The 144179-nt window shown below is 42.1% G+C and overlaps 1 protein-coding gene and 1 long non-coding RNA gene across 2 annotated transcripts; one reads left to right on the top strand and one right to left on the bottom strand.

Moving 5' to 3' along the window:
- Window positions 1-22681: 22681 nt before the first annotated feature.
- On the top strand, window positions 22682-111816 carry LOC122700667. The gene is made up of 10 exons (XM_043913739.1): window positions 22682-22824; window positions 23569-23736; window positions 31314-31415; window positions 40585-40695; window positions 49468-49646; window positions 95892-96049; window positions 97810-97852; window positions 99713-99899; window positions 109407-109542; window positions 111444-111816. The coding sequence occupies exons 1-10, from the start codon at window positions 22809-22811 to the stop codon at window positions 111541-111543; spliced, it is 1200 nt and encodes a 399-aa protein (XP_043769674.1). The 5' UTR covers window positions 22682-22808; the 3' UTR covers window positions 111544-111816.
- On the bottom strand, window positions 66108-140257 carry LOC122700668. The gene is made up of 3 exons (XR_006342858.1): window positions 140174-140257; window positions 67799-67927; window positions 66108-66255 (listed from the first exon to the last, which is right to left on the bottom strand). It is a non-coding gene; the product is annotated as an uncharacterized LOC122700668 (long non-coding RNA).
- Window positions 140258-144179: the final 3922 nt, after the last annotated feature.

The following is a 144179-nucleotide window of genomic DNA, read 5'->3' as shown; positions in this document are numbered from 1 at the left end:
GAATACGGCTCCCAACAAAAAAGACGTGTTCAAGATGGTACCCGTGTTACTCGGTCAGACACTTCCAGAGATGCTACACTTCGAGAAGCTGCTCTTCCAAGTGCAAGAATCTATCGGTTGAAGGACCACAACCCGAGGCATCATCTAAATCTGAAGGGAAAATTGCCAGACCTGAGAGCCCCTCACTGAAAGTTAGCATCGTAGGAAAAGGAATTAAAGTCAGATACGTGAGTAAGAAAGAAAATGTATTAATAAATATAACTTGTCTGCCAAAAAGTGGGAAAATAGCGAAAAACAGAAACTTTGCCTCCAGTCACGCAGCTAAAGAAGGGCCCAAGTCTTCTGCACAGTCCGATACCGGGCGCCCTGAGAAGTGGCAGCTGGAAAACCAGCATCACAGCTCAGGCTGTTTGCACGTCTCTCCTCCCACTGGGTTTGCTCTCCAGAAGGAGGAGAATTCTGATTCAGTGGTGGTTTCTCTGTGCTCAAGCCCCGACAGCGAGAAGAATAAGCCTGACACAGTATCCTCCCCCTCAGATGACTGTGCGGTAGAATCTGCCATCTTTCAGCAAAAGAACTGTGTAATTAGTAAGAATACCCCCCAAAAGAAATGTGTCTCTGAGGCTGAGACTCTTCTCAACAACATTCTTCCTACTTCACGTGATACCTTAAAGACCATGAGCTTGAGCGATATTGACTTGAGTAAAATGCCTCTTGAGGACCCTACAGATGTGAACAGAGACAGAAAAATCATCTCAGATAAACCAGAAAATATCACATCGGACTCAGACACACAGCCCAACCCAGAAGGAATAAATTATTTGCCAAGTACCATTACTGACATCTTTCCAGTTCAAGATGGCAAAGGCTCTGACTTTTGCTCATCTTCTCTGAGCATGCAGTTTGTGAGAGAAAAGGCATCCAACATTTACTGCAAAGGCAGCAAAATTCCACCTGCAGATTGCTATGAGAACTCAGATTCTTTAGCTTTCCCTTCTGTTCAAAATGTTCTGAAGTCTTCCACTTCTTTCAGCCCATCACCCTGGGCCGCCGGACACTCAGAACCTAAAGAGACCCCTGGGGACCCCTTTTCCTTTAATCACTGTGCTGAAGTTTTGAAAGACTATGGGGAAGGGCTTATTGATGAGGCTGAGAGAGACTTTGAAAACACCACTTTACATAGCGACTCTCATACAAAAGCGCAGCCACTACTGGAAGTGAAGGGGACGCCGCATCCACCTCTCAGCCTCGCGCCCCCAGGCGACCTCTCTGCTGGCCAGCCGCTCAGCAGCAGTAGCTGCATCACCGCAGAGTGCGGTCACACAGGGTCCCGGGCAAGCCACCCAGACACAGCAGTCCCCAGCCAAGCAAAAGCACCCGTGGTGACAGTGAGAGCTGGTGAGTTAGCCCAAAGGTTAATTATTCAAGGTGACCAAGAAGACACTGTTTACTCTGATTATTCCATGGGAACGAAAAATCCTAAAGAGCCTCCCGGCTCTCTGGGAAACGTTGAAAAAGACAAATGCCACATAATTACGCCTGCAGTAAAGAACGCATGCTACAGAGATTTTGAAGACCTAGCAAAGGACAATCATGATGAAGTCTGTTTTCAGACGAATTTTCCAGACAGTGCTGAGTTCAGCTGTGAGATGTGCGCTACAGATAACCTGTTCCTTATTGAGAAAACCCTGACTGATGATGCAGACCAATATGGTAAGCAAGATGAAGAAAGCCTTGGACTAACCACTTTTAAACAGGAGCCAGCAGGGTGCCAAAGGACTGCATCAACAAAGCCAAGCCCTGAAGAAAATAAAAATGACCCAAAAGAAACTCACGATCACCAAATAGACATCCTGCTCTCCCCTCAGAAGCAGAAAGCTCTGAAAGGTACAGTGGGCTATATAGAATCTTTAACTTTCATTGTTTTTCCTTGTTTGACCTTTGGGAAGTCTTTTTTTATTGCTTGGGATTTTTTCTTTACGGCTGAAGATATATTGAGTATTTTAGAGTTAGATGAATATGGGCAAGCATATATCAGCCTGCTTTTTTCCATTATCACCTACCCCACCCATAAATAGTGCATAGCAAAATTACCAAGACTGCAGTTTAATATAAAGTTAAAAAAATCGATTTCTCTTTAAAAGGTTGATGTATTGCCAAATCAATTTTGTGGGAAACGTTAGCCTTTTGCCACTCTTAAATAATCTGCCATTTCTTCCTTCTTGCAAGCTAAGCATGTTCAGTAGAATTGGAAGAAAATGTTTGTGATAAAATGTGTTTTTAAACCTTGCCGTGTCATTGCAGAAGCAAGGCATACATGTTTCAGGAGGCCATGTGGAATAGTAATTAAAGCAAAGGACGAAAAACAGAAACAGTCATGGCTAATCCTCATTGAGCCATCCTAGGGACTTCTGACCCCAAGCAGACCTCTGACCTCCCTTGTGGACTGGTTGGCCATTTTCAAACCACTGATAGAACCCAGAAGCTCTCATGGAGAGGGCTAAGATAGAAGCTCTTCCTAAGTACATAATACTGCCTGTCTGCTTCTAACCTTGTATCCTCATCGTATCACTGAAGCATTTCTTGTTTTTCTTCAATAAGCCCAAATATTTTATACTTAATGTTAACATTTATTCTACATTGTTATTAGATGCATCTTGAAAAAGTAAGGATCGAACCCAGGTTTCCCGCATTGCAGGAGGATTCTTTACCAGCTGGGCCACAAGGGAAGACCACGAAAAAGTAAAAACTCCTTCAAAACTGCCAGTAGCATTCCTAATGCGACCACATATGATATTTGGAAGGACAAAACTTAGTCAATAAGCTGCCTTTTCTGCATTGCTATCCTAGACCTAAGTTTTTAATAAAATAAAATTTAGAAGTAGAAATGAAACACAGAGGCACGGAAGTGTGGGCATGAAATGTGAAATTTACTTCATAGAGAATTAAATGCCCTAAAACAACACATAGAGTCATCTGCTGAATATGAACCCACTAAGGTAAAGATCCATCAGTCACAGTGATGGCTGCCCAGCTGCCAGCCCACCCCTAGACACCAGAATCAATGGCATTAACCCATGCATTTGTTTCAGTCCATAATTATTTCAGTCTGCAGGAAGCCAGCCTGCAATAATAGCACTGGTGTCTCCCAGAGCACGTGTGTGCTCACCTGGATGAATATTCCTCCCAGGCTGACTCCTCCTCCATGGACACGCTCCTCCCTGAACTACCTTTCCCAGAACAGCCTGTTTCCTTAAGAAAATCAATAATTCAAGTCAGAGTCCTCCCAGGGCTGATCCCGTGCTTCTGTAGACTTTGAAATCATCCCTTTGGTGCACAGTTCCAGCTACTGGTTCCTGGTATCACTTGCTTCCTTAAAAGGCTGTTCCTACAACTCTGTCCTTCCTCTCTTTACTTCTCTTCCCATGGATCACTCTGTTCCAGCCACACTGCCTTTCTTGAGCTGCTGGAATCTGCCAGGAAAGAGCCCACGTCAGTCCTTCGCTTGGGCAGGCTCCAGCCCACATCAGTTCCTCCTCAGTCCAACCCCCACTACCTGGACTCCCCTTCCTCCAATTGTGCACCCAGTTCACACTCATTCTTCAAATCTTTGCTCACCTAGTACCTGCTCTCCGAGGCCCCCTCAGGCCACTCAACTCAAGACTGCAAGCTGAGCCCTGTCCATTCCAGCCTGGGCGTACTGCATTCCTTTCCCGCGTCTTCCTTTCACACACAGCAGCTTCCCCTGCGAATGTGTTGTGCATTTAATTACTTTATTTCTTCTGATTTCTCTCACTAGAATGCAGTCATGAGGGCTTGGACTTTTTTTTTTTTTTTAATTTTGATCTTTGTTGTATCCAGAGCACCTGAACAGTGCCTGCCTGAAGAGTAGGTATTCAGTGAATGTTTGTTGAATGAAAGGATGAATTCAGGAAAGTTATTCTTTGTGGAAAACTCTGTTCACATACAAAAACAAACAAACAGGAAAACAGTTCAGAAGTGAAAATGTTTATATTAGCTATTTGAATCTATAAGTCTTTAGATGGATTTGACTCTTCTAGAGCTATGAGTTTTTTATACTTGATTCAATACCACTGTTATTATACTATTGCTACTTTAGGCCAGGATTTTGTCATTTTTTTCAGAGTATAGATGGCCTTGAAGAGTGGGGACATCTTTGTACTAGAAAGTTTTACTTTTAATATAGGCACGAATATATGCCTTTATTTGCAGAGGGGTCCTCCAGCTTCTCAACATCTATCCACATACCTCGGGTCAAGAATCCCTGACATGGGTGCTGACTGTATTTATGGAGTTCCTTCCACCGTGTGCTTGCTTCAGAATTAACTAGATTAGAGGTCACAGCCGAGAGGGGCCGGGCAGGTAGTGTAAATGAGTAACGCAGGCCGCACGTCAGAAATAATGGAGTGCTGGTGAACCAGAGGGAGTGCTGTCCTGAGGCTTTGAGAATTCAGGCCCCGAGTGGCCAGGCCTTCTCGTTTTTCAAGAGAGCTAGAGATCTGGGATTTTTTATCTCTATGAATCTCTAGATTCCATGACATTTAAGACACAGTAGAGGCTGAGCAATCTCCCACCTCTGAACTAGGTTAACCCAGGGTAGTAGGGAAGGGCACGTGACAGAATTACAGAGCCAGTGCTCTAAGGGAAAGCATACCAGTCTGAACCTCTTAAGACTAAAATTCTGGGTTCTGGTCTGCACATTCTTAGGAAAGAGGTTTCTCAGGGCCTCCTTTCTTCAGCTACAAATTGCCTGACATATATCTTTAAGACCTCTGCCAAAGAACCAGGAATGCTGTATCGTAAAACATTTTAATGAGAGGACCAAATCTAGGCGACTCTGAGAGAAGGACAGGTAATGAGAAGGATTAAATGATATTTTGCCTGGCGTAGAAATATTTGTAATTAAACAGTCCTTTCTATGTAATATGATACAAAACTTACAGGTAACACATGAGACAGTTTATTTCCCTGTGTCCCTAAGGAAGGAGTGATTCTGAAAGCCTGCACCCAGGCAAACGGAGTTGAGAGTCGTGGCCAGGACAAAGTCTGTGGTCCTTAGATCTACACCAAGTACTAGGGATCCAAAGATGCATAAAACAGCCATTCCTTTTCTGGTAACAGAACTGTAGCTCTTGGGCTACTTTCCAAGAAGCTGACTTCTGACGACATTGGGGAATGTCCACACTCATAGCCACTTCGGTGTCTCCCGGTGTGTGGGCAGGGCCAGGGGCCAGGGGCCAGCTGCAATGCCCAGCTGGGCATTTCTCCCAACAGGGCTCCACCCAGAGCTGCATTTCCCTCTCCTTGGCCTGAACTCACTTCCCAGGCCCCCTCTGACTTTCACGGTGCTAGCTCTCTACTTTCACACTCACGTGTCATAAAACACATAAAACACCGGCGTGACTAACACGTTGTCCTAAGAAAGGGACGGTATGTGTTTTGAGTCCTTCAAGGTCCTCCAGGGTCCTCATCCCCGTCTGATCCCTAGAAAGTCTCAATAAACCATCTCTCAGGTACTCGTGGAATGAGGGAGAGGCTTGTATGTGAGCAGAGGTTACTGAGACAAAGGTTAAATTCACCAGGTGAAAACCTCTATCAGTTTGAAGTATTCAAGCATTATGCTGATTCAGGTAGTAAGCAGGTTGTAAATTTGAGACTGAGAAGTGTTCCAGCTCAGACCGAATGATTTCTTGGTAGACATCTTGCAGAATTGTTTTAAGCATAGAGTGGGTGGCCGGACAAAATCACCTTCTATGTGTTTGCAAACCTGAGGTCCCACAAACACCAAGCAGTAACAATGGGAGACGCTTTCCTCTCAGCAAGCATCCAGGTGGCTCTCAACTCACACTTCAGAACACACTGGAGGTCACGGATGTGTCCTCGTTTGAATGTTTAAGATTCTAGAGGAAAGCTTATCTCTCCATGTCACAGTCATATTCCCCTTACACATACTTTCCTAGATTCGTAGGACTTCTCCCCGCCCTGCCGCCCAGCAAATTCAGGAAAGAACTGCTTTAAATGTACAACATCTGACATGAGAAAAGTCTCCTTTTCATGGATGCCTTCAGGGTCAGCCTGGCCTCCCAATCTCAACAAATTGGGGAAGTGGAGTGAGTGTTGAAGGAAAAGGTGCCAGGCCAACTCAGTAGCATTTTTAAGTTTCACCACTCTGTAAAACTCCAGAGGGCAAAAGAGTCATCTTGCTCATAGCTGTAGTCCTAGTAACTAGCATGGTAGAAATTAGTTGAGAAAGGAACAGTAGATATTAGAGAGTGAATGCCATTTTTTGGTCAACTTCTTAAGCCCTAGGGAAGAGGTAGGACTCAACTTAAGAGGAATTGAATAATGACTCTTCTCTCCCCCTGCCAAGTGAAGTGAAAATTGTTATGCAAATGGATGAGTAGTAACTATACATAAACATAAAGAAGATAATGTATTCATGGATATACCACATTTATTATTTAAATAGTTCTGAGAACAAACTTTGGTGCTGATAAATTAGATTTTAAATTAAAAAAGATTAAATTCTAAAAACTCATTTACTGCTGGGAATAAAGTTTAAAATTTGGTTTCTTTTTGCATAGCATCAAAAAGTGAAAGAAAAATCCTAACCAATTCTAGCCTTTCAAATCACTTGTGATGTATTATGTACTCTGCTATATGAGTTTTGTTTTCCACTTTGACAGTTATTTTCTTAAAGTTTGCTTGTATTGCAATTAGTTTAACTGTGATTATTTTACTTCTAATTAACATATAGTCTCATAGCTTGTGCTGACAGTAAGCAGCAGTTTGGAAGTAAATAAAGTATTTCAAGTTGTTATTTATTCAAATATAAAAATATCAAAGCCTTCATGGAATTTGGCTTTTATCCTTCTTCTCATTTTGAACCAACACGTACAGCAAGAAAAGTATGAAATCTGTATCCTTCTGAACTGAACTGAGTTCAACAGTACACTTGTTTTCAAAGACTGTACCTGAACTAATTCAGATAATAATAATATCTTGTATAGTAATTTCAGTAGACATAATTAACAATTGATTTACATTGTGCTCCTCCAAAGCAGCTAGTAAACTAACACAAACTAATACAATGTGTCAGGCATACTGCTGGTGCCCAAGGAATATCTCTTGAATTGAATCCTACTGAGGAAATGCATGGTGATTCCCCCGTTTCCTACATAAATCTCTCTTCGGTCTATACCACTCTTTTATCTCCTTCTTAGTCTATTTCCTCCTCCTCCTCTTCCTCCCTCCCCTTCTCTTTTTTAGTAATGCAAGTTGAGATACTGAATCAGGAAGGAACTGAATGAAATCTTTCTGGTTCCAGTCTTCAGTGGTTCTGTTTCAAAGACTGGAGAATTTGAAATTCTATTTTGAAATGTGGTCTTACTTTCAAACTTCATGTGGTTTAATCTAGATGGGAATTTGGAAATCAGCAGCCTTCGAAAGTTATCCCAGGAACTGGCTCCAAAAGGTAAAAGGGGCAGCGATGGCTCCCAGGAGGAAGGAGTGGAGCAGTGGGCCAGGAGGAGGCAGCAGTTCCGAGACGGCAAAAGGTCCAGCTCTGCGGGAGGAAGTTCGTTTGCCAGTAACATCACCGAAGGATCCGGTGAGTAGACTGGTGCCTCCTTCTCCAGAACCAGAGCAAAGGCCACAGCTTGCTGAAGCTGAACCTGTCCTCTCCTTTTATTTTCAGGATATAAACCCTGTTGTTTGACCATGGCAATGTGGTCACTATATGTTTTTATAGAAAAGATATTGTTAGAATAGAATCATCAGCTCTTTATGACCCACTAAGGAATCCCAACTTGGTAAATTACCTCCTTGAAGACCAAACTGCCTACTAAGACAACTGTTCTCTTCAGAAACTGAAATAACTCACTATAGGGTTCTATAGTTTTGCAATGGATCTTATTCCCAAGAATTTGAGTTGGCTTACAAAAATACCTATAGTACAAAAAGGTAAGAGTAATCTGTTTTATCATAAGAAGCCACTTTCTTCGTGTTTTAACATTTCTGAAGTGAGGAAGTAGATGTGTACTTTAGTGAGAGAGTGCTGTTTCTCTTGCTATTGAAAAGATGCTGTTAAATTAGTATCATACTTCTGTCAAGAAGAAGACCTTCCTCAACCTGTCTGTGTTCTTTTGGCTGGCTTAAGAATTAAACTGACATGAGACAAATTAACAAGAGAAGATAGAACTTAATTTCAGAGGAGCGGGAACCCCACACCCATGAGAGGGTCAGAGACTACACAAACGTGAAAGATTCAAAGACAGAAATGCATCAGACTCCCACTGGCTCTCTGTGTTACGTATAGTAATATATTTGTTTTAATGCTATTCTCTCGAATCATCCTACCCTCTCCTTCCCCCACTGTGTCCCCAAGTCTCTTCTTTAAGTCTGTGTCTCCTTTGCCGCCCTGCACACAGAATCGTCGGCTCTATCTTTCTAGATTCCATATATATGTGTTAACATATGATATTTGTCTTCCTCTTTCTGACTTGTTTCACTCTGTATGATAGGCTCTAGGTGTATAACACAGGGAACCCGAAACTGGTGCTCTGTGACAACCTGGAAGGATGGGGTGGGAAGGGAGGGGGAAGGGGGGTTCAGCAGGCTGGGGACACATGTATGCCTATGGCCGACTTACGCTGATGTGCGGCAGAGGCCTTCACAATATTGTAAAGTAATTATCCTCCAATTAAAATAAATACTTAAAAAAATCCAGAAATGTAAAATGAGGTATATATGCCATCTTAAGATAAAAAATGGAATAGGTTTTTGGTGATTTCAAAGACAGGAGGGTCATTCATGGGATGATAAGAATGGAGGTTTGGTATAGATATTTGCACTGCCATAAAAAAGGGGCCACTTAGATAAGACTTATCTCTGGCAATAACTCTTTCTCTGGGAAAAATCCCCAGTTTAAGTTTTTATAGGCACTTATGGGAGGAGCAGTATTCTCTTCAGCTCAGAGAGTTCCCCTGCCTTTAGCTGAAAGAAATCAGCATGCCAAAGTGCACATCTTGGGGAGGACTCTTCTGAATCCCTGTATCTCAGTCCCACAACCTATGGCAAACTGAGGATGGAAAGTAAGTCGTCAGTGAGGAAATCTAACTCCCCTTCAGGGAAATAAGGATTAAAAAGGGAGGGGGTATTAATATCCATCACAATTATTACGTCAACTGCAATTTCTAAAGTGCACAAAGTCGTGGCTGTGAGTTTCAGTGTTATTTGGGAAATTTACTGAGGACTGTAGCCCAGAAGACTAAAGAGATGGGAATACCAGACCACCTTACCTACCTCCTGAGAAACCTCTTTGCAGGTCAAGAAGCAACAGTTAGAACTGGACACGGAACAATGGACTGGTTCTAAATAGGAAAAGGAGTACATCAAGGCTGTATATTGTCACCCTGCTTGTTTAACTTATATGCAGAGTACATCATGAGAAATGCCAGGCTGGAGGAAGCACAAGCTGGAATCAAGATTGCCGGGAGAAATATCAATAACCTCAGATATGCAAATGACACCACCCTTATGGCAGAAAGTGAAGAGGAATAAAGAGCCTTTTGATGAAGGTGAGAGTAGACAGTGAAAAAGCTGGCATAAAGCTCAACATTCAGAAAACTAAGATCATGGCATCCGGTCCCATCACTTCATGGCAAATAGATGGGGAAACAGTGGAAACAGTGACAGACAGACTTTATTTTCTTGGGCTCCAAAATCACTGTGGATGGTGATTGCAGCCATGAAATGAAAAGACGCTTTCTCCTTGGAAGGAAAGCTATGACCAACCTAGACAGCATATTAAAAAGCAGAGACATTACTTTGCCAACGAAGGTCCGTCTGGTCAAGGCTATGGTTTTTCCAGTGGTCATGTATGCATGGGAGAGTTGGACCATAAAGAAGGCTAAACACCAAAGAATTGATGCTTCTGAACTGTGGTGTTGGAGAAGACTCTCGAGAGTCCCTTGGACTGCAAGGAGATCCAACCAGTCCATCCTAAAGGAAACCAGTCATGAATTTTCATTGGAAGGACTGATGCTGAAGCTGAAACTCCAATACTTTGGCCACCTGATGGGAAGAGCTGACTCATTGGAAAAGACCCTGATGCTGGGAAAGATTGAAGGCGGGAGGAGAAGGGGATGACAGAGGATGAGATGGTTGGATGGCATCACTGACTCAATGTACATGAGTTTGAGCAAGCTTCAGGAGCTGGTGATGGACAGGGAGGCCTGGCATGCTGCGGTTCATGGGGTAATATAGAGTTAGACATAACTGAGCAACTGAACAATGCAGCTGGAGGGGAAGTGGAAAAGCTCTGTATCATTCCCCACACCTTGCCCTATGCACCTCTCCCATCTGGCTCTTCCCAAGTTGATTCTTTTAGTAATAAACTAGTGATCTAGTAAGCAAAATGCTTCTCTGAGTTATATGAGCTGCTCTAAAAAATTAATTCACGTGGGGTTTTTGGAATCTAGTCAGAAGTACAGCTGACCTGGACCTGTGACTGGCAGCTAAAGTGGGGGCGGGGGGGCTGCTGGGGGAGGCCCTCTTGTAAGATTGAACCCTTAAACTCTGTACCCAGTAGGTAGTGTCAAAATCGAGTTGAACTGTAGTATACACCCATGCGGTTTCTGAAGAACTGCTTCCCAACACACACAGAAGAGTTGTGATATTAAGCCCAGGAGACCAAAAGAGTTGTGATCCAGAGAATGGTGTCCCTACTAGAGAGACAGTAGAGACTGTGTGAACGTCCTGGGTTATGTCCTACAGATAAGCTGGTGGAATGACCCGAGTACAGTTCAGAAAGACAGTGGTGTACCTTATCCAGAGTGACTTAGAGAGCTGGCACAGTTAGAGATTGAATGTAGCTATAAATGTGGGGCAACCTTTTAAGTAATTTATTTAAATTAAACACCATACTGTGTTATCCGGCCACAGTGCTCTTATGTTCATGGGAACAGTGAAGAGCGCAATGTAAATGTTCTGTTTTGTCCAGATAGTTTTTGTTCTTGTCTCTTGATCATGTCTAATCCCTGCAGTTGCTTCTTCCCGTGTGGCAATAAGGACTCAAGAGCTGGAATATTTTTTTTACTTGAAATTTTACTTTCGTAATTCTAGATTCACAGGCACTTATAAGAAAGAATAGAGAGAGCCCAGTTTCCCCCAATGGCATTTCTTTGCTTTTTATTGAAATGTCATTGATGTGCTATATTATGTGGGTTTCAGGTGTACTAAATAATTTTTGATATTCACCAACGTTAACCATTTGTCCCCCTATAAAGTCATTGCGGTATTATGACCATATTCCCTATACCATATATTACATCCCTCTAACTTACTTATAACTAAAGCTTTATACTTCTTATTCCACATGACTTATTTCTTAAACTTTTATTTGCATGTAAACTACTGTATAGGGTTGTTTTATCATCACTCTACTGTTCATGGACTCTTGAAATACCTCCCTGGGGAATACTTTTCTTTTATTGGACTTCCAATAAAATATTCCTGCTGCATAATGTTCATTTTATTCCACACCTACTTCCCCTTGTCAGTTTTTGGACTGATATATTCTAGAATTTGATTTAGATTTTTAAAAATCAATACTTTTCATAAACAGCACTTACTAGAGTTCATTAATGTTTATCACTGCTTTTTACACCAATGACTTCCAACAGGATTTGTTTTCTTTTTCTTCTTACTATAGTTATTCTCTAATAATTTTTTAGGAGAGTTTCTTTGGGAGGTAAACTGAGTCCTTATAAATCTGAAAATGTATTCACTTCCTTCTTAATTCTGAATGACAGCTCAACATAGTTTGGTAGACAATTCTAGGTTCAGATTGTTTTAGAAACTGGCTCACCAGCTTCAGTAACCAGTGGTGTTGATGAGCAGTCTGACTGCAATCTCATTCTCACAACTTAGGTCATTAGTCCAAAATTTGTCTATTTTACCTCTGAGGGTTTTCTGTTCATCCTCGGTATTCTAAAATGTTCTAGTATGTATGTCAGTATGGCATATATTTCCATGTTTGGCATCCCACAAGTTATCACATGCTGATGACTCACGCCTTCCTTCAAGTCTCATAAATTCCCAGATATGAGTTCTCCCCTCTTTATTTTCTCCTGCTGTGACCCCTTTTAGAGAGTCATTTAAACTTTCAGATCCATCCTCCAGATGTCTTAACCGACCTTTCATACTTGGCATCTCTTCATTAATTTCCACTACATTCTGAGAGAATTCCTTAACCCTATCTTTCAGCTTAACAAGTCACCCTGCATCCAAATCATTCTTTCTCTTTAGCCGTTTTTTTTTAATGATTTTTATTTCAGCAACATTTTTACTTCAGCAACATTCAACGTTTAAAAATGGTTTTTACTTCTTAAGTTCAAAGGATATTTAGGTGGTTCTTTTTTGTTGATCTATTTTTTTTTCAATTTTACCTCTGAGAACATTAAATGTATTATATAAAGTTTTAATCTAGTTGCTCTATCAACTATTTTCTCAGTACTTATTTCATATTTGCCAAGTTTGTTATCTATATTTCATAGTGTTGGCTTTTCCCAAATGCTTTGTGATTTTTTATTGGGTGCTTATTGTTTGGTTCAAACTTCCTACTCACCTAACACCTCTAACTGAGCCCCCGGGCAGGTAGCAAAGGCTCCAGTAGAAAGCTGCAAGTTACAATAAAGACATAACCCTGCACAGAATATTTTACATGTCCTCTGGGGGTCCTCTGTCCTCAATCTTTAACTTTTTAAGCACTCATTTTTTTTCTCGGCTAAAGGCAGGTACAGTCATTGCTGCTACTTGACTCATGTGGAGTTTCTATGTGAGGGATGTGCAGACATCAGGCTACGGGCTGTTTCTGTCACGGTGCTCCAGTTCATCGCCCTGCTGACTGCACCTGGGGCCTCTCTCGCTCTTCACTCTTGGTCACGCTTCCACCATTCTGCATCAAAACTTCCTCACAGACAAGTCAGAGAAAGACAAGTACTGTATGATATGATTTATATGTGGAATCTAAAAAAGCCATACTCGTAAAACCAGTAAAATGGTGATTACATGGAATGATAGGATAGATGTTGCTAGGGATACAACATGCAAAGGGTACTAAATAAATCTTAGAGGTAAAATGCACCTCTAAGTATAAGTACAGTGAACGTAGCCAATAATATTGTCTTACAGTCATCAGACTTACTAGAAGACTAAAACTCAATTATTCCAACCACTAAAAAGAAAGAATAACGATGTTACTATGATAGAGGTGCTAAGTGTCACTACAATGGCAATCGTATTATAATGTATGAATGCATCAAATGAACATGTGCACTCCTGAAATTTACTCAGTGTTATATGTCAAATGGGCTTTGCTGGTAGCTCAGGTGGTAAAGAATAAGCCTGCAAAGCAGGAGATTCTGGTTTGATTCCTGGGTTGGGAAGATCCCCTAGAGAAGGGATAGGCTACCCACTCCAGTATTTTGGGGCCTCCCTGGTATCTCAGATGGTAAAGAATCCACCTGCAATGAGGGAGACTTGGGTTCGATCCCTGGGTTGGGAAGATCCCCAGGAGGAGGGCATGGAGACCCACTCCAGTATTCCTGCCTGGAGAATCCCCATGGACAGGGAAGACTGGCGTGGGCTGCAGTCCATGGGGTCACACTGAGTCGGACACACTCAGCGACTGAACAACAACACACACACAGATACATTCTCTATTTCCTTCCTGTTTTTCTTCTGGACTTTGAAATGCCTCTCTCCTTTACTACACAGGAAAATTTAGCTGCAATCCCCGCTTGCACATGTGTATAAGTGAACTTACCACAGTGTTCATAAGGTAAAAGACCTTGTAGGAAGTAGAACCCATCCAAAAACAGGTTTTCTAGCATTCCTGTTAAAATGGGATACTGGGCCAATGCTTCCTCCACTGCCTAGAATCCACGTCTGCAGATAGCTTCCATCTGTCCTTCCAGCTTCTTTTTCAGCCCTTCTCCACCTCACTATCTGCCCCAGGAGTCTCACCCGCTGGCTTCCTATGGGTTTGGCCACTAGGGAAGATCCACAGACACCTGGAGGGAGTGTTGTTCATTGTTCAGCTGCTAAGTTGTGTCTAACTCTGAGACCCCGGGGACTGCAACACGTCAGGCTTCCCTGTCCTTCACCAGCTCCCGGAGTTTGCTCAGGAGCATGTCCGTTGTGTTGATGATGCCTCCATCCATCTCATTCCCCTCTCGCCCCTTTTCTCCTCCTGCCCTCAAGGCTAAAGCTGAAGCTCCAATCCTTTGGCCACCTGATGCAAAGAGCTGACCCACTGGAAAAGACCGTGACGCTGGGAAAGGTTGAGGAGGTAGTAAGCAGACTGAGATTCTGGTGTTACTGCCTCAGATCTCTGCCCGTGGTGTCCCAAAGGCTGCTTGTGTCCCTAAAGTCACAGTCCTGTAAAGTGGGCCTGTCCACACTGCCTTCCGTGGCTCTGGGGTCTGGTAACTCTCTTCAGATTACTCCCTGAGTGTGTCCCCAACCTTAAGACATACCAGTGCTCTATCCTCATATTGTGAGGATAATATGAGCTGAAACTCCGATACTCTGGCCACCTGATGTGAAGAACTGACTCACTGGAAAAGACCCTGATGCTGGAAAAGATTGAAGGCAGGAGGAGAATGGGATGACAGAGAGTGAAATGGTTGGATGGCATCACCGACTCAATGGACATGAGTTTGGGTAAACTCCGGGAGTTGGTGATGGACAGGGAAGCCTGGCGTGCTGCGGTCCATGGGGTTGCAAAGAGTCGGACACGACTGAGTAACTGAACTGAACTAAACTGAATCCTCATTTTATAGCAAGGATCAAATATCACCTACGTTACAAACTGATAAGACACAGCTTCCCATTGCTTACAGAGATAAGAAAGGACACCCCTCAACAGAGGTCTGCTAGTGCTTCAGAGTGGGGAAAGGCAAAGTCTTATTTTTTTGACAATTAGAAATGTGATTTAAGGCAGATGTTTCAGCATGAGAGCTTGATTAAAACTTGGTAAGGATCATGATTTAAAAGATCAGGACTTAAGGAAATGGCAAGGTGAGGATTTTGAGAATTTCAAAGAGACTGAGGAAATGAGCTGTTGATGCATTTTGTTGAAGAGTTGATGGTGGGGAAAGAAATACCTGTAACGAACAATAAAGGTATTTGCCCAGTCAAGGGCCTTCTAGACTATAAAATGTGTTGATAATGTGAAACAAGGTGTGTAATTTAGACAATAAGATGTGTGGAAGTAAGTGGTTTTGGTATTCAGTTTCCAAGCTGTAAAAGAGCATGGACGTTTTGTTCTCAATATACTCAAATCTTCCCTAGTCTTGGGGTAAATAAATAGACAAAATTTCACTAAGATGAATTACTCCAAACTGGATTTCCTAAAGAGCATTATTCTTGAACTGCCATTCATGTTTTTTCTTGGCCTTTTATTTGATTAACTTGCAGTCATTGAAAATTTTCTTTCTTTTTACCTGAGAAAATTTGTTTCCAAGGCAAACCATTCAATATCACAGTAATGCAAGTCTATGCCCCATCCACTAATGCCAAAGAAGCTGCAGTTGAATGATTCTATGAAGACATACAAGACCTTCTAGAACTAACACCCCAAAAAGATATCCTTTTCATCATAGGGGACTGGAATGCAAAAGTAGGAAGTCAAGAGACACCTGGAGTAACAGGCAAATTTGGCCTTGGAGTACAAAATGAAGCAGGGTAAAGGCTAATAGAGTTCTGCCAAGAGAACGTACTGCTCATAGCAAACACCCTCCTCTAACACAAGAGACAGCTCTACACATGGACATCTCCAGATGCTCAATACCAAAATCAGACTCGTTATATTCTTTTCAGCCAAAGACGGAGAAGCTCTATAGACTCAGCAAAAATAAGACCGGGAGCTGACTGGCTCAGATCATGAACTCCTTATTGCCAAATTCAGACTTAAATTGAAGAAAGTGGGGAAAAGCACTAGACCATTCAGGGATGACCTAAATCAAATCCCTTATGATTATACAGTAGAAGTGACAAATAGATTCAAAGGATTACATATGATAGACAGAGAGCCTGAAGAACTATGGATGGAGGTTTGTGACATCATACAGGAGGCAGTGATCAAGGCCATCCCCAAGAAAAAGAAATGTAAAAAGGCAAAATGGTTGTCTGAGGAGGACTTAAAAATAGCTGAGAAAAAAAGAGAAGCAAAAGGCAAAGGAGAAAAGGAAAGATATACCCATCAGAATGCAGAGTTCTAAAGAATAGCAAGGAAAGATAAGAACACCTTCCTCAGTGATCAATGCAAAGAAATAGAAGAAAACAACTGAATGGGGAAGACTAGAGATCTCTTCAGGAAAATCAGTGATACCAAGGAAAAATTGCATGCAAAGATGGGCATAATAAAGGACAGAAATGGTATGGACCTAACAGAAGCAGAAGATATTAAGAAGAGGTGGCAAAAATACACAGAAAAACTATACAAGAAAAAGATCTTAATGACCCAGATAACCACAATGGTGTGATCACTCATCTAGAACCAGGCATCCTAGAATGCAAGCAGTCAAGTGAGCCTTAGGAAGCATCACTATGAACAAAGCTAGTGGAGGTGATGGAATTCCAGTTGAGCTATTTCAAATCCTAAAAGATGATGCTGTGAAAGTGCTGCACTCAGTATGCCAGCAAATTTTGGAAAACTCAGCAATGGCCACAGGACTGGAAAAAGTCAGTTTTCATTCCAGTCTCAAAGAAAGGCAATGGAAAAGAATGTTCAAACTACCATACAATTGCATTCATCTCACACGCTAGCAAAGTAGTGCTCAAAATTCTCCAAGGCAGGCTTCAATAGTATGTGTACCGTGAACTTCCAGATGTTCAAGCTGTATTTAGAAAAGGCAGAGGAACCAGAGATCAAATTGCCAACATCTGTTGGATCATAGAAAAAGCAAGAGAGTTCCAGAAAAACATCTACTTCTGTTTTATTGACTATGCCAAAGCCTTTGACTGTGTGGATCACAACAAACTTAAAGAGATGGGAATACCAGAATACCTCACTTGCCTCCTGATAAAATCTGTATGCAGGTCAAGAAGCAACAGTTAAAATCGGACATGGAACAACAGACTGGTTCCAATTTGGAAAAGGAGTACATCAAGGCTGTATATTGTCACCCTGCTTATTTAACTTATATGCAGAGTACATCATGCGAAAAGCCAGGCTGGATGAAGGGCAAGCTGAAATCAAGACTGCCAGGAAAAATATCAATACCCACAGAAACGCAGATGACACTACCCTGATGGCAGAAAGTGAAGAAGAACTAAACCACCTCTTGATGAAAGTGAAAGCAGAGAGTGAAAAAGTTGGCTTAAAGCTCAACATTCAGAAAACTAAGATCATGGCATCTGGTCCCATCACTTCATGGCGGCAAATAGATGAGGAAACAATGGAAAAAGTGAGAGACTTTATTTTCTTCACTGCAGATGGTGACTGCAGCCATGAAATTAGAATTCGCCTGCTCCTTGGAAGGAAAGCTATGACCAAGCTAGACAGAATATTAAAAAGCAGAGACTTGACTTTACCAACAAAGGTCCATCTAGTCAAAGCTATGGTTTTTCCATTAGTCATGTGTGGATGTGAGAGTTGGACTATAAAGGAAGCTGAGCACCAAAGAACTGATGCTTTTGAACTGTGGTGTTGGAGAAGACTCTTGAGAGTCCCTTGGACTGCAAGGAGATCCAACCAGTCCATCCTAAAGGAGATCAGTCCTGGGTGTTCATTGGAAGGACTAATGCTGAAGCTGAAATTCCAATACTTTGGCCACCTGATGTGAAGAGCTGACTCATTGGAAAAGACCCTAGTGCTGGGAAAGATTGAAGGTGGGAGGAGAAGGGGACAACAGAGGATGAGATGGTTGAATGGCATCACTGACCCAATGGACATGAGTTTGAGCAAGCTCTGGGAGATAGTGAAGGACAGGGAAGCCTGGTGTGCTGCAATTCACGGGGTCGCAAAGAGTCGGACATGACTGAGGAACTGAACTGGACTGAAAAAAATAAATCTTGTTTTATTCACGTAAATTAGATACAATTTTTATTGGTCCTATTCTTCCTGGCCCCCCAAAGAATATCTCACACAAAAGCAATATAGTTGGTACTCTGGATCCACAAGTGATTGTTTCCAGGACCCACCTCCATGGTCACCAAATCCCTGGATGCTCAAGCCCCTAAGATAAAAGGGCTTCTCTGACATACTCCACAGCCAGCAACCCGAAATCCTTAGTTTTATGGACAAATCTGCTACCACTAGTCTCTTTCACAATCACGTCTGCCCCGCAGAAAAAGGAACAACTAGAGCTGTGCTGGAATCCGCTCATCCAGGTGGCACTAGTGGTAAAGAACCCGCCTGCCAATGCAGGAGACACCGGAGATGCAGGTTCCATCCCTGCGTGGACCCCTGTGTCAGGAAGAGCCCCCAGAAGAGGAAGTGCACCTCACTCCGGGATTCTTGCCTGGAAAATTCCATGGACAGAGGAGCCTAACAGGCTACAGTCCATGGGGCTGCAAAGAGTTGGACACACCTGAGCACACACCAAGTAACCAAATAATAGGCGTGCTGGAATTAGCTCACAGCGGCTTATTTTAGCCAATTGTTCACTTCTATCGGCTTCCCTGGTGGCTCAGAGGGTAGAGCACTTTTACCCCCCAGCACTGTAATTCATTAACGTCAGGTTGGTGGCGTGAAACCGGCCATGGAGTATTTATTCAATGGAAACGCAAACACTACAAGTCAGGGCTTTTTTTTTTTTTTTCTTTTCCTTTTGGACAATCACTTGTTAAACATTTACCGGTATCCACTAGAAACAACACAGGAATCAGTTGTATGACTTCAATTCAAATTCAAGCTGAAATACCATAATCATTCTAATTAAAGCAATTATTGTTTCCTTTGGGATGAATTCTGTTTTGAATGGAAATGTATACTAACAATTTGTTTCAGATTAGACATGGGGGAATTGAACCTCCATTTTATTCTTCAGTTTATCCAAGGCACAGACAGTCAGTAGGCATGTTGTATTTCCTCAGAAACTTTTCAGTAGAGGCTGCAATTCACTAAGAGCTGCTGGAGCTAGCATTGCTTAATGTGTGCTTTAAATTTTATCTCATTTACAGAGTCAGGATATGCTCCTAATCCATGACTTAAAATCTGACAGCTTTATCGAGCATCATTAGAGCTGGTGTTTTTCAGTCTGTTAATCTCACTCAGCTCTGACTTCCTACACAATAACTGGAAAACACATTAGGAATGGCATATTTATGTCTGTGGACACAGTTGATCAATCCATCTAGGCTGTGGGGGATGCTGACTAAGGCACACCAGGTAAATAACTTGAAGGCCGTATACTGAAGTCAGAAGGGTCTGCAGCATGGAGTTCTGATTTTCATAATCTCGATTGGTTCCTGTAGTACAAACATATGTGGCAAGAATTTGGGTCTAATTGTGTGAGGACTCTTGATAGCATTTCCCTTATTTCATTCTGCAATAAAAATTATTAAAGAACTGTATTTACATGATAAAGGAATTTCAATTTCCAATAGTAAGAGCTAATAATTACTATGCCAGGCTTTATGATATAAATGAGTTAAGCATGATATTTTCTTCCTGACTTTACCCAGTGAGGAATCTGAGTCATGGAGAGAATAAGAGAATAAATCATGGAGAGAACAGCCTGTGTCACTCAGCTATAATTAGTGGCAGAACTGACTGGACCATTTGTATCTGACCTGGTCTCTCACTGGAAATGTCCAAACAGAGTCTTACTTCATAAGATACCACTTTTTTGTTACCTTCAAGTAATACAGTAGAATGAGAGAGATATGAGAATGTCTAAAAACACCTGAAACTGAGCTGAGTTGTTTTTTTTTTCTTTTTGATTCTCAAGTCCAAAAAAATGAAGTATTTAAATTTTTCAAGAGCAAAGAAGTGAACATGCAATTTCTGTCATACCGAGAATATTTAAGAGCTCATTCTGTGTACGTTATGTACAAACTGCTATGTATAAAATAGACAACAACAAGAACTACTGTAAAGAATTTTAATTTTTCAAAAAAGAGCTCATTCTGTTTTAAAGTTTCATTTATTAAAAGATTCATCTTACCAGCCAAATTTAGATGACCAAATTTTGGTGACAGGAACATTTGGTTTGTTTTCTCTTTGGCTCAAAGTTCCAAAAGGGCGGTTGTTGGGAAATTCAGCAGCTCAAAGCTGCAGCAGGTGTGTGACGTGCTGCTTCACTGGATTCTAACACAAATTTTATGTCTCAGTTTACGTAAGAATATGTTGATCAGCTCTGTCTCGGTAACTGAATGAACAGAGAACTGCTCATCCACATAATCAAATCTGTTTGTAAATAAGTGAGCTATTTTAACAGTCTCATGCAGGCCGACAAAAACAAAGACGTCTATAATTTAAAGGCCCACCCTCAGACTTTTAAATGATAGGGGGATGATTACCTATCCAACATGGACAGCTCCTATTCAGAGAAATAATGAAGATAAATCCTTGCCCAGGAATCTACATATGTTATATTAATAAATATTAAAATATAACTGAATATTTAAGGCTAAGGATATAGACAAATCAAATCATGGAAGACACGTTAGGGCTTCTGTAACTTTAGCAAGTATGTAAGAAGCAGTTTTGATTTAGGCTTCAAGTTCAGATAGGTCAATGAATTATTATAATTTTTTAATTTACTTTTCCTACCATTTAATGTCAAATGTTACAATGTTACCCTCAGATTTATGAAAAAATGAGTGCAAACATACTTGAGGGATGTTGGAATATGATATGTGGAAGACGATATTCTATATCCAGAGTTGAAGTATCTATTCTAAAGCTTTCATCATTTTTATTCCAACAGACAAGATAAGATGTCCCATAACATTCTCATATCATTTACATTTTAACTTTATCATTACATTATATTACCATACATCATCCCCTTTATCTTCACCCACCAAAACTGGATTTATTCAATCAACATGGTCTATCTTTCCAGTACCTTCTTCCCTACTTGTCCACATTTATCTACCAACCCATAACCCCAACATCTTGTAGAAATTTTGCCCACTCCTCACATGTGTATGCTCAGTCATGTCCGACTCTTTGTGACCCCATGGACCACAGCCTTCCAGGCTCCAGTGTCCATGGACTTCTCAAGGCAAGAATTCTGGAGTGGGGTGCCATTTCCTCCTCCAAGGGGTCTTCCCAACCCAGGGATCAAACCCGCATCTCCTGCGTCTCCTGCATTGACAGGTGGGTTCTTTACCACTGAGCCACCTGGGAAGCTCACCCAGTCTCAAGGTCCGGTCTAATGATACCCTTCCTTCTGCTTTTCCCTTTGGTCATGACTACTCTCCTTCCTCTGAACCCTCTTATCTCATCCTAAGTACCATATCTGACTCATCTTTCTATCCCCATTATGCCTGAAATTGTACCTTGCTCATGACAGAGGAATAGTTATTTTAAATAATAGCCAGGACATGGAAGCAACCTAGATGCCCATCAGCAGATGAATGGATAAGGAAGCTGTGGTACATATACACCATTGAATATTACTCAGCCGTTAAAAAGAATTCATTTGAATCAGTCCTAATGAGATGGATGAAACTGGAGCCCCTTATACAGAGTGAAGTAAGCCAGAAAGATAAAGAACATTACAGCATACTAACACATATATATGGAATTTAGAAAGATGGTAACGATAACCCTATATGCAAAACGGAAAAAGAGACACAGAAATACAGAACAGACTTTTGAACTCTGTGGGAGAATGTGAGGGTGGGATATTTCAAAAGAACAGCATGTATACTATTTATGGTGAAACAGATCACCAGCCCAGGTGGGATGCATGAGACAAGTGCTCGGGCCTGGTGCACTGGGAAGACCCAGAGGAATCGGGTGGAGAGGGAGGTGGGAGGGGGGATCGGGATGGGGAATACGTGTAAATCTATGGCTGATTCATATCAATGTATGACAAAAAAATAAAAAGAAAAAAAAATTTAAAAAAAATAAAAAATAAAAAAAAATAAATTACTTCAACTCGATAAATTGTCATTTAAATGTAATTTAATTTTGTTTAATTAATGCAAGTAATTTATTAATTTAATTAAGTAAGTAATTTAAATGCATCTAAAACCACTTAAACCATTGTGGATTGATATAAAGTGACTGATACAATATTGTTTGGTATATAAAATAAAAACTGTAAGTAAGAACAAGCATTAAAGATATTGGGGATTTGTTCTTGACTGTCTGTGAGAGCCTGTATGCTATTTCATGCTTTGTCAGTAAGCCACCCCCGACCGTTTCTACACGAGTTAAACAAACACTTGAACTAAAAGCTCACTGTTGCTCGGATCTATGCATCAGGAAAACTACCACTTGCACCCTTCAGTGTGGTATTAGGACAGCAGAAGGAGAAATGTAAGGTGAGTGGCAAGAACCATTAGGAGTGAGTGTCCAGAGAAAATCAGTGAGTACGAAAGAACCTCTCTTCCCAGTGGCTTTACATAACTGACCTTCCGCAGAAGCACGGTGCAGATGGCGGGTGGACACAGTGAGCGGGGGAAGGGAAAGGCTTCGCCTGTGATGTTTAAGATAAACATACAGGAGCAAATATAGTATGTAAGAAGAGATAAAAAGAGGAGTTTGTTGTTGTTATTGTTGAGGAATCATTCTGGGATCTTCAAGCCCCACTCTCTTCATGATAGTGAAGAAATGTAAGTAAACGAGCTATGCTTTTCTTGAACGTATGTTTTAGTTACAAAATAGTGCTTCTCAATTTTGTATCCTTGAAAGACAGAGAGACGTGGGGCATGACTTTATTAAGGTTTTAATTACCCAAACAGGACCACAAAGAAACACTTAGAAGCTAAAATAGAAATGCACTCTGCTTCCCTTAACTGGCACAGCCTCCCAGAGAATCCAATAAGCTCCCAAATACACAGAAAACGGTCAACTGCTATGAATGAAACTGTCAGAGGAGACTTTACTTGCCTCCCTACATGCTTCATTCTACATGTAAGAGCATGGAGTTTTCTCGGAATGTATGTTTTTGCAGCACCTTCTTTGAAGCACCGAGAGAAAATAAGGATTTTTTTTTCCCATGCTCCATATTTTGAAAGGGATTCTAAATCTAATTCTCAGTCTTATGTGGCTTCCTCTTGATACCTGAATACTAATATGTAAGTCTCAAAAACATACTTCTCCACGAAAGGATTAGTATACTGACTCCCACCGCAGACACCCTCAAGCAAAGCCTGTTTTATTTACAACATTTTAGGACTATACAAGTTCTTCCCAAGAGAACTAACAAACTTAGCCACTTGTTTTCAGGGACCACACCGCTTTAGTATAGGCTGTTCCCCTGCATGTATATTCAGGGCTTCCTCACCCGGCCATCAGCACGCACACGGCTTTCTTCCCAGATCCTAATTCATGTCACCACCTTTTCTGCTCCTCAGTCACCTCAGAAGATGGCTGCTCTGTGGACCTTGGCTTTCGAGTCAGTATTGAAGAAAAAGGATTCTACACAGAGAACTTCCATTCAGCTGCATGGGTTTTCCGAGGGGATGATGGGAATCCCGAGGACAGCCCCAGATGTCTTAGCAAAAAACCCCGACCAGTGGCTGGTAAGGACCTTACAACTACGTTAAAATGCATGTCTTAGAGAACCTGTGACCAGGCGAATCTCTAACGTCAGCAAATGTGCACACTGGGTGGAGCATTTGGAAAGAAGTGTGTGTGTGTGTACATATATGTGTGTACATGTATGTGTGTATGTGTGTGTGTACATATGTGTGTGTTGTGTACATAGAGAACCTTCTTAATATTGTGAAAGAATCTGAAGCTATTAAAATAATAACCGTCTTAGGAACTCATTCCAAAATAGACTTATAATTCCAAAATTGGAATAAAGATGAATGTAGGAAGAGTCAAGAGTCTTTTTCATTCTACAAGTAAAAAATACTGTTTTAAAAAATGTGCTGGAGAATACAGACAAGCAACAAATCATTTATTGCTCCAACACTGGACCATGACCACTTCATTGCTTCTGCCTTATCTTTTTAATATACATAGGTCTAGTCCTGTTTTCAAATGCACACAAAATATGCATCTCATATTTTCATGTATACAGTTTGATATAAAAGAAAAATCCCAAACCAGTAGCTGATAAGGACTCTACAATTATTAAATTAAATTCTATAGCCTGATATATTTAATAATATAATCATTTAATAATTATACTTTCATCTCACAAAATAAATATTTTCATGTGCTTTTGAAAAGTCATTAATATTCAGTAGTTTCATGATGTTTTTTAAGAGATTAAAATTCAGTTTACTAAAACTGTATTTCCTTGGTGGAATAACAGCACAGTGATTTTTTTAAAAAAACTATACTGAATAACAAATTTAAGAATGGGAAATTACTATTTCAATCTAATCTTTGCTGTAAAATTTAAGCTATAGAGCTTTTATAAACTTTTGCTTTATTGGTATAAATAAATTACTTTGATGAATAGCAAACAATGTAACTCAAGCAAGCAAAGATTCAGATTAAAAATAATGTTTTAAATTAATTTTACAATCATGCATTCAACAAACACCATTCCTAATATGGTCCAGGCACTGGGGGAAGCTACTAAAGAGACACAGAAGTAACAGGAGTGAGTATGATGGATTTCTATAAAGAGGTACTTAAATTTTCAGTACAGGCATCAAAATGTGGTTAGTTTCATCTAATCCCATTTATGGAGACATGAGTAATTGTTGTTACCTATAAGATCATCATTTGTTTTATCTGTAGAGTAAAATAGAGCCTTTCTTAATTTTTTCTTATAAATATGAAAGTCAGCATTGAAGAGTTTTAATGAGAAGTTGTAACTCTAAGTGAATTCCCGTGCACATGTGTAAGACAATGCAAGGTTTGTACATTGCACATTAAGAATACTTATTTATACTCATCTCATAATATGAATTAATTGAGATTAACCATTCATTGATAAGTAAGCAGTATGAAACTTTGATTCTAAAACTTAAGGAATTTAGAGTGGAATTTTTGAAAATTAAAATGGATGCTGAGGAGCTGCTTGTAAGTCAATGAAATTAAAATATTTCCTCATATCACACACAAAAGTAAACCCAGAATGGCTTAAAGACTTGACTAGAAGACATGACACCATCAAACTCCTAGAAGAGAAAATAGGCAAAACATTCTCTGACATAAATTGTAGCAGTGTCTTCTTAGGTCAGTCAGTCTCCAAAGGCAAAAGAAATGAAAGCAAAACAAATAAATAGGACCTAATCAAACTTATAAGCTTTTGCACAGGGAAGGAAACCATAAATAAAACAAAAAGACAACTTATAGATGGGAAGAAAATATTTGCAAACAATGCAACTGTCAAGGAATTAATTTTCAAAATATACAAAAACAGCTCATTCAGCTCAATAACCAAAAAACAAATAACCCAATTGGAAAATGAGCAGAAGACCTAAACAGACATTCCTCCAAAGAAGACATGAAGATGGCCAACAGGCAGATGAAAAAATGCTCAGCATCACTAATTATTAGAGATACGCAAATCAAAACTACAGTGAGGTACTATATCACACCAGTCATAATGGCCATCATCAAAAAGACTGCAAACAATAGATGCTGGAGGGTATGTGGAGAAAAGGGAACCTCCCACACTGTTGGTGGGAATGTAGAATGATGTACCTACTATGGAGAACATTACGGAGTTTCCTTAAAAAACTAAACATAGAGCTACCATACGGTCCAAGAATCCCACTCTTTGGCATATATCCAGAGAAAATTCTAATCTGAAAAAATATATGCTCCCCAATGTTCATTGAAGCACTGTTTACAATAGCCAGGACAAGAAAGCAACCTAGTCCCTCAACAGATGAATGCATGAAGGAGATGTGATACACACACACACAGAGTGAGATATTACTCAGTCACAAAAAGAAAATGAAACAATGCCATTCGCAGCGACATGGATGGAGATTGTCCTACTGAGTGCAGTGAGTCAGAGACAGAGAAATATCCGATACTGCTTATATGTGGGATCTGAAAGAATGATGCAAATGAGCATATTTACAAAACAGAAACTGACTCACAGACATAGGAAACAAACTTACGGTTAACACGGGAGAAAAGAGGGGAGATAAACTGGGTGTTTGGGAGTAGCGGACACAAACTACTATATATAAAATAGGTAAACAACAAGATCCTTCTGTATAGCACAAGGAACGCTGATATATTCAACATGCTGTAATGAACTATCATGGAAAAGAATCTTAAAAAGAATATGCATATATATATATATGTGTGTGTGTGTGTGTGTGTGTGTGTGTGTGTGCATATATATATGTAACTGAGTCACTTTGCTATATGCCAGAAACTCACACAGCTTTGTAAATCTACTATAAAAAAAAAGATGCTGAGAACTGAGGAATGAACTTTTTAAAAAAGAAACAAAATCTTCTATAGTTAACTTTTATTTGAGTAATAGAATGGCACAGGAAAAAATACACTAGGCTGAAAATAGGATTTTCAGGGTTAGGCTCTCTATTTGTTCATTGATGTATTCCCCACACCTAGGACAGTGCCTATTTCATTATAGAAAGCCAATATATATTTGTTGCATGAATGTATAAAAAGTAATTTACTAGCTATGTGACCTTAGAAAATTCACTTATTTACTGTTATTATCTCTCTGCCTATCTTACAGTGTTATAAAATGTGAAATGACACAATATATGTGAAAATTATACTGGGCTATTTTTATCTGTCTTGACTATTTCTATCTCCTATCCTTATTTTTATTAATTTTATGAGAATTTTAACTAAATATTAAATACATATTCACACATATCTGTTAATATTTATATGTATATTATATAATTTGCAAACAACTGCTGTTTCATAATATACTAACTAAATTGACCAATATGTATTGACTGTGGCAGGCAGGTGAAAAGATGCATTGGATAGAATTCATTCTTCCCTCACAATATCTTGGCTAATACCTGATGTAATAAAGTACAATTATCACCACTTCTACAACTGTGTATGGTCATCAAAGAACAAGCATTTAGTTGATTCACCATTATTTTCTTTAGTTAAAAAAAAAAGAAAATGTGCCTAATTTTGCCAAAAAATTCATGCATGTGTGCGTATACACACACATATGTGCCCACACACATCCACACAACTAAACAAATTATGTTTAAATGTAGTAAGTTTTAACTATTAATATTTATTGCATTGAACCTCAGTCCAAGAATGTGCTAATTGTTCTTGCTTCCTGTTATTAATGCTTGAAGTATTTCACATACCAGATACATGTTTTTAACGATGTGATTTTGAGACATCAATAGAAGAAGCTGGAGATTGTGAGGAAACATGAATTGGAAGCAAAAGAGTAATTTTAAAACTGAAAGATGTCTTTATTAGCCTAATGACATTTTGAAGATATTGCAATGCTAATTTATATCTACCAACATGGATTGTGAGAGTAAATTTTAAACTTACAAAATTCAATCTTTAATACTCTAGAAAATGCCCTTCTATTATTTGGAGAAATAGATTTTTTAAAGTTTTGCATCACTAGAGAAGTATATTGCTGGAGCTACAAGAAAATTTTAGGGTATTTTCAATATGTAAGTGGTGTTGTATTTATGGAACTATGTACCCTTCATTTGAACTTTTACATGTAACAAGATGATTCCAAGGAAATGCTATTTGGAGGGATAAATTTCTTGATGATGTGACCACACAGTCTCTGAAAAGACAATGACATTTATTCGTGGCTTTTCAGCAGCTGTGTGGCCCTCACAGATTACCCTCCAGACAGCAGCAAGGGGCTCCAGGACTATAAATCTCAAAATGTGAGAAAACTGTCTTCAGAATGGGAGGGGAACATGTTGCAAAACATTTTGAGTGTATCTTCTCCCACAGGAGCACACTATAGTTGAGTTTACCATTTAAAGAATTTATTGAGTTTATACTTTCACACATTGTTGACATTCAATTTACCTGATTGAAAAAAAAAAAAAACACCACCGCTACAGCCTTGAAAGCAATAGCTATCTTATCATCTCATGTAAGACAAAAAGCAAACATGATTTGATTTGAATCAACACAGTAAAAATACTCCATTAAACAAACATCAATTGGATAAGCAATTTGTCAAAAGCAGAAGCTAGTATCAAGAGGGTAACCTATAGGGAGCAAGAAGTTTTGACAAGTAGGATTGTTAGAAATGATTTCTACCGAGGTCAGAAGTAGGATTTCTGATTTTCTTTTTTGCCCTGATTAGCTACCAGCTTGCTGCAGACTGCTAAAATAGTCATTTTGGGGTCTTTGAATTTCCCAGTTCTGTCCCTTAAATTATGCTGAGATCCAGTAAGTGGCAGTCCAAATAGTCATGTAAAATAACTGCCAAAAGGGAATCGTATTAACAAACGGTAAGAAGTCTTCCCAGGAGCATAGAATAGAGCGGAGCACAGAATTTTAGCGCTGGAATACACTCAATACTTACACAGCACCTTTGGTATGCTTCTCCTGATACTGTTTTAACCAACAGAGAAACAGTGTATTTTGTTCAGACATATTGGGATAACAAGCATTCCTTCAGGAATCCATATGAAGAGACTATTCTTTCTTTGAATGTTTGCCAATTTGGGTAGCCAACATCTAGGATGTAAACTCCATGAGAAAAAGTCTCTTCTCTGTCCTTAACACTGCAGTCCTCGTATTGATACATAAGAAAGCAATCAGGCACATAGTAGATACTTAGTAAATGTTTGTAAATGAATTACCTCTGATATTAGGCTACAATGGATTATTAAAGACAAAGATGCTTATTTCCTTGCTTTTATTAGATATTTTCATTCCCTAGCTGACCAAGGAGATGGTCAGCTAAGAACATTTGGAAAAACTGCCTAATCCTTTACTATCTTTGTCATCTTTTTATAAGAAACTTAATTTTTAAAAAGATTTACCTCAATAATACCTGGGAGGAAATGGAATAAAACAATGGCAAATCTGTTTACAAGCTCTGCGAAATATAAGGTAAATTTATAATGACAATATCTCTCCAAAGATTAGGGAATCACCCACCCAGGCACCTGTCAGCAATGGCAAAGAAGAGATTTCTCATCAAAGGGGGAGCTGAACAAAGGTCCTTAGCCACTCAAAATACAATTGTTAAGAATTCCTTTGAATGCTTGATTGCTTCTAACTTTATCCATATGTTGCCTACAGCAGACACTTTTCCTTAGCATGAACCTTTTATATGAACCTAGACGATGCAACTCTTCATAGAAGAAATGCCCCTGATCTCCAATATGGAGGAAGATGTAAATATTTCTGAGGAATGAAAAATGATACACAAAAATACAAACGAATGGCTGAAAAGAAGCTACAAAATATATTACCCATAAATTTTTAATGTATTCCTATTTTTAATTGAAAGAAATTCTACTAAATTATATCTTAAGGTGTGAATTCACCCTGCCTTTATTAATAGATGAGCATTCTTATTTTATAATTAATTGCATTATTCCTAGAGACCTAATAACACCTTTTTTCCCCAGAGGCATATTACTATTAATTCACTTCTGGAACTCAGGAAGTTTATCATTGTACTTTATTATGATTTAGTCTTTATCATTTTAAGATATTCATTAACATACAGAAAAAGAAAGCTCAACTAATAAAGTATTTCAATCTAACTGCTGGGGAAAGAGTAATTCTCCCAGTATTGCATTAATACTTCTCTCCAATGAAGTTGGTCTCAAATACAACCAAATAATATTTTGAAGTCTTTCATTGTGATTCTTCCTTGGATAACTTTGTCAGCATTTAAAAAGGGATTCTTCTGAGATCACATAAGCCCTTCAGATTTTTTTATTTCAGTTTTGTACTCTAGCATGATTCAGGCATGTATTTTTCTTCTAAATAAAAAGCAAGGTGTAAATATATTATAAAGACAACACACCTACCACGGCCACATCTCCTTTATGGAAATTCAGTTCAGCTCAGCTCAGTCGTCTCCGACTCTTTGCGACCCCATTGCGCTTCCTCAAAAGGAAGTCTTCCTGAGATATGCTTTCTGCCTTGGAATCCTGCTCTTCCCTTGTCCCTGAAGAGTAATAGCCCAAAGAGTTCTTACCTGGTGGATTTTATCTTTTAGGAATTCAGCCTGGGAAAATGCCCTTGGATAGACTTGAGGTAGAAATTTAAAATGTCTTGAGGTAGAGGAAGGTCAAGAGGGTCCAGAAGTGAGTTATGGTTATGAACTTATCAACAAGCAGAAGTCTTGAGGAAGAAACACACCCACCCCCACACACACACCCCTATATTTACACCTACAGAAAAGACAGTATAAAGATAGCAGGAGGAAACAGGAGAAGACGCACCGAAAAGCAGACATAAACAGCTGAACCACATTAATTTAAGATGATTAGACTAATGTAAAATCTTTCTGAATTTTACTGTCAAGCTTCTGGAACTCTTCACTTTCAATGCAGCATAACCTTCCCTTTTCTGCAGGGCCCAGCTGCTTCCCTTGTTTCTGAGAAGCTCAGTTCTTCAGGCTTTCCTGGGGTCCTGTAAGACCTAACTATTATGGATGAAGATTCAGTTTGCTCATTTCCATGTGATTTAAAACCTTGTCATAACCGTCCCATTGTTCACAGGTCTGTGTGCCTGAAACCTGCAGGGGTCAGCTACTGAGGGACTAAACCCTGCCCCTTCCTCACCACGTGACTCAGCTGACTTGTTTAGCATCTTTGTGCCTCAGTTTTCTCCTCTCCAAAAAACATTAATCTTAGGTCAATGTGAAGATTAAATTAGATACTAGTTGTAAAGTACTTTGACTTTTATTAAGCCCAGTATATACTTGGCTCAGATGGTTAAGCGTCTGCCTATAATGCAGGAGACCCGGGTTCAGTCCCTGGGTCGGGAAGATCTCCTGGAGAAGGAAATGGCAACCCAGTCCAGTATTCTTGCCTGGAAAATCCCATGGACGGAGGAGCCTGGTAGGCTACAGTCCATGGGGTCACAAAGAGTTGGACACGACTGAGCGACTTCACTTCACTTCTTCATACTTAACAAGCAATAAATACCAGCTATATTTTCATTGCATTTGTAGTATTTAAAGACTAACTCAATGTCCTTCTCGCTTCCTCTTTAGTCCGTGAGCGCACCGTGAAGCTCCTCAAAGGGACCGGCGATTACCCCTGGGGATTCCGTATTCAGTACTCCAAACCGATCGTGGTAACTGAAGTGGATGCTAGTAAGTTGTTTCACTATGGCAGTTGTAATTCAGACCAGGACAACTATCTCAGCCTCATGCAATGTACTAATAGCCTCCATTATTGAAGTCTTCTAAAACACACATATACAATAGAAGTAGTTTCTAAATCTCAAGTCTATCAAAAACTCATAAGACTGGCAAGTGCTGACATCATGATCAATTGTTTTTTTTAAAATACCATGCTTCCCTGCTGGAATGGACACCTCTGGTAAATATAGGGCCTCCCCGTCAAAGAAGAGCCCTGTCTGTACCTACAAAAAGAGGGCTCAAGCTCTGCAGACAAAAAGGGTCTTGAAGAGGCAGCTTTATTACTGTTTAACAGTTTCTACGAGGATTTCCATTCCCCATAGATTATTTCCTTTATGGCTTCTCAGATTTATTTCCTAACAAACAAATTAGAAATGAGTAGATACCTAATGAAAGATAGATCTTTTTCTCCCTGATCTAAAACATGAGAATAATTTAAGATATAAAGATAAGATAAATAAACCCATGCCCAGCATGCTGCATTGTTGCTGTTACTCAGCTGCTCAGTCGTACCTGGCTCTTTGCGACCCCGTGGACCGCAGCACACCAGGCCTCTCTACCTATCACCAGCTCCCGGAGTTTGCTCAAACTTACGTCCATTGAGTCAGTGATGCCATCCAACCATCTCATCCTCTGCCGTCCCCTTCTCCTCCTGCCTTCAATCTTTCCCAGCATCAGGGCCTTTTCTAATAAGTCAGTTCTTTGCATCAGGTGGCCAAAGTATCAGAGTTTCAGCTTCAGCATCAGTCCTTCCAATGAACACCCAGGACTGATTTTCTTTAGGATGGACTGGTTGGATCTCCTTGCAGTCCAAGGGACTCTCGAGAGTCTTCACCAACACCACAGTTCAAAAGCATCAATTCTTCGGTGCTCAGCCTTCTTTATGATCCAGCTCTCACATCCATACATGACCACTGGAAAAACCATAGCCTTGACTGGCTAGACCTTTGTCGGCAAAGTGCTGCATTAAGGGAGGCCTAATGAAATCATCACAGAAGGGGGCCCAGCGCTACTAGGGTTTTCTGAATTACATTATAGTCCTCATCTGGACTGGGAGTTTTCCAAGATCAGAAACTGTATCATATCCATTATTTTAATCCACAATATTTGGTGCAGTGTCCCAAAGGTTACAGAGCGGATGCTCCCAAAATGCCTGTGGAGGAAGCACTAGCTCCCTAGGTGTGTGCCTGCCGGGGCGGGGTGGACGGTCAGTGAGGGACGCGTAGTGGCCGCGAGGACTGCAGCCCTTCCTGCTCTGCCCTGCACCCCAATCCCATCTCTGATATCATTAAAATCCCACCTCCATACCTGATTCAAACGCACTTGAATTTTTACCTTTTCCTCCTTTCCTCCTTCTCTAAAAAGATAATCCTTTTACCTTCTCGTGACTTAACAAAAGTACTGTAAGTATAGGAACAGACGTAGAACTCTTTAAGGTAATAAAGGAAATTCCTTTTTCTCAGTTCCTATAGTCTGAGAGGTAGACACCAATGCAGAAGTAGATGTGCAGAAGATTGGAGGAAAGCTCTGAGACAGACAAGTGTAAGTAGGGTCTTTAGACCACAATGCAGGCCTGGCACCTACGAAAGGACGGGGAGAAGGAAGCAAAATTGTGTAGGAAGAAGTCAAACTGCACTGCAGCTCTGAGAAGTTCTGAGATGGCCCAGGAAAGCCATCCACTACAACATTCTCTTTTTCGCCAGAAACAGGCTGACTCCAGTACCCGCTCCAGATTCAGTCACAGGCTGGAGGTAATGACTTTCTGGGGAGAATGTAGCCTTAGTAGAAGGCAGGATGCCCAGAAATTGTGGCAGTTGAAGCCTGCCTTGCCTGCCCACTAAGTCGCTTCAGTCGTGTCCAACTCTTTGCCACCTTATGGACTGTAGCCCGCCAGGCTCCTCTGTCCATGGGGATTCTCCAGGCAAGAGCACTGGAGTGGGGTGCCAGGCCCTCCTCCAGGGGGCCTTTCCCACCCAGGGGGGAACCTGTGTCTCTTACGCTTCCTGCATCGGCAGGCGGGTTCTTCACCACCAGCGCCACACGGGGAGCCCTGGCTTTCACTCGGTCACAGTCCTCACAGCAGTTTCTCTTGAAGCTGTGTCTAGGTAGTGTGGACCTAAGACCTCTATGCCGAGTATGAAATATAAAGCTTTCAGGAAGGAAAAACAAGGCAAGTTGAATGACATAATTCTCATAAAGGTGTGCTGAATATCACTTTGAAAATAACAAAATACAGAAAGAAATTAAAGAACACCTAAATTAACAGCAGGAAAAATGTGAGCAGTTTGTAAATTTTAAAGATGTCAGTTCTTCCTTAAATTCATCCAGAGATGTAATCCCAATTAAAATTCTAGAAGAGTAGCTCTCTTCGTTTTTGCTTTTGTTTTTCTTCATAAAGATGTTTCAATTAGGTCCTAAAATATTTATAGAAAAGCAAAAGGCCAGGTTATTAACTTTGATGTGACAAAATTTCAATTAAAGTTTAATCAGCTAATCAAATATGGGTTACTATCACATAGATCATTCTCAGAATGATTGGATAAGGCAGGGAGTTTGCCCAGATGTTGGTGGGAGTTGGGGGTGTACGGGTGGACCCCAGACAAGTGAGGAGACAGCAGAAGGGGAATATGGCTGTGACGACAGAACTCAGATGACAAAACATAAACACTGCAAATTTTGTCCAAGGACACCCTTACTCTACCTCCTAGCGCTCTTCAAGTTAGCAAGAACGAGAAACAGTTGTGGCTTTAATTGTCTCTGTATAGACAAAGACAGTTCACTTTTTATCATCAAGGGGCTTCGGTATTTTTAATGGACATCTGGCTTTAAGAAAATACAGGATCGTTCACGGGGAAGGCATTCACGATGTTGGTCCCTTCCCGCTTCACTTATTTCCTTCTCGCTTCTTCCTTGCCCCGCGTCCTTTCTCTTCTGTTCTCTTTCCCCTCTCCTTTCTTGCCTCTTTCTAGCTCTGACCTTGCAAGAATAGCCTTAAACAAAGAAATAATTCATAAGGACGATAAAAATGACTTCCCTTTAAAACTCAAATAGGTCTGACTTTATACGTTTAGCAAATTTTTGCAAACTATCAAAAACTTCGACACACTTTTCATGCCTGCCTTTCTAGATAAAATAAGTAAATGCTGTTTAATAAAAGGTTATGATTTCTCTAATGTCTGATACCTTTATAACTGTCCAGCTGAGACAGTTAACCATATCTGATCCATTCAGAGGTGAAACATATCAAAATATTTGCACTGTAAGTGATGTGATATTCAGGAGGACCTGAGCTTTTGAAAGAGGAAAACTGAAGCATCTCTACTGTAGCAAAAATGCTCCAATAATACACAGTTAACCTAGGATTTTATTCAACATCAGAAAGTGCTGCCCTGGCAGGGATTCATGTATGCTGAGTCTATTTCTCTCTTTTTTAAAATGTATTACTCGGTGCTGAATAGCAACCTCTGAAATCCATTGTCTAGTCAAATCTACTAAATGAAGGGTTGAGGGACTTTAAAATTACACATATTTCCAGCATTTCAGAGAATCTCATTCTCACCACAAAACATTGTTCTGCATGCAATAGAGAGACTTAATTACACAGTGACAGTAAGAAAGATACAGCATGAAGACCTGTAGGTGGGATAGAAATGATTATCCATAAGTACACAGAAAGGGAGCTTGCTTGAGCTTACATAACGAATTGCCCACACCCAGCTGGCACTTGCATGAACATTTTCTATGAAGGCCCAAATGCTTGTGAGATCTGTTGGCATAAACAAAAGAAACAGATGTTCCAACTCTGATACCAAGCAAACTTGAAAAGGAAACGACACATTTAGCGATGGGCAGACCACAGACGAAATTATGAACAGGCCCGTCCTTCTGGAAGCTCTAGAATTTAAAATGCTACCGTTATAGGAAAAATTTTTAAATGAAAAGGACAAGCCCCCTTTTTAATTATAAGCTTTCAGATTCTACATTATATGTAAATACACATAAAAGGATGAAGTAGCTCAGCATTTAACTCTTTATAATAAATACAGAACTATGTCATCAAGTATCCTATTGGGGAAGCCAACTTAGAAAAGCATGGGCTTGTTTTCTTACCACTTTGATCCTTCCTGTCCAATGTAGGATGTATACTCCCATTCTGCTCCCAAGAGCAGCCTCATTGGGCAACTATCTGTGTCGTATATTAGAGTCACCTTGAAACACCTCCCTCCTCCAAGAGATCATCATGCCTCAAACTGTCACCATAATTAGTAGATAAAGGGAAAATTTGTAAATTGCATTCAAATTAGAGGAACACAGTCAATACCCTCTATAATTAAAGCTAAAAGCTATCACATAAACCATCAGGAAGAGTAACACTACAGAAGTAATTCCTCTACAAACAAGAATAATTTTCACTCATAATGCAAAGATAAATAACACAGCTTTTAAACGAGCAAAGGATTTGAGTAGATCTTTCTCCAAAGAAGATAAACAAATAGCCAAATAAGCACATAAAAACATACTCCACATCAGTAGTCATCAAGGAAAACAAATGAAAACCACAACAAAATACCATCCCATACCCACTAGGACGGCTATACGTAAAAAATAGCAAATATTGGCAAGAAGAGAAACTGAGAACACTTATACAATGGTGATAAGAGTGTAAAATGGTTTAGCCACTTTGAAAAACAGTCTGATCATTCCTCCTACGTTAAATAAACATAGAGTTACTACTTCACCCAGGAATTTCACTCCTAGTTGTATACCTAAGGTGATGAAAATACATGTTCACAAAAAAGATTTGTACTCAAATTTTCATAGCAGTATTATTCATCGTAAAAATGGAAAACAATGCAAATTATCATCCATTAAACAAAATGTGCTATATCCTTACAACAAAATACTTATTCAGCAGTTGAAAAGAACGTAGTGCATGCTACCACGTGGATGGGTCTGGAAGACGGCTTGCTGGGTGAGTGACACCAAACACAAAAGACCACATATTATATTACTTCATTTATATAAAATGTTCACAACAGGCAAGTCCACAGAGACGGAAAACAGATTAGGCATTGCCTAGAGCTGAGCAGCTAGGGGGGATGGAGAGTGACTGCTCTTGCTTACTTGTTTTTTTTCTGGGGCAACAAAAATATTCTAAAATTATATTGTGATGATAGCTTCACAACTCTGTGAATATACTAAAAAGCATTTAATTATACACTTTAAATGGGTAAAATGATATGGTCTGTGAATTTTGATTCAATCAAGGTGTTAAAAAAAGTAAGTTATTTGCATATTGGTGGATTCTTTAGGTCCAATATTGTTTTCAAAGCTAAGTTTACTTGGAAGAGAAGAACTGTTACCAAACACTCATACTTTTGATTCTAATCAATCATTTAGCATATGATTCAGCACAAATAGCCCAAACATTTGTCTTTCACGTCTATCACACTCTTTAAAATTCTTTAGCTATAATTTGCTTTCCCTAATCCGGAGTCTGCCTGCAGTGCAGGAGACCGGGGTTCGATCCCTGGTTTGGGAAGATCCCCTGGAGAAAGAAATGGCACCCCACTGCAGTATTCTTGCCTGAAGAATCCCATGGGCAGAGGAGCCTGGTGGGCCGCAGTCCATGGGGTCGCAAAGAGTCGGGCGCGACTGAGCGACTAACACTTGTGACCTCACTAATCCAGCTTTAGTCACATTTCTTCCATCCTTGTTGCCTTGACCTTGTGAACAGACGAGGATTTAAATCCAGCTATTGTTGTGGTTACTTGTGCGGTGTCGCCAGACCACTGTTGACCGTTTTCTCCATCTTGGAATTTTTCCTTTGCCTTCACCGATCTTTCCCAACAGATTTTTGTTGGAGTATAGTTGCTTTGCAAAGTTGTGTCAGCGGTACGTATACATTCATCCCCCGCTTTTTTTCATTTCCTTCCCCTGGAGGTCTCCACCAAGTGCTGAGTAGAGTTCCCTGTGCTGTTCTGTGGGTTCCCATTAGTCCCCTACTTTATACTCAGTACCAAGAGTGTGTACATGCCGATCCCAATTTCCCAATTCATCCTCCCCTCCCTCTCCCCCGGTGGTATCCATACGCTTGTTCTCTGCACCTTCCCTGATCTTATACTCTTGCCTCCACGCTCCCTAGGACCTCTCTGCCCTTTCTTTATGTTCCTCTTTAGTGGCCCATTTCCTCTCTGTCCTTACAGGGAATTATGATTATTTTTCAAGATCTTATTCTCAGTGCTCTGTACTTCTCTTCTTACATTTGTCCCTTTCATTCTAAGTTCTGAATCCATTTCTCAGGCCAACTTCCTATCCTAGATTTCAGAGACGTTCTTATACCTGGCCCAGTGAACATTTTCAATGTCTTCTCTTCCTTGGTTATCTCAGTATATTTAGTCAATGTTTTTAATGCCCCAACCATGTGCAAGAGATTATACTAGCCATGGGAAATGCCTAAGTCAATAAATAAGAAATTTTACTTGCTCATGAGATGCTTATCGTCTAAGAGGGGTAGAAAGGCATCTGGCCCTATTCATGCAAATGAGTGCCTTGAGGTATTTTAGGTCCTATGGCAGCATATTATACCTTCTATTCATTTCTAGTGCCTGTTTCCAGATTCTGTATTGATTCTTTTAATAATATCTTTGCTGAAAAGCTTAAATTAATCCCTCCCTGTTCTTAATCCCTCCCTGTTCTAAATTAATCTTCTGAAAACCATCGTGTATCTATTTTTCTGCTCACAAACTTCTAATGGCTCTCTTGTTTAAGGACCAAGCACAAATTCGTCATCTTCACATTCAAGACCCTTTATATACTGGCTGTCTTTTCATCCTTATCTTCCAGGCTCACTGTCTCCACCCACAACATCTGCTCCAGTGGATCTGAATTATCACCTTTTGGCACGTCTTTAAGACATTTTGCTTGTGTACCTTTACTCAGAAGATTTTCTTTCTTGGCTGGCTTGCTGATTGAAGTTATGCTAACTCCAGTTACAGAATATGTATTAATGGTTTAAGACAATAAAAGATCATTAGTCACTCAGGCTGATAGTCTCATGTGGATGTTCCTGGTTGGAAGATGGCTTTTGTCCCACATAATGTCTTGAGATCCAGGTTTATTTTTTCTTTAGTGTCTCATGCCATAGGACCTTGAAGTCAGGAAGATGGGTAAAGAATGTGGAGCGTGGTCCTTGGGATGTTTTTATGAGCCACACCTAAAAGTCGTACACATCACTTCTATCCAACTCCAGTGTCTGAAACTCAATTATATTGCCTCCCAAACTGCAAAACAGTCAGAGAAAAACTTTCCATATATGAGCCCAGATGGAAAAGGAATTGGGTCTGTGAACACCAAGCAGTCTTTGTCACCCTGCCTTCCCCATTACTCCCCACTATGGAGAATCTATTCATCAAGGTCAGACCAAATTCCACCTCTCTGAAAAGCATTTCTTAACCACTCCAAATGGGAGTGAGAATTCTCTTTTCTGAAGTTTTACAATGCCTATTATCTTCATGTTTTTTATACTTGCCATTCAAATATTATAGTATTTCTTTCTGATTACGCATGTCTTTTCTTCTCCAATGGAATTCTAAGCTCCAAAAGCATTTCTTAACCACTCCAAATGGGAGTGAGAATTCTCTTTTCTGAAGTTTTACAATGCCTATTATCTTCATGTTTTTTATACTTGCCATTCAAATATTATAGTATTTCTTTCTGATTACGCATGTCTTTTCTTCTCCAATGGAATTCTAAGCTCCTTGAAGGTATAATGTTTAGGTTTTTCATTCATTCAATGGGTATTTATTGGATAAGTACTGTATAAAGACATACTTAGTAGCATATGAAGTACGAAAATTGATAAGAAATTGTTTCTGGATCTATATCATCATTCTGGAATTTTATTCAGAAGGCATTGCCTTAATCAAGTCCTTTAAGACAGTGGAAGAAATCTTTTCAAATGATCAACCATACCATGAGATGTCAATTCATCACAAGGATGATATTATGTAAATAAATAGATATATGAAATATTACTCTTCACTTAACCTTCCTACATTGATTGACCATTGCCTGCTCATGCAGAAAAGATCTTCCCTACTATAATAAACAGACTTAGACAAACTACAGTCATTATTAAAAATATCCAAAGTCATGTAAGCTCACTAACTGAGTCATGCTTTAAGATTAAAAGTATTTGAGGAGGTTTATGACATCCTATATATCATATATATATATATATATATATATAACAGCCTAATATTGCTGTATAATTATTCTGCAAGTCCATAAACACACACCCAGCACTAGGATCTAAGGAACAGAAAATGGGTTTAAACTCAAATGAAAAAGAAAAAACAGATTTAAACTGCTGCAGAAAGAATCTTTTTCAAATACATGGGAGATCTTATTTAAAATGAATTAACTCCGAAATGAGTTATTATATCCTTTTTGACTCCTGGAGAATTTTAGGTATGTTACAGTAAATGTGGATGCCTAAAAACCAAGGGATAAAATAAATAGCCTCTGGAGAGATCCTCCCCACCTTCCAAAACTTAAATCTTAATGTTTGAGGCTATTTTTGGCTTCCTTCCTGAGATGGCTCAGAAAGGAGCCTACACCATGAAAGGAAAAGCAGCTCTTTATTTCTTTTTTCTCTGACTACCTCAAGATCTGTTTTTGCCACCACTTCATAAGTATTTCAATTACTTGTTCCCTCAACAATCCTGCAGAGAAGCTCTGCCCCCATCCCCCCTTTTACAGATGAAGATATTGAGGTTAAGTGATTTTCTCAGGGTTACAAAGAGACCTAGCAGCAATGAAGGGATGAGAAGTAGCAGTTCAACCTGCCGGGGGATGAATAGATTGAGTTTCTGAGCAGCCTGGCTATTATATTGCAAAGAGGCCACGCAGACGCCGGGGTGGACGTGTAAAGACACCACGCGCTAGAAATGAAAGGAGGCTGCGAGGAGAGCCTTTTCCTCCTTATTAATGACATCGGCGATTGTCCAAAGTTGGAAAGAAAGGCCCATTAGAGAAAGAGCCTTTCAAAAGGAGGACAGGACGCGGGGCACTCAGCTTGGGACCCTCCTCAATGAGACCCTCGTTGTCTTATTTGCAGACAGTGCCGCCGAGGAAGCTGGGCTCCAGGTCGGGGACGTGGTGCTGGCCGTCAACGGGACGGAGGTCACCGGCGTGGAACATGCAGAAGCCGTGCACCTTGCAAGGAAAGGTAGGTGGTCTGCAGAGTCCAGCGTGACTCTGACGAGGCAGAGGTCTGAAATACAGCAGGGAATACAAACATGAGGAGGAAACCCGCAGAATGGGCACAACGTCACTTCTCGCCTGAGACTACCGTTACTGCCTTGTCATCAACGTGATCTCTCATAGAAACTGAATCACGTGTCTGTCCCATGTTCCTTCCATATGGATGGCCAGCCACAAAAGTGAAATCAGCAAACGGGAGCGAGAAAAATGTGCTCTGTTTACCACCGACACATCTCCTTAAACTCCTTGCCATGAAAAATACCATAACAATAATTCATTTACTGGGTCTCTTTTTTCCTTCTCCCCTTCCTTTCTTCTTCCTTCCTTCCTTTTTTTTTCTTTCTTTCCTTTTCTTTAATTCCATCAGTTTTTAGAATTAAAAGCCTCAGGGTTTTCATGTTATAAAAGAGAGAGAAGGAAATAAAGAAATTACAAACCTAAACCTACAGGTTCTACTTGAGGCCTGCCTTTAAAGCAATCTGATGCAGACGGACCCACCAAGAGAGAAATAGTGACACATGCCCTTTACCCCTGTATCCACTCACGTTAAACTTTTGGGAAAGGTTAACACCATCTTTGTCTCTGCAAAACAAGTTACTTTCTTTAGCACCGTTTTACAAACCGTCGTCTCCCCAGAGACCTAAAAATATACAGCTGAAAACTGCTGTGTTCCATCCTGGGATTATTTGGTGAGGTGTCCTATTCCCAGCTTCCCAAAGGCGGCATGTGTCCCTCTGTGGCCCCAAAGTATATTATCAGGCCATGAGGCACTAACACGCGTGCATGTGGGGCAGGACACATGTGCTAGAAGTATACCTTATTGCTGAGCTGTCTCTTGGCATTTCTCATGATGCCATCACGCTTGGGGGTAAGCAACAGCAAGGGACTTCACTAGTGCAGCCCAGCACCAGAAAATCGCTAACAAATGCCGTGTCCTGAGAAGCACGCCGAAGCTTTTGGGGTAGAATTTAGCTTAGTGTGTGGCTGTCTGTCGAGGACTTGCTGCACCAGGAATCCAAGGACACTGTCAACGTGTGTCGCAACTCCTTACAAGTCCTACGCAAATCTCTATCCCTGCGCAGTACGCATGGAACCTGAGACGATATGGCAGTGAGTATACCCATGAATCAGTGGGATCTCACTTAGTGACGAGGGGTACTAACCCTCACAGCTGGATTTAGTTGTTCCCACAGCTCTTTCTCACAAATTAATGTTCCAACTTTTGAGTTGATGAAACCGAATTTTAGTAATATTTCCGCTCTTGGTACTTCTTCTATTTTCTCCCAAGAAGCTTGATGTTCTTTATACCTCTGAAGCAGTCAGCCTCAGTTAATGGAAGACAGAGAACATCTCTAAAATTTGAATGGGGTTTGGAGGGCTTTCTAAAAGATGATGGCTGACTTTATTTTCTTGGGCTCCAAGATCACTGCAGATGGTGATTGCAGCCATGAAATTAAAAGACGCTTACTCCTTGGAAGGAAAGTTATGACTAACCTAAACAAGCATATTAAAAAGCAGAGACATTACTTTGTCAACAAAGGTCCGTCTAGTCAAAGCTACAGTTTTTCCAGTGGTCATGTATGGATGTGAGAGTTGGACTGTGAAGAAAGCTGAGTGCCGAAAAATTGATGCTTTTGAACTGTGGTGTTGGAGAAGACTCTTGAGAGTCCCTTGGACTGCAAGGAGATCCAACCAGTCCATCCTAAAGGAGATCAGTCCTGGGTGTTCATTGGAAGGACTGATGTTGAAGCTGAAACTCCAATACTTTGGCCACCTGATGGGAAGAGTTGACTCATTGGAAAAGACCCTGATGCTGGGAGGGATTGGGGGCAGGAGGAGAAGGGGATGACAGAGGATGAGATGGCTGGATGGCCTCACCGACTCGATGGACATGGGTTTGTGTGGACTCCGGGAGTTGGTGATGGACAGGGAGGCCTGGCTTGCTGCGGTTCATGGGGTCGCAAAGAGTCGGACATGACTGAGCCACTGAACTGAACTGAACTGAACTGGAAAGATGGTGAACTAACACAGATACGGGGGAAAGAGCATCGCGCTGTCCTTGGCAGTTAGCGGTAGGATGGCTTTACCCGCTCTTATGATCTGAGTTCCACTACTCCTTGCTTGCCAGCGTGGACTTCTATCCTAAGACCCTGACCCTAGGGAACCTCCATGTGTCTTTGCCAGTCCTTCTCAGATCCAACAGTGGAGATGCCTCAGAAGCAGAGAGGTGAATTCCAGATCTGAGATGCTAAAGGGAGAACAGTAAGAGACTTTTAGGGAAAGGGGGTCATTTGGGACCTGGGTGTGTGCGGAGGGGTAGGAATCATAGCCAATAGCAAAAGAGGCCTGAGGACACGTAGGGAATGGCTGAGGGACCACCTCATGGTGTTTTCTCCCCACGGAGGCCCCCGGGGGCCACTTCCCCACCCCGCTCCACTGACAGCCTGGTGGATGGAGCACCCGTGTGGACAGGCAGTGTGTAACATCAGAGCAGCCCTTGAGACCTAGCTTGATTAGGAAGCTGATCATTCCATCCTCAGGCGTAATCTTCTGCACATCTCTAAGGCTACCAGCGTTTAATGGAGAAATATAGAAATTAAAAAGAGGCAAATAAAATAAAAAAGAAAAACAAAGCTTTAAAAATAATAAAAGACTACTTTGAACACTGGATAATAATAAATTTGAAAACTAGATAAACAACATTGCTCAAAAGCATTTAAAGAGCCAACGTTAGAGCAAGAATAGACAGAAAATCTGTGTAGACTATAATAAAATATTTATAGAATAAGATAAGAGACCACCTCTCTTTTCCCCCATTGCCATCCCCACTCCATTCCCCACTTAGAAGCCCAGGATACCAGTTTTATAACTATCCAACTTTCAAAGAACAAATAATCCCTATTCTAGAGTTTTTTCCAGGAAATAAGTAAGAGTGAATACATGTCAGCTCATTTTATGAATCTACTACAACTTTGATTCCAGAACCAGAATAGTATAGTATGAAAAACAAAATCATATGTTAATTTTATTTATGAGTGTATAGATACACAGATCCTAAGGGAAAAAAATAGTAAATACCTGAATCAAACTATCTCTCAAAATTATACATAATACATCATAATCAACTAGGGTTTGTTCCTAAATAAAGATGGTTTATAAGAAAATATTTTAACACAATTCATCACATCAGTGAATTAAAGAAAAAACTGAATAACTATATAAAAAAGAAAAAATCATGCATCAAGTTATATATATATGCATATATATGCACACATAAAATATGTGCATGTGTCTTAGTCAGTCAGTCCTGCCCGACTCTTGGCAACCCCATGGACCATAGCCTGCCATGCTCCTCCAGCCATGGAATTCTCCAGCCAAGAATACTCCAGGTGGTGATGGTAAAGGAAGGGGAGAGACAGCATTGCTGAGAGGCAGTGGGTCTATGAGACGGATGCACGTGACCATGAAACTAAAAAAGGAACAAGACAACGGGGAAGAAATAACAGGAATAATTTAACTTTCACAGAGTGCTTTATAAGTTCGATTTTCTTAGCAAGCTTATAAATTGGTCAAGGTATTTTTGGAGTATATAGAATCTGAAACAAGATTTTGGAGGTTCTCTTTGGGAGAGGAAGTCACCAACTTGTCTAAAGAAAGTAAGAATCGTGAAACAAATGATTGAGCTTCTTGTTACGTTCATATGAAACATAGAGGTCTTGAAATATATATTTACCAGCTGCCTATTAAGAGCGTGTTTAAAAACCTAAATGTTTACACTTGACTCTTGTGTCTGTCTGTATAAGCTTCTTAAAAGTCTATCTGATATCTTGTTGACTGCCATGTATCTCTGCACAGTTTCACTCCCAAGTATGTGAAACTTTGGTAAAATCCTATCATATTACTGATTGCTACATTGCTGATTTAGATGTAGAAACATCAAGTAACTTTTCTCAGAACCTTAAATCTTAAATCTAACTGTATGTCAGACTCACCTGAGACTCTTAAATGCAGAATTCATGGTGGCGGCCTGTGTGTTTATAATTTTAATCAGGTCTCCCTGGCGTTTCCTTCACAGCCAGGCCAGCATCAGTACACACCCCGGCATCTTGGAAGCATGGCCAAAATCTTACAGACATAAGATTAAATACCTATTGTGTTAGCTTCTGGCACAGGTGTTATCATATCTTCCAAGACCAGCATTAGAAAGAGGATCCACTGTATGTTACAAGGTCAAGTTTTCAATAGTTCTATTGAAATAATAATTCCGTTCAGTAAGAATAGACTAACATGTTAGTATATGTTATATATTATAGAATAGGGAATAGTAAAAGTAATCAAATAGCAATTCTATTCAGAAATACTAATCACACACACCTAGAAAAATTACCGCAGATGACCGAGGGCATACCAAAGCAGGAGATTCGAGAAGGCACTCAGCGTCACACCGGGAGTGACAGAAGTGCTCCATGCGCATTCTTCTCACATCGGGTCCCTCTCACTTCCTGGTTTGGGCTTTTATGGGTCTTGCTTCCTTAGTCAAATAGAGAATTTAATCATCAAACGGAAAAGTGAAAAGTGCTGAAAAGAAAGAGAGGAAGGGAAAAACACCGGCACTTAGTCAGCCTGGAAGTCCCTTGGAGGCATGAGGGCGCCTTTGTGTCCTGACTCCTGCCAGCAGGCTGGACTCAGAGCGCGCTCGGAAGAGCCTGGAGCTGGGGCCTGGGGGTTGCAGGCAGTGCCAGCCCCCGGCTCCCGCCCTGGGGGACACTCCTTGTCTTGCACGTCGCTGCGCCACGCAGCAGAGGCGTGACTCTGACACCGTCTAAGATTGGCGGCATAAGGAGAAGACAGTGATCCGAGGAGGAAGTGTGAATTAGAAAAAGAAACCCTTTTTCTCTCTCCTGTAGCTGCAAATAACCTCACCCAGGACTCCTTACTTCCAAAACCCTCTAGGCCAAAGCGCTAGGGAAGGAGAGTTTTCTGGAGAGCTCTTTCTTTTTCATCAAAGAGCTGAGTGTGCGAAAGGCGTGGGTTTTCAAACTCTCTCATCTCAGGAAACAAAGAGTTCTCTTCACTCTTTCACCTCCCTACCTACACTCTTCCTCCCACTCACACCCAAACAGCAGGAAAGATTTCTGCGGTGTGCAGTGGAGGAAGGCGAGGTGTCTCATCTCACCAGGGTGGGGAGGGACCTAGGGAAAGAAGTAACGGCGGTGGGGGGTTGATTGTGGCATCCGTCCCTGCACTGATGGCCGGGGCTGATCGGGCCGGTGTCCCCTCCCCGCCCTCACATGTTTGTCCCCCCTGGAGCCGCGTGCTTGTCAAAGAGGAGGACCGTCCCCGATAGGGGAGAACCGGTCTCAGCATCAAGGGTCTATGAGTGGCTGCGCGCCCCTGCTGCTGCTGCTGCTAAGTCGCGTCAGTCGGGTCCGACTCTGTGCGACCCCATAGACGGCAGCCCACCAGGCTCCCCCGTCCCTGGGATTCTCCAGGCAAGAACACTGGAGTGGGTTGCCATTTCCTTCCCCAATGCATGAAAGTGAAAAGTGAAAGTGAAGTCGCTCAGTCGTGTCTGACTCTTCAGGGATCTTTCCAATCCAGGGATTGAACCCAGATGGATTCTTTACCATCTGAGCCAGCAGGGAAGCCCAAGAATACTGGAGTGGGTTGCCATGTCCTTCTCCAGCGCGGCCCCTGCTAGAACCTCCAAACAAGCTCTCAAGCAGTAGTGGCGGGGCTAAGAAGGTGTATGGAACTCATGATTCTGTTGTTGCAAAATATTGGGGGTGAAAATGGACGCATCCAGAGGAAATGAAATCAGTGTCAAGGAAAGGCAGAAGCCTGCTGGTTGCTGACAAAGACTGTGTTCATGAACAGAGCCTCTCAGCAGCTGAGACTTTCTCAGGACTTGCCACTTCAACTGTGGTCCAGCTTTACCTGAGGGCTGTTAACAAATACGGAATCCCAAGCCTCATCCCAGACCTACCAAATGAGGATGTGCACTTAACAAACCCACTGGGTGATTTGTATCTACACTTAGCTTCAGAAGCTCTGAACTAGGACACTGGCATGTTTCAGGTGCCCAGTAAATTAATAAAGAAATAACAGCAGAACCAGAAGTGTTTAATTGTTCATACTGAACATTTTTTGGCTTTTATGTACTGTTCATGGGATTCTCCAGGCAAGAATACTGGAATGGGTTGCCATTCCCTCCTCCAGAAATGCCCTTCAAGGAGATCCAACCAGTCCATCCTAAAGGAAATCAGTCCTGAATATTCATTGGAAGGACTGATGCTGAAGCTGAAACTCCAATACTCTGGCCACCTGATGCGAAGAAGTGACTCATTTGAAAAGAACCTGATGCTGGGAAAGATTGAAGGTGAGAGGAGAAAGGAATGACAGAGGATGAGATGGTTGGATGGCATCACGACTCAATGGACATGGGTTTGAGCAGGCTCTGGGAGATGGTGATGGACAGGGAGGCCTGGTGTGCTGCAGCCCATGTAGTCATAAAGCGTTGGACACAACTTAGCGACTGAACAACAAATCTAATATTTAATTATTTCAACACACACATTAAAATGACTGTGTATAAATAATCAAATGTGAAGATAATGTCAAAAGTCCAAAGTCTCTGTAAATGTCAGGTCCAGGTCCTCCCGGCCCAGCATGGTCCTGCAAAGAGTGTAACATCACCACCACCTAACAGCTGTTTGGAACTCAGTAACTCCCCAAACATCAGACTCATGTCCTAACTCTGAACGTGAAATACTCTCCTTCTAATATAATGACACCATGGTGCAGCAGGACCATCTGTATCCCTGCCCCAAAGAGAATTTTCTAGTGCACCAAGTTATGTTTTTGGCCAGCTGAAACTCAAGCTTAGCTTGATCAGTATCAGAGAAACCCATATGCAGTCTTTGTAAGCAAGAGGAAGATGACCTCGAGGGGCAGCCCGCTGCGGCAGCACATAAATAAGTTGGCAGATGTATCAGCTATGCATATTAGTCCAGGAGTATAGCTCTTTGGGGACTGGAGTCCAAAGACAAAGACATTTGTGGGTTGCTGGTCAATCTGGAGCATTCCTTCTAATTTTTCTGGATGTGTTTTTGACAGGAGCTTAAGGGCAGTTCAATAAATTAAAATGTATTTACATGGCAATGAAGAATTTTCTTGACACGCAGAGTTATTTAATTACCAAGGTGCTTTGCGTGCTGCTAAAGTTAAGACTGTGTCAGCCTTTCTGGGACAAATCTTTATTTTCAGGGCCATGTGGCTCAGCCAGGAATGATCCCCTGGGTTGGAGCTTGTCATTTATATAAGAGGAGTCTCCTCACTGACCCCCATTTCCATAGACAGCTCTAAACAGATCAGTAATCTCAATGTCAGACATCATGATGAAGTCAGCGCTGCCAAGGCCAAATGTCCCCCTTCAGGGAGGTGGCCTCCATCTCGGAGGAATTGTAAATGAAGTCATACCCCATTTGCAGTCTTCAAAGCATGTCAGGGTTGCTGTCTGTCTGAGTGACATTCAGAGAATTTTCTTGAGGCATCAAGAGGTAGGCGTATGATGCAAGTCTGTGTTCATGCTGGCAGCATCGAAGCACAGTTGGTAGACAGTGACCTCGTGTTATCAGGGACAGGGACAATTTTTCTCAAGCTCTTCACCAAACCAGTTCTATAGAAAAGGGGACTTGAAGTCCAGGCACTCTAAGAAGGAAGGAGTAAGAAAGACAGTCTAAGAAGGACACTCTAAGAAAGTCAGGCACTGAAAGCTCTGGGTCCAATCCTCGGTACTAATTTGGGTCGGCAAGAAAATAGGGTAAAAGACATATATGCTTCAAGGCTCCTAGACTTTCGATCAAGTTCAAAGGTGAGTAATTGATTTTGATCAGAGACGACATTGGCAACATACAATGGCAGTGGTTCAGACCCTCCCTTTAGCTAACACAGATCAAAGAAGCTAATTATCCTGAATAAAAGTGAGATGGAAAAGCCAAACATCACCCATCATCCTTCTTTGGATGTAAATCAAAATATGTTCAATACTTAGCTTGCTGTTGTTATAGACAGGATGAGCAGACCCGAGTCATCCATAATGAGACCCAACTAGGCCATGTGGTTGAAGAGAAAGAATTCTGTCTTAGAACCAGGAAACCTGGATCTCACATTTGATTCAACCCTTAAAGGAAATCGGTCCTGGGCGTTCATTGGAAGGACTGATGCTGAGGCTGAAACTCCAATAATTTGGCCACCTCATGCAAAGAGCTGACTCATTGGAAAAGACCCTGATGCTGGGAAAGACTGAAAGCAGGAGGAGAAGGGGATGACAGAGGATGAGATGGTGGGACGGCATCACTGACTCAATGGACATGGGTTTGGGTGAACTCTGGGAGTTGGTGATGGACAGGGAGGCCTGGTGTGCTGCAGTTGGGGTCGCAAAGAGTAGGACACGACTGAGCAACTGAACTGAACTGAACTTATGAACTCTAGGTCCTCAGAGAAGTCACTGTACTTCCCCAGTTTTCATTTTCCTATTTGACCTGACGGTTTCATTACTGGAGAACTCTCGGATCCATTCCAGTGGTAGAATTGTTATTTCATTGATTCCATTTATGGAAACTACAATCTCTTTTCCATCCATTCCTTCTGGAAAGCAAGAGTCCTTGCCGTTGGTTTAAGATTTGCAGCAGAGTCATCTCTCTATCACTCACCTATCTCACACTCACCCCTCCAGGTCCAGACCTCTTGACCCTGGTGGTGGGATCCGACATCAGCCGCTGTCCCAACACCCCCCGGCCCGCCTGCCGCGGCTACCTGCATAAGAGGACGCACTCGGGATTCCTGAAGGGCTGGAGGAAGCGGTGGTTCGTGCTGAAGAATGACGGCTGCCTCCAGTACTACAGACACAAGAAGGTAAACTAAGGGGACGGCGGAGGGTTGGAGAGTGTAAGAACACGCAACGCTGGGGTGTGCGGTGAGTCCATCAGCCAAGGATTGTCTCGTCAGGGCCTGCGCGTGGTGCAGGATTCTAGAAACAGCTCTCTCCTGTGACTTCTAAAGAACTTTTCCTTCTTCAGAGGTTCAGAGGAGTGTAATTTATTTTCTCTGCGGCTGCATAAATCAAGGCTGGCATGAGTTTCTATCTCATTTATTCCTATTTTCAGACGCTCTGTGAAAACTCTCTTATCAAAGTCAAGAAAATAAGAGGCAAACCATATACCTAGTGCCCTAGAGAAATCAAGGCCGACTAAGGCAAAGCACAGCTAACGGCTTGCCGGCCCGCTGTGCCGGGCACTGTTTCCTAGGTTACCGGGGCTGGTGGCAGCCAGGCTTCTGAAGCAGAGGACCTGAGAATATACTTCATCTCCTCACCTAGGGCCCCTTAGAGCAGCGATTTCTAAGGTGAAGGTTGAAAGCTTCTGGGGAACGTTCTCAGAATATGACCTCCAGTCCTCCTCCCCAGTGTTTCTTCCCGTGTTTCAGCCAAGTCTGAGGTGAGGCCTGGGCCTGCGGGTCTGGGGAAGGGACTTGGGGTGATTTCAGCCCAGAGTGCAAACAACCAAACACCCAGCAGGCCCTGTCCTGCGGGCAAAAGGGTTTTCTCTGCCCTGTGTAATACAACACCAGGGCTTCGCTGGGAGCTCAGTCGGTAGAGAATCTGCCTGCGGTGCAGGAAAACCAGGTTCGATCCCTGGGCTGTGGAGATCCCCTGGAGAAGGGCATAGCAGCCCACTGCAGTACTCTTGCCTGGAGAATCCCATGGACAGAGGAGCCTGGTGGGCTGCAGTCCACCGGGTCACAAGAGTTGGACACGACTGAGCGACTGGACCACCACCACCGCCGTGCAACACGACGGGATTCCCTGGTGGCTCAGTGGTAGAAAATTCGCCTGCCAGTGCAGGAGACGTGGAAAATGCCGGTTGGATCCCTGGGTTGGGAAGATCCCCTAGAGAAGGAAATGGCAACCCACTCCAGCATTGTTGCCTGGGAAATCCCACAGACTTGAGGAGCCTGGTGGGCTACCATCCACGGGATCGCAAGAGTTGGACACGACTTAGTGACTAAACAACAGCAACATGTAATGCGATGTTTAATTTTTTTTTAATCACATGCAAGCATCATACATTTCAGAGATTTTGCACAGAAATTCCGATGTCCAATTTCTCTTGAAAAAGTCTCCAGCTGAGTAGTGGCTGCCTCCTCTAGGGAGGCAGACAGCTGCCCAGTCCAAGAGACGGCCCGCTCCTTCCTAGGTCCTCTGCCCTACTGGCTTCTCTCCAAAAATTATATTGCCCTAGTTTCTTAATTTTAAGGGTTTTGGGGGTATTTTATATACTTTAACAAAGACATTAATTCCTCTCCGTAACAAGGAATATCTATATATCTATCTGTGTGCTTAGTCACTCGGTCGTGTCTGACTCTTTGCGACCCCACGGACTGTAGCCCACCAGGCTCCTCTATCCATGGGATTTTCCCAGGCAAGAATACTGGAGTACGTTGCCATTTCCTTCTCCAGTATATCTATCTATATGTATATAAATAAATCAGTACATTTTTTAAAAAAATGAGGAGTGACTTTGCATGTTGAATCATTGTGAATATGTCTTATTTCTAGACTGTGGATCATTTATTTGTGACACAGACCAGGAGGTGTCTGCCTTTCCTGGCCATGTGAGCCCATCAGCTGCTTTGCAAAAACCCTCCAGTGTCTCCCTCCAGTGCAGGAAAATAAGATTCTCTGTAATCAGGGTGAGAAGCCTTGCTTTCTGTATTCTGAGTATGAAAGGGGAACAGACCAGAAGGTTCCAGCCTGGGTATACTTCAGAAGCCCCTGATGAGTTTGCCAAAGTACACGTGCAAACTATCTCCCGCCCTCTTACCTCCTGAGTGGGGCCCTGGATACTGTATGTTATTATGTAAACAGTCAAGGTCATTCTGAAGGAGCAAAGTTCATTCCCATCTATAGTCAGAAGCCAAAAATAGAAGCAATGAGGCAAGCTTGCCAATGGTTCTTTCATGGAGTAGATGGTTTGTCATCCTGATCGTGTGTGCGTCCCACCTCCCAGTGATGATAATTTCTGTTTCCTTTTGTGAAATAGTGACAGTAGTATTAATAGATGCCAGCTTTTCTTTAATGGCCTTCCTCAGCAAAACAAATGTGCAAAGCGACCCTGTGTCAAGCTTCTCACACCTTTAAGATTCCTAGTTCCTGAGATTTAGAACGGTTCCTGCTGCGGCGTCTGAGCGTGCCGGGGGCAGTCACAGAGCTAGTGGTGCCTGCGGATGTTGTGTCGGCTCGCACAGTGTTTTCATAAACTTTTTAATGAAATGCATTCAGGTGAAGCATCTGTTCTCCACCCTGCCATAATCCCTCCTCCTGCTCATTTCCTCACGCTGAGCCCAGTCGTTTAAACTACTCACTAGGCCCTGTAGGGGTGTGCGTGTGTGAGTCTTGGGGTAGAATTTATGTGAAAAACTAAAAGGGTGGTGGTAGAGTGGTTAGAGTTAAAATAGATTAAAAAAAAAAACCACTTCTAGTCTTCTTTGGAAAAGAAATGTGCATCTTATAGTGAATTTGGACACAGCTAAGAAAAGAAGCATCCTGAGTAACCGCAGTTGGAAGCATCACCACCACAACAGGTTTACCACGGAAATGGTAGAATATAAAATATGGCTTTATTTTGTTTACAAAGGGCCAAAATCAGATCCCTCGTAATGCGACAAATTCCAGAATACATCATGCATAATCTTCAGCATAGATTGCAGTGACTGAGAAGAGTTAAGGGGGCCTCATAAGAACACAGCAGATTAAATGAGCAGAAAATCAACTCAGCTATACAGTACTCATTCATGCAACAAGTACTTATTGAGTGCTTTTTAAGAGCCAGGCATTATGCTAAGCCCTAGGAATTAAAAAAAAAAAAAAACAAAAAAGACACGGTGGCTGCTCTGCTTATACTTACAGTTCCTGTTATAGCTCTGTTACTGCTTATTTCCGTGGAAGAGACAGATATGAAGAAATAGACCACAGATAAAGATGCAATTGTGATTGGTGCAATAAGAAAAATTATGGGGTGGGAGAAGAGAACTGTAGCAGTCCGAATCCAAACAAGAGGTGCAATCATACAGAGATTTACAAAGTGAAGTTTCACATAAATATGGCTTCCATGATGTCTCAGACGGTAGAGAATCCGTCTGCAATGCAGAAGACCCAGGTTCGATCTTTGTGTCGGGAAGACCCCCTGGAGAAGGGAATGGCAGCCCGCTCCAGTGTTCTGGCCTGGAGAACCCCATGGACGGAGGAGCCTGACGGGCTACAGTCCATGGGGTCGCGAAGAGTCGGACACGACTGAGCGACTAGCCCACATGCGTACACAGGCTCTAAGAAAACTCTGTGTCACCAAGGGAGAGTACCCACGGAAAGGCAGACCTAGAGAGGGCAGCCCTCTCCAAGGCTCTCCGTGGGAGATGTAGCTGAAGCTCCTGGCTGTAAGAGCAGCTCACCAGTTTGTTGAGACAGAGGGAGGTAGTCTGCAGTCAGAGGGCAAACAGGAAGTAACCCTGTGGAGCCCAAGACGGGGCGGGCAAACTGAAGCTGGCGGCTGGTACCTGGGTGAGTCACAGGAGCTGGGGATGCCTCTAAAGCAGGGAGCCGGAGCACAAGAGATCCCTGTGTGGAGGACGGGAGGGTGGTGGTGTAGGGAGGACCCCAGGAGCGGGGGAAATGAGCGAGCAGAGGGCATCAGGGCCCCCGGGTGGGCAGGAGGGGTCCCCATGGGCAGGGTCACGGGAAGATTTGCATCACATCACACTGGGGCTGCAGGGTTCCCGGGGATAGCGTGTCCTGGGTGACGAGCTCAGACGGAGCATCCCCAGAGGTCCACGCACGCAAACTGCAGACCCACCCTCAGCAGCTGGAAAAAGCAGGAGACCCCTTCCCCTTGCAATGTTCCTCTGTCGCCCTCTACTGAGAAAACAATGCGCTTATTGTTTAAAAAACAAGAACGCCAACCTGGGGTAGGAATTGCATCCATTATTGCAGAGCATGTACTAAGGGGTGAATTTGGAGCTGAAAGCCACAAGTTCAGAACTGACACAAGATTAAAATGGAGGGTTTAGTATAGATTAGAAGACACAGGAATATATAATGAATTCCTGCTTGAGGATGTAACATTTTAGCTTAGGCCTAAGGGCTGAATGAGGGGCTTCCCTCCTAGCTCAGTCGGTAAAGAACCTGCCGGCAATGCAGGAGACCTGGGTTCGATTCCTGGGTGGGGAAGATCCTCTGGAGAAGGGAATGGCAACCCACTCCAGTATTCTCGCCTGGAGAATCCCAAGGACAGAGGAGCCTGGCGGGCTACAGTCCATGGGATCACAAGAGTTGGACACGACTTAGTGACTAAACCACCAACCACCACCAAGGGCTGAAATAATGTTAGCAAGAGAAAGCATTGGGATGAGGGTTCTCTAGGCAGGAGAAAGAACACGTATGAAGTCCTTGAACTGGATGAAAGCTTGGTGGGTTTGTGGAGTCTGAGAAAGCCCAGGGCAGCTGCACCATGAGCAGGAGGAGTGCAGGGAAGGCAGGCGGCCACCTGAAGAGGTGGGCCTGAGGCCGCCAACGCAGGGCCCGAGTCGGTGACAGGGCTTCCTGGGTGTTCTCCTAGCTACAGGAGAAAGCCAGCAACATTCTGGTGGGCAAGGCAGTTTCGAAAGATCATTCTGACTGCCGCATGAAGAATAAATTTGAAGGAGACTAGAGTGGAATGGAAGCACCGGTTAGAACACTCGTGCCATAGTCTAGGCAATGGGAGGCCGTAGGTTAAGTAGTCTTGACCAGGGTGGGAATAAGGAAGCTAAGTGGACAGATCTCGAGAGCTATTTAAAAGCTGAAATCAGAAGGATTTGATGATGGACTGAATGCGGTAGGGAAATGGGGAAAATGGACAATCAAGGATGACCAAAGTAACTGTTCGGTAACTGTTCGGAAAGGCATCATTTACTGAAAAAGGAGCAGGTTACCAGGGTGTAGAGCAAGGTGAGATGAGAAGTTCATTTTGGACTACAGTTAGAGTATTGTACATACTTTATACTTAGAGTATAGCAAATATACATACGTAGAGTATTTCAAGCCATGGAAATCGACGAGACTGTTAAGGGAGAGAATATAAAGTGAGATGCAGAGAGAATGCTCAAACCCAGGGAGTAGACAGGGCAGGGAGAAACAGGGAGAGTGACTGAGACGGGTGGCCAGAGAGAGAGAATGAAACCCAGGAAATACGGTGTCATGGAGCCAAAAAAAAAAAAAAATGATTTCAAGAGGGGGGGTGATAGTGTTTCCTGGTACTGCTGCAAGGCCATATCGTGATGACTGTTAGGAAGCCTCCACTGAGTGTGGCATTGTGCAAATCCTTGGAAACTTGGTCAGAGAAGTCGGGTATACAGAGTGAGTTAAGAAAGAAACAATTCATTGTGCGAGTTGGGTAAGTGTAAACAGCATCTGCAGACCTGTCTTTTGAAAATCTGGCCTATGAAAGACACTAGGGAAATAGTGTGATAAGTGAAGGGTGTTCAGCCCATTTACAGTTAATTTAATCACTGGTATAATTGGGTTTACCTGTAGTATTGTCATTTTTGCTTCCAGTCTGTCTCTCTTATATTCCTCACCTTTCTTGCCTCCTCTCAAAATAGCCCACTTGGAACCTAGAACCTATTATACAGAGTAAAGTAAGTCAGAAAGAGAAAGATAAATATCATATTCTAACGCATATGTACGGAATCTAGAAAAATGGTACTGAAGAACTTATTTACAGGGCAGCAATGGAGAAACAGACATAGAGAACAGACTTATGGACCCGGGGAGAGGGGAGGAGAGGGTGAGATGTATGGAAAAAGTAACATGGAAACTTACATCACTGTATGTAAAATAGAGAGCCAGGGGGAATTTGCTGTCTGGCTCAGGAAACTCACACAGGGGCTCTGTATCAGACTAGAGGGGTGGGGTGGGGAGGGAGAGGGGAGGGAGGTTCAAGAGTGAGGGGATATATGTATCCCTATGGCTGAGTCATGTTGAGGTTTGACAGAAAACAGCAAAATTCTGTAAAGGAAACATCCTTCAATAAAAAAAAAAAAAAATTTAATTAAAAAAAAATAGCCCACTTGGGCTTGCCCGGTGGCTCAGTGGTAAAGAATCTGCCTGCGATGCAGGAGACCCAGGTTTGATTCCTGGGTCAGGAAGATCCCCTGGAGAAGGGAATGGCAACCCCCTCTGGTATTCTTGCCTGGAGAAGCCCATGGACAGAGGAGCCTGACAGGTTACAGTCCACAGGGTTGCAAAGAGTCGGCTGAAGTGACTTAGCGCACACACACACACACACAGGATCCCACTTAACTTGGAAGTTACTAAGTCTTTACTGTTCTTTTAGTGATTACCAAAAATATCACACCATGCATTGAGGCTTTCTAGAGTCAAATACAGATTAGTATGTAAACTATTTTGTGGACATCGCAGAATCTGATTTAACCGTGTCTTAAGTAATATGTTTGTGTTCTCATATGCTTAAATTCTGTACAGATTGTAAATCCTCTGAGATATTACTAATATGATGTCATACAATCAATATTCCACTTCTCGGTGTAAGCTGTTTCTTTGTGCTTTATTCTGCATACATTCTCCTGAAATTCTTCTGTCTAGTTTAATAGCAAATAATCTCCAAAAGGTCTTACTTTCCACAATTATTTTTCCAGTTCTAGTGCCCATTTAATTATTTGTTTATAGTTTCCTGTTCATGCTGAAATGCTTACACCTGTGTTTCATATTTTGACATATTAATCATAGTCATGCTGAAGTCCATCCTTTATCAAGATCCCCTATAGATGCCCTGTTTCTATCATCTGCCATTTTTGCAATTTTGTCTCAGAATTTTAAGCAACCTTCAGACATTGTGAAGGGTGGTCTTTTTGTCATTCATTCTGATTCCCGAGATTGGTCTTCACGATTCTAACCCAGAATCTGATTTATCAAGATCTCCTCCTTGATGAGTCTGAACTCCATGAGTGTGTTGAAATCTCTGCTCAGCATCTTCGCCCCTTCAGATAGACATGACCCCGATATTGGGCTCATCTTCTACTGGGTTAAAACCCAGCCCCATTATTCTTCACTATCTTATAGGCTGTCTGATGTTGGCAAAGAGGCGTTTATGTACACTCCAGCTTTTCTAAGTTTCTTAGTTGGTCCTAATGAACCAGCCTGACATTAAAGAAAGGACAATTCCGGTGACAGCTGAACATGAAGGAGACATGAGGGGAGAATTGTTTTGTTATTCTTCTTAAGGCCTGAGTAAGGTACCAGTTTAAGTGTGAGTGATTCTGAAAGTGGAGTCACGCAAGGAGGAAAAGGCTGGAGATACAGAAAAAGAGGAGCAGCTGGTGGATTCTTTTACCTTATATGCCATCTATCCTAAAAGTTGGGTAAATATAGCTCATTGGTACCAGCAGAGAAGATGAACTTTATGAAGGATAAGACAGAATGCTTGACTAGGTTCTTAAGAGAATGGAAACATTCTCTGCCCATCGGAGCGGAACAAGCCAGTTTTTGTTCTGTTCTGTGAATCCACGTCCGCAAGAATCCACATGTGGGTGTGTGTGGGGAGGGGGGCTGGGAGACAGTGGACACACTGGGCCTCACAGATCTCAGAGAAGAAAGTGGCTGTGCTTTAAACACTTGCCTCTACTCAGGAATTCTGATTGTCGCGGCATATTTACTTGGCTGTGTTGGAGGATGACGCCAAGGGACTGAGAGGCACAAAGCGTGAGAGACTCCATTTTGAACAAAGTGTAAACCTTGGTGCATGAAATAACATCAGTTATTTTAGCCATGTGTCTTGAGTTCTATTGTAAACGTGACCTGCTGATCTTTGATGTCCTTCTATGAAAAGAAGGCAGATGAGACTCCCTTCCACGGTTGCCGTGATGGTCACGGTGCCCTGTCAAAGGCTCTAACCCTAAGTGCAGGCAAGGTGAGGCAGACTGGCGCCCAGGCTCCAAAGGGCAGTCGGCTCCACAGCGCCCAGTGTCAGAGTAACTGTATCCTGTGACTTTCACAGTATGCTAAAGTATGCTAACGGTCATCAGGAAAAATAAAAGAATTGCCCTAGAATTGTCTCAAGACAAGTCCAAGTCCCTTGGACCACAAGGAGACCCAACCAGTCCATCCTGAAGGAGACCAGTCCTGGGTGTTCATTGGAAGGACTGATGCTGAGGCTGAAACTCCAATCCTTTGGCCACCTGATGCAAAGAATTGACTCATTGGAAAAGACCCTGATGCTGGAAAAGATCGAAGGCAGGAGGAGAAGGGGACGACAGAGGATGAGATAGTTGGATGGCATCACCAACTCAATGGACATGGGTTTGAGTAAACTCTGGGAGTTGGTGATGGAGAGGGAGGCCTGGCGTGCTGTGGTTCATGGGGTCGGACACGACTGAGCGACTGAACTGAACTCAACCGTCTCAAGATGCAGGGGAAAGCCAGCCCCACGGAATGGGCCTGAACGGACCGCAGGAGTAAACAATGCAGTTGGCTTCTGATGGTATTTTATGCTCTCGCTTGTCAGCATAATGGTTCTGTGCACGTAGCTATCCAGGTGATCCTGTGGGGGGGATGGAGCCCTGGAGCTCTGAGCAGAGGTTGGACCAAGAGATTCCGCTGTGTTCTATATGAGATCATTTGCATGTGGAGTTGGCACTGTATGTTGAGGTCACCTAGGAAGACTGTAAATTCCAAGAGAAGAGAGCTGTGGCCAAAGCCGCGGGAACAAGAGCAGAGCCAGTCAGAAGTCTGGCACAGGGAGGCGGGTCTGGCCTCAGAGGCCGAACGCAAACAGCCAACAGGACCAAAAGGAAACCAAATGGAGTTTTGTGCTTGCAGAGCCCAGACAAAAGCGTGTTTCAAGACGCCGGGAGCAGTCCCTGGAGCTGACGCTGCCATGAAGTAATCGCCTGCTAGACACAGGCCTCTTAGAGGGAGGCTGGGTCTCCCTTGCTAGGTCTGGCCTTGCTGCTATCTTTAAACTCACTTTTTCCCAGTCTAAAGGCACGCTTGTCTATAATATCCTGAGGGAGGTAGAGAAGGCTCTCTTGAACGTACATTTCTTGTGACGAACTTTCTATCTCTCATCTCCTTTTCTAAGGCAGATTCTCGGGAAGAGTTGTCTAGCAACACATTCCTTCATTCACTTTCCTAACCCCCTGCAATCAGGGGTCTGTCTCTGCCATACGTGTACACGCTGAAATCATGATCATGCCAAGGCAATCCACGGAAAGAGAATAGGATGAGAAAGGCAGTGGGCTACCAACATTTAATGGGACATGATAATGTCTACCTGTTAAGACTCTTATGTGGATTAAATTAAGTATATAGACCAACAATTACAGGGTCTGGCGCAGAGTGTCAACCACTAGATTTCCCCCCCTTGACCCATGTTACCTTCACCTGAGAAAGTTGCCTGTGGTCATGTAGCTGATAAGTGAGTATAGATTCAAACTCATGTCTTCTTGGCCAAAAAGGATATTTCTATCTTTCCACGGCTCGCAAACTGCCTGGAACAGAGAGGTGAACATAAGAAATATTAAGTAAGATTTGTGTCATTTGCTGATTTCACAGGAATGGAAAAAATGAATACCTCATCAATGGAAAAATCCTCATGGCATTCAGAAGGCAGGGAATGAGTCAATATGTGCAATCGATATAATAGAGGATTTCCAAGTTTCCAGTAAAATCTGGACTAAGTTCAGCTCGACGTTTCAATACTGCACCTCATTGGAACCTTACTTTGTAATTTAAGAGATTGACCAGTAGGTGGCGCATCTTACTCACAAATGGTTTCCCAGCGCCCACCCACCTGGGACTGTAAATTGACATAAAATTCTTGTGAATGCAGGAAGAGACTGAGACCTAATTTAGACCAACTTCCTCCTTTTCTCAAATATGAAAATGAGGATTAAAGATTACATAATTTATTAGAGAAGGCCCAGCATTTAAACCAGGTTGTTGATATTCACCTGGAATCCACCTCTTTATACAGGCTACCAGCCTCAAACTTTGGGTAGTATCTGCTAAGAAGGTCATGCAAAGATAAAGCAGCTAGCTCTGGGTTAGGAAAGTGTCAGATACATAGGGAGAGTTGTCTGCCATGAGATGACCATTTTCTTAAGATGATATTCTGTTGGGGCTATTTATCCAATATTAGGAAGTCTCAGTTTAAAAAAAGGACGTTTAAAATGGGAAGAAATCCAAATCGCTTTCTCCTCCCTGACTTCCTCCCACCCCTTGTGCTTTTTCTCCTATGACAGAGTCCCCCTTGGTAGGGAGGCTTTCAGACTGTGAACTAGAAGGGAGCCAGCCTCCCAAGGCAGCTTCCTTTCCAGCCTGCCCCGGTATGGAAATTCCCAAGGACCAAGGCAAGGCCATCATGCCATGTCCACTGTAAAACATATTCTTGGGAGAAATTCATGACCATCCTGTTATTGGCAAAATAGTTACTGAAATCTTACTATGTGTCAGAGACAAGCCATAAAAACAATAGAAGGCCAATAGCTCTCATAGAGTTTTGCTTTCCTGTGGGAAGAGATAGGAAGTAAAGTGGATAGTTTCCGACACTGATAAGTATCTGAGTTTAAGAGTGGCTTACATTACTTTGCCAACAAAGGTCGATCTAGTCAAAGCTATGGTTTTTCCAGTAGTCATGTACGGATGTGAGAGAAGGCCAAATACCAAAGAATTGATGCTTTTGAACTGCGGTGTTGGAGAAGACTCTTGAGAATCCCTTGGACAGCAAGGAGATCCAACCAGTCCATCCTAAAGGAAATCAGTCCTGAATGTTCATTGGAAGGACTGACGTTGAAGCTGAAGCTCCAATACTTTGGCCACCTGATGCAAAGAGCTGACTCATTGGAAAAGACCCTGATGCTGGGAAAGAGTGAGGGCAGGAGGAGAAGGGGACGACAGAGGGTGAGATGGTTGGATGGCATCACCAACTGAATGGACATGAGTTTGGGTGGACTCTGGGAGTTTGGTGATGGACAGGGAGGCCTGGCGTGCTGCGGTCCATGGGGTTGCAGAGAGTCAGACGACTGAGCGACTGAACTGAACTGAGAGGAGTGGTGGGGTTGGGAGCCTAGTTTCAAGGAATAGTCAAGGAAACTTGTCTGAGAACATGGTATTTCAGATGAAATAAAGATCTGGAGGAACGATTTCAGTAGAGGAACCATTAGTACAAAGGACCTGAGGAGGGAACAGTAAGCTATTTTCAGTCATTATAATCTAAGCATCAGGCAGTTCATCTTGTTGGTTCTTAAGCACTTGCTAGCTGGTATAAAGAAACATCCGGAAGGCACTGAAGTTGAAACAAGGGAAAGAAGAGGCGTCCTGCTGGAACATGTCAGGTGTGTCTCTTTTCCCTCACGTGGACGTTGTAAGGATGCTTGAGTGCTGCAGGCGGGCCCTGCTCTGTGGGGAGGCAGGGATCACCAGGAGCAGAAAAGACTCACTAAATCACCAAATACAAGCTGCACGTACTTAAAAGAGCTCTTATAAGAGCCTGCTGATCTCCATCTCATTGTTTCTCAAAATGTGGTCTGAAAACCACAAATTAGAATCACCTCGGCACTTGTCAGATACCCCTGGACATCAGATCGGGTCTTCCAAATCTGACTGTAGGGACTGGGGGTCAGGAATATGGATTGTACTAAGTGTACACACACACAGTGAATGCTGTCCACGCTAACACTGAGAACTGATGCTCTGTAGAATTCGCATTTCCCCAGTGTTTCAGCTCTTCACACAGTATGGCCTTCAACTTTTCCCTAGCACAGGCTCCGTCCTTTCTTTAAAGCAGGAAGAGGTTACAATGCCTCTGAGAGAAAAAGGGAAGATTAATGCATGGCCAAAACCCTGTGGAACATTAGGGGGGTTTAAAGAGATCTTTAATAGTCTTTGATAATTTGTGATTTTTTTTGAAAAAATCTATAATATATGAAGGAGCACTTTTCTCTCTGGATTTGAATAAACAAAGGACGTTAGGCTTTCTTCACAGGTGTAGTATTAGCTTTCCTGTGGATGGTGTAATTTTGTGGGCAACAGTGAGCTCTTTCTACATCTCACAGGATCTCACGGGCTTCCCTGGTGGCTCAGAGGGTAAAGCGTCTGCCTGCAATGCAGGAGACCTGGGTCCGATCTCTGGGCAGGGAAGATCCCCTGGAGAAGGAAATGGCAACCTACTCCAGTACTCTTGCCTGGAAAATCGCACGGACGGAGGAGCCTGGTGGGCTACAGTCCATGGGACTGCAAGGATTTGGACACGACTGAGCGACTTCACTTTCACTTTCTACACCTCAAGAGCATCGAGTTCTCACCTCATCCTGTTCTCAGGGACACAGTGGGAAGAAAGCTGCCTTAGTGAGATGTGGGCTCGGGGGATGCGACTTCAGATCCTGTAGCACAGCAGTGAGGACCCCGCGAATGCACGTGGGGTGGTGAAGAGAGCGGCCGTGTGCCTCACATCCGCTGGTATCTTTGCATTTGACTCAGAAAACCATGGCCAAGAGAGCAAGGGTGCCTCCGGACTCCATGCCCAGCTGGCCCCGACCTACCGTTAGAGACTGAGTTCGCTCCGTTCTTTAACTCGTCCCCCCACGGACAGGCAAACCCCGGTGGGGATAAACAAGCAGAGAAAGCAGGAGTGTGTGGCTGCCCAGTGTAGACCAGTACACTTAATGCTTGGTTTCTTTTCTAGTTTTAATCATCAAAAACCGTAAGCGAAAGCACATGAGCTCTGTCTCCCACAGATTTTTCTAGCAGGCTGTAATGCCAACAGCAGCAGCTGCTGCAGGGCTTACCGCAGCCTTTGAGAAGATGGCTGAGAAGCCAGGCAACCCTTGCTGAAAGGCGGTTCGACACTCTTCACCTGTTTCAACCAAAATGTCAGAGGCTTCATCAGGATGCGTTGTGTTTCCTTGGCTTACACTTGTCTCCTTATTTCAGTAAAATGCCTGCTAAAATCACAAAAGGAGAATCAGCCAAAGTATGTGTATTTGATCTTCATGGGAATTGTTGGGGCACAAGTTTAAGAATGGACAGTTAAGACAAATTATTCAGGAAGGCATACATGTTAGTCGCTCAGTCATGTCTGACTCTTTACGAGCTCAGAGACTGTAGCCCACCAGGCTCCTCTGTCCATGGAATTCTCCAGGCAAGAATACCAGAGTGGGTTGCCATTCTCTTCTCCAGGGGCCCTTCCCAACCCAGGATTGAACCCTGGTCTCCTGCATTGCAAGCACAAGTTTAAGAATGGACAATTAAGGCAAATTATTCATGAGGTCCACATGCCACGTGCATCTTTCCTTTGGGGATATACTTGTCATCATCATTTCCATGGAGGGTATTTGTTTGCAGACCTGTCCTGTCACCTCAGAGCTAAGATAGTGCTTCCTTTTAAACTGAGTCATCTTTGTCCTAAATATTGCATAGTCACACAGGTCTGCCATCTCCTGTTTCCTTGGGCCAGACAGGATGACAAAGCAGAGTAGGCGGCAGTGCCCAAGTCTCTGAACTCACTGCCATTGTGTGTGGTGGTCAGATGTGTTTGTTATATTGCAAGGAATTACCATAGTGGATGAGTTGCACAAAATTCTACCCAAGAAATTCTAAAATAAAGAGCTTGCAAATGGAGTGCCTGCTCCAGCTATGAAAAATGTGTTCCAAAAGCACGGAAGGAACATTTGCAACTTGAAACTTTTCATCAGAAATTGAGAGAACTCAAGGTCAGTTTAATATTAATTCTCTCCCAGCTCTTTCATCTGAGAGATATCAAGTTGCATTTGAATCTGGTAAAGAGATATGAATTTAGGTCAGTTTAGCCTTCAAAGGACAAATTTCTTGAGAAATATTCTGTATGCATCTATTTAGTTTTGAGTATCATTAGGTTATTGTAAAGTGAAAGTGACCAAAGCTTGCCTTTTTCATAGAAAGGGAAATTTGTTTCTGGTAAGTCGAAATTGCTTTTGAATAATTTATAGGGAACAGAGAATTCATCAGGTCTGATATCAGCAGCCGTGAGATTGCCTTCTTCTATAATGGGTGTGATGGGAGCTGGAAAGCTGCAGTTGGTTAGCATGAGAATTCCTATGTGGAACCTCATACAGGTTAAAGGCAGGCAACATTTAAGAAATGGAAAGCTGGAGTCAAAACTATGTAAAAGGAACCTTTGAAAAAAATAGCCTTACTGTGAATGATACTCTCTAGGCACCCCCCACCCTGACTCAATGCTGATATTGATTCCACCATAGTTGACAGTCAATAAGCAAAACCTCATCTCCTATCACCATCCTCTCCTCTTTTTCACTGGTGCAGACATGATAACAGGAGCAAGATCAAGTAGTAAAGCCAAATAAAATGAAAACAGATTTCTCCAAACAAAGTGAGATAAGACCTTCAATTGATAACTGCTCAGTTCAGTCAGTTCAGTCGCTCAGTCGTGTCCAACTCTGTGACCACCAGGCCTCCCTGTCCATCACCAACTCCCGGAGTTTACTCAAACTCATGTCCATCGAGTCGGTGATGCCATCCAACCATCTCACCCTCTGTTGTCCCCTTCTTCTTCCACCTTCAATCTTTCCCAGCATCAGGATCTTTTCAAATGAGTCAGTTCTTCGTATCACACGGCCAAAGTATTGGAGTTTCAGCTTCAACATCAGTCCTTCCAATGAATATTCAGGCCTGATTTCCCTTAGGATGGACTAGTTGGATCTCCTTGCAGTCCAAGGAACTCTCAAGAGTCTTCTCCAACACCACAGTTCAAAAGCATCAATACTTTGGTGCTCAGCTTTCCTTATAGTCCAAGTCTCACATCCATACATGACCACTGGAAAAACCATAGATTTGACTAGATCGACCTTTGTTGGCAAAGTAATGTCTCTGCTTTGTAATATGCTGTCTAGATTGGTCATAACTTTCCTTCCAAGGAGTAAGCGTCTTTTAATTTCATGACTGCAATCACCATCTGCAGTGATTTTGGAGCCCAGAAAAATAAAGTCAGCCACTGTTTCCACTGTTTCCCCATCTATTTGCCATGAAGTGATGGGACCAGATGCCATAATCTTAGTTTTCTGAATGTTGAGCTTTAAGCCAACTTTTTCAGTCTCCTTTTTCACTTTCATCAAGAGGCTTTTTAGTTCCTCTTCACTTTCTGCCATAAGGGTGGTGTTATCTGCATATCTGAGGTTATTGATATTTCTCCCGGCAATCTTGATTCCAGCTTGTGCTTCATCCAGCCCAGCATTTTGCATGATGTACTCTGCATGTAAGTTAAATAAGCAGGGTGACAATATACAGTCTTGAAGTACTCCTTTCACAATTTGGAACCAGTCTGTTGTTCCATGTCCAGTTCTAACTGTTGCTTCCTGACCTGCATACAGATTTCTCAGGAGGCAGGTAAGACAAGAGGCAGGTATTCCCATCTCGTTCAGAATTTTACACAGTTTATTGTAATCCACACAGTCAAAGGCTTTGGCATCATCAATAAAGCAGAAACAGATGTTTTTTTGGAACTCTCTTTTTCAGTGATCCAACGGATGTTGGCAATTTGATCTGTGATTCCTCTACCTTTTCTGAACCCAGCTTGAACATCTGGGAGTTCACGGTTCATGTCCTGTTGATAACTGATCAATTCCCTATTTCTTACACTGAGATATTAGAATTCTTTCGCTCACTCCTTAGACCTGCTGCTGAATCGCTCTACCTTGAATCTCATCATAAATTTTAAAATCTATCATCTTGGACTTCCCCAATATCACATGTTTAGTCTTGTTCTTTCATTTCAAATGATCTTATTAATCATCTTTTTGTGCGCAAAGGCTATAGATAATCATTCATCTAGAAACCAAGTTGAGTAAGACTAAGTTCCTAATCTCACAATGGGAGGTGATTGAACTTAGGCTTTTAGCATGACTAAGATTTCTGCCCATATAATGTGGGAAAGAAACTCTGAGATGGAAGCAACCGCCTGAGAAAAGGCTATACAGGGATACACTGAGATCCAACCAAGGAACCATAGTGGGGTTTGCCTGCAGAATGGCAACCCACTCCAGTACTCTTGCCTAGAAAACTCCATGGATGGAGGACCCCGGTGGGCTACAGTCCATGGGGCCGCAAAGAGTCGGACACGACTGAGCAGCTTCACTTTGACTTTGCATCGTGGGGTATGCGGAGAAGACTAACGGAGGCTTAGACTGTAAAGACAGACCAGAGCCGACACGAAGAAACTTTAAATTCACAGTGAAGAGCTACATACCCATGTGGGCGGCAATGAAGAACCAGAGTGGCTCTGACCCCAGAAGCATAACTGAAAGATAAACGAAGCTGCTCCTCAGGACTGTGGAGGGTGCCGGGAGAGCGGGCTGCAGGGTGAGCTAGGAAGCTCTGCACAGACAAAGGCAAGAGATAGGAGGCTGCCTTTGGCTGATGGCACTGAGAATCAGAGAAAGAAAATGGATGTCAAAGGTATTTTAGATATCCAACTGCTATTCCAAACTGTTACCCTAGACTGTTTTCACCAGTGTTATATCCTCTGGCCCACCAAGGACACCCTCCTTGACAGTTCCTTGACCAACTTCTCCAGCCCTTAGCTATGGAAGTTCTTAACCTGGAGTTCAAGGACTCCCAAAAATAATAACATTAAAAGGTTCTTGAACTTGGATGGAAAAAATGTTACATCTTTATGTTCACTAATTATTTCACTTTTTTTCTCCAACTGAAACTTAAATGTTTCTTTCTTTCCTCAATTATAAAATAGGGAACAAGCCACCATGAAATTAGCTATTCTGTCAACTTTTTGTCCTGTCAACATTTTAATGACAGAAATTACAGATATTTTGTGTCATAGTTATGGTTCATATACTAATATATAACTTATATTCATCACTATTTCAAAATTAGGTAGCAATTAGTCCAATTACCAGATCCTATTGTTTAACATGTTATTAAAAAAGCAGATGCTATCATATCATATATTTTTCTTTGATATTTTGATAATGGTATTTCAGTGTAATTAGTTTTCTTTGTAATCCTAAGTGTTTTGATTATGCACATAAAAATGTTATTCTAAAAAAAAAAAAAAAAATACACACGCTTATCCAGACTGCCAAATATAAAAAAGCTTTGCAGAGATCTAGGTCATCATTTGAGGTCCTGGCCTGACACAATTTCCTGACCATCTTCAAGGTCTTGCTCTGAACCCTTGAGAGGAAACATTCCATCTCTCACTCCTTCTAAACGTAGCCGTGCATTTGTTCAGCACCTACAGACAAGGGAAGCAGAGATGTCCCCTTACCCGCCCCCTCATTGCTGGTTTCAGTTCTTGCCCCCCACCACCATTCTATTTTCAGTTTTTCTTGTATGCTATGAACCTTCTTTTATATGCCTTCAGAATGCCAGTGCTTTCGTAACCAAGCATACTCTGTCTCCCTTTCGTCCTATTTGTCCCCCTGGAAAATTCTTTCTACACTAAATAACATGCTGCACTCTGCTGGATCTAGTCAGTTCGCTGTTCTGCATCCCAGAAGCCAACAGCTTTTCAAAGTGAATGCCAAGCTTCCATTGACTCACTTCTTAAGAAGAGAGAGCAGCGGGTGAGAGAGGAATTTCCCGCTGGGAAATAAACGCCATGTGAGGCCCCTCAGCAAGCCTGGGGACCATACAGTGGTGTGGGGAGGGCAGGAAAGAAACTGGCGACTAACAAAGAAATGGAGAGGGGTATTTTTAGGGGACAGGGAGTGCATCAAATGTGCATTTTGTCTGGGGTCGAGCCTGACTGCTCCCACTGAATGATCTCGTGTGTTGGGAGTCTTGGTACGTGTGCATAAATTGATAACCTCTGCTGTGTGACTTCTCAAGGGCACAGGCTTAGGCACACAACAGAAATGAAACCACAATAACTACTTTCTTTGTTGACATTGTGATTAAACCAGAATAACTTCAACAGATTTAGTTTTCATAGAAAGTTTTCATTTACCTCATTTCCTGAGACTGAGAGATGGCTCTGGTGATGGAAAATGCCACCCATTCTAGAGAATTCTGCGGGTCCTTTAGTATGGTTTTCTTTGCCTGGGTCCTTTTCTCCTTTGATATACACACCAAATGACTAAGGAAAACAATTCAGTGAAAATTATACACAGAATTTTCATCATATTCTCTCCCAGTATTGCAAGTAAATACTGAGATTTCAGTGGTTGTTTGGAAACTGAATAAAAATCGAGAAAACTAGGAATAGGAAGTTTGGCCAATAAGATTGGACCTACACATGCAAAGATGTCCAATATCACAAAATGTAGGTGTAGAGTTAAAATGACTTTTATAATGTGAAGAAGTAGTTGGTGGGTAGGAACTAGTACGTACTAAGAGAAGAGGAACCAGAGGTATGTTTGTGTGAAACTACAGATGTCAGGGGGTTAAGAGTGGGCCTTACACATTCAGAAAGTAAAACTAAAATGGAAAAGGCAAAAGCGCTCACTCCCTGACCACTGTGAAGTCTTTGTTTTAGTGAGGATAGGACCAGGGTTACCTTACCTGAGTCCTATGCCCAGGAAGACGCGAATAAAGAAGAGAACTATCACAGGAAAGGTCAACATGCATATAGCATTTTTAAAAGAGAATTTTAAAAAAGTACAAAGGACCTGACATGTTACAAGTGGAAAAAAGAAGACGGTGAGCATTAGGGTATGCAGACCAATACTGCTCCAAGGTGGATACAGAGCCCACGGTTTGCAGGCTCTCGGTTCCCTGACGGAGACTGAGCCCGGCCACGGCAGCAAAGGCCCAGAATCCTAACCACCAGGCCATCAGGGAACCCCCTTACAGGACAATGTATTAAGTTGTTCATAAGAAAGTTATTTTATAATTTAATGTTTTATCCTTTCTTCTGCAATTACATCCCTTCTAATTTTCTAGTATTAAATTGCCTTTCACTTTTTAAAATACAAATAATAAATGGAAGATTTTTCCTAAACACTCCTCTTCGGGAAATTTTGTTTTAAAAGAAGTGAAAAGTCTATCCAATCTCCCTAATTTATTTTAATTTTCTACTCTGAATAGTCAGTTCAGATTAGTGATCCATGAACTTGTTTATTACATAAACCTTTCAGAAAAATTTTAACACACATTCTCAGTGTATGGGATCTTTTTTATAAGCCACATTCATATGCTGCTCTGATAATATATTCATATTATTAAACTTACACAAAAATATAAATTTAAAAGATGAAAAATAAACAGTGAAATTTATTTTACTTGTTAAAGGTTCAAAAGACCCATTATGTTTCTCTCATCTTAAAATGTTGAGGCCACCTTATTTAATATACCTTATTATTTTTAAGTCTTGGTTTAACATTTGGTGAGACAGGAATCTGAAGGCCTAGCTCAGAATTCTGTTTATTTTCATTCATAATTTTAGTCACTGTCATAACTTTTATGTACACTTTACAAAGATAGAAGAGATTCAAATGGAAGAAGTGCCTTATTGTCTGTACTTCCTAAATCATGGTGCTCATTTTTCAACCCCATCCACCAATTATGCAAAAAGTTTTCCTTTAAATTTGGCTAGTAAATTTCCATCTTCCATGGTGTCAGTCACTCATCCATGCAAACTAACTGGGCAGTATTGCTTTTTACTAGTTTTAACAAATGAATTCACAACATCTTATTTGGAAGATTTTAAAATTCCAACTTCCTTAAATATGGAGACATGAGTTTTTACAGGTGAAACCCACTGTTTATGGCAACTAAATCATTAATGAGAGAAACATTCCTAAAATGCTTTTTTCATAGCATGAGTGTCTTTCAAAAGCATTTCCTTTCTCATCCATTATTAAAAAGTGACCTTTACCTTGAAGGGGCAAGCTAAGTTTGCTTATTATTTCAAATATCTGCTAGATAACACACTACTGGTGGCTCCTTGTCATCACAAGAAAGGTCAGCAAACCTGGCAAGTGAGGGCGTCTGGGGTTTTTATTTTAAGAAAGAAGACAATGTACAATTAATCTTAAATTTGACATGTTACCTTTCTGTGACACAACCAACAGACCTCTGTGTGGCACAGAAGATTTTTAAGATCACTGGCCCACAGCATTAGGAAATATTGTAGGAATTTTCCCAATAGAAGGTGATACAATTGCTGAATCTTTACACTGCAGTCTGCTGAGAGTGCATGCGCATGGAACTCACAGTCTCCCCTGGGGAAGTGAAGCCTGGGTGGAGGTTCCTCACCTGTAAGCACCTGAAATACAGGCTACATGAGGATGCCAGCGACCAGCTATGTATTCAATATTCATGAACCTTAGTTTATTTTATGTTTAGCTAAAGGTCTAAAAACAGAAGTTCTATTATATCCTTCTTGCATCTCAATCGCTGAGCTGTACATACCATAGAGACCAAGGTCTTAATCGACTTGGATAATGCGTTTCTCTAGTTTTCTAATTGACTGGGAAAGGCCAATAGATTAAATGGCAAAACTTACTATGTAACATTTCAGTTGTCTTTCTGAACATAGTGGGCTATCATACACTGTGCGCGCGCGCGCGTGCAAAGTCGCATCAGTGGTGTTCGACTCTTTGCGACCCTGTACACAGGGTGGTGTCCACAAATTCTTGAAATTTTCCAAGAACAAATTAAAAGTAAAAAAGACATAAAGCCTAGAAAGTAACTAAGCATAAATTAAAACAAAGAATTTTATTTTTAAGGAATATTATTAAAAATAAGTTCTGAAAAAAATGACTTTTCTCTACAGATGTTTTCTAAAATATTAAACTGCCCGAGATGTAAGGAACACTATATTACAGCATGGAGCTGGAGCCAGGCTTTCCTGCTGGTCCGTGAACACACAGCCCTTGGGCTCTTGTATCTGAGTTTTCACAAGAGGCAGCTAGGCACAGCCTTTTCTGGCTCACTAAGAATGTCATTCTCCCTACAATTAGAAGATGTATGTGATTTCCATCAGTACCACAACAGTCATGCTATCTTGTGATCATTACTCAAAAAGCCCAACCAACTGAAGTTAAATACAAACAAAAATGTAATTGAAGATTCCTGAGACTTATAAATAGTCTGACACAAGTACCCAAGGAATAAAATACTGAAAACCCTAGTTTTTGACAATTTGTTTTTTAGTTGTTTTTCACAAAATTGATGCATAAAATTAGAAGATTATAATAAAGAGCTATAAAAGCAAAAGCAAATGAAATTACCACAATTGGGCCATATAAAATTACCAGGAAATAACAAGTTGCCAGAATTTTTTTTAAATGTTTATATGTTTGCAAAGATACCTATTCTAATAGTTTGTGTTGATTAAACAACTAACATACATGTAATATATTCATTGTTAAGTGGTCAAATGTAAACAATACAGTCCATTCTTATTAGTCTCAGTACTTATGTTCTGTGAAGTCACTGCAAGCACTGAATTACTGAATACTACAGGGAAATCACACGGCCTCTGGTCATGTTTTCATCAATCATTCAATACATAACCTTAAAAAAAAATTAAAAAAATACATAACCTTGTTTTATGTGGGTTTCTGTTTAAATATTCTTATTTAATACATGTTGTTGATTCATTAAATATTGAATTCACAGCCTACAGCCCTATAGCTTATGCTTGAAAGAAACTTAACTAATACAGACACGGCCATGCCTCAGAGATATTATAGATTTGTTTCCCGACTACTACAATAAAGTGAGCATCCCAATAAAGTGAGTCACAAGAATTTTTTGGTATTTCAGAGCATATAAAAGTTATATTTACACTTTCATGTAGTCTATTAAGTGTCCAATAGCATCATGTCTAAAATAACTGCATACCTTAATTAGATTACTTTGTTGCTAAAAATTGCTAAACATCATCTAAACCTTTAGTGAGTCATAATCTTTTTGCTGGTGAAGGGTTTTGCCTGTTGATGGCTGCTGATTGATCGGGGTGGTGATTCCTGAAGGTTGGAGTGGCTCTGGCAATTTCTTAAAATAAGACAACAATGAAGTTTGCCATATCAACTGACTGTTTTCTTTCATGAATGATTTCTCTGTAGCATGCAATGCTGTTTGACATCATTTTACCCACAGTTAAACTCCTTTCATAATTGGAGTCAATCATCTCAAACTTTGCCACTACTTTACCAACTAAGTTTATGTAATATTCTAAATCCTTTGCTGTTTCAACCGTCTTGACCAGGAGTAGATTCCATCTCAAGAAACCATTTTCTTAGCCCATTCATAAGAAGCAACTCCACATCAGTGAAAGTTTTATCATGAGCTTGCAGCAATTCAGTCACATCTTCAAGCTCCACTTCTAATTCTAGTGTTTTTGTTGCTGTTATTTCCACCACCTCTGCAGTTACTTCCTCTACTGGAGTTTTGACCCCCTCAAAGTCATCTATGAGGGTTGGAATCAACTTTTTCTCAGCTTCTGCTAATGATATTTTGAATTCTTCCCATGAATCACAAGTGTTTTAAATAGGATTTGGAACAGTGAATCCTTTCTAGAAGATTTTCAGTTGACATTACCCAGATCCAACAGAGATATTATCTTTGCCAGGTAGAGACTTATGAAGTGCATTTCTTAAATAATAAGATTTGAACATCTAGATTATTCTTTGATTCATGGGCTGAAGAATGGATGTTGTGTTAGCAGGCGTAAAAGCAACATGAATCTCATCATACATCTCCATCAGCACTCTTGGGTAACCGGGTGCATTGTCAACAAGCAGTAAATACTCTGAAAGGAATCTTTCTTTCTGAATAAGAGGTCTCAACAGTGGGTTTAAAATATTAAATAAACTATATTGTCAATAGCTATGCTGTCATCCAGGCCTTGTTAGTCCACTTACAGCACATAGGCTGAGTAGACAGCAAAATTCTTAAGGGCTGTAGGATTTTCAGAATGGTCAATGAAAACTGACTTCAAGTCACCAGCTTCACTAGCCCCTAGCAAGAGAGTCAGTTTGTTTTCTGAACCTGGAAGCCAGATATTGACTCCTCCTCTCTAGCTATGAAAGTCCTAGATACATCTTTTTCCAATAGATGGCTGTTTCATCTACATTGAAAATCTGTTTTTTAGTGTGCATGAATGAATATCCATGCTCAGTTGTTTTAGTTTTGTCCAACTCTTTGCAACCCTATGGACTGTAGCCCTCCAGGCTCCTCTGTCCATGGGATTCTCCAGACAAGAATACTGGAGTGGTTGCCATGCCCTCCCCCAGGGGATCTTCCCCACCCAGGGACTGAACCTGGGTCTCCTGCATCTTCTGCATTGCAGGGGGATTCTTCACCCATTGAGCCACCTGGGAAGCCCCTCTTTAATGATCTTAGGTAGATATTCTAGATGACTTGCTGCAGCTTCTACATCACCACTTATTACTTTACCTTACACTTTTATGTTTTGGAGATGGCTTCTTTCCTTCAACCTCATGAACCCAACCCAGTGCACTGACCTCTCCTAGCTCCAGACTTTTCCTCAGCAGCTTCCTCACCTCTCTCAGCCTTCAGAGAATTAAAGAGGTAGGGCCTAGCTCTAGACTAGTCTTTGGCTTAAGGAAATCTTGTGTCTTGTTTGGACTTCTATTGAGACCACTAAAACGTTCTCTCTATTGGCATATGGCTATTTTGCTTTCTTATCATTTATGTATTCACTGCAGTAGCATTTTTTATTTCCTTTAAGAACTTTTCCTTTGTACCCACACCTTGGCTAACTGGCACAAGAAGCCTAGTTCTTGGCCTGTCTTGGCTTTCAACATGCCTACCTCATTAAGCTTAATAATTTCTAGCTTTGGACTTAAAGCGAGAGATGTGTGATCCTCCTTATTCTTGAATCCTTAGAAGCCATTGTCGGATTGTTAATTGGCCTAATTTCAAAATTGTTGTGTCTCAAGAAACAGGGAGGACCAAAGAGAGGGAGAGAGAAGAGGGAATGGGGAAAACAGCCGTTGGTGGAGCAGTCACAGCACACACAATATTTCTCCGTTAAGTCTGCCATCTTGTATCAGCATGGAGTCCTAAAAATTTACAATAGTAACATCAAGGATCTCTGATCATAGATCACCACAACAAATATAGTAATAATGAAAAAGTTGGAAATATTTTGAGAATTACCAAAATGTGAAACAGAGACAGAAAGTGAGCAAATGCTACTGGAAAATGCTGCCAATAGATCTGCTCACTGCAGGGTTGCCAGTTCAGTTCAGTTCAGTCGCTCAGTCGTATCTGACTCTGTGACCCCATGGACTGCAGCACGCCAGGCCTCCCTGTCTATCACCAACTCCCAGAGTTTACTCAAACTCATGTCCATTGAGTCAGTGAAGGCATCCAACCGTCTCATCCTCTGTCATCTCCTTCTCCTCCTGCCCTCAATCTTTCCGAGCATAAGGGTCTTTTCCAATGAGTCAGTTCTTTGCATCAGGTGGCCGAAGTACTGGAGTTTCAGCTTCAGCATCAGTCCTTCCAATGAATATTCAGGACTGATTTCCTTTACGATGGACTGGTTGGATCTCCTTGCTGTCCAAGGGACTCTCAACCACCCTAGCTGCCTATAAAGATATTTTACTTCCCATGGGTTTGGTCAATCCAAATCTTGGACTGGTGAGATTTAAATCACATTAGGAAATACCTTCTGATCCGTAAAGTATGCAGATGTCACTCACAGTGCTCTTGTGAACAAAAACATGCCCATGTCCTCATGCTTACCTCCCAGTCTGAGAGTGAAGGATGACTAACAGCAGCTTCTCCATGAAGTGGAGGGTGTACTGAGGCAGCAGTTAAAGGAATGGGAAATAGCATCAAGAAATGGAGCTCTCCAGGTAGGTTGGGATGAAATGGTAGATTTATTGAACAATGAAAGGTGTTTGGGCTTCTTTCTGAAAGGACTCACTGGAGACTTTAAGCAAGGGTATGACGTATTCATATTAACATTTTTTAACAGACTTGCCTTTTAAATATGGCAACATGAAGCGGTATCTGGAAAAGAAATTGTTAGCAGGAGAGCTTACGTTACTAAACTTCATTAACTTCCTGGTGGATAGGAAAAGCATAGCTTTCCAAAAACATTCCACTAGGGGGGCAGTTTATGAAGGGGTACACTGCTGGGTCTGGGGGCACTTTCTCTAATCCACTTGGGAGACCATTTCGTTCTTCAGCATTCTGCATCCTAGATGAAATGCTGCCCCCGAGAACTGCATCTCACCACTGACAAGTGTTTATTCTCCCCTGAAAACTCTGATTTACAAAATATTCAATATTGATGGGGAAAAAACCTGTTTCAGTGAAGCTAAGCTTGAGAACATTTGTGACAGGAAGAAATGATGATGAAAATATAGGCCAGGGACCCTATTGACCCTAATGACCCAATGCCCCTATTGACCAGGGGCATTTCTTTCAAGCTTCTTTCTCAAGTTTCCCTTAAATTAGAGGGAAACAAGGAAGCAAAAACACCTCAAAGAAGAAATTAGAGTAGAAGGTTTCTACTAATACTACTTTAGATCTCCCGTGTGGTCAACATTCACTTTACTTCCAGGCACTGTATTAGATACCTGGCACATCTTATGCCATTTACTCTTATAACAATGATATGAGATATGGAAGTTAAATTTCACCAAGACTAAGGCAGTTACTCAAGGATACATACACAATTACTAAGTGGCATCAGACTGTAATCTTCCCTGGGGTTGCAAAGAATCAGACACGACTGAGCAACTGAACTGAACTTGCAGCTCAGTCAGTGAAGAGTCTGCCTGCAATGCAGAGACCTGGGTTCGATCCCTGGGTCAGGAAGATCCCCTGGAGAAGGAAATGGAAACCCACTCCAGGATTCTTGCCTGAGAAATCCCATGGACAGAGGAGTCTGGCAGGCTACAATCCATGGGGTCACAAGAGTCAGACACAACTTAGTGACTAAACCACCACCACCATCAGAATGTAAGTTTAGCCCCCAGTCAAAGGTCTTTTGTATTGGCTACACTATTTGTAATATGCGGGTATGTACAGCAGCAAGGGTACCGAGTTTGGTAACGGTGTCAGACAAGCTGTATTCAGGTTCCACTCCACTACTTACGAGCCTTGTAAATTTAGACAAGTTATTTAACATGAGCTTCAGTTTCTTCTTCTGTTAAGTGGCACCCACAATGCTTGACACTCAGGGCATATTTGAGTATTAAGTAACAAAAGGTCTTAGCTCAAATACCAACAGCTGCATAATTAATGATAGATTTCTTCCTTAAAATAAAAAGTAGATTCCATAACTGGAAACTCTTCTGCTATATACCTGCAAAGTGAAAGTGAAAGTCATTCAGTCGTGTCCAACTCTTTGCAAGCCCATGGACTATATAGTGCATGGAATTCTCCAGGCCAGAATACTGGAGTGGGTAGCTGTTCCCTTCTCCAGAGGATCTTCCCAACCCAGGGATCGAACCCAGGTCTCCTGCAAATATTAGACAATTATGATGTTTGTAAATCACATACGAATGGAAAAGGCAACAGCATACACAAAGGGGAGAGAGATGCTTCACGCTGACCTTGCCCCTAGGGTTGTCATGCTTCTGTTTCAGTAAAAAGAGAGTCGTCGAACAACAGCTGTTTGTCAGGTGTCATGGTAGACACTGGTGATCCTGTTGATAAACAAAACAGAATGGTGCCTGCTCCCATTGAGCTTACATTGTGGCGAGAGAGATGATAAATACATAAATGGTCTTACTACCGAGTGTGATACGTAAAATTAAATTCTGGGGTATTAGTGACCAGGGTGAAGGCTCCTTTCAAAAAGATTTCCCAGGAGTGGTCTCCCAGAGGATGAGATCCAGAATAAAAGAACATACAGTTTTGTGAGAATCTGAAACAAGAACAATCTAGAAGCGCTGATTCATTGGAAAAGACCCTGATGCTGGGAAAGATTGAAGGCAGGAGGAAAAGGGGACAACAGAGGATCAGACGGTTGGATGGCATCACTGATTCAATGGACATGTATTTGAATAAGCTCTGGGAGTTGGTGATGGACAGGGAGACCTGGTGGGCTGCAGTCCATGGGGTTGCAGAGAATTGGACACGATCAAGTTGACTGAACTGAAACTGAACCAGAGAGAGCAACCACCACCAAGACCCTCAAAACAAAATGGCCCAAGGTTTTAAGAGGAGCAGGCACAGGCCAGGGTGACAGGAGCAGAGGGCCAGGAAAAGGCTGGTTGGAGAAATGGTTGGAGAAGCGGGCAGAGCCTTGCAAGCCTTGTACTGGAATGTGGGTTTTATTTGTCACAGGAAGTCATGGATGGATCTCAGCCAGCTGAGAGGCATGGTGCACAGGGTAGAATAATGCTGCCCTCCACATCTGAATTCCCAGAACCTGTGAATTTATTACCTTACATGGCAATAGATATGGAGGTGGGAGGGTAATTAAAGATAAGGAGGTGGGAGGGTAATCAAAGATACGGAGGTGGGGAGAGTATCCTGGATTATCCATTGTTATCACAAGGATCCCTGTAAGAGGGAGGCGGCAGAGCCAGACTCAGAAAAGAACACATGACAAAAGAAGCAAAGGTTGAGTGCTGTTGGGCCATGAGCCTAGGAATGCAAGCTGGAAAAGGGAAAGAAACAGACTCTCCCCCAGAGAATCTATAAGGGAGGCAGCCCTACTGACACCCCGATTTTGGCCCAGGAATGTGATCTCTGACTTCTGACTTGCAGACTAAAAGAGAATCAATGTATATCGTGTTAAGCCACTACATTTGCAGCAATTTGCTACAGCAGAAATAGGAAATAAATGCAATCCCTACACAGCTTCTGAGTGGAGAATGACGTGGAGGGGATGAAGGGTAAGACTGGAGGCCGGCTGAGACACTGTTACGGGGATCCAGACAGGAAGGTCTGTACAAAAATCATGAAAGCCGTGCAGACCTGAGATAAGGAGGCGTCCTGGAGATAAATTTTGAAGACAGGGATGGTAGGACTTGCCAAACTCTGCTCCTAAACCATCCTTTGTTTTGGCAGGCGCTGGAACCCCTGGGTACCATTGGCACAGTAGAGTCATCAGCCTTAGAAAGCAAGTACTGCCCTACCAGGTACTGATTTGACACACACATAGTTTACTTACGAATCAGAACATCTAGCCAGTGGGAAAAACAGCTCAGAGCCCAGACTGAATAAGTCTAAAGGCACACTCTTTGGTTCTGTACTGTCATAAAGAATGGAAAAGCCAAGGTCAAAGATAGAAGTGGGCACTGAAGTGGATGCCTTTGAGAGGATAAATGTGCACTTGTGGTCTAATTTGAGGCTCCACAGAACTTCCTCCTTCCAAGAATTAAGAAGGATTTTCTCCAGAGTGGCAAAGAGGGGGAACGTGACAGTTCTTGCACCCCCAGCACCATTTGCCGAACCCCTCTGAGTACTCTTCTCCTCCAGTCTGCAGGCCAGGCCCCCCTTGGCTGTTTGCAGTGAGAGCGTGAGTCCTATATACCAGATTTCAGGTTGTGGTCTGCCCACAGCCCTCTCACTGCAGAGCTGTCTGAAACGCCAGCTTGGGAACTGCGGACCCAGAGAAGGGGGAAAATCCCACAGGAGACCAACAGGGCTGCCCTGTCACACAAGAGGCCTTTCCTTCCCAGACAGAAGACTGAAATAATCAGCCCTCAGCCCTCCCAGGAGCTGGCCTGCAGGACTTCCTGGCGAGGACCTCACCAACCCCAGCTCCACCTCCCCGCGCGGCTACACCTCCCTCCGTCAGCACCGGGGGGCCTAGCTCCGTCCTCTCAGCAGAGAGGCTCCTGTCAGGGGTGCTGCACACGGGAGCAGCACCGGAAGTCCTTGTCATCTTCCCCACGAGCCGCGGGAGTGTCCACGGGGGGCGCTGAGGCTTCGCACGGAGCTCTCCGAAGTGGGACCGGAAGAGGAAGTCGTCCGCATGAGTTTCCAAACACGGCGTGCCTCCTCCCTTCCTGCCGGACCTCCGAACCATTTGGCCTCGCTCACTGTTCGCTCTGTTCCCCACTGCCCGCGGGTCACTTGTGGCTCCAGACTTTTCTCGCAGAGTTTAAGCAGCCTTCTCCTGGCTGAGCTGGGCAGAACCTCACGTCCTCCTGGCCCGGAACACCCGGCACTGATCACACGGCGGCTTTTCTATGAACGCCATTTTGTTTCATGGTCCTATTTCCGCCCCAGACCTGCCACTCTGGAGATGAATGCCGCCTCTCACCTCCCTCACGCTCTCCAGAGGCCTCACCTCGGCTCTGGGTGAGTACCTCCACTTTTATCGAGGATGGGAAACAAAGTGCTTTGCTGAAGGAACAGCCTGCTGCGGGGCGACAAGGTGCCCTCTAGCTTTGATTCCCTCCCGTCGGAGTTGACCTCATCCCCGCTCTCTATTTTGGGAAGCTTTCCATCTCACAGGCCACAGAGGCAACCAACGGGCTGAAGAGAATGGCGCTGTGATGAGCACAGAGGTCACTCTGGATACCGTGTGTTATGAGCTGATTACACACTTTACCAAGGCCGCCCTGGGTACAGATGCCGTGAATGCTAAATGGCACCTACTTCTCGTTCCAGCAATTAGTTTTGATCTCTCTGCTTTAATGCTGTGTCCGGTTGTTCTGAGAGAGAAAGAAACGCTCTGCCTCTGCACCATTTGTTTTTTATGTCTGCGTTCAGTGAAGACTTGCTGAAGCCTGGGTCTCTGCTAGGCGTCGTGAGTGATAAGAACGAATCGTTCCCCCCACCGGCTCCAAGAAGGAAATAGCATAGAGGAGATAAAACGTGTGAGCAAAATACAATGTACAATGTGCTCCACTGTTTGGAAGAAGAAGAACCTTCTGTTATTCAGCGCTTCAGTCGTGTCTGACTTTCTGCATCGCTATGACTGTAGCTCACCAGGCTCCTCTGTCCATGGGATTCTCCAGGCAAGAATACTGGAGTGGGTTTCCCTGCCCTAATCCAGGGTATCTTCCCAACCCAGGGATCAAATCCATGTCTTTTATGTTTCCTACATTGGCAGACTGGTTCTTTACCACTAGCGCCACATGGGAACTACCAGTTATCTGCTGGGCAAAGTTTGAGGCCTGAAGATACAGAGTGAAAAAGGCAAAGGTACCCACTTTCATGGGGAGAGATGATCATTACACTAGTAAAGTATTAAATATACAAAGTTAATTTTAAAAGTGGTCAATGCAATTAAGTGGGATGGGATGGGGTGAAGATTAGCAGCTTGGAGCAGGCATTCAGGTAGACCCCTCCAAACAGGTGCCCTCTCTGAACAACTAAATGGCTCTATAACTGTCAAGGCCTAAAGAAAGAACAATAGGATCAGAGAAAACAAGTGCAAAGGCTGTGAGGTGGGCACAGGCTGGGAGCTTTAGGAGAGAAGTGATAGCTGAGCTTCAGAGGCTGAGTAAAATGGCATTTCTGAAAGACAAAATGGCACAAGCATGAACTGCACTGAGTTGGAAGCAAGCATGAATTTGAATCAAGGTCTAGTGAAACCTGAAATTCAGAAGTTAAAATGAGGTAGGTTATTTATGGAGAACCCAGGGCCATGCTATAGCTGTGGATTCTGGCCTGTGAACAGGAAGCCCCGTGGGGTTTAGCGCAGTCTCTGACTTGATAAGAATGTCAAGACTAGGAAGATTTCTCTGGCATTAGTGGGAACCATTTATACCTTCGGCACACAAATACGCCTCTGTGCTTTAGTCAAAGCTTCCTACTTCCTGATAAATATTCATCTTCATGCCTAGGATTTTTTGTAAGAGGCTGGGCTATAAAACAGTTTTCAGAAGGACTAGCAATGTGATTTGTGGGGCCCAGTGCAAAATGGAAATGCCAGGTCCTTTGTTCAAAATGCAGAGTAAAAGCATCTTCCTTCCTTCGGCTGTCTCTGTCTTGACTTGTCGTGGTGGTTTGTATTTGCTCTTTAGTACAAACTAACTCCTCAAGCATAAGGATACTTGCAGATACATGTGCAGACCCTCATAGCTCCCAGATGACTTCCCCACTGACCCAACACTCAGGCACCCACACCCAGGATCGCTCAGTGGGGAAGGCAGCAGTGGTCGCGGGGCAGAAGCAGAAGACATAGAGGTCAACACCCCATCCCTCAGAGTCAAGGAGGTGGAACCACCATGAGCCAAGGCTCCAAGCCCCTGGGGCATGCTCCACTGTTTCTTCAACTTCACTTACAAAATGCAAATTCAAAGATAAAATCATTGATGAATCTCAAGATGCTGATTGCTGACCCTTCTGCTGCGGGGCTTGATGCAAAGGCACAGGTGGAATGCCCCTGAAGCTGCTCTGGTTGGGGTGTGAGGAGAGGGCTTCCATGGAGAGCTTTTCCCCAGAACTTAAACTTGGTGAGCTACTGCCCTTCAAAACCACGTGTGCTCCTACTGTCTTATAAGATGTTACCATTGGGGAGAACTGAGGGCAGGGCACATAGGACCTGTCTTTATTATTTTTCAACTTCCTGTGAATCTAAAGTTATTGGAAAATGTTGTTGCTGTTCAGTCGCTCAGTTGTGTCTGACTCGGCCAACCCATGTACTGCAGCACAACAGGCTTCCCTGTCCTCCACTGTCTCCCAGAGTTCGCTCACACTCAAGCCCATTGAGTCAAAAGCCCTCACACATATGCTATTTTTCTGAAGGCAGGGAGGGGTGGGGCAGTGGAAAGAAAACCAAGAGCAAGATTGGGAGGATGAAGTTAAAATACTTAATGGTATTCAGCTGGACATCACAAGTTAACTTGCAAGCCCAGCTAGAAATGCAAAAGGAGAGTGATCAGGCTCACATTCCACAGGTGAGGGATTGATCAGCTTATTTCTGACCATACTCTCTTTTAGCCTGTTCAGATCCATTAAATGATCATTTTCTGATCATTCACTATATACAAATACACTGTACTGTCGTATGCTGTCTGGGATTACAATACAAGTGCATTTTATGTCAGGAATGCATTCCCAGAATTGATGGTATTGAAGACAAAAAACTTCGGGTTGCCAGCTAAAAGCAGTACTACTTCATAGCAATGGTGTGAACACAGTTGGCTCGGCCCATGTGTATTGAAATTCTCAATTTCTTATTTAATTTAACAATACTCACCTTATTTCTGACTTAATGCCTGGTGTTTACATAATACTATTCCAAATTTGCACAGTTTGAATTGGCATAAAAGAATCTACACAGATGTTAGAGGGATAATGTTGGAATTAAATAAACATATATAAAGCATCTAGCGTAATCCTTGAAACAAAACAGGCAGGAAATTAAAGATAGCCATTCTTATTGCTACCTTTAGCAATAAGGTAGTGTTATTATATTCAGTAATACTTCCAATAAAATCACATTTTTCCAATCCAAAGAATAGTATCTTTAAACTATAAAGATGGGTTGTTTAGTTGCTAAGTCATGTCTGACTCTCCTTGCAAGAGTTCCATTTAAAAAATAATAATAATCTGTGTAAACAGAATCAAATAGAGCTCACAGAGTTAAAACATTTTAGAACAAAATACCATTAAGCACTGAAGTTTTAAGTATTTTCCCAATGAAAGAAAAATCAATGCCCAGTCAATTCTTCTGCTTCTGTGCAAATGTGGAACAGAAAACAAACCTACACGTCCTCCCAAAGCTTTGTTCTGGTCAGTGATTAGACTCTCTCTTCCATTATGTTTTTTTTTTCTTTGCTCATATCATGGGAGAAGGACTAATAATCAGTGAGATCTCTGAATTAAAAGCGAACAGTGTAGAGGCACTCTGCACCGTCCTTCCCTGAATGGACATAAGTGGCCCCTCCTGCTCTTCGACTCCTGGGGAACAGCTCATACTTGAAGGACGTTTGAGCAACAGCACAGCACCATCGTCACGTGGTCTAAAGACAGGCCTGCCCTTGGGTCTGACCATTGTCACCATCATCATCTGTCCCAAGCAGCATGTCCTCCAAAGCCACTCTTATACTGTGCTGGGGCCTCAAGGGTTCAAAGAAGGCTAAAGCTGCCATATAAGTGCACACTATTCCAGAGAGAGAGAAATGTTCCTGAAAACAGAACTAGGGAGACTTACCCCTAGAGAGTTTATGTTATAGCTATGAAGAAACATAATAGAATACCAGAAACTTGTTCCAGAAGAAACTGTCATGCTAGATACCAGGTCCACAAGCTCCTCAACAGCTGGCCAGCTGGATCGTTTGGTGTTTTAGTCAATTACTTCCTCTGGATCCTTCCGGTAAGCACCGCAAGTTTACCAGAAGTAGGTAAGCACCATGTTACCTACTATCTGTGAAAAAACACAGACTGTCTGCTCAAATGGAGCTGGTATCTACCTTGGTCCATAGCACCCACATGAAACAGTTCATCTAATGACAGATGAGGAGGACCAGCTTTGGATCCAGGCCTCAGTATTGCTAACTTCCTGCCTGAGCAGAATTGGGCAACTCAGTGAGCTTCTCCAAGCCTTCCTCCTAAACTGCAAGAGGGGGATAATAATATCTCTGACCTCATAAGGTGAATGTGAGCCTGGCAGGTAGGAAGTCTTGCCTTTATGAAATAAATTTCATTTCATGGAGACAATTTCATGCTGTGGTTAGGTAAGCCATGGTTCACACCCTGGCTTTACCACATAGTAGCTACATTTCCTTGGTCAAATTACTTAACCTCACTTGCTCCCATTTCTTTGTTTGTAGAATACAGATAACTGTCATAGTGAGACGATTTTCCAACCTCACTCAACTCAACAAAATTAAGACCGGTCTTTCTGAATGCAAAGAATCAGGATCAGTTTTTCACCATTCAATTTTCACTCCTTGGTAGCTCAGATGGTGAAGAATCTGCTTACAATGCAGGAAACCTGGGTTTGATTCCTGGGTCAGGAAGATCCCCTGGAGAAGGGAATGGCAACCCACTCCAGTATTCTTTCCTGGTGAATCCAAAGGACAGAGGAGCCTGGCGGGCTGCAGTCCAGGGCTACACCATCAGACACAACTGAGCAACTAACACTTTCACTTTCACTTTCACAGTTTTCACTCCAGACAAGGCCAAATGGCATTAAGAAATCATGCACACTATTTTTAGCAGTATGCTCAAAATTTCTTTCCCCTTTCTCAAAAGTCTAAGCCATTCAGAAGATTTCCTGAGGTTGAACAGAAAGGGGTTGGCCAAAAACTGCCAGTCAAGGCTATGGACATAACAAAGCAACTACTGCAAAGAGCAGGTGGAATTCTGACTCTTTTTACCACCTCCCTGGGGTGTCACAGTGAATGGGTGATAGAAGCAGGTTCAATGAGAAGGCTGCCATTATTTACTAAATATATTAAACCAGCAGGCCACCATAATTTCCAAATGCACAGAGAAAATTCTCACAGGAATTTGGCATATGTTACATGTTCTTTCTCCCTGTTTATAAACTTGCTTATGGTGATCTCCTGTGGTTAACACTCTAACTTCCAATGCAGGGGGTACAGGTTCAATCCCTGGTCAGGGAACTAAAGTCCCACATACTATGCACCAAAAATTTGAAAGAACAATGGAGCATAGCCCTGATTTGGTTCCCCAAAGAAAGAAGAAAAAAAATTAATTATATTCTAACTGTTAGGAGAGCACATAGACCCATACACAGAGTATCTGATGGAGAATCTCCAAGATGAGCCATCAAATGACTGAAAGTACACAGCCTCGTGTGTGATAAGAACTCAATCTCAATAAATTATTAGCCAAAAATGAAAGAAAAGAACCACAAGGGGCACTATATAATTCCATACTCAATTATACAGCACAGGCATGCTTTGCAAGAAGAGGAAGAATGGTTATGGCTATAGAAAGTAAAAGTGTGTGTGTGAAAGTCGCTCAGTTGTGTCTAACCCTTTGTGACCCCATGGACTATACAGTCCATGGAATTCTCCAGGCCAGAGTACTGGAGTGGGTAGCCTTTCCCTTCTCCAGGGAATCTTCCCAACCCAGGGGTTGAACCCAGGTCTCCTGCATTGCAGGCGGATTCTTTACCAGCTAAGCCACCAGGAAAGCCCTAAAAAGCAAAAACTACTTCATAAATGAAGAAGAATTTCAGCTAGACCTCAAAGGATGGCTAGAATATGATTTAGGGGACGGGAGACGGGAGGGCATGAACGGTGAGGGAAACCTGAGCGCACACAGAGAAGGAATGAGTGGTATATTCCCGGGACCTTGAAGACTAGTCATAGAATCTGATAGAAACGATGAGGCCAGTTTGTAGAGGGGACTGGCAATCAGCAGGAGAACCTTGTTTGCATATTTTGATGTTTCCATGAGTCTTATCAGTCTGGATCCATTCAGGAGACAAAAGTCACACAGTAAAGTTACTACTCCCCGGTGTTGCGTTGCAGCATCCACAGAAACAAATGTCCACAGTGCTGGGGAGCTGAGGCTGATGCCCGGGCACACGGAGGGGGCTGTGCACATAGAGGGAGCCGGGGTACCACCACTTATGCTGCTGAAGGGTCCTGACGAGGCCCCCCTCTGTAGGAACCTAATGGGCTTTCGTGTATATCAGGCAAGTGGCCCGGAGTTCCCTAGAAGTCCACTCTCAAGGACCAAGGAGAAGGTGTGCAGGCAGGAACTTTGACTAAAGCACAGGTTTCACTGCAGTCCAGACTGGGCGCTGAAGTGCCCTGGGGAAGCTGCATCCTGCAAGCTCTTAGCACGGGCAGAAACCTCCGGGGCTGAGGAGTGGAGGAAAATAAAGCACTGTCTGGTTCCTCTGGAACTATCCACAGCATCCAGGAAGAAGAGCCCTTCATGTGTTCTCCCTCCAGTGCTCTGTCCTGGCAAAGCTGAGCTACATCAAGCCATCTGGCAAAGGCAAAATATTTGAAGGTTCAAGCTCCATTTTCAGCAGTCGGGGAATGAAGGGTAAGTCAGGAATTAAGAGGCAATAAATTGGCAACTGTCCCCATGGGCAGACCTTCCATCGCAGTATCAGGCAATGTGGATTACCTTGTCAAGACTGTACTGGCATCAGAGCTCGGCCAGGAGGCTGCTGCAGCGACACAGTCATGACAGGCCAAGGCCTCGGATCAAAGGGATGTCAGTTAGGATGAAGTAGAGAGGTCGGGTAAGACAGTTCAAGGGAACAGGATCATGAGGAATAACGAATGTGCTGACTTGGGAAAATTCCAGAGTCTCGGAACCTGTCCAGAACGGGGGCTAAGGAACTGTCGAGAACTCACTCTGAGAGGCTGAAGACCAGGAAATCCACTGAAGGTTGGAGCCTTTGTAGGCCCTTAGTGCCTAGCACGACTGGCCGTAGGTACAGACACACTTCAGTAAGCATTAGTGGAAGGGAGGGAAGGTGGGTGGGTGGTAAAGAGAGAAATCCTTTACAGGATTAGTAGAAGAGTAGTCCTGAGTCCCAGTCCAAGTGTGACCAAAGGCAAGGACTAAATCCTCCAAATCCCTGAGTAAAGGGGCAGAGAGCCTGGAACGAGCTTTGTCACCCAAGTGACCAGAATCCAGGCACAGGAGCCTGCCCTGAGATCATCACACCTCCCTTCCAAGACATGACGGTGAAGGTGCCCAGGTTTTCCGCATTGCGGCCTGCCCCCTCCACCCCAACGCCACCCTGCCCAGCCTGCTTCTCCAGTAATACGCCCCCAGCGCTTCCGGAGCAGGGGCTTCACTTGCACGGCTTCCCTGGGTCCTGGGGATGTAGCAGGGATGGTTCATTCATGCTTAAACTGCAAGTTGACCCCCGCTGTGAGAGAGAAACTTCCTTGAACAACAGTTAAGCACCTCACAGAGAAAGGTGCTGTTTCCCCCATTTTACAAATGAGGACCCAGGTTCTGAGAGATTAAGTCTTGGAGGAGAAAAAAAAAAAAAAGACATGTATAGGAACTTACTTTAAATAAAATTATCCTGTCACCCATATTAAGTTAAAGCCTCTTGATTCTTTTTTTAGTTTCTTACTCTTCACTTTCATCAAATTCTACAGAATAATGAAAGTTAACAGGTACAGGTCACTTGTAAAGTGCCTAGCAGTGTTCCTAACAATACACAGATATTATCACAATCCTTAGAGCAACCCTGTTTTATACAGGCACAGAGAGGTGATGTAACTTGCCCAAGGTCATAAAGTGACCTAATAAGTGGTGCAGTGAGGATTCAAATCCAGCTGGTCTGGCTCTAGGATCCATCTACAAACTAGCAACACGCTGGGTTCAGAGAGAAACCTTGTAGGACAAACATGCAACTGTAGACTTTAAGGCGTAGAATGTCTTGATTTTACAGTTAGCCTGGGGACTCCTGGACAATTTTGAACAGGGTCATGACTATGACTCAGATTCACGACTTCACAGTTTTTCTGTTGTAATGAAACTATTGCACGGTAGTTGTTATATTCTAAGGGATCATTCAGGAGCCAAGGAAATGCTGACAAATGAGACGTGACTGAGGCCAGAAGTGTATTCAAATCTGTCGAGCCCAGGCAGCCAGGACCCCAACATCATTAGCATCCTTCCATTTGGCTAGTCTTCCAGCAGGAAGCCTGTCTGTCTGAGCACAGCATAATGTGTTGGTGGTGATGAACTCCCTCAGCCCCCAGAGCCGCCCGTGTTCTCTGGGGCCCAGGGCCTCCCTACTGCCAGGAAACAGTGTGGTGTTGCCAGCATGTATTTATCACTCCGAGAAAATGGTTCATCCTTCCAGGCAAACTGAAAAGAAAAGCACAAAATTCTGAGTTTGCAGCCAGTTACCTCTGCTGATGTCTCAAATAAGCTAGACTGCATTATAGAAGCAGAGAGAGAATAGTTACCATACATTTACCCAGACTGCAGAGCTTCTGCCTTGGGGGGGGGGGGGGGCACTGTTATCATCTCGATGTCTTGATAAAATCAAAAGGAGAAATAGCAGATTCACAAAGCTTTGACAAGGCTCCCAGTACCTCTTAAAAACAAGGGCCTGACCTACATGCTTGCTTAACTTTCTGCTCTGTACTTTATCCATCCCTCCTTGCCTGCCAAGAAAGAAAGAGGAAGACAAATAAATAAACAAACACATACATGCATCTGACAAAACATGATCAGCTGGAGAAGGGAATGGCAACCCACTCCAGTTTCTTGCCTCAAGAACCCCATGAAAGGCAAAAAAAGATGACACAGGAAGATGAGTCCTCCAGGTTGGTAGGTGTCCAATTTGCTACTGGGGAAGAGCAGAGAAAGAGCCCCAGAAAGAATGAAGAGGCTGAAACAAATCAAAAACACCACCCAGCTGTGGGTGTGTCTGGGGGTGAAAGTAAAGTCCGATGCTGTAAAGAACAATATTGCATAGGAACCTGGAATATTAGGTTCATGAATCAAGGTAAATTGAACGTGGTCAAGCAGGAGATGGGAAGAGTGAACATTGACAGTTCAGGAATTATGGAACTGAAATGAACAGGAATTGGTGAATTTAATTCAGATGACCATTATATCTACTACTGTAGGCAAGAAACCCTTAGAAGAAATGGAGTGGCCTTCATAGTCAAGAAGAGTCTAAAATGTAATACTTGGGTGCAAGCTCAAAAATTACAGAATGATCTCGAGTCATTTCCAAGACAAACCATGCAACATCACAGTAATCCAAGCCTGAAGCTGAATGGTTCTATGAAGACCTAAAAGACCTTCTAGAGCTAACACCGGGAAAGCTATCCTTTTAATCATAGGGGACTGGAATGCAAAGTAGGAAGTCATGAGATTGCTGGAATAACAGACAACATTGGCCTTGGAGTACAAAATGAAGTAGGGCAAAGGCTAATAGACTTTTGCCAAGAGACGATATTGGTCATAACAAACACCATCTTCCAACAACACAAGAGAAGACTCTACACATGGACATCACCAGATGGTCAACAACGAAATCAGATTGATTACATACTTTGCAGCCAAAGATGGAGAAGCTCTATACAGTCAGCAAAAACGAGACCTGGAGCTGACTATGGCTCAAATTATGAGCTCATTATTGCAAAATTCAGGCTTACATTGAAGAAAGTAGGGGAAACCACTAGACCATTCAGGTATGACCTAAATCAAATCCCTTATGATTATACAGTGGAAGTGACAAATAGATTCAAGGGATGAGATTTGGTAGATAGAGTGCCTGAAGAACTATGTGCAGAGGTTCGTGACATTGTACAGGAGGCAGTGACCAAAACTATATAAAAAAAAAAAAAAAGAAATGCAAGAAGGCAAATGGGTTGACTGAGGAGGACTTATTGAGAGAAAAAGAGAAGTGAAAGGCAAAGGAGAAAGGGAAAGGTATACCCAAGTGAATGCTGAATTCCAGAGAATAAGGAGGAAAGATAAGAAAGCCTTCTGAAGTGAACAATGCAAAGAAATAGAGGAAAACAATAGAATGAAAAAACACTAGATCTCTCTCTTCGAGAGAATTAGAAATACCAAAGGAACAGTTGATGCAAGGATGGGCAAAATACAGGACCAAATGGCAAGGACCTAACAGAGCAGAAGAGACTAAGAAGAAGTGGCAAGAATACACAGAAGAACTACACAGAAAAGATCTTCATGACCCAGATAATCACAATGGTGGTGTGATCAGTCACCTAGAGCCAGATATCCTGGAGTATGAAGTCAAGAAGGCCATAGGAAGCATTACTAGGAGGCATTACTATGAACAAAGCTAATGGAGGTGATGGAATTTCAGCTGAGCTATTTAAAATCCTAAAAGATGATGCTGTTAAAGTGCTGCATTCAATATGTCAGCAAAGTAGGAAAATTCAGCAGTGGCCACAGGACTGGGAAAGGTCAGTTTTCATCCCAATCCCAAGGAAAGGCAGTGCCAAACAATGTTCAAACTACCATACAATTGCTCTCATTTCACAAGCTAGCAAGGTAATGCTCAAAATCCTTCAAGCTAGGTTTCAGCAGTATGTGAACTGAGAACTTCCAGATGTTCAAGCTGGTTTTAGAAAAAGCAGAGGAACCAAAGATCAAATTGCCAACATCCACTGGATCATAGAAAAAGGAAGAGAATTCCAGAAAAACATCAACTTCTGCTTCACTGACTATACTAAAGCCTTTGACTGTGTGGATCACAACAAACTGTGGAAAATTCTTCAGGAGATGGGAATACCAGACCACCTTACCTGTCTCCTCAGAAATCTGTATGTAGGTCAGGAAGCAACAGTTAGAACTGGACATGGAAAAATGGACTGGTTCAAAGATAGGAAAGGAATATGACAAGGCTGTATATTGTCACCTTGCTTATTTCACTTCTATGCAGAGTACATCATATGAAATGCCAGGCTGGATGAATCACAAGCTGGAATCCAGATTTCTGGGTGAAATATCAATAACCTCAGACATGCAGATGATACCACTCTAATGGCAGAAATTGACGAGGAACCAAAAAGCCTCTTGATGAGGGTGAAAGAAGACAGTGAAAATGCTGGTTTAAAGCTCAGCATTCAAAAAACTAAGATCATGGCATCCAATCACATCACTTCATGGCAAAGAGATGGAGACAAAAGTGGAAACAGTGACAGATTTTATTTTCTCCATCTTCAAAATCACTGCATGTGGTGACTGCAGCCATGACATTAAAACAGGCTTACTACTTGGAAGAAAAGCTACGACAAACCTAGATCGTGTATTAAAAATCAGAGACTTTGGGGACAACGGTCCATTTAGTCGAACCTATGGTTTTTCCGGTAGTCATGTGCAGATGTGAGTTGGACCATAAAAAAGGCTGGGCACCAAAGAACTGATGCTTTTGAATTGTGGTGCGAGATAGTACTTTTGAGAGTCCCTTGGACGTCAAGGAGATCAAACCACCCAATCCTATAGGAAATCAACCTTGAATATTCATTGGAAGAACTGATGCTGAAGCTGAAACTCCAATGCTTTGGCCACCTGATGTGAGGAGCCAACTCTCTGGAAAAGCCCCTGATTCTGGGAAAGATTGAGGGCAGAAGGAGAAGAGGGCAACAGAGGATGAGATGGTTGGATGGCATCATCGACTCAATGAGTAAACTCTGGGAGCTGGTGATGGACAGGGAGGCCTGGCATGCTGCAGTCAGTCCATGGGGTCTCAAAGAGTCAGACATGACTCAGCGACACGTCAACAACAATACATGCATACACATATCTATATAATAGGCTTCCCCTGTGGCTCAGTGGTAGAGAATCTGCCTGCAATGCAGGAAATGTCGTTCAATCCCTGAGTTGGGAAGATCCCCTGAAGGAGGAAACGGAAACTCCCTCCAGTATTCTTGCCTGGAGAACTCCATGGACAGAGTAGCCCCATACAGTGTACCGGGTCACAAAGAGTCGGACATGACTGAGCAGCTAACACTTTCGTGTATATAACAATCTTGAGTTGTGTGGTGAGGGGCTTGAGTCCTTAGATTAAATAGAGTGAAGACCTCTATTTAATCACAGGACAAAGACAGCACAGATCACTAAAGTGAAAACACTCGGATCTTTCCTTCTTGCCTTGGCAGGCTTTGCTGCTCTCCTCATCCGATTAGGTAGTATATGAACAGAGATCATCACATAGCTATCACAGAGTGATGGTTTTCAGTCACCAGTGGGCAGGGTTGCCTCCAAACTGCTGCCTAGAGATAAAGTGCTCTCAGAATCATTAATAAGGAGAGACACTCCTTGTTCAATTTTGCTTCAATTTGCTAGCTTTAAATACAGTACTTGAAGTGTGTATTTCATGCACCCTTTCATGTGGTATGTTGCTTTAGGACATGCTTTCTTTCCCTCTAAATTCATCTTGGGTCTGTTTTACCCACTGAGGATCAACTCTTTTTCATGGTTAAAGATGCCTTTTTCCTCCTCCTTAGTTTGTGGATTTTCATGGCTGTGCCTTCAGATAAAACGAGCCACGTTGGTATAACGTCCCAGCCTTTTCTAAGAAAAAGAGGCCTAGCAACAAGAATAAAAAGTTTCTAACGTGTTCAAACCAAAATTTTGAGGAACACAAATAACCCAAAACATCTGCAGGCAATTTTACCAGAGAGCCCAAGTTACAGACAGACACAAATGTCCTTGTCTGTATTTTTCTTTACAGAAATACTTGAATTTAGAAGAGGATTCATTCTGGATTGGGTTTTTGTCATTATTATTTTTTACTATTTCCCTTCTCTGAGCAGTCTGACCTTTGGGATTATTGCTGTAGAAATCTTATTTCCAAGATAGATAATGTCAGCCTTATCTAAGGCCATATGGCATAAACAGTCCAAGTTCTCTTCTTCTCAGTCATAGCTTCTGGACCTGCTAAACAATTCCTTGGAAAATCCCTTCAGCATCCCTGCTATTTTAATCAATCCTGCACACAGGAAGTAGCTGGGTCTCTGCTTCATGCTTTGGCTCAGGAACAGAAAAACGAAGCTAGAGCCTTTCCATGTCTTGGAAAGGAGAATATAAAGTTGTGGGAAAGCCAAAGTCTTTAAGAAATCTTCATTGTTTCTAGTCCCAGCTTAAGGGAAACTTTTTGGCAGAGCCAGAAGGAAGGAATCAGACTGAACCTATTTAAGAATTATTGCCAAACCGAAGGATTGAGTTTTGCTTAAGGGAGGAGTTAAAAGCCCCGGGGCATGGCAGTAAGACAGAAAAGAGATTCAGTTGTTCTTTATCTCTAGAAAACACTGGATTGGGGAACCACAGTCTAAGCAGAATTAGGATTAGACTGAATGAAGAAGCCTTGCCAACCCCTGGACCTCCATGAGAGTGGAACTAAAAGGTGTTGGTCTGGGGAAATCGAGAGGGAAGAGTAAGATGAGTATGCACAGCTGCAAGGGCACCCACGCCTGCTGTCCCGGCCCCATGCCCACGGTTCCCCGGCAGCTGCTCCCAGGGCAACAGCAGGCTCACACTCATGGGCAACGAGGGGGCGGCTTAGATTAGTGAAAATGGGATCTGGGCCATGAGGGGTAGTAACAGACAGTAGCCCTCATTTAAAAAAAAAATTATTTCTAATCGGAGGATAATTGCTATACAATGTTGTGTTGCTTTCTGCCGTACAAGAACATGAGTCGCCCACAAGCATGCATACACCCCCTCCTCTTTGAGCCTCCCCGCCGTGTGTGTGCACTCACTTGCTCAGCTGTGAGTGTGCCTCCAGCAAACCCCACGTGTGGCAACGCAGACATCCAAATGCTACCCTCTCAGTCCCCCCCACCCTCTCCCTCCCCCGCTGCGTCCCCGTCCATTCGCCACGTCTGTGTCTCTATCCCTGCCCTGTGCATGGAGCAGTGCCATTTTTTCTAGATTCCATATATACGTGTTAATGGGCAATATTTGTTTTTCTGAATTACTTCACTTTGTGTATAGGCTGTAGGTTCATCTACCTCATTAGCATTGACTCGAATGCGTTCCTTTTTATGGCTGGGTAATACTCCATTGTATATATGTACCACAACTTCTTTATCCATTCATCTGTCAGTGGACACTTAGGTTGCTTCCATGTCCTGGCTATCATAAATAGTTCTGAAATTAACACTGCGGTACACGTGCCTTTTTCAGCTGTGGTTTTCTCAGGGTATATACATCCCCAGTAGTGGAACTGCTGGGCCATGTGGTAGTTTTATTCCTCGCTTTTTTAAAGGAATTTTCACATTGTTCTCCCTAGTGGGCTGTGTCAAGTTATGTTCCCACCATCAGTGCAAGAGACTAGCCCTTATTTTAAATCTACTCCATTCATGCATATGTATGGTTGTGGATATATGTATGGTTGTGGCTGATTTGCATTGTTGTACGGCAGAAAGCAACACAACATTGTATAGCAATTATCCTCCAATTAAAATTTTGTTTTAAAAATTGTTTTAAATGAGGGCTGCTATCTCTTACTATCTGTCTACTCCACTCTCCTGACACAGATGCGACCTGAGCAGAGGCAAAGTGACTTCAGGTCTATTCTTGGTTGCGTGTCGTATGCCCAGGGGTGTATTCCTTCGCCTTGTCCCACAGCAAAGCACAGAGGAGAATACTGGTAGTGTCAGAGTTAACCAAGAGTGCTGATTCCAAGAGCCAAACATGTTATATCATCTTATCGCCTAATGGGGCCAAAGGGGAGCCGCCCCACTGAGTGTTTGCTCTTAGCAAATGAGCACATCTGTCACTTGCTAACAGAATAAAATCTCCAGGCTTTATTTATGTTTCCCCATTTCTTTTTGTAGTTTAAGATGCTCCTGGGAAAATAATATAAATAATTAGCTGCTCTTTATAGGCATGCAAATTCTTTATCCTGATTAAAGCAAATGAAAATATATTCTCCTGGTTTGCTGATGTCATATTATTGGCCATATACCATTGTTATAAGAGGTGTTACTTTCTCTCTGTTTACTAAAACAGAGCAAAATTTTAGATCCCTGTGTACATTCCAGGAAAGCTCATGGCTTCAGGAAATATTCTGTCTCCTAAAACATAAATATTGCAGCTTTCAACTGCTGACTGAGAGCCATGGCCCAAGAAGCCAAATGTGTGAGAGATACAGTGTGGAAGACATAGCCAGAAAACCAGTGCTTAAATTCTGTTTCTATATAACCTTGGGACGCCTCATTGAAACTCCGTTTCTTCTTCTAGAAAATGGGGATAACATTAGCTTCCTGCTTTACAGAGTAGTTGTGAAGAGTAAAAAAGACAGGCTAAATGAAAATGTTTTATAAACTAAAGTGCCATACAAATAAGAGATACTACTTTTAGTTGAAGAATATCTTTGCATCTACCCCCTGTGAGTCACAAGAAATTTTCTGCATGTGTGTGTAAATTCACATCTACACATTTATGTATTTTGGTGTGTGGAGAGGTGTCGAGTTTTCATCAGCATCTCAAAAGGAAGTCGTCACCTAAAATTGGTTAAGAACCTTTGGGCTAGTCGGTGTTCTGCATCAACAGTCGTTAGCAATATGCGAGTTAAACCACTAGGACATACCACGATACACTCAGTAGGATGGCTGTTATCAAAAAGACAAGCAATGCAGAGTATTGGTGAGGGTATGGAAAATCGGGAACATTCATACACTGCTGGTAGGAGTGTAAAATGGTACAGCTGTTTGGCAGTTTTTTACAAAGTTAAAGATAAAATTACCATATGGCTCAGCAATGTCACTCTTAGTAATCTACCAAAGAGAGTGAAAACATATGCCCACACAAAGACCTGTACACAAATGTTCATAGCAGCATTATTTGAATTAGCCCAAAACTGGAAAGAAAACTCCCCATCACCTCGTGAATGGGTAAACTAAATGAGGCATATCCATAAAGTAGAATATAGCTCAGCAATAAAAAGGAATGACATACTAACGAGAACTGCAACCTGGATGAAACTTGAGGACATCACACTAAGAGAAAGAAAACCATATAGGATATGATTCTACTTGTATAAAATGTCTAGAAATGGCAAGTTTGGACAGACAGAAAACAGATCTGTGATTGCATGTAATTGGAGGGGTGAGGGTGATGATTGCAAACAGACTCAAAGGAAATTTGACACAGACAATAATTTGACATATAATGTAAAATAAATACAAATAGCAAAATATTTACCTATAAACTGATTTTAGTTTTGCATACAAGTTTCAAACTACTGTCATTTTAAGAAAAGTATTCTTTATTCACTCGATGCCGCAAGTTCTCTCTAAACTTTGCAAGCTTCCTGACTTGCTAAAAAAAAAAGAAAAAGATAATAAAAGTAACTACCTGATGAGCATTTGTGACAATAAATCAATTAATAAATGTAAAGAAATTAGAAGAGGGCATAAAACAAAATAAGCATGGAATATAGGTTAAGTATAGACACTAGCTAGATACTACCAAACACATACATTTTGTAATATCAATTTCTTTTGATATTCTTTTTTATGATGGGAAAAAATAGATATGAATGATTAATGATACTCTCCCAAGTTGGCATAAATAAAATGCATATTAATAGAGGCGATTCAAAAGGGATGTGGGAAATTTGGAGTTTGATGTAATCTATCACCGACAGCATAATCTACAAAAGCTCATTTTGGTTTTATTATCATTTCAGAACAATCAATTCAGAAAAATAACTTTAGTCCTCCTTTCCTCTCTCATTTCTCCCTTATCTGCTTAGCTGCAGTGCCCATGCTGAACCTCTTCCTTATCAATTACAGGATGAAGGAAAATGCTCGCCTCTAGAGGTAATAAAATTAGAAGGTGCAGAAGTTGGCATTGATAGCAGCTTGGGGAAACCATTTGTGTTTAACTGTGTGCCTCAATCTGGAAATAGAACTTTTTGCCTCTGCGCAACTTCAAACCAAGAATTCAAAAGGTAATTGATTATTCTTTTATCTTACTAGCTTCACTCGGAGTGGGGGAATGCATCTTCAACAGCAATCTGACAGAGTTTTGGGGTTGCAAATAAGAAAGGGGACAGCAAACTCACAGCACAAGTCAATAAACTATCTTTTTCTTACGTATGACAAGTTGAGTTTTTCATATTTCTGCCAGTTTTTTTTTTTTCCTAACAGAATCTCAAAAAATATAGATATATCATCTAACTTAATTACTTTAGTTCTCTAAGTTTTTAAAAGAGCTCACTACTGCCACAGGTCACATCTGGCTTCCCCAGAAGTTGCAAGATTCATATATTTAAGCTATTTGGATGGATAGTAGGAGGAATGAAAATAATGTATTAAAAGTAGGGTTACAATTTAACAGTGAAATGAGCAAAATTCATTATCATCATCATCGTGATGTAGGTTCCTGGGGGAATTAACACAGTTGACAATCTGTAAGCATATCACCCAGGCTGAGGGTCGAGGTGTGAAGGCCTTCTATGAGGGTGGCCCACGAACTCTAAGCATTCAACAACTAAGATCATTATTCAGTGTGTTCCTATGGAAGTGGAGATCATGGGCCAATCCAGCGAGTCAGCTCAGAACTGCTGTGTACGCCCTGCTGCTTTACGGTGAGGGGTGAGATGGAATGGGGTGAGGGAGACAATGGCCCAAAAATGGGTCAGCAGTGTTTAGAAGGATGTCATATCTCTTTAAGAGAATTTAAACTCCATTTGTAAAGACAGCCTTAGGTCTGAAACCTTTTAGGCAAAGAAGGTACTGTCTCTGTGGAACACTGGGTGCTGAAATGCATAATGTTCTTTAAAGGACAAGCAGGGAAACATGAGGACAGCGACGTAACTGTATTTCAATTCATGGGGAAAATATTTATTGGATAGCAAATATGTCCAAGATACTGCTTTTAAAATCTCTAAGAACTGTTAGTATGATGACGCGTCAATTTTTGCCTTCAAAAAAGCTCTGAACCAAGAAGAGAAGACATTTATTCTAGTATTTTTAATGCAAAATAGAACTTGAGTAGTGAGATGGGGGAAGACAAAGTGGCACAGGAATCTAGGGTGGGGAAGGAAAATCTCTGGACGTGGGGATGAGCAAGGAGCTTATGCATGGTATGGTACAGCCTCAGATACACACAAGAGGAAATGGAACAGAGACGGGCAGGGGGGTTATATCAAGCTTGCAGTACGGTGTGACTGGAAGTTACAGGGTTTAAAAGAAGCTTGAAGAAGATTGGCAAGATGGGATAGATAGGCTGGTACCTGGCTAAGGAGACAAGATGAAGAAAGTTCAGCCCTCAAGCAGAGACACCAGTGCACTAAAAGTGGTCCCTCGGTCTACAGATCACTCGGCAGGTGGGTGAGGCAGTGGCTATTTACCAGTCTTACCATTGACTAATGGTCAGGGCTTTACCGTTGTTATCAGGCCTGCTGGTGTGAAATTCAGGTGCCGTAGTAAAATAGTGAATACATTTTCCCTTAAGCACTAATTATAGTAAAGGAGAAGGATGAGAATAATTTATCTTAAATACGCCCGGTAGGTGTGGGATTTTGGCACCTAGTAACACCAGTTTTGTAAGAATATGCTGCTCTTCAACCATGAATTTAGAGCCACGAAACATATCCGAGTCTCGGGACTCTTCTGTGTGAATGACGGGGGCCAAGGAGAAAAATGCGGCCCGCTGGAGGACACGTGGCGCTTTCCCCGAGAACAGCAGCTCTCATCTCTCTTTCAGGTGGCTGGAAGCAATGGACAGAGCAGCCCACCCTGTCCACCAGGTAAGGAGTCCTTGCTGTTCATGTGTGCCTTCACGCCCCTCTTCTCCGAGGGGGAGAGGATCCAGCTGGACATCACGCAGCCCACCCTGGGACTTCTCAGGTCCTGCCCTACACGCTGGGAAAGGGGATTCCCAGTCAATAGGATTTCCCGCTCAGACTTCGTGGAGGTGCTTGATCCTCTTGTCCTCGGGGGTTTGGACGCGATTCCTCTCGGGGAGCTCGGTGGGTAGTCCCAGCCAGGTGGAGTTTCTGCTGGACACCAAGCAGCTGCGTGGATTCCCGTGAGGCTGAACCACTCGTAGTGTCAGGGCCAGCTTGGCACGGTGCTCTTGGCCAAGCAGCTGACTGGGAAATGGTCGTACGTTCAGAAATGTAGTGCTTTATGTCCATTTCCTTGTTCTGAAGATGTATTAGGTCAGCTTTCACTGTTCCTGCCTATTCATGATTCCTAGCCTTGAAGTAATAGAACTTTAAATTTAGGCTTGACACACAAACTGATAGATAACTTCGTAACACCAACATGAGTCATCACTTCAGCCCCTAAGGCATTTGATACTCTTCTTTCTGAGCTACGACCTTGTCAAGAGCAGAGAAATTGCTTCAATATTCAATTGTTTCATTTTAATGCTGTAGATAGAATTTCTAATAAGGTCACACATTTCATTTAAATATGCTCATTTCCTCACAAAAGGAAACATAAGAAAAAGGTATTTACTATCAATTATCTTCTCTACATATTTTGGCTTTTGTACATTCCAGAAAATGTACAAAAAATTGGGTTGTTTGAACTTAAAGGTACTACCCTGTGCCCTGTATCTGTCCTTTCAAAATAATTACCAGCATTATCATCATCTGACAAACAGCAGGGCTTGTGTTTCATTTTACCTGAAACACAACACTCAATACACTCACCCATCTCTCCGATGCATCACTGTAATGAGTCTCGATACTTTAAAGAGGGATCTATTCTGCTAATGCACTCAGTGTCTGCAGCAGAGTGAAAAAGAAACACCCAAACTCCCAGCAGGCTCCCAATTCACAGCAAACAATTCTGCCAGCTCTGCATTCTGAAATCTTTTGTACTGCCTGGTTAAAACTAAAGAACAAAAAAATGAAACCAAATGAAAGAAACCGGCTAGCACCCAGCAAGGTGTTCTGATAAAGGGATGAAGCATCAGGCTAGCACCCAGCAAGGTGTTCTGATAAAGGGATGAAGCATCACACCCCCTGCCTCAGATCAAGTTCCCAAGGAAGAGCCTGCCACTCGGTCAGGACTGTGGACCGAGGACTGTGGACCTCTACCTTAGAGAGGTAGAGGATCTTGATTTATCGTGGGCCTTCCACACCTTTGACCATGTGAGCCTCAGGTCTGATCTGGCCTGGGGCATTTCCCTTGTTCCTTGGCACAAATAGGAGTGCTAGGTAAAGTAAATCATGAACCAGGGCCTGGAATTAGTCACGGTGGACATACCAGGAACAGGGCTAGGACAATCCCAATGGTAAGTAAAATAGCTCGTTGGGGCCAGCACTTAGAGATGGACTTTCAAACAACAGTCTTTGCTGAGATTCCCATTTTTCTTTCCATACCTCACTGATATTCTTTTGATCTCCTCACAATAGAATAGAAGCCAAAGAGAAGGGATACCTGTGGACATGAAAAGGGAAAGTTCTCTGTGGCCACTGGATAGGTTCAGATTGCCTGGCTTATTTCTCCAATGTGCAGATTGCCTTAGCCATCGGATCACTCAGGACAGGGGCTTCTCTGAAGTCAGTCCTGGTGCTGACGTCACTGGCTCCGGGAGGCAGTGCTTGCTGGTGCAGGACGGCCCCTCAGGTGATTCTCCGGTGCCGCCCCTGCAGAGCCATGTCTGGGAAGACGTTACCCTGCACAACAGCAGCCTCCCGCCCCTGGCTATCAAGAGCCCGGAGTGCCTGGGCCTCCTGCACCAGCTGGACGGAAGCTCGGACGTGTGGACCCAGCACTACTGCATCCTGAAGGATGGCTGCTTGTACTTCTACGCCAGCATTCGCTCCAGCCAGGCCTCAGGTACGGCGTCCGCTTTACAGTCCTAACAGTGAAGCCACCTCAGCTTTCCAGAGCTTCTACCAAACTTCATGCTGTGTACGTTAGTTCACGTTATCTTCTGGAGAAGGGGTACTATTATTATTCTCAACTGGCTGGAAAGTCTACACATCTCGACAAGATCACATGTAGTAAGCAAAAAAGCTGAGAACTGAACACAGGCAGTGTAACTCCAGAGCCGGAACCCCTGTGCTGCGCTGGGCTTAGTCACTCAGTTGTGTCTGACTCTTTGTGACCCCACAGACTATAGCCCGCCAGGCTCCTATATCCATGGGGATCCTCCGGGCAAGAATACTGGAGTGGGTTGCCATGCCCTCCTCCAGGGCATTTTCCCAACCCAAGGATTAAACCCAGGTCTCCCGCGTTACAGGCAGATTCTTTACCAGCTGAACCACCAGGGCAGCCCAAGAATACTGGAGTGGGAAGCCTACCCCTTCTCCAGGGGATCTTCCCGACCCAGGAATCGAACCAGGGTCTCCTGCATTGCAGGTGGATTCTTTACCAGCTGAGCTACCAGGGAAGCCCCCTGAGCCCCTAACCCCATGCTTTTACTGCCTGGAAAAGTGAAAAATAAGCCCCTTCATTTTTTGATGACATTCAGAATCAATGCCAGTAGTTTTCTTGGGTAGTGACTCTACCCTTTTCTGAAAGTATCCCTAATCTCAGACAAGTGAGTAACGAAAAGAGCATTATTGTCAATTTTCCCTCAACAAGTTACTCAAGTTCCTAAAACTTAGTTTCCTCATTTATAACATGGAAACAGCCATCTATTTCACGGGACTGTTGTGACGACTGAGCTTCCCAGGTGGCGCTAGAGGTAAAGAACCCACCTGCCAATGCAGGAGACTCAAGAGACTCGAGTTCAATCCCTGGGTCAGGAAGATCCCCTGGAGAAGGAAATGGCAACCGACTCCAGTATTCTTGCCTGGAGAATCCCGTGGACGGAGGAGCCTGACAGGCTTCAGCCCGTGGGGTCGCACAGAGTCAGACACGGCTGAGGCGACTTAGCACAGTACACGGCACACGTTGTGAAGATTAAATGAAGTGACTGCCACTCGAGTTACTTAAGCTCTGTGTGCAAAGTACCCTACACAGAAAGCTCTTTCTATATAAAGTGTATGTATATTTATTAAATTATAGATACATTAATATACATTTTAATATATTGGGCTTCCCTTGTGGCTCTGCTGGTAAAGAACCCACCTGCAATGTGGGAGACCTGGGTTCGATCCCTGGTTGGGAAGATCCCCTGGAGAAGGGAAAGGCTACCCACTCCAGTATTCTGGCCTGGAGAATTCCATGGACTACAGTCCACGGGGTCACAAAGAGTTGGACACGACTGAGCAACTTTCACTTTCACTTTTAATATATTACACGTCATATATACAAAATGAGTATGTAAACAATACAATTTAGCAGTAAAATAATTATTCATGATAAGAAAGATTACTTATCTTCTTAAAATTTTTGACAAAAAAAGATTATTGGTGTTTTATTTGCAGTTGGACTTTTGTCACAAATGAATAATGCCTAAATAATGATGAGTAGTGAAGATCCAGAATCTTAATCATTTAATTTCCTTCCCCCCACCCCCATTTTTAGCATGAATGCCTTTGTTTAATTAAGCTAGAAAGTCATGCCAAGTGGGTGACGATTTCCCCTTCTCGGAAGGGTACAAAAGAGGTACAAACTGACATCACTCTGAGGTCCTTTTCTCATCACTCAGGATGAACAATAAATCTCCTTTACTAACATACTCTTTCACTTTGACAGTATTAAAACATGACCCAGAATATTAACCAACTATTAGGAAGTAGCCGGCATGCCTAAGCATTTACAAGACAGGCTGTTCCTATGTGACCCAAATTCACAGCTTTAAAGCCTGGTACCAGGATGAGAATGAAGATAAACAAAACGAACCTCTAAAGTAGTCATCGACTGGAGCTTTCATTATAAAATATCACTGCAAAAGTCTGAACCATTTTAATTAGCAAATCAATGAAGTTCACTTTCAAGAGAACGTTTCCATAGATACAAAGTGAATGTTTAGGTTTGATCGCTCATATTACTCCATATTAACCAAGGGCTTCCAAACCCCTGGGGTCCAGAGATTGTTACTGATTCCAAGAGTTTGAAATGGGAATGACAGCCCTTATTCTGAAAGGTCAAAGGAGGCCCTATTCAGAAGAAGCCTAGTTGGACAGCTGGAAAACAGCTACTAATAAATGGCCTAAAATAATAACAGTAAAAGTGAGTACAGGTTTTGTACTCATCACTCTGTTTTTAATTATTATTTCATTTAATTTCTACGACAGTCCTGTAAATAAGTTATTATCCCATCTACAAGTTTGGAAACTGATATTTAGCAAGGTTAAATCATTTGCCCATGTTCCCTCAGCTAGTAAATGGTGAAAACAGAATTTGAACCCAGGTAGCCTAAGTTACAGGCTTCCTAGGAGGGGCAGTGGTAAAGAATCTGCCTGCCAATGCAGGAGAAGCACAAGAGATGCGGGTTTGATCCCTGGGTGGGGAAGATACCCTGGAGAAGGAAATGGCACCCCACTCCAGTACTCTTGCCTGAAAAACCCCATGGACGGAGGAGCCTGGTGGGTTAAGGTCCGTGGGGTCACAAAGAGTCAGACACGACTAAGCGTGAGCACAGGGAGCCTAAGTTACAGCAACAAAAGGAAAAACAGAGAGTGAAATGTGAAAAGTTTCTTTATATTTAGCTCTTATTGTTTCCCACATCTTTCCAGAGCCTTCCAGGGTCCTTTGTTGCAGCCAGAGCCCCCTATGGCCTTACGCTTTGTCCCCAACCCCTCTTTCTGGCTTTCTCTTCCACTCCTGTGTTAAAACACCCTGCATTCTCCCCAGACACAGTCACCTTCTACCTGCTGAGCGTACCCCACCTCTTGGACATTTTTCTGACCCCATGTCTTCGCTTGTGTTAGTTCCTTCTCTCTACCTACCGATTCCCCAACATACATTGTCCAGACACTACCTGTCTTCCGAACGTGTATTCAAACGCTGGCCATCTCTGCTAAACAACAACCCCAGATGGTTCTAAGTAAACACAGCATCTCTGTTCCCTGGGCTTCCGTGCTCATCTGTCTTGTGACACTTGTCACCCTCTACTTTGTGTTTTATCTCTAATTGGCCGTTTTATCTCTTCTAAGGGATTATGCGCTCAGAGATGACTCTATTTTACATATGCTTAATGAATAAATGCATAAACCACCAAAGGGACTCAGTTGGCCATCATTCCCATGAAGAATCATCCCCTCATTTAATAGCAGGACAGACGAGAAGATTGTAAAGATGATTCAAAGGCAAAAACCAGAACTCAGGCCACCAGATGCCTGGGCTTTGGGCCATATCATACTCTTTTCAGCTGGAAGAAAATGACCAATTTCTACCTATTTTTAATGTTTTCTCTGGAAAATATTTCATGTGTGGCTAATAAAAATATTTAATCCAAAGCCATTCATTCTTTCCCAGCCTTACTTCTTGAATATCCCATCTTCACAGGTCCTTAGTTTCTAGCAAAAATTATTTCACATATGAATTAAAAGAACCTGCTCCTTACAGAAATTCCAACAGAAATTTTATATCTCGGCCAGGTTATAAAACAGAGGCCTGTGATTTCGGGTCTTCAATAACTCTATTCTTCCTGGAATAAAACATGCCTGAGCATGCCCCTCGTTCCAAGAGGAGTACTTTACGGCCACCGACTCCCCCCACCCCTCCACTCCCACTCTGACAGCAGCTGGGTCCAGCTGGAAGCTCTCCCAAGGTTAATCCACTGCTTACCCTTGTTTTTCTGAAGTTGTTTACCCTTCCCTAAACTTGAATTTTCCCTAGACTTGAGTTTCCCTGGTGGCTCAGATGGTAAAGTGTCTGCCTGCAATGCGGGAGACCCGGGGTTTGATCTCTTGGTTGGGAAGATCCCCTGGAGAAGGCAATGGCAACCCACTCCAGTACTCTTGCCTGGAAAATCCCATGGATGGAGGAGCCTGGTAGGCTACTCCATGGGGTCGAAAAGAGTCAGACACGACTGAGAGACTTCATTTTCACTTTCAGACTTGAATTTTAAATTGAAGTTTATATCCTGTTTCTAAGAGTCCTTTTCCATCTTCCTGTACATCCTGACTCCAATCATGACCTGAGGCTCACAGCCAGTGGTTCCACCCAATGAAACTCGAAATAGGATTCAGGTGAATCCAAATTTCCAGTGGGAGATTCCCAAAATAAATATGGCCCTCTCCACTATCCACAAAAAGTCACTGCCCTGGCAAACCACATTTTTACTTTTTTTTTTTCCAGAGGACTGGATCATACTGCTCAAGTGTATTTTATTTTTTAATGTTTCCTATGTGTCCAGAACTTGGATAAGCTTTCTATGTCTATTATCTAAAACAAATATTTGCAAGACATCCACTGCTGCTGTCCCATCACAAGTGAGAAACTAGAGCTGAGAGAAGTTAACATGCCTTTGGTCAGCCAGCTATTGAGTGACAGAGACAAACTGCGAACAGATGCTATCTGACTCCTGTGCTTGAATGTTCTGGGTAGCACTCCCTGACGGAAGCTAGGCTTCTGAAAGTAGTGCTCACACTCGATCAGTATAATACTGCACTCTGAACATCAGCACCCTGACGTGATAGACAAGGTCCACCCAGTCCAACTGATTAGCACAATAACCAGAGGAGCTATGAGGACAGCAAAGGAATTTATTGAGAATGACTGAAACCATATGGTACCATGAACAGCACATGCACTAAAATGGTTAGTTTGGCTTAATCATTTTATAAGCATGGAGTATAAATTATTATTATATTGATAAAGATTACACAGAGTTCTAATGCTCGTTTTCTTCTAGATGACACTAAAGAAACGACCTTTGTGCTGGTCTGATCAATGATGCCTTCTTTACTTACATTTTTCAAGTTCTGCTTGGCTCTTCTTGCACATCCTACCCCGGTTTGGTTCCTAGTTCTCCGGCCCTCTGAAGGTCATAACCTTGAAGTAGGCCTTGATTACCATTTATAGCAGTATTTATCAAAATGCAGGCTTTGATCCTGCATACGTGATTACTGAGTCATGCAATCAATGTAGCAAGTTGTGGACCAGGTAATTTAAAACACAATGAAAGTGAAACTGAAAGTTGATTGGTCGTGTCAGACTCTTTGCAACTCCATGGACTGTAGCCCACCAGGCTCCTCTGTCCATGAAATTCCCCAGGCAAGAATCCTGGAGTGGGTTGCCATTCCCTTCTCCAGGGAATCTTCCCAACCCAGGGATCTAACCTGGGTCTCCTGCATTGCAGGCGGACTCTTTTCTGTCTGAGTCACCAGGGAAGCCCTAAAAAATTCTAAAAAACAATAGAATTTAATATAGTAGAAAATATCATGGTACATCTCAATGTTTCACAAACTTTTGGTTTAATTGCTTTAAAACATGTAGAGGTCTGTATTTATTACATCTTTTGATCACAGCCCAAAAAGTTGGAAAAATACTAATGTACAGAAACTCTCTGCATACATGCTTGTTTAAATGGTCGACTTCTGTGTTCAGAATCTTAGAAACAGAGTATTTAAGGAAGGTTCTTTACTTTCTATCATCTTTGTAACATGCCTTCTTTCTAAGAAGGCTAAGTCTTAATAACATTGTCCCCTGGCTCTAGCATTGTCCCCTGGCTGGAGCACCTCAGTTGCTTTACTGTTTTATTTCACTTATTTTATTATTTACTTTATCCCATTGACTTATGTTCTTCATTAGCTAATCTGGGAGACTTCATATGATATTTCTTCTTTCTGAAGGTATCCATAGTGTTGGGGCCAGGGGGCTTCCCTGTGACTTGGTGGTAAAGAATCCACCTCCAATGCAGGAGATGTGAGTTTGATCCCTGGGTCGGGAAGATCCCCTGCAGGAAGGCATGGCAATCCATTCCAGAATTCTTGCCTGGAGAATCCCATGGACAGAGGAGACTGGCGGGCTACAGTCCATGGGGTCTCAAAGAGTCAGACATGATGAAGTGACGACATGCATGCAAGTAGTCCTGGGGGCTCGACGCAGTCCTTGTGACAGTGACTTGAGATGCTGAGAGAATACAGAGGACAAAAAAGAGGAGACAGGGAGGAGATAACAGCGAAGTGAGGGGAAAGAGAAGCCTTGAGAGCCATGCCAGCCGCGCTAGGGTTTCCTGTAGAAACCCTGTTAGATGCCCGTCCCACATTTTTTGTTGTTTAGTCGCTAAGTCGTGCCCAACTCTTTTGCGACCCCATGGACTGTTACCCGCCGGGCTCCTCTGTCTTTTTATTTCCCAGGTAAGAATACTGGAGTGGGTTGCCATTTCCTGCTCCAGGGGATCTTCCTGACCCAGGGATCGAACTCATGTTTCCTGAATTGCGTATGGATTCTTTATTACTGAGCCCACCTGGGATGCCCTAGTCCCACATTTTACTTTCAGCTGAACATGCCTCAAATGTATACCTTGGGAGTTAGAAAAATAGCCCCAGTCAGTTAGATCCTTGAGGTCTTTTCTCACCCTTCAGGAAACTGCTAGTACTTTAACAATATGTACAACCGGCTGGCCTATGCCTGCTAATGTTGAAAAACCACTGTGATAATTCCAGAAGCCTTTCAGTCAAATGCCTCTTCCTAGACCTGAAGTCCCTTGCCATTCACTGTACACTTGATATTTTTTTTCTTTTTATCTCTCTCTAGCAAGAGCTGGAACAAATTGTGACTGTTAACTATTATTGTTTTGTTTTGTTTTTTTATTTAATTGGAGGCTAATTACTTTACAATATTGTGGTGGTTTTGGCCATACATCCACATGAATCAGCCATGGGTGTACATGTGTTTCCCATCCTGACCCTCCCTCCCCATCCCATTATTGTTAAATAAATCACATCAAGGTCTGTACGCACTTCTCAGATATATTTTACATTATTGCAACAAATATATAGTTCTTATGAGAAATCTCTGTGCAAACACTGTGTTAGCTTATTATTTATTGCTGCCACCCAATGAAAGATAGCAACCAGCCCAATGAGGTCACTTGAAATGGGGTAATGGGGTTATAACTGGATGGCTTTTATGCTGATCATTCCTACCCTGGTTAGCAACCTATAGTTACCTATAACTAGTTAGCAAAGGGGTCAGAAACTTTCCTGTTTGTTGTAGACAGCTTTGGAAATGGCTGTCTGTCTATTCTCAGAATGGGTAGGGATGGAGGAAGGTATTCTTATCTGCTCAGACATATAAGAAAAGGAAATATAAGCAGGAAGAAGGTAAAACCCAGTACATAATAAAAATGCCATGTGCTACTGTTTGGAGCAGGGAATTAAAACAGCAAAATACCCTCAGATATCTCCTTAGGTATCCTATAGTCCTGAAATATCTAGCAGATTGCTTATTCTACATCCAGTATATATCCCCAAAACATACATCTATGGAAAAATGTGCACATGAATATTCATAACAATGTTATTCATAATAGCCAAAAAAATGGAGGAAAACTCAAATGTCCAAACTAACAAATGGATAAATAAAATGCTGTTCATCCACACAATGAAATATCATTTAGCAACAAAAAGAAATGAAGTATAATACATGATACAACACGAGTGAGCCTTGAAAACTGGCCAAGTGAAATAAGCCAGTCGCAAAAGATCACATGCTGTATAACTCCATTTATATTAAGTGTCTCAGGGAAAAAAAATCTATAGAGACAGAAAGTCAGTTAGGATTGCCTAGGGTTAGAGGGGGGAAACAGATGGGCAGTGAGTATGGGTGTGGAGTTTCTTTTTGGGGAGGTAACTCAGTGTTCCAAGATTAGGTTATGGTGATGGTTGCACAACTTCATAAACACACTAAAAGTCAGTGATTGTATACTGTAAATAGACAAACATTGTGGTGTGTAAACAATATGTCAGTAAAGTTGTTTTATGTCTATCAAAGATAGAAGGCATTCTCTGAGTTTGGTAAACGCCAATAGACTGGGTCCTACTAAAAAGAAAAACCTCTAGCCATTTCTAAAATGAACACTTTCCTAGAGATTAATTCTAAAACGGACTCTTTAAATAAAAATTTTAAAAGACTTTAATATTACATCTAAACCCCCTCTATAAAGTAAACAATTTCAAAGTCCAAAAGCCACTCATTCTGCTTAAAAAAGAAAAACTTGTTACTTTCTGACAGTGTATGTTGTTATCACGTGTAGCCAAAAGAAAAACAAAAATGAGTCAAATTTTCCTTTCACAGTTCCTTATTATCATACCAGCGTAGAATGCTTATCCCGTAGTATAGCAAAAATCCAAGTTGCATTTTGGCATTTTCTTTGTTAGTATGGTACACGAAGCAGGCTTCTCAGGTGGCTCAGTGGTAAAGAATCTGCCTGCCAATGCAGGAGACACTGGCTGGATCCCTGGGTCAGAAAGATCCTTTGGAGAAGGAAAGGGCAACCCACTCCGGTATTCTTACCTGGTAAATTACATGGGCAAGAGAGGAGCCAGGTGGGCTACAGCCCATGAAGTTGCAAAGAATCGGACACAACTGAGCAAGCACAGAACATAGCTCACTAAAGTGGCTTCTGGGGCAGTGGGTTTGGGGAGAACAAGAGTTAGCAATTACGAGAAAGAGAATTAAAATCTAATCATCGCTATTAATGATATGACCTAGAGTATCTGCATCAGGGTACCTCAGAACATCAAGACACCATAAACAATGCACAAGTGTTTTGACTTTTCAGCACCTTCTCCTACACTGATGTCTTCCCCCTCCAACCCCAACTCCTGAATAATGTAAACAAAATTCTGGCCAAGCAATATATAACTATAAGATAGCATCAAAAGACCATGGGAAAGAAATTATCTTGAAAAACTGGTCATTTATTTTCATTTTAATTCAAGTCGGCTCCCTCATATCACCCTGTGGGTTCATATTTTAAAAGTGCTTTGCATTTGCACAAAGGTGAGAATATATGTTGATCGTAGAAACCTCTGGCAATCTTTGTTACTCCTCAGGATGTCTTAATGGTTCTGTCCAAGCAGATACTATTTAATTTTTCCTCTAATGTAATTTTGTAGCTGTCAATCTTTGATACCAAGACATATATTTCAAAATGTGTCCTCCAGGAACACACTAAAAAAAAAGAAAAAAAAAAGCTGCTTTAGGCCCACAGTAACACGAAGCTAAATATTGAACATGTAATGAAAAGACTGTAAAAATGAAAAGAACAGGAAATCCAAACTTTGTTCCCATCTTGCCATTAATAATTAGTGGATAACCTTAAATTATATATTATATTATATATTTTTTGGAGTCTCATTTCTTCATCCATAAAATGAGACACTGGGACTAGAGGTTCATTTGGAGACAAAGTTTTCTTGACACCCTGTCAGACTTTTTCTCCACCTTACTCTTTCCTTATTCTCCTCACTTGCTTTGTCCTTTCACCCTCTGTAGGTGGCCTTTATCTACAAGGATACCGGGTGAATGAGCAGACCCTTAGTGTCAAGCAATCAGTAATTGAACTCAAGCCTCCATCTGAAGAATTTAAGACTTTCTATTTCTGTGCAGAAAATGAGACAGAAAATCAACGGTAAGTCAAGGTCTATGTATTTCTCGGTCCTGAGAAGAGCTTTATAAGCAAGCCCTTATATTCATTTTCCAACCTCAGCTCTACATCTTCCACCAAATATTCCCCTTTCTTTGCATAGTCCCTATAGTTAATATTCCTCAGGATTTTTTTCTTTCAATACACAGAAAATGATTTTTCTAGAAGTTTTTTTTTTTTTTTTTTAATGAAAAAGGAGTCCACAGTTCTCCCCAAGGCAGTAGCTAAGTCAGGCTTCAATATAAAAAATTCACTAACACTATAACCTGTAAATATTAATTTGTTATTAAATAAAATATTAATTTATTCACAGTTTGGCTGTTTTACCACATTTTGCTTAACTCTTACTGATATATCCATCTGGTCAGATGCTTGGTTTTGTTATAAGCCGTTGAAGGGCGTAGGACTTATTCATCTAAACTGATATGTTCAGTGTCCAACTTAGTATGCACAAATGGGCACTTATTTCATAATGATTCTGAAAAAAACCAGCAGGAAAGCTAATGGAGACAAAACCAAGAAGCAGAGGAGGTACTTAGAGGATCTTCCTTCATCACCCAAGTCTCCCTGACCTAACTGCAATCCCCAAGACACTCAGTGTTCACCATCTCCCATTCCTACCCTCAACTGCTGGTGACCATCCAGACACTTTCTTCCAGCTGTCTGCATAAAAGGGATCTAATCAAGAAGTTTACAGTGACTTATTAAAAAAAAGGAAAGGGGAAAACTTTCAGGGCCATTTGTAAGAATGAGATTCAACCCAAGAGATCAAACTCCCAAAGTAGAGTTTTAGGAATCTCTAGCAAGTGACCATTTGGAAAAGGGAAAAAGGATCTCCCTAGGCCTTCCCCCATTATGTAACCTTCCTGTCCCACTAACCCCTAAGCAAGGGCTAGATAGGAGAACAATGACCAGAGAATTGCTAGATATTTCCCAAGATCTTCCTCAGACTTGTGCTATATAATCAGGTGGCAGATTAAGATCATCCTTTGAAGGCGAGCTCCAGCAGGCATATTAGAAAAAGGGCCAGTGAAACAGAGTTAACTCCTAGCTGATAAAATTTATGGCTTCTCGAAGAGAGAAAGTTAAACAGTTAGATCTCACCGCCAAATCCATGAGTGCATATTATCAAGAGGAAGCAATATTAAGTCTTTATTTCAAAGTAGAAGGGCAAGAGTTTCAAAGTGTGGTTTTTGGGACTCTGGTTCCAAAATATAGCCCCCTCGCAAAAAAGTAGCAAAATACATCTAAGAAATGATAGAAATCATATTCTCCTCTCAGAGAATCACAAAATATATTAATTCAGTGTTTCCGAGACACACTGCTGGAAGGTGTCCTGGGGGACTCCCCTTAACTCCCACTGCGCAAGCTATCTGACTCAAACCATTTTACAAAAACAATGCCTACTAAGCACTCTTAGAATCAACATTATATAGGCAAATTTTATAATACATTATCCAAGAAAATGAAAAGAATGGAGAAGATGAGAGGGAAGATTTAACTAGAGAGCTTGCATTGGCTTCCACAATGTGACAAAGGAATATTTGGCCCTAACAGCAATGTTTGACTACTGTACATTTGATCAACTAAACTTTAGAGAGAAACAGTAAAATACTAGTAATAATTTTAGAAGTCCTGTAGTTTCGTTATACTGTCTTCTGGTCCTATTATTTATATTAACTTTACTTCATAGTTACCACTGTGCATTTCTCTTCTGGTGTTTTATCTTTTTGTTCAGTTCAAAACGTGAGGATCATGGTTTACTATATGAATTTCAGAGTAAATATCCAAAAGAAACAGCTGTAAAATAAATCAAAAGACTTTGTAACATTTCATCTCCCAGAGAACATTTTTTAATGACCTGTCCTGTACTATCACCTCCGCAGCTGGATTACAGCTCTGAGGATGTCCATCCAGAAATGGCTTCCTTTGCACCAGGCTATTCAAGACTTCATGAACCGACCTCTAGAGGAGACCAGAATGTGATCGAAATCCTAATCTTAAGAGAAAGGATCCACAAAATCACCACTAGCCAGTTACGAAAAGAAATAAAAAACATTTATCATTATGTAGCTTTGCAAATGAATGTTCCTCTTATATATTTAAATTTTGTGATGGCTATAATTTTTATTTTGAACCAAAACACCAAAATCTAATATGATATTCAGATAACTTGTATTAACATCATTAATAATTTCATGTTTTCCCCCTCAAAGCAGCACATGTTAGCATCAAAATATAGTATGCTGCATATCTCTGGCTTTTTGAAAGCATAAGTACAATAAAAGCTGATTTATTTTACTTTTTCTTCTATATTCTTTGCTAAATATTCCACCCTACGCTTTGGCTGTGGGCTTCCTAGAATGTCTGCAAGTCATGATGCAGGAAGTTGATATTTGGGACATTTAGGCTCATGAAAGTGAAGTGGCTTAAATAAGCAAATATTTCAGCTAAACAAGGACCTTTCTGTTAGGTTATCTTAAAATCAACTGACCCAAATGCCTCTCAAAATTTCCTGTATAAAAGAAAATAATTATTGTTATAAAAATAAAACAAGGAAATAATTAAGACTGACTTTTGGGGAGAAAACTCAGTCATATTACCTGGATTATCATCTGAATATCTATCACACAGCAAAGGGAAAGCACAAATCAAGAATGTTCTATTCTTGCTCCTGAATGTGAAATTCAGAGAAATTCAAGAGTGAATTCCAAGCACTGAGTTCATTTCTCGGTGGAACAATCCCGGTGTGCATCCCAGATACTGTGGTTCACCCAGAAGCCCTACACCTCACTAATGCAGCATGGAACACAACTTTCAGGGAGTCCACCTGTCAGAGGCAAGCCCTCTGGAGCAACTCAGTTCAGTTCAGCTCAGTCACTCAGCCACCTCTGACTCTTTGCAACTCCATGAACTGCAGCATGCCAGGCCTCCCTGTCCATCACCAACTCCCGGAGTCCACCCAAACCCATGTCCATCAAGTCAGTGATGCCATCCAACCATCTCATCCTCTGTCGTCCCCTTCTCCTCCCACCCTCAATCTTTCCCAGCATCAGAGTCTTCTCAAATGAGTCAGCTCTTCTCATCAGGTGGCCAAAGTATTGGAATTTCATCTTCAACATCAGTCCCACCAATGAACACCCGGAACTGATCTCTAGGATGGACTGGTTGGATCTCCTTGTAGTCCAAGGGACTCTCAAGAGTCTTCTCCAACACCACAGTTCAAAAGCATCAATTCTTTGGTGCTCAGTTTTCTTTATAGTCCAACTCTCACATCCATACATGACCACTGGAAAAACCACAGCCTTGACTAGACAGACCTCTGTTGACAAAATAATGTCTCTGCTTTTCAATATGCTGTCTAGGTTGGTCATAACTTTCCTTCCAAGGAGTAAGTGTCTTTTAATTTCATGGCTGCAGTCACTGTCTGCAGTGATTTTGAAGCCCAGAAAAATAAAGTCTGACACTCTTTCCACTATTTCCCCATCTATTTGCCATGAAGTGATGGGACCAGATGCCTCACGACCATAACAAAAACTTGAAAACTTGCCTCTTCATAAAATAATTGCATTTTGGAACTGACAAGGACCCAACAGCTCAACCTTTCTTCCTTGCGGCTGAGGCTCAAGGAGGTCATTTCCTCCTGAAGATCTCAAACATCAATGACGGCACAATGGGTGCTGAGCCCTGGACCTGAGACCAGGTCTTAACCCCTCCATCCAGCACTGTCTCCACTCATCCTACAGCCCCTCTTTGTGCGCAAAAATGTGGCGGGGTTTCACAGAAATGATGCAACTACTCATTCCTCAAACTTGTGAAATATGTCTAGTCTGAAAAACACTGATTCCAACAACAAATCATGTTTATGCTTCTAGTCTCATGGAAGGCCTTCACGTTAATTCAAATTACGTCCTCTTTCAGTGAATCTTAAAGGTAAAAAAGATTTAAAATTCATGCCATTTTTCCTACACGCTTCACCTCTATCTCTCCACCCAGAAGACCAAACTCTTCAAATCAATGGCTACAGTTTGCAGCTGTCGTTCAACATAACTCCGATAAAGGAGGCTTATGAGTGTGTGAACATATCCAACATGGTTCCCATCCTACGAGAAGTCGCCTGAATGAACTCATGCCCTAACAGGCATGCTGTAGTACTCTGACCAACTTAATACCATAATCCGAAATATTCAATTAGCAATAACAGATAGCCCTCTGTTCTGACAGTGGTCCCTTTGTTCTCCAGCATTTGTCATGATAATAATGGGGACTTTCAGCAGGGGCATCATCAGTAATGTTCCTGTCCGAAACCTGGAGCTCACACATCCTCTCCCCAGCCGAGCCCTCCGCCTTTCTGGCGCCCTGCCAAGGAATGCACAAACTGTGTCGTTACCAGGCATCCAGCTAGTGGCCACAGCCAACTGTAACACTGGCACGAAGCCTTCCCCTGGAGGAGCAACATAAAAGCAACTACCTCAGTAAAAAGTGAATACCGTTTTCTCAGAATTAAGCAATCGTGTAAATCACTTGAAAGTGAAAGGTATAGCAACATTCAAAACTCGGAGCTACTCTTCAAAAACTACTGCAGTTATTCCTGGAAGGTTCTAGAGATCTAAACAATCCAAGACATATTAAGTAAAAAGTTTTCTGTGAGCATTTTCATGTGGAGAGGATTTTATGTGGTTATTAAGGGATATGTGATCCCCCCAAAAGACTTTTTAGTTCTAAGATTAAGAACATGTCCCAAGATCCACAAGATTTCCATCCCCAATAGGAAAGCACAGATCAGCCGTCTACATAAGCACTATCTGATTGCACATTTTAGGGTTAGTCCACCTTTTAGCAAATCAAGGAGAGTTCCCCATTGGCCCAAGGGTCAGTTAGTCAATAAAGGTTCATTGAGCACCTACAATGGATGAAGTGTCAGTTGCCACCAGCATGGTACCATTCAGGAGAGGCAGACCAAATTGTTCAAAGCATGCACTCTGCAGCCAGAGGGCCTGAGTTCAGCTTTTACTTGGCCACGTCCCGGCTGCGACCTTAGGCAGATTACTTTAACTCTCCCTGTTTGAGTTTCCTTATCAATGAATGGAGACACAGTGCCTGTCACATGTGCTCATGAGAATTAAATGAACAACATATGAAAAGCACTGTAACAGTGAGCAGCCCCAGGGAATCCTCAATACGATTATCAATATTGTTAGCAGGAGATTGTCAGCTAGTTACATACAGATCTCCCAACTCTGTCGACACCTTCAGAAAAAAATACACGGTATCTCTTTCACTTCATTACCTGAAGGTGGAGAGAACAGCAGTGAGTTCCATCTTGTTTTTTTAAAAAAGTTTTTATTGGAGTATAGTTGATCTATAATGTCTCCTTCTTATACGGCTTTAATAGAGATGGCCAAATATAGTTTCAGGCTTTCAGAGCAGCATAATATTGCCTATTTATAACCTCTATGACTGGCCTGCAGTTGTCAAAACTCTGCTAGCCCAACTCCTTAGTAAACTTGAAAGGTTTCCCATCAGCAATCCTAGAAGTCCTAAGTTAGGCCCAAGTTATTCTCAGAAGATCCCTGAGGGCCTAAGTTGGGCTGATCTAACTCCAATTCTTATTCCACCTCATCTGTTGACAGTGTGCATACTATGAGGAAAACCCCTGGGCTGTTCTGTACTTGGGAGTTACATTTGGTGAAGATAAATTAATAAAAGATTCTTGCCATGCTGTCTTCAGTATCTCCTAGAGTTTGCTCAAATTCATGTCCATTAAGCTGGTGACGCTATCTAACCATCTCAATCTCTGCTGCCCTCTTCTCCTTCTGCCTTCTATCTTTCCCAGCATCAGGGTCTTTTCCAATGAGTCAGCTCATCACAGCAGGTGGCCAAAGTATTGGAGTTTCACTCCAGCATCAGTTCCTCCAATGAATATTCACGGTTGATTTCCTTTAGGATCGACTGGATGGATCTCCTTGCAGTCCAAAGGACTCTGAGGAATCTTCATCAGCACCACAATGCAAAAGCATCAGTTCTTTGGTGCTCAGCATTCTTTATGGTCCAACTCTCACATCCATACATGACTACTGGAAAAATCACAGCTTTGACTATACAGACCTTTGTAGACAGAGTGATGTTTCTGCTTTTCAATACACCATCTAGGTTTGTCATAGCTTTCCCTCCAAGGAGCAAGCGTCTTTTAATTTCATGATTGCAGTCACAATCTGCAGTGATTTTGGAACCCAAGAAAATAAAATTCATCACTGCTTCCATTTTTCCCCTTCTGTTTGCCAAGAAGTGATGGGACTGGATGCTCTGATCTTAGTTTTTTTAATGTTGAGCTTTAGACCAGTTTTTTTTATTCTCCTCTTTCACCCTCATCAAGAGGCTCTTTAGTTCCTCTTCGCTTTCTGCCATTAGGGTGGTATCATCTGAAAATCTGAGATGTTGTTGATATTTCTCCCCGCAGTCTTCATTCCAGCTTGTCATTCATCCAGCCTGGCATTCTGCATGATGTACTCTGCACAGACTTTAAATATAACATACAGCCTTGTCATACTCCTTCGCCAATTTTAAACCAGTCAGTTGTTCCATGTTCAGTTCTAACTGTTGCTTCTTGACCTACATACAGGTTTCTCAGGAGGCAGGTAAGGTGGTTGGTATTCCCATCTCTTTAAGAATTTTCCACAGTTTGTTGTGATCCACACACCAGGAACTTCCCTGGTGGCTCAGTGGTAAAGAAACTGCCTGCAATGCAGGAGACATGGATTTGATCCCCGGGTCAGGAAGATCCCCTGGAGAAGGGAATGGCAACCCATTCCAGTGTTCTTGCCTGGGATATCCCGAGGACAGAGGAGCCTGGTGGGCTACTGTCCATGGGGTCGCAAGAGTCAGACACAACTTAGGGACTAAACCACCACAACCCATCTCTCCAGCCAACTACTACTTTTTTCATTATTAAGGACCTCATAATGACTTGAGGAGTCCATCTATTGTGTGAGAGTGGAAGTCAAATCAGCCCAAGGACTTCTCCATGAAGTACTTGGCCCTAAATTATATATGTATTTTGTTGGTTAAAAAATATCCCTTCACATTGTTTCCAGATCTGTCTTTTTAGAATGGAACCCACTCCTGCCCAGAGAATTTTCATTCAGCGACTCTTGACACGCTATGAAAACCTAACAAGGTTCTGAATATACTACTAGATTATTTGGTCAATCATTTGAAGCAGAATGGGAAGGGTCTCACGTCTGCAATTATTCATATAATGACTCAGGGACGTAGGAATACAACTCTTTTACTTACTGTCTTCCCTGAAGCTAGCAAAGTGTCCAGTATACCTTAACCATTCAATATTCAAACAGTAAAAGCATAAACAAATGAATTCCCATTATTAGTCTTGTTACAGATGAAAATTAAATCTGCTAATTTAATTCTGAGTTGCATTAGGACTTTATGGAAAGATAAGATATTAATATATTAAGATTAAGGTACTATGTGTGCTCTTTAGTCACTCAGTCCTGTCTGACTCTTCCCGACCCCATGGACTGTAGCCCACCAGGCTCCTCTGTCCATAGGGATTCTCCAGGCCAGAATACTGGAGTGGGTTGCCATGTCCTCCTCCAGGGAGTCTTCCCAACCCCGGGATCGAACCCAGGTCTCCCGCATTGCAGGCAGATTCTTTAACATATGAGCCACCTGCGAAGCCCTAAATATTGTAGTTATGAAGAAACTGTGACATGTTATAGAACCAAAAGACAAGAATGCGCCTAAGAGGCAGTTTCAATGGGAACTGAATCATAAGAAGAAACGCAAGCTATCTTCTTTCTCTGTTCTACTGCCTACTGCGTCACTTCATTCTTACTTCTCTCTGAAGCTTGACTTTGATTGATACAGAGAATGAATGCGTGAATTTTAAGTCAAAATCCAAAGGAGAATCATAGCCTTTTGACAAGATGCACACATGGAAATTGCCTAACCTTCATATTCATAAAGTCTGTGGCTAGAGGATGGGGTAGAAAAGGCTTTATAACAATCATAGCTAGCACGAGCATGTAAGGGTGCTGCTGCTGCTGCTGCTAAGTCACTTCAGTCGTGTCCAGCTCTGTGCGACCCCATAGACGGCAGCCCACCAAGCTCCACCATCCCTGGAATTCTCCTGGCAAGAACACTGGAGTGGGCTGCCATTTCCTTCTCCAATGCATGACAGTGAAAAGTGAAAGTGAAGTCGCTCAGTTGTGTCTGACTCTTAACGACCCCATGGACTGCAGCCCACCAGGTTCCTCCATCCATGGGATTTTCCAGGCAAGAGTACGGAGTGGGGAGCCATTGCCTTCTCCGACGTTACGGTGAGGTACCTACATATTGCTAGTAACAGTAAGGGCTTACACAGCAGCACTTGCAGAAGAGCAAAACTAAAAAGGGGATCTTCCTTCTTATCCAAGATGAGATATAGGAAGGAGCCATCCTAGTTTAAAGGCAGTTGCTACCACACAGAAGTACATGCTGTGACTTCACTCTCAGATGCTTTAAAGTTGTATTCCTCACCTTGAATAATGGGACCCAGAAGTGATATCTGGGGGCTTCCCTGGTGGCACAAAGTAAAGAATCTGCCTTCAATGTGGGAGATCTGAGTTTGATCCCTGGGCTGAGAAGATCTCCAGGAGAAGGAAGTGACTACCCACTCCAGTATTCTTGTCTGGAGAATTCCATGGACAGAAGAGCCTGGTGGGCAAAGTTGTGTTTCTTACCTTGAATGATGGGACCAGGATTGATATCTAGGTATTTGCTATTCAAGTTGAATGTCTATCAGAGTCTTGAGTGATTAGGGTGACCATAGAATTTAGCTTCCAAGTCAGGACATTTTGAGAGGAGATACTACTCATAATTATGCTGAGACAATGGATGTAAGCAGGAAATGTCTCAGGCAAAGTGAGACATATGTCACCTTATGAATAATGTACAAACTGGTATTCTCCACTTCCTCACCCACATAGAGGAATGTGATTTTAGCTGACAGATTCAAAGTTTGTATTCAAGTTTGTATGTTCTCCCTGTGAGAGAATAATTTCTATTTTTCAATACCAATTCCAACAAATTGAAAGAGACCGATTACTCATGACCAAGAAGGTGGGGACACATGATAAGGAAGTAATTTCTTATCTACTGGTAATTCTGCAATCCTAACCCTGTTTCTCTTTGGAATGGAGTGGGGGGAGAAAGCATTGTATTTCCAGAAAAATGGAGACTTCAGAAAGCCAAATGTTGGGATTTTATCCTCCTTTAAAAGTTTAATGATATATAAGAGTCCTAGAAATGAAAAAAATCCCCATCAAAATGACTATACAATGAGTTCACCTGCTGTAGTGCCATGGATGCTTACAAAGGACACGAGATTCCTGTGTCAGAGACGAAGGACTTTACTACTGCAGCAAAAGCAGCCGTCGCCCACCACTATTAGGCTGCAGCCTGTTGCTCTGGTCCCAGCATCACCAACCGGCCATACTGCCTGCAGCAAGTCATTTGGTTTTTCAGAAATTTAGTCTCCTCATTTTTATTTTTGTGCTATGTGAAGCCTAAAATGGGTTTTAAACTAGTTGACTTAGGCAGCAGTTGAGAAATTACTGTTTTTCCTGAGCTCATAAGAAATAGTGGAATCAATTATTCTATACTGTTAAAAGGTTACTACATTATACAGCAAATCACTATATAGTTTGAGATTTTGAGGATGTAATGAAAACTGAAAGTGTTAGTTGCTCAGGCATGTCCAAGTCTTTGTGACCCCATGGACTATAGCCTATCAGGCTCCTCTGTCCATGGAATTCTCCAGGCAAGATTACTAGAGTGGGTAGCCATTCCCTTCTCTTGGGCATCTTCCTAACCCAGGCATCAAACATGGGTCTCCTGCACTGCAGGAGAATTCTTTACCATCTGAGCCACAAGGGAAGCCCAAGGATGGTAGTTATCTACAATTAAAATTATAAATATAAAGCCAGAGACTCCTTTTGGTGGTGTACGTGCTCAGTCACTCAGTAATGTCTGACTTTGTAACACTATGGACTGTAACCAGCCAGTTTCCTCTCTCCATGGGATTCTCTCAACAAGAATACCGAAGTGGGTTACCATTTTCTTTCCTCCTCCAGGGGATCTTCCCAACCCAGGGATCCAACTCGTGTCTCCTATGTCTCCTTGCATTTGTAGGGGGATTCTTTACCACTAAGTCACCTGGAAAGCCTCCTTTTGGTGGACACTATTTATATCTACTGTGGGCAGGAATCGCTTAGAAGAAATGGAGTAGCCCTCGTAGTCAACAAAAGACTCCAAAGTGCAGTACTTGGGTGCAATCTCAAAAACGACAGAATGATCCCTGTTTGTTTCCAAGGCAAAACCATTCAATATCACGGTAATCCAAGTCTATGCCCAAACCAGGAATGCTGAAGAAGCTGAAGTTGAATGGTTCTACGAAAACCCACAAGACCTTCTAGAACTAATACCCAAAAAAGATGTCCTTTTCATTATAGGGGACTGGAATGCAACAGTAGGAAGTCAAGAAACACCTGGAGTGTAAAGTAATTAGCCTCCAACTAATAAAAATAAATGGGAAAAAAAAAACACCTGGAGTAAAAGGCAAGTTTGGCCTTCAAGTACAGAATGAAGCAGGGAAAGGCTAATAGAGTTTTGCCAAGAGAACGCACTGGTCATAGCAAACACCTTCTTCCAACAATAAAAATGGACATCACCAGATGGTCAATACTAAAATCAGATTGATTATATTCTTTGCAGCCAAAGATGGAGAAGCTCTATACAGTCAACAAAAACAAGACTGGGAGTTGACTGGGGCCCAGATCATGAACTCCTTATTGCCAAATTCAGACTTAAATTAAAGAATGTAGGGAAAACCACTAGACCATTCAGGTGTGACCTAAATCAAATCCCATACGATTATACAGTGGAAGTGAAAAATAGATTCAAGGGGTTAGATCTGATAGACAGAGTGCCTGATGAACTATGGATGGAGTTTGGTGACATTGTACAGGAGGCAGTGATCAAGACCATCCCCAAGAAAAAGAAATGCAAAAAGGCAAAGTGGTTGTCTGAGGAGGCCTTACAAGTAGCTGAGAAAAGAAGAGAAGTGAAAAGCAAAGGAGAAAAAGAAAGATATACCCATTTGAATGCAGAGTTCCAAAGAATAGCAAGGAGAGATAAGAAAGCCTTCCATGGTGATCAGTGCAAAGAAATTGAGGAAAACAATAGAATGGGAAAGACTAGAAATCTCTTCAAGAAAACTGGAGATACCAAGGGACCATTTCATGCAAAAATGGGCTCAATAAAGGACAGAAATGGTATGGACCCAACAGAAGTAGAAGATATTAAGAAGAGATGGCAAGAATAAACAGAAGAACTATACAGAAAAGATCTTGATGACCCAGATAACCACGATGGCATTGTGATCACTCACCTAGAGCCAGATATCCTGGAATATGAAGTCAAGTAGGCCTCAGGAAGCATCACTATGAACAAAGTTAGTAAAGATGATGGAATTCCAATTGAGCTATTTCAAATCTTAAAGGATGATGCTGTGAAAGTGCTGCACTCAATATGCCAGCAAATTTGGAAAACTCAGCACTGGCCATAGGACTAGAGATCAGTTTTCATTCCAATCCCAAAGAAAAGCAATGCCAAAGAATGTTCCAAGTAGTTCCAAACTACTGCATAATTGCACTCATCTTACACACTAGCAAACTAATGAGCAAAATTCTCCAAGCCAGATTTCAACAGTACGTGAATCGTGACTTCCAGATGTTCAAGCTGGATTTAGAAAAGGCAGAGGAATCAGAGATCAAATTGCCAACATCCACTGGATCACTGAAAAAGCAAAGGAGCTCCAGAAAATTGTCTGCTTTATTGACTACACAAAAGTCTTTGACTGTGTGGATCACAACAAACTGGAAAATTCTGAAAGAGACCACCTGACCTGCCTCCTGAGAAACCTGCATGCAGGTCGAGAAGCAACAGTTAGAACAGGACATGGAACAACAGACTGGTGCCAAATTGGGAAAGGAGTACATCAAGGCTGTATATTGTCACCCTGCCTATTTAACGTCTATGTAGAGTACATCATGCGAAATGCTGGGCTGGATGAAGCACAAGCTGGAATCAAGACCACCAGGAGAAATATCAAGAACCTCAGCTATGCAGATGACACCACCCTTATGGCAGAAAGAGAAAAGGAACTAAAGAGCCTATTGACGAAAGTGAAAGAGCAGAGTGAAAAAGTTGGCTTAAAACTCAACATTCAGAAAACTAAGATCATGGCATCTGGTCCCATCACTTCATGGGAAATAGATGAGAAAACAATAGAAACAGGGACAGACTTTATTTTTGAGGGCTCCAAAATCACTGCAGACAGTGACTGCAGCTATGAAATTATAAGACACTTGCTCCTTGGAAGAAACGCTATTACCAACCTAGACAGCATGTTAAAAAGCAGAGATATTACTTTGCTGACAAAGGTCCATCTAGTCAAAGCTATGGTTTTTCCAGTAGTCATGTATGGATGTGAGAGTTGGACTATAAACAAAGCTGAGCACCAAAGAATTGATGCTTTTGAACTGTGGTGTTGGAAAAGACTCTTGAGAGTCCCTTGGACTGCAAGGAGATCCAACCAGTCCATCCTAAAGGAGATCAGTCCTGGGTGATCATTGGAAGGACTGATGCTGAAGCTGAAACTCCAATACTTTGGCCACCTGATGCCACCAATACTGATGGCCACTCATTGGAAAAGTCCCTGATGCTGGGAAAGACTGAAGATGGGAAGAGAAGGGGACAATAGGGGAAAAGATGGTTGGAAGGCATTACTGACTCCATGGACATGAGTCTGAGTAAGCTCCGGGAGTTGGTGATGGACAGGGAGGCCTGGTGTGCTGCAGTCCATGGGGTCGCAAAGAGCACAACTGAGCAACTGAACTGAACTGAAATCATATAATGCGGGAATCAAACTTGACCCACTTATAGAGTTCTACTACTGTTTTGATTTAGCAAGAAAGCAATGAAGTGTTATGTTGTGAATGTGAGTTTGCAACAGGAACTCTCCTGGGTGAATGCCTTTGAACCACACCAAATCCTTTCTTTTGCTAAAATCCCCCCTCAGACTTTCCAACTGATTATACGTATTTGTCCTTTATGCTTCATCAGTTTCTCAACTCGTAGATAAAAATAAAATGTTTTGCTCAGTGAATCTGTTCAATTGTAGTCACTGTAATTATGGCTTTATTTTTAAATGATCCATGTGGCATTTTTTATGCTGTATAATAAATTAAAATTTTGTTTTGGGGAATTTCACTCTATTCTTTGTAGCAGCATAAGGTAACAGCTTTGCTCCACTTTCAAACAGACTTTTCACTCTATCTTCTCTCACTGTCCTCTGGAGTGTTAATTACATGTGAAATCTGATACTAATTGGATCAATAGTTACATACAGCTGTACTTATTTCAGAATTATGATATTTACTGTGAATTATTTAACTATAGATTTCCACAAAAATATACTAATGATGTTGTTTTCCATGTTTCCCCCTCCTTATTCTCATCAGAACATCCTCCTGAACTTTTGAAAGGAATTTGTGTGTGTCTATGTGTGCATGTGTGTGTTTATCATCTTTTTTTAAAATTTTTTTCTTAGTAATTCCTAAGACATGAGGTGACACAGACATTAAATTTTGTGACAGAGGTTCAATTGAACAAAATGTCCCTTAAAATGCAGTAGCAAAAAAGGAGATTCTCTTTCCACTATAGTCGTGAAAAGCGAAGTATGAAAAACTGGGTGTTTCTCTTTCTTCTATGACACCCATTTTTCTGTTCATAACAGTGATGTTTTTACATCAGGAACAGCTTACACCTGGTTCCAAATGCAGTAGTAGCTTAAAGTTGTATGCACATCAGTTTCAGCTATAGAAATTTTAGGTGTTCACACATGCATTACCAGCAAGGTAAAATTTCCAAAATTTTACTAAGAATGTATAAACATGCCACGTCAAATCATTGTTCCATCATATCCTGCTACAAAGTCTAAATGCTTAAAAACCAAGTAAATTAAATATGGCCACCTAACAAACCTGTATGGAATCTGTTTATTTGCTCATGCACATTTGTAAAAGAAGCAATGTCATGATCCAATATATAAATATTCAATTTACGAGGTAAAAAAAGTTGTAACCATAGCATCAACATATTTATTCAAAAGATAGAATTAGTTTTTAAGTGTCTGCAAATTTTTACCCTCTGTGATGATTCACTTATCATGACGGAATGATAATATTCATTCATTCATTCATTCACAATGTGTGTTAGACCCTGGGGAACATTTACCTGGTATACAAAGTCTCCGGCCACATTGAAGAGCTGATCTTCTGGTGTAGCAGCCTCGCAGTAAGCTAGCAATAAAATAAATCAGTGAATTAAATAAGTATAAAAGGTGACGAGTACAACGGAAAAAATGACCAGCTTACTCTGAGAGAGAATAAAAATAGTGATGCTAGACATGAAAGGTCTTTCTATAAAACTGAGACTCGGTGCTTGCTTTGGCAGCACACACTATACTGAGACCCAGAAGATGAGAAAGCCTCTTTGGAAATAGTTGCAGGTCTTGTACTTCTGTTGGAGCAAGGAAAACAAGTGAACGATCCGAAAATGGACTGTTGATTAAAACAGTTTGCTGATCATGGAGTAGGAGCTCCAGGACACAAGTGGTGGCCAAGGGAGAGTGAGTTAGAGCGGCCAAAGTACAGAGAGTTCGGAACAGAGACGAGGTCACAGTGTGGCCTGGGGAGCTCGGGCTTCACGTCACCATGGAAGTGAACCGGGAAGACAGGCATAATTAACTGCAATGTAGTCTTAATTAAAAGCAAGCGTTGTTCCAGCACTGCAGTCTCAAATTTAGTGGTAATTTGTTTAGTGGCATGGCATCCTACCACCAAAGAGGTGGCAAGGATACACAGAAGAACTGTACAAAAAAGATCTTCATGACCCAGATAACCACGATGGTGTGATCACTCACCTAGAGCCAGACATCCTGGAGTGCGAAGTCAGGTGGGCCTTAGGAAGCATCACTACAAACAAAGCTAGTGGAGGTGATGGAATTCCAGTTGAGCTATTTCAAATCCTAAAAGATGATGCTGTGAAAGTGCTACACTCAATATGCCAGCAAATTTGGAACACTCAGCAGTAGCCATAGGACTGGAGAAGATCAGTTTACATTCCAATCCCAAAGAAAAGGCAATGTCAAAGAATGTTCAAACTATTGCACAATTGTACTCATCTCACACACTAGCAAAGTAATGCTCAGAATTCTCCAATCTAAGCTTCAACAGTACCAAGAACTTGCAGATGTTCAAGCTGGATTTAGAAAAGGCAGAGGAACCAGAGATCAAGTTGCCAACATCCACTGGGTCACAGAAAAAGCTAGAGAATTTCCAAAAACTATCTACTTCTGCTTCATTGACTATGCTAAAGCCTTTGACTGTGTGGATCACAACAAACTGTGGAAAATTCTTAAAGGGATGGGAATACCAGACCACATTACCTGCCTCCTTGAAGGTCAAGAAGCAACAGCTAGAACCAGATATGGAACAATGGACTGGTTCCAAATTGGGAAAGGAGTACGTCAAGGCTGTTACCTTGCTTATTTAACTTATATGCAGAGTACATCATGAAAAATGCTGGACTGGATAAAGCACAAGCTGGAATCAAGATTACCAGAAGACATATCAAAATAACCTCAGATATGCAGATGTCACCACCATGGCAGAAAGTGAAGAAGAACTAAACGGCCTCTTGATGAAAGTGAAAGAGGAGAGTGAAAAAACTGGCTTAAAACTCAACATTCAAAAAACAAAGATCATGGCATCCGGTCCCATCACTTCATGGGAAACAGATGGAGAAAGAGTGGAAACAGTAACAGACTTTATTTACCTGGGCTTCAAAATCACTGCAGGTGGTGACTGCAGCCATGAAATTAAAAGATGCTTGCTCCTTGGGAGGAAAGCTATGACCAACCTAGGCAGCATATTTAAAAGCAGAGACATTATTTTGCCAACAAAGGTCCATTTAGTCCAAGCTATGGTTTTTCCAATACTCATGAATGGATGTGAGATTTGGACCATAAAGCAAGCTGAGCACCGAAGAATTGATGCTTTTGAACTGTGGTGTTGGAAAAGACTCTTGAGAGTCCCTTGAACTGCAGGGAAATCAAACCAGTCAATCCTAAAGGCAATTCTGAATATTCATTGGAAGACTGATGCTGAAGCTGAAACTCCAATACTTTGGCCACCTGATGCAAAGATCCGACTTATTAGAAAAGACCCCGATGATGGGAAAGATTGAAGGCAGGAGGAGAAGGGGACAACAGAGGATGAGATGGTTGGAAAGCATCATGACTCAATGGACATGAGTTTGAGTAGTCTTCGGGAGTTGGCGATGGACAGGGAGGCCTGGCGTGCTGCAGTCCATGGAGTCGCAAAGAGTCGGACACGACTGAGTGACTGAACAACAACAAAAAATGGCATCCTAAGCCAACTGACTAGTTAATAAAGCACCACTGCTTAAATTTGCAATGACAATTTTTTTTCATCATTATTTTCAACTAATTATACCAATTTAAAAATAAAACATGATAAATTTGCATGACTTTTTTTGACATTACCTAATACCTCTCGTTGGGCTGAGCATTCAGTAAGAGTAGAACTGGGTACTAATGTATTTTGACTCCCTAGCACTCCTGGAGGCTTCCCTGGCAGCTCTGTGGTAAAGAATCCACATGCCAATGCAGGGGACATGGGTTTGTTTCCTGGGTTGGGAAGATTCCCTGGAGAAGGAAATGGTATTCCTGTCTGGAAAATCCCCGTGGGAGAGAAGCCTGGGGGGCTACAGTCCGCAGGGTCGCAAAGAGGCAGACGTGACTCAGCGACTGAACAGTGACAACCAATCCTGGAACTTTTACCCCTGATAAACTCACCGTCGGACGATGGTTTTAGGATAACAAAGTACTGTGCGCTAAACCACTTTTTCTTTACGCAAAGCTGGTTATCGCAAAGTTGGCTCAGTTGATTGTTGCCAATGCTGATGGTTAGTAACTGAGTTAGATTTGCCCTCTTCCAAGTCCTCAAGTGATACTCCTAAAACAGCCAGTTTCACAAAAGATCATGTCTGTTGTTATTGTTAAATTATCTGCCATTACAAAATAACTCAAAGCACAATTCCTAAAATCACAGGTCAAACGTATCATACTCAAAAGACGTTTAATACATTCTTTTGTCATGTGGTAAAATTTTTGCATCATACTGAAACACAGACATTAAAAACTGTGTGTGACTTGCTGAAATCATAAAGAACAACTATGATGAAAAAGAGAAATGAAGACCCAGCCTTGACAGTAGAGAATAATGAGGCTTCAATTATGTTAAAAGTGGCCCTCTCATATATATGATCACTAACATGACCCAGAAAGAACTGCCTGGCCATTTACAGGCAAATGTGGGAGAACAGGAGGAGAAAGGATCACGTTAACCAATTCATTTGAAGTTTCCATCTTCCTTAAAAAATAAGAGTGAAAAGAATGAGTTTTTTTATCTTTACTGTCAAGACAAAGAAACAAAAGTCTGTTAGAAGCTGGAAAATCTAGGTGTCTGGAGGTTACCTAAGAATAATAGAATTAAAGACATGAGCTCCTATAAACATAGAAGTAGTCGTCTGAGAGGCAGAGATTTACTTAGAGAACCCAGTAACAGAGCACAGAACTCTGGTAAATTGTAGAAAAGCTTTTTTAAAAGGGTGATCTCTTGAGAAATACATTAGGTTACCTTTTATTCTGAGAGCACAGTCATAACATAGTGAGTTCTTGATGTGTCTAAAGAGGATATAACCCCAAGGGCATTGTGACTTGGTCACCAGAAGCAATGGCCGTATTATTGCATATGACAAGGTATCCAAATGGTTCCCTCAAAATCCAAAGGCCAATGAATTTTGGAAACTTTACATAATCATACCAAAACACTCTGAATTTGGAGTAGAATATACTCCCCTGGCCCCAAATGACAAGCTTGTTTTGCTTCCATAGGACATGATTGACAGGAAATATTACAAGTTCAGGCTACAGAGGTACAAAATATAATAAGTAGTAAATGTGTAGTTCTAGAGAACAGTGACCTTCTGGTCCATGAAGGGATAGCAAAAGATTGTCAATCAATTTTTTGGTTGGGAAGAAAGTACAAATCCAGGCCCACTGCATCAAGGATCTAAAAGTCTCACCATTTCATTACAAGAGTAATAGAAAAGAAGTATTTTCCATGTTACACTTTTCATGTCAAACTCCAGTCCAACTAAGAATGTCCTTGAAAGAAATAAGGTCCCCAGGGCGGTGTGTACTAAGAAGTCTAGACTGCTGCTGCTGCTGCTAAGTCGCTTCAGTCGTGTCCGACTCTGTGCGACCCCACAGACGGCGGCCCGCCAGGCTCCCCCGTCCCTGGGATTCTCCAGGCAAGAACACTGGAGTGGGTTGCCATTTCCTTCTCCAATGCACGAAAGTGAAAAGTGAAAGTGAAGTCGCTCACTCGTGTCCAACTCTTAGCGACCCCATGAACTGCAGCCAACCAGGCTCTTCCATCCATGTTATTTTCCAGGCAAGAGCACTGGAGTGAGGTGCCATTGCCTTCTCCGAGAAGTCTAGACTAAACTCCACCAGTCACAAAGTTATCTTTAACTAGAACTTTTCAGCCATATGTGGTTAAAGAGGCTGAAGATACTTAGGTCAGAACAGATGGCATGATAGTGTTACCAGCTCCATGCTCAATGTTCACACCACTGAAAGAAGTGATGTGAAAGGTATTAATTCCCCTTAAAGTGTCCCTGAGTTACAGTGATGCAAAGCAATGAGTGACAAAAGAAATAAGACAATCACATTCTGAACCAAAGTAAGCAGTTTTGTCTCTAGTCATAATAGCATTGTCCAGTAGGTAGCCTCTAGCTACATGTGGCTATCGAATACTGTGGCTGGTAATGTGTTTTTAGTACAAAATACAAACTAGATTTAGAAGACCTAGTACCCAAAAATGTACAATAATTCATTAATAACCTTTACATTTGCTACATGTCAAAATTATAATCTATTAGAGATACTGGGTTAAATAAAATATATTATTAAAATAATTTTACTTCTTTTTTATGTTTAGCGTTACTAGAAAATTTTAAATTATGTATGTGTCTCACAATATTTTTCTATTAGATAGCACTGAGTAACAGCTGCCATATGGTCCTGATTGAAAAAGATGAAACAGCCATGGAGACAGGAATTTCCTCTTCCAGGAAGTCTTGGCTGGAAACTGAGCCCTAGCACATAGTCTTTGTATCACTAAGAAGCTGATGGGGAAGGCTGTACTTTTCCAAGGTGACTAAGAAAGTAGGAAATCTGTGAACCTGCAAAAATTAAACTGCAGAGCTATGAAATAAACTATTCATGTTAGAAACTGTAAGGGCTTTTAAAAGAACAAAAGAAAAAGGGCTCAAAGAGTCGTGGGCATACACATCACTCACACAGATGTACTAAAGACAATCAGTGTGAGAACTGTGTGAATTCAGATATAGAAACCAAAGTGAGACACACTCCAGAACGCATAGGTAATCCTGTTGTAGGCATGCTCCCACAGAAACCAGTCCCAACAGTGAGAATTTTGCTGTGAGACACTGAGGATTAGCTTGTCCTACATCTATGCTTATGCCCTTCTGGTATTCCTTCCTATAACAGAGAGACAGAAAGCAGAGAACCTTCCTAGACCCTGTAACAGCTTAGCTTCTAGATGTGAGTTCGGTTGTATCTCAAATCATCGGAGAATAAGTTACTGATATGATGTGCCATCACACTCACAAAGCTGATGTTCATTTCCTAGTAACAAGGACATTCTGCTATATAGCCACAACACAATCATGACAAAAGTTAACACTAATATGTTACCACCAGCTAATCCTCAGGCCTCACTGGAGTCTCACTAATTATTTCAATAATGTCCTGTATAGGATCCACTTTAGAATCATGCACTGCATCGAGTTGTCACTTGTTTTTCACTAGTTTTCTTTATCCTCCTCCCATTTGGAATAGTTCCTTGAACTTCATGAAAGAGGCATTTTTGAGGTTTATAGGTCATTTATTTTGTGGCATTATCTTCAGTTTAGGTTACTCTGATATTTTTTTCACAATCAGATCAAAACAACGCAGAAAAGAAGCTGTGTGCTTCTCATTTCATCCTATCAAGTGGCAAGCAATCTATTCCCACCATTGCTACTAATTTCGCTTTGATCATATGGCTGAGGTGGTATCTGCCAGGTCTCTCTACTGAAACCTTATTCTTTAACGCTCTGTACTTAAAAAGTGTTTCCCACGAACTTAATAAGCCATTTTCCACGGCTCAGTGGTAAAGAACCCACCTGCCAATGCAAGTGATCCAAGAGACATAGGTTCGATCCCAGGGTCAAGAAGATCCCCTGCAGAAGGAAATGGTGACCCACTGCAGTATTCTTGCCTGGAAAATCCCATGGATAAAGGAGCCTGGCAGGTAGAGTCCCCAGGGTCACAAACAGCTGGAGACGACTGAGCAACTGAGCATGCACATAGGAAGCAGTGGAAAAGCATTTTAAACTATGTAAATATTCCTTCTCTTACCAAAATTCTAATTTATTCACTTATCTCTTTATATCAGTATGGATTCATGGTTTCTGATTTTATGCAATATGTTATAACTCATTATTCGCATTACTGATTTTGATGTTCAGATGGCCTCAGATCCAGTCAGTGCAAGTTCAATCGCCTGCCTCTGAGTCAGGTTGTTAGTGTCCACATCGTCCTTAAATCACTTTTGTACTCTCTAACACAAAAAGATGCTCCAGATACATATGGGACTTTCCCTGCCCCAGCCTGGAATGAACCATTTCTCCAGGAAGCCCTGATTCCTCTTGGTTGAAAGTAGGAGTAAAGTCAGCAGTCAGCCACTTCAGGGAGTCCCTTGGTTCCAGAAAGCCACCTTGCCCAAGGTCACACTCTATCCCAAGGTCACACTCTATCTGGGCAGCGAGGCCCGGCGGGAATGAAAGTCTGGAAAACCCAACCTGCACCTGCAACCCAGATCTAGTCACTATCTGTGTTCGCTGACATTGAGATTCTGCCTTCCCTGGGCCCTCTCGAGAGGGCAGAGGTATTGTGTGTGGGTGTGAACATGAACACATTTACAAGAGTAACTATTCACACATCTGCAATAGGCTTTAAAACAGCACCACAAAAGATATTCACACCCTAATTCTGCAAGCTGTGAGTGCTACCTCATACAGTTGCAAGGGGGGAATAAAAGAAGAAGGAGAGACTTCATTGTTCAGTCACACGGTCATGTCTGACTCTCTGCCACCCCATGGACTGCAGCACTCCAGGCCTCCCTGTCCTTCACCAACTCCCAGAGCTTGCTCAAACTCATGTCCATCAAGTCAGTGATGCCGTCCCACCATCTCATCCTCTGTCGTCCCCTTCTCCTCCTGCCTTCAACCTTTCCCAGCATCAGGATCTTTCCCAATGAGTCAGTTCTTCTCATCAGGTGGCCAAAGTATTGAAGAATCACTTCAGCATCAGTCCTTCCAGTGAATATTCAGGGTTGATTTCCTTTAGGATGGACTGCTTTGATCTCCTTGCAGTCCAAGGACTCTCAAGAGTCTTCTCTAACACCACAGTTTGAAGGCATCAATTCTTCGGTGCTCAACCTTTTTTATTGTCCAAATCACATCTGTACACAACTACTGGAAAAACTATGGCTTTGACTATATGGACCTTTATAGGAAAAGTAATGTCTCTGCTTTTCAATATGCTGTCTAGGTTTGTCACAGCTTTTCTTCCAAGAAGCAAGTGTCTTTTAATTTCATGGCTGCATTCATCGTCCATAGTGATTTTGGAGCGCAAGAAAATAAAGTCTGTCACTGTTTCCCCATCTATGTGCCATGAAGTGATGGAACCGAATGCCATGATCTTTGTGATTTTTTTGAATGTTGAGTTTTAAGCCAGCTTTTTCACTCTTCTCTTTCACTTTCATCAAGAGGCTCTTTAATTCCTCTTCACTTTCTGTCATAAGGGTGGTGTCATCTGCATATCTGAGGTTATTGATATTTCTCCCAGCAATCTTGATTCCAGCTTGTGCTTCCTCCAGCCCAGCATTTCTCATGATGCACTCTGCATATAAGTTAAACAAGCAGGGTGACAATATACAGCCTTGGCATACTCCTTTCCCAACTTGGAACCAGTCCATTGTTTCATGTCTGGTTCTAACTGTTGCTTCTTGACCTTCATACAGATTTCTCAGGAGCCAGGTAAAGTGGTCTGATATTCCCATCTCTTTAAGAATTTTCCACAGTTTGTCATGATCTACACAGTCAAAGGCTTTAGTGTAGTCAATGAAGCAGAAGTATATTTTTTTCTGGAATTCTCTAGGTTTTTCTATGATCCAGCAGATATTGGCAATATGATCTCTGGTTCCTGTGCCTTTTCTAAATCTAAAACCTTTGTTCAGTTCAGTTCAGTCGCTCAGTCATGTCCGACTCTTTGCGACCCCATGAATCGCAGCACGCCAGGCCTCCCTGTCCATCACCAACTCCCGGAGTTTACTCAAACTCGTGCCCTTCGAGTCGGTGATGCCATCCAGCCATCTCATCCTCTGTCGTCCCCTTCTCCTCCTGCCCCCAATCCCTCCCAGCATCGGGGTCTTTTCCAATGAGTCAACTCTTCGCATGAGGTGGCCAAAGTACAGCCTTTGAAGATAGAATTAAATTAAAAACCTTGAGATGAGTAAGTTATCCTGGGTAACTGGGCTCAATGTAACCATATGGGTTCTTCTAAGAGACAGGCATGAGCATCAGAATCAGACAAGGAGATACAGTGATGGACGCAAAGGCCGGTGTGATATAGGGCCACCAGGCAAGGAATGCTGGCAGCTTGCAGAATCTAGAAAAAGCAAGAAAATGGCTTCTCCCCTATAGTCTCCAGGAGGAATGTTAACTCTGCCAAAATGTTGATTTCAACCCAGTAAAACTGATGTTGGATTTCTGGCCTCCAGTACTGTGAGAAAATTTCTGGTGTTTTAAGCCACCAAGTTTTTGGTGATTTTTCAATAGTAGTCATAGAAAATTAACCCCAAATCCATCACAACATGGAAGGCTTCCTCACCAGCTCAGGCCACCATCCTCCTCCCCGCCCTGCACTTCATGATGAGGCACAGAGCCTCCCGGGAGAGTGACCGTCTCACCCTGCTCAGACGCGGGGACCTCAGCCACGCTGGGCCACGCTCTGTGCAGACGCTCTGCGTCTCACCGAGGTTCCCACGCCGCAGGCCCCGCCCCGCGCTGCCTTTCTGGGCTTCTGCCCTCTTTCCTGTCTTGCACCCCTATAAGCACTTCAATCTGCCCCTCCATGGGTATATCTTTTTCCCACTGTTGGCAATGAAGTAACCGTCTTCTCTCTTCCCATCATAGGAGTTCAGACTTCTGCGCTCTGAGAAATTAAACCAGAGCATCTCCAGACTGGAGAATACCAGGCCTCTGGGGGATTAACAGGCTCTCTTCGGCCTTTCTCCAAAAAGCCTCTCAAGAGAAATTACACTCAACCAGGGCAGAGATTAGGGGAATCGTCTCTGGAGAAAGTGAAAGTGAAAGTCGCTCAGTCGTGTCCGACTCTTTGTGACCCCATGGACTATACAGTCCATGGAATTCTCCAGGCCAGAATACTGGAGTGGGTAGCCTTTCCCTTCTCCAAGGGATCTTCCCAACACAGGGATCAAACCCAGGCCTCCCACATTACAGGTGGATTCTTTACCAGCTGAGCCCCAAGGGAAGCCCAAGAATACTGGAGTGGGTAGCCTATCCCTTCTCCAGCCAATCTTCCTGACCCAGGAATTGAACCTGAGCCTCTCAACATTCAGAAAACTAAGATCATGGCATCTGGTCCCATCACTTCATGGGAAATAGATGGGGAAACAGTGGGAACAGTGTCAGACTATTTTTGGGGCCTCCAAAATCACTGCAGATGGTGATTGCAGCCATGAAATTAAAAGACACTTACTCCTTGGAAGGAAAGTTATGACCAATCTAGACAGCATATTAAAAAGCAGAGACATTACTTTGCCAACAAAGGTCCGTCTAGACAAAGCTATGGTTTTTCCAGTAGTCATGTATGGATGTGAGAGTTGGACTGTTAAGAAGGCTGAGTGCCGAAAAATTGATGCTTTTGAACTGTGGTGTTGGAGAAGACTCTTGCAAATCCCTTGGACTGCAAGGAGATCCAACCAGTCCATCCTAAAGGAGATCAGTCCTGGGTGTTCACTGGAAGGACTGATGTTGAAGCTGAAACTCCAATACTTTGGCCACCTGATGCGAAGAGTTGACTCACTGGAAAAGACCCTGATGCTGGGAGGGATTGGGGGCAGGAGGAGAAGGGGACGACTGAGGATGAGATGGCTGGATGGCCTCACCGACTCGATGGACATGGGTTTGTGTGGACTCCGGGAGTTGGTGATGGACAGGGAGGCCTGGCGTGCTGTGATTCATGGGGTCACAAAAAGTCAGACACAACTGAGCAACTGAACTGACTGAACTGACTCCTGTATTGCAGGCAGATTCTTTAGCAGCTGAGCACCCAGGAGAAAGTGAATAGCCTCAAAGAGGAGACCTACAGATATGTATATTTGAAGGAACTCTCCCAACAAACAGACTATTCCACTGTTTATAAGTTGACAAGTTCCACTCAGGCAAACAGGTTCTGATAAGGGTCTTCATATACAACACTTGATTTTTTGGACAGCAAAATATCATCAGATTATTCAGGAAAATCCAATATGAAAGTTCTTTTAAAAAATCAAGATGACAAAAGAACTCAGAAAAAAAAAACAGTGCAGGAAATAGCAAAACAAAATTTAAAATGTAGTCTCAGAAGGATAAAAGGAAAAATAGAATTACATAAAAGACAAACAGACAAGAAAGAACTCTTAGAAATTAAAATAAAATTGACTCAGTTTTTAAACTCAGGAAAAATGGTAACTATGAAAAATTACAGATGAGTTAATTAAACTAATTGTGGTAATTATTTCTTAAAGTATGCACATACCAAATCAACATGTTGTGCACTTTAAATATATATAATTTTGTCAATTATGCCTCAGTAAACGCTGGAGAAAACATTTTAAATAAATTCAGTAGAAGGGTTGAAAGTTAAAATTGAGGCTTTTTTTTTCTTCACAAAATAGGACAAAAAGACAAAGGAAATAAAAGCTTAGAAAAAATGAGGAAAAAGAGTATCATTCTAGCCTATATAACATCCAACTAATAGGAATTATAGAAAGAAAAATATGGAAAATTATCAAAGGTATAATACAAAATTCATCAGAGATGAATGGCATAAATCTCAATAATGGCATAAACCTCAATATATAAAAGCAAAAAATGCTCATATCAAGACTCATCATAGTGCAATTTCTAAGCACCAGGGTAAGTAGAAGACCCTAAAAGCTTCCAGAAAAATCTAGGTCACATAAAAAGGGGCATGCGTGCATGCATGTTCAGTCATGTCTGACTGTTTGCCACTCCATGGACTGTAGCCCACCAGGCTTCTTTTGTCCATGGAATTTTCCAGGCAAGAGTATTGGAATGGGTTGCCATTTCCTACTCCAACCCAAAGGGATTGGATTAGAATATAATCAAATTTCTCTATCATCTAGAATTCTATATTCAATTACTCTGTTAGTCAAATGAGAGGGTGGTATAACAATGTTTTCAGATCAGAATGGCTCAAAAATCTATTTCCTATGAAAACTTGTGAATCACTCAGGTGAGGCAGGTTACAAGCAATATCAAAATCTGAATCTTAATACAGCAAAGGTTTCTTATGTACTTGGAATATATGTGAGTACAGGAGATTATCTGGGATTCCCAGGTGGCGCTAGGCGTGAAGAACCCACCTGCCAATGCAGGAGACGTAAGAAACATGGTTTCCACCTCTGGGTTGGGAAGATCCCCTGGAGGAGGGCATGGCAACCCACTCCAGTATTCTTGCCTGGAGAACCCCCATGGACAGAGGAGCCTGGCGGGCTACTGTCCATAGGCTTGCCAAGAGTCAGACATGACTGAAGTGACTGAGCATGCACACATACACAGAGGACTCTCCAGGTCAAGCATCCCACACGGCAACTTGGCAATCCAGGCTTAGCCTTGGTCTCATGACCACCTCTATTCGGCCCGGTATCTTCTTTCACGCGTAAAGAGTATGCTTTTGCCTGAACTGGTGTGTGTCACTTCCACTCACAGACCACTGGCCAGAACTAGATAATGACTTACATAATGCAAGGAGACAGTGAAGTGGCTCTCTCCCCTTTGTCCAGGAAGGTCTTAAGGAAGTACTATAAGTGTCTGATTTTTTTAAGAGCCACTGTTGAATGTGCTCAGCCCAAGCAAGGAATTATCCAAGAAAAGGAAAAATATGAGATCCAGAAAATAAGGATTCCATGTCATTAGGTCTGGAAAGCAAACAGTCCAAATTAAAGCAGGAGAATTCAGGACTCTGGGAAAGAGGTCATGAAAGGAGGGGAACAAATGGAATTGATTGACTATTTTGCATGTCTGAGGATTTATAAAAAATGATCATAGTCATCTATAATAGAGTATATTAGAAAAGTTCTTAGAAAACAATGGAAATAAAAACATGAGTTAATTAGGGAAAATTAAAATTATATAAGAAATAAAATGTAATTATATTCACTACTTGGCTTAGCAATAACATAATTTAACAAAATAATGCAAACATTACTTTGAAACAATTATTATTATTATTTATTTATTTATTTTAATTGGAGGCTAATTACTTTACAACATTGTGGTGGTTTTTGCCATAAATCGACAGGAATCAGTCACGGTGCACAAGTGTCCCCTCATCCTGAGCCCCCTCCCGCCTCCCTCCCCACCCCGTCCCTCTGGGTTTTCCCAGAGCACAGGCCTTGGTGCCCTGCTTCCTGCGTCAAACTTGCGCTGGTCATCTATCTCACATATGGTAGCATACATGGTCGGAGAAGGCAATGGCAGCCCACTCCAGTGTTCTTGCCTGGAGAATCCCAGGGCCGGGGGAGCCTGATGGGCTGCCGTCTGCGGGGTCGCACAGAGTCGGACACGACTGAAGTGACTTAGCAGCAGCAGCAGCGGCAGTATACACGGTGGTGGTGGTTTAGTCGCTCAGTCGTGTCCGACTCTTGTGACCCCGCGGACTGCAGCCCGCCAGGCTCCTCTGTCCATGGGCTTCTCCAGGCAAGAATACTGGAGTGGGTTGCCATATCCCTTCTCCAGGGGATCTTCCTGACTCAGGAATCAAACCTGGGTCTCCTGCATTGCAGGCAGATGACTTACTGACTGAGCTATGCGGGAGCCTGGTAATATACATGTCTCAATGCTAGTCTCTCAAATCATCCCAGCCTCACCTTCTCCCACAGAGTCCAAAAGTCTGTTCTTTACATGTGTCTCTTTTGCTGCCTTGCATATAGGATGGTCATTACTGTCTTTCTAAATTCCATATATATGCATTAATGAAACAAAAATTATTACATAACTATATTGGAGTGAGAATGAAAAGAAAGAGGGTGTAAGAGATAATTAAATGCTCATCAGCCCGAATCAAGAAGTCAATACTTAATGTCCAAAGTTGGCATATCAAGGACTAAACACAGCATATGTATTATACAACCACACACATTGCCCCCACTGTCTCCTTTCTGAAGGTGCTGTCTATACCCTGGGCTGATCCACCACCCCACCTCCATCACTTTTGCCAAGCTCCCCAGCTGGCCCGAGTGAAGGTGAAGTCTAGAACCTGGACGGCCCACACGAGCCCTCTCCCCATACTGAGCCTATCCATGCGATGCAATGCACCACCACAGGGAGTGGGATAAGCTTCTAGGAGGCCACCCCCGGATGGCATGACTCTGAACCACGGAAGAGTTAGCTCCCCACAGGGTGTGGGATAAGCTTCCAGGAGGCCACCCCCGGATGGCATGATTCTGAACCACGGAAGAGTTAGCTCCCCACAGGGAGTGGGATAAGCTTCTAGGAGGCCACCCCCGGATGGCATGATTCTGAACCATGGAAGAGTTAGCTCCCCACAGGGAGTGGGATAAGCTTCTAGGAGGCCACCCCCCGATGGCATGACTCTGAACCACGGAAGAGTTAGCTCCCCACAGGGAGTGGGATAAGCTTCTAGGAGGCCACCCCCGGATGGCATGACTCTGAACCACGGAAGAGTTAGCTCCCCACAAGGTGAGCTCTGACTAAAGAGAAAAAGTAGATCCGAGCAAGCCAAGCAGAGGAACTTCTGTCCAAGAAGTATTTGTAGGCAGGGCCACTTATCACATTCCATGGGGACAAAACCACATGCCGCGTTGACATGCTTGCTAAGTATCCATCATGTAATGTATTACGTGCCACTGCTTTGTAGCTTTCCTTGCCTCACCTCCCTCTTTTCTTACCTTCATCTACTTGGGCTTATACCATCCGAATAAAGTATCAAAACATTAATCCCTGAGTTTAATCTGTTTTTAGAGAATCTAGGCCAAGACAACATATTATTTTTAAATATAGAGATGTGTACTGTTGCTGGGGAATATGATTATATGATTACAGTATAGCAAGAATGAGAAGATTATTAACTTATTTTATATATTGTCTGATATTACTGACTTTAAAAGCTATCTCCATACATTACTTTTATAAATAAAAATTAATTTAGGAAGAAAATGTGTGATGATTACCATCACATGCATTTAAAATTGTTTGCAAAAGTTTATATTGCTTTTGTAAGTTTTCCCCATAGACCAAAGAAACAAGCTAACAATTATTTTAGTAGTATAATAATGTTGTAACTTAAATCTTTGTAGTCATACACATATTATAGATTTTTCTAAAAAAAAAACCCTTTTATGAAAAACGAAGGAAGATGTCACCTTAAGATCAATACTTTCTTGTATCCTGCTTAAAGTGCTATATTCTTGAAATGACAGCAAGTGCTTTATGGCAGAGTAGCAATAAGTCAATCTATACTCATCTTAATGAATTATAGAGGAAAGAGAAGCAGCTAAAAAAAGAAACCATTTTATTTTTACATTGACTGTCTTTTGAAAAATGAAACTGAGGGTAGAATTAATGATTTAATTAAACCACTTAATGTTTTATTAAAGTCAATACGGCCTGGTGTTTCTGTGCAACCATCAGCTTATCAATAAAACCTCATATTTGTTTTTGCCAAAGAATTCATAATTTTTATTAGAGGTGCCTGTATTATAGAGCCTCTAACTGTTTTTGGGAAATCATATATACCTTTATCTTATAAAACCTTTCCATTAGGGGATCACAAAATTCTACTGGAAAAAAAAAATAGGTCAGGTTCTGAAGGCAGGATTTATTCAGCCTGGTTTACTACTCACCATGAGGAGCTTTATTTCTGCTCTATTCAGCATAGTATCTGTTCAGCTCTTACAGCAAAGGAGGGACTCAAGGTCACCAGAGCAAAACCCACCTGAGGCTGGTGTACTCAGCAAGAAGGACTGAAGCACCAGAGAGAGTTTTCTCAATAGAACCTGTTCGTCCTCCCCATTGCTTTGGAGTATGTCTTTATTTATCTCTAACTCCCCCATTTCTATATCCAACATAAATTACTGATGGTAAATAGCCAGTTAAGGAAAGAGGAAAATAGGTAAGAAGAGGCCTCCAGGATAATTTACAAATGCGAACCCATCTATTTCATCTGAAGCATTGAGATCAGATGGGAACAATTCTGGCAGAGAGAAAGGGAGTGGAAATGCAAAGCCAAAGAATAAACTGTGACACAACATTTATGCATTCCCTGCCATCCCGTTACCTTATAGGACTTCCCTTACACATTTTCACTTATAAGACCTAGGATGGTGTGAGACTATAGATCAATGAGACAGGGGCCTCATCCCCATGCCTATGCCGTCTTATTAGTATTTTTCCTTTGGTCTGTGTACTGCTAGAGGGCAACTTTGCAGACAAAAAGATGCCTTTTAACTAGAAGAGAGTAGCTGTCCCTGAAATGCTGACTTCTGTGTTCACAGATCAAAGCCTCTGTGGGTGGGTCGTGTTCCCACACTCTCTTAGGACAAGCGTCTTCTCAGGCCCTTCTTTTAACAGAGAACACAGACCCACAAAAGAATCGTTTTCACCACATTTGTCATAAATGCTTCAGGCCCTCCCAATGCCACAGACTCATTTCCCCCACACTTTAGCCTCATGGATCTTTAGGACACGGTTCAAAATAAAAATTTGAACTTCACAAGTTTCACATTATTTGTTTCACAAGATATTGACCAACTGGCATGATTGACTCTATAAAGTAATTGATTTGCTATGTAATATAAATATATGTGTGTGTGTGTAATATAATATATATGTAATATAATATATGTATGTAACATATATATATAGGACTGTACCACAATACTCTTTATTTTCTTGCCCGCTTCATCTTCTCGTCCACCATTGTCCCTTGTGTGTCTCCACTCACCTTCAATCATCTGCCTCGAGTGTTTCCATCTTCTTATTCTTGTTCTGATTGCTGCTGCTGCTGCGTTTAGGCACTGAGTTATGTTCGAATCTTTGTAACCCACTGGACTGTGGCCTGCCAGGCTTGTCCTGATTATGGAATATGAAACAGGAATTCTTTCTCTCACTCTTTTCTTCTCCTGGTTGCTGTAAGGAGTATGTGGTAGGAAAACAGAAGACTGGTGTTAATATTGGCATTTTAATACACTGAATGTGATATGGTGACCTTCAGTAAATGCTTTATTTCCCTAAAACATACAAAAATTAACACATGTATTCCTACTATCCATTTCCAAAATTATTAACTTTTAATACTGAGTTAATTGCTCTAATATGGCTTCTGTGTGGATAATTTAAAATAAAGCTGCACAAGCAATTTATGCTTGCTTTCTTTAGGGAAGGAAGGGGTAAAGGGAAGCTGGGAGGGGAAGGAGGAACTAAAGTGCTCTTTGACAACCAGCAAACTCCTTTCTCATTTCTCCTCCTTATTCTCTGCCCCACAGGGAGCTCGCCCACACCAGGCAACCAGTAGCACCACATACATAATTTAAGTTTTTTTTCATGCTTATATATGTATCCAGAAATAACACACTATGCATATCTTCTGTCACTTGCTTTTTCACTCAGCATTAAGTTTTTGAGCTCCATCCCTGATGATTTATATAGATCTAGGGCACTGTCATTTATAGCTTTGTCAAAAGTCCCCTCACTACTTGCTAAGGAAGTAGTGTCATTTGCTAAGTATATAGAGATATGCTCAGCCTCTGCCCACATCAAGCCCTCTCATAAGTATATTCACCATCACTGAAAAGTGGAAGCCACTTTGGCAAATTCATAGAAAGACAAATTTACAGTAAAGTCCAGATTTAAAACCAAAATGAAAACTTTCTGCTGGAAAGTTTAAATAATTTTATACTCAAAAAAAAAAAAAGCATTTCTCCAGCTGGCTAAATTAAGGCACTACTAAAGTTCAAACCAAGAATATTCCTTGGCTTTGAATCTATTGCCTTTTCTTATGGCTGGAAATCAGATACATTTTTTTTTCCCTTAAAGCTCTTGCCAATGTATACTTTCCTCTAAAAGAGTTAAATAAATGTCAAAAGGCAAGCCAGCTCCCTTAATAATATTTCCTTTACTCAGATGATCTATTTTGGTTGAAGTTTTGCATATAGAGATGCATTCGCTCTTCTTGACACATTTCCAGAAAATATGCAAATTCTTCTAAAGTCTTTTGCTCTACTGATGTTCAATATGTAACATTCCTTCCCTTCACTGCCCTGAAGGCTTAACTGTCTCTTTATTTTGATGCTCTCAGAGAAGAGAAGATGCTTTTGAGAAGTTCTTCCTTTTCATTCGTTGGTCTTGTCCTACTAGTGACTGCTTTAGGAACTGTTCTCAGATAGTATATACCTGGTTTTTTCATTTACTTCGCTTCTTCAAACTCTCTTTCTAGACCCCACTGGTCCTTATCCTTTAGAATTTTGATAAAAGTGCCCAAGAAAGGCACACATATGCACAGCGACTCCAACATTGTGCACACATGTATCAGAAGGATGGGGGCTCTTTAGATACCCACTAGACCCCAGTCTTTGCCAATCAACCCTTGTCTATCTGCTGCTGCGTCTGAGACCTCTTACCTGGCACAGGTAACACTGCCTCTTCTCTCTTAACTCCTACTTCCCCAGGCTCTTGTGTTCCCAATCACAGAAAAACCATTCCTGCTCATAAATGCACACAAGGTTGCTTGACGGTATCATTTTAGGAACCATCAAACCTGTCCTGTGTGCCCGGATGGAAATTAGTGCTGCCTTCAGTGATCAGTAGGATAAAAAGTGGCATTTGTTGATGAGGAACAGCAGCACAGTGAATGAAAACAAAGTGCACCAGCTGTGGAAAAGCACACCATCTCTGTACAGTCAGACACTGGTTGACCCACTGCACCCCAGATGTTTTCTGCCCTTCTGCTGTATTCACTCTCTACTCCAAAATATTTTTTCCATTCCTTCCACAATATGAACTTGAATGACCTAAAGGTTAAGGTGTAGAGGTGTTCAAAGAGGAATTGCTGGTCATGTAAGCTGCCAAAAACCAGCTCACTCCAGATACTCTGGAGAATTCAACACTGAAAACAAAGAAACATGCACTCTTGGCTCTGGGACATCACTTCTTCTGTGTATTTTTTCCAGTTTTGCCAGGAATTCATTGTGAAAGCTGGAGACAGCTGAGGTAATACCCAGACAGAACACCTTAAGCCCATCAGTGACTCATCTTTGTTTCTACCATATGTACGAGAGGAACACAAAAATAGTGGTTGCTTAATTATCTCCTTGTGTTATTCTTCGGGCTTCCCTTGTGGCTCAGTAAAGCGTCTGCCTGCAATGCGGGAGACCTGGGTTCAATCGCTAGGTCGGAAAGATCCCATGGAGAAGGAAATGGCAGCCCACTCCAGTATTCTCATCTGGAAAATTCCATGGACAGAGGAGCTACAGTCCATGAGGTCACAAAGAGTCAGACACAACTGAGTGACTTCACTTTCACTTTCTTTTGCTATTCTTCTGTAAAATTCGTATTTAATCTGATTTCCCTGCAACATGCTTCTGAAGGAAATACCCCAGTCACCAATTGACTCATACTGAGAGAACCTATTTTGATATCAGCCTAAGTAAAACACACTGTAGAAGATGTGTATTTCACCTAGAATTCTAAATGTATTCTTTCATCAAAGGTATGTAACTTAAAACTTAAAAATTTACTTTGGATGATTTGCACTTATCATCCCATCCTATCTGGGTAGGTAATAGCAGTATTTTATTGCTTGTCACAGAGAGTTTCTAGAATAAGTGTTTTTAGTATCAAAAATGGAAACAGATGTATGCTGTAGAGTCCTGTTCCGTGTAATCCTGCCTCTGTGTCAGAGAGTAAGTTGTGGTAAGTCTCCGCTGGTCCCAATTATGCAGCCTCACACTAGGGTGAGAACACTGAACCCAATCTGCTCATCACCTTTCAAACACAATATCTCACGCAACCCACTACCCTGTCCTATGTCCCATAAATCTGCCATCAAATCTGATCAGATATTCCTTAACTCTTTAACTGAAGTCCCCATCTTTCTTGTTCTTATTATCATTGCCCTCATCTCCATCACTATGATTTTATTTTCTGTTAGATTAGAATCTTCCTTCACTGTCTCCCTGGCCCTATCCACGCTCTACCTGACTGCTGAGAAAGAAAGCGAAAGTTGCTCAGTTGTGTCCAATTCTTTGCGACCCAATGAACTATAGTCCTCCAGGTTCCTCTACCCATGGGGTTTATCAGGCAAGAATACTGGAGTGGGTTGCCATTTCCTCCTCCAGGGGATCTTCTCAACTCAGGAATCAAACTCATGTGTCTTGTGTCTCCTGCCTTGGCAGGCAGATTCTTTACCATCTGACTGAAAGATCTTCCTAAAATGCCCCTTTTATCATGCCAGGACCCATTCCTGAAACCTCTGCTCCTCAGAAGTGTAGGCAATACAATGTCTCCCAAGGCTGTTGCATGTCAGATGTCCCTGACATGTCATGTTATATGACAAAAGATACTCTGCACCCACTATGGTAAATAGTGGAGTAGGCTATTGGTCAACTATGCTCTCTTCAACAGAATATCTTAGAGGGAAATCTACGTGGCACACCTCCGTGGCCTCTACAGCCTTGAATAAATGTTCCCAGATCCACTTTCCACTTTGCTAAGGAGTCAATCATGATAGGCCCGATTTAATCATGTGAGCTCTTGAAAACAGAACATTCTTAGGCTGGAAGCTGAAGAAATGCAACAGAAGGGAAAGTCAGAGAGATTCAAAACATGAAGACTCAACTCATCATTGCTGGTTCAAAGCTGAAAGGAAAGATAACAAGGACTGTAAGTGGCCTGAAGGAGATAAGAGAGGAGTCCAGCTAACAGCCAGCAAGGATGCCCACTCAGCACCATGA

The sequence above is a fragment of the Cervus elaphus genome, chromosome 9, assembly GCF_910594005.1.
Source record: "Cervus elaphus chromosome 9, mCerEla1.1, whole genome shotgun sequence".
NCBI classification, from domain to species: domain Eukaryota; kingdom Metazoa; phylum Chordata; class Mammalia; order Artiodactyla; family Cervidae; genus Cervus; species Cervus elaphus.
The sequence above is the reverse complement of the archived record's forward strand: the minus strand, read 5'-3'. Positions and strand labels throughout refer to the sequence as shown.

Excerpts from the sequence above, each read along its gene's own strand:
- LOC122700667 (XM_043913739.1), top strand. Across the intron at positions 96,050-97,809 it reads TCAAACCAAGAATTCAAAAG|GTGGCTGGAAGCAATGGACA; the intron begins GTAATTGATTAT and ends TCTCTCTTTCAG. Across the intron at positions 109,543-111,443 it reads AATGAGACAGAAAATCAACG|CTGGATTACAGCTCTGAGGA; the intron begins GTAAGTCAAGGT and ends TCACCTCCGCAG.